At 35.5% G+C, this 135215-nt stretch overlaps 1 protein-coding gene and 1 non-coding gene across 3 annotated transcripts; one reads left to right on the forward strand and one right to left on the reverse strand.

The window, feature by feature from the left end:
- Positions 1–4041: 4041 nt before the first annotated feature.
- Positions 4042–86166, forward strand: POT1 (protection of telomeres 1). 2 transcript variants are annotated; one of them, XM_033420370.2, is made up of 20 exons: positions 4042–4193; positions 4866–5153; positions 7250–7322; positions 9558–9649; positions 25511–25624; positions 26405–26452; positions 28414–28528; positions 50411–50541; positions 53038–53328; positions 58220–58375; positions 63030–63199; positions 64530–64618; positions 69002–69058; positions 70894–71050; positions 72805–73010; positions 76140–76275; positions 79602–79690; positions 81494–81585; positions 83139–83244; positions 85001–86166. In XM_033420370.2, exons 2-20 carry the CDS (start codon positions 5031–5033, stop codon positions 85111–85113), a joined length of 2358 nt encoding a protein of 785 aa, XP_033276261.1. In that variant the 5' UTR covers positions 4042–4193; positions 4866–5030; the 3' UTR covers positions 85114–86166. The 2 variants fall into 2 exon arrangements, with proteins under 2 accessions (XP_033276261.1, XP_004265534.1); XM_004265486.4 differs by lacking the exon at positions 4866–5153 and having other exon boundaries at positions 4129–4193.
- Positions 53441–53547, reverse strand: LOC117199800 (U6 spliceosomal RNA). The gene has a single exon (XR_004481137.1). It is a non-coding gene; the product is annotated as a U6 spliceosomal RNA (small nuclear RNA).
- Positions 86167–135215: the final 49049 nt, after the last annotated feature.

Below are 135215 nucleotides of genomic sequence, written 5' to 3' on the forward strand. Positions count from 1 at the left end.
ATCTTGGGGGGTTTTTGGTTTGTTTGTTTCTTTGTTTTGCTTTTTCTATAAACGGTTTTGTCAGAGAATCTTATTCTGAATTAACTCATGTTGATGTTGTGAATGCAGGCTTTTTTCATCTCAATATATATCTTTGGTGTAACTTAACTGAAGATTATCTCTGTTGAGACAGCCTGTCTCAATCAACCCTGTGCCTCTTAGACACTATGAGTTACTTACGTGCCTCATGGCATGGTCCAGCAGAGAATATCCCACTCTTCTTCATGATAAAATCATGGCCCTTCTTGCTTAGTGCAGCCTTGCTTCACACATGTGTATCCCTGTAATGTTAACTAGGCTTTTAGGCTGTTATTTTCTGTTTCCAGCCATTCACTTTTTCCTTAGTGTGTGGTTTGTCCCTTAGTATTCCTCTCAGACAGGGCTTTTCACTGAATTTCGTTCGAAGAAAACTGGAAGTCATATGTAAATTTTTAAAAATACTACTAAAATACATGTTATTGGGCAATCTCTTCAATAGACATTGATTTTTTCCCCCAATTTGTGATACTCAATATTATGTCTAAAAAGATCTCTGTTGTTTTCCTAATATGCACTGTGATTACATACCTATTACATATTTAAATTTATACTTGAAATATAAATTTGTTTGAGATATCTTGGTTCAACTGTATAACAATATAAAAATTTGATGCTTTAGAAATAGGATTTTATACATTTATTGAGATGTTCAATAGGATTGGACAGAAATGCTATTGAATTATGAGGAAATGAATGCTAAACAATGTAGCCTAGATATTACTGTTGGGAAATCTCAGGAATAAGTAGAACATGATATTGTCAAGCTGTTGGGATGCAACATGATAACAAATGCTTGCAGGAAGATAGTTGATTGCAATAGGAATGGGTTAATGGCCCCACAATTAATGAAATGCAAAGGAAATAAAATTGAAGTGTTGGGTGTCTAGAAAATTCAGTTCAAAATTTCAACATTAAAAAGTAAATATTAAAAAGCAGTTTAAAAATGCTAATAAGAGATAAAGAGTACCAGAAATTTGTAGATTAATTTCTTTCATTTTGGTCAATTACTGAGAATAACAGCACTGAATCCTTATATTTATGCTTTTCTCAATTAAAAAAATTCTTTTAGTGCTCATTATTTATTAGTGAGAATCTCATTTTAACTTTTCTTAAAAATTGAAAATTTTTACATTGTAGATTTTATACCAAAACTTTCTTCTCCGCATGTTTAAAAATTATAATTTGTAATAGCTATTACATTAATTATTAGTCTTGGAGTAGCTTTTTATGCTGCTTCAATGGATGTAGAAAAACAATAATGGATTGTTTTGGCATTATATGAGTTCAGTAACCTTGTCTAGTTGATTCAGTTTCTTTTTTTTCTCCTTTTATTGTCTTAAATTATGCTGTATTTCATGTTCAATTTTCTTCATTGGTAGGACAAACTAATTGCTAATGTCAGGGAAAGAAGTATAGGATCTGGAGCCAGATGCATCCCCAGCTCTGCCACTAATTGGGAGGTTGTGAAGAAGAAACAAGACTGGAAGTTACTTGGATATGTAGGGAACATCTGGGTTCTAGAGTAATTGAGAACAATCACAACAAAAAAAGCAGTTATGTACACTTCTGTTAGATATCTGCATCACAGTGGGATATGGACATTTACAGGCTAAATAGGAAAGAAAAAAGAAAACTTTGAAAGGTTCAGTTGATGGAGGATAAGAGAAAAACTAAGAACATGTGGTAGTGTTACCAAACTCAAACTTGGCTGCTCATTGCTCAAGAATCCAATACTGAGAGACAAATATTGGGTAAAAGGAAAGATAGCATTATTGAGGAAGCTAGCAGTCCTGGGGAGAAGGTGGACTTATGGCCGAAGAACCAACTCCCAACTCCCTAGGTTTTGCTTGGAGATTATACAGGGTAAAGAGGAAAAGGGCTACATGCTGAGGAGAGGGTTTGGGGGCACATGATCAGTACATGGACATTCTTCCAATTGGTTGGTGGTGAGGTAACTGGGCATCAACATCATCAACCTTCTGGTTCCAACTGGTTTGGGGGTCTACATGCTTGTGGGCAGCATACAGTTAACATCTTCCACCTGGTGGGCGTTTCACTATCTGCAAGACAGCTCAAAGGATATGGCTCAGAATGTTTTCTATAGCCTTTAAGGAGGAGCCAAAGGTCCTTAACTTTGTTTAATGGCTAAACCATCATTATTTTGTCTTATTTGACTATTTTCCTTTGTTTCTGCATTTTCTCATTTCTCTGATTGAATTTATTGTTTGGCTAAAGGTTTTCTACAGACAAGCAGCAGGTGAAGGACATTGGCGGTGGGGGGTGGGGGGGTGGGTCCTGTCCCTGGAAGGCCTCATAGGGTCCTGCTCAGTTACAGTAGCAAAATGAAAATACTTTTTAAAAAGATGAGTAAGAAAGACTAAAAAGTATCCTTTTGGCTTAGCAACAAAGAGGTCTTCAGTTATCTTGGAAAGGCAATTTCAGTGTTAATAGGGTAGAATTGGGGGTGAAATGGAATGATGGAAGCTAGAGGTGAGGAAAGAGAAAATTTTTTCCTGAACATTCATTTATTCAACAAATATTTAGCACCTACAGAACTGCTCAAGTTTTATGCATACAATAGTAAACAATTCTCCTTGCCCTTAGTAAGCTTAGGCTGTGGAAGAATGTGTTTAAATGCCAACGGCAAATGTAAAAAATTAATAAACAGAAACCTCAATTAAATAGAGTTGGGAAACCAGAAGAGGGAGCTCTCACACCCTGCTGACCTCAACAGGAAGAAGAAAGACTTCTTTCCCGGCAAAGACTCAGCCAATGAAAAGCCATGGACTCTTTGTTTACTAAAACCCTCACAACTCCCTTTCCCCCTCTGTATCAGCTTTCTTCTTCCCTTGCCAGTCTGGGTCTTGCATGTCTCCCCCTGGCTGCAGACCCTGAGTTGCCATGCTCTGCTGATCCCAAATAAACCCATCTTTGCTGGAGAATTATCTGGTAGTTTCTTTGTTTCAGATCAACACAAAGAGTAAGAAGGAAAAGTTGAAAATAGGTTGAGAGAAGATATGTAATTTATGACAGGTGAAATGAACATGGCAAGGATCCAGGGCCAAGGTGGAGGGCTTCACTTAGGCAAGAACAGTTTTTATGAGCTGGTAGAGACCAGGGTAGGAACAAGGAGAGGATCTAAGCCTTACTTAGGAAAGTTTTCCTCTAATGGCCAGCTGCTGAGCTCAGACTATTACCACAACTGGTGATATATGAATCAGGGGAGGGAGAGAAAGGGAAGATGGACTAACACCAAGTGCTTCCTGCTGAAAAAAATACTTTCTTTAAATATAGTTAGCTATTTCTTCCTGCAAATATATATGTACGGCAGATATTTTAGTCCAATAGGCTTGGAAATATTTATGTAATTCTTCATTTCATTATAGTTTTGGACTGAGGTGGTTTCGCTTAAATCAAATGACTGGAGGCATAAATCAGAAATTAGCAGAGGATTCACATTTAACAATGTCTCATTAATTATAGCACAAAATCATAGCCCTATAAACAAAGTGGTTAATCAAATCTGTCTGAAAAGTAGCATTACTCATTGGTGGAATTATTTCACTGTAAAAGCTGCATTTGAGCGCTTCCTTTTAGGGGGAGAGAAATGGAAGCTAAAATAAGGGCCCTGCCCACAGGAACTTCCAGCCTACCAAACGGAATCTTAAAACCCGCTCTGGTTTTGGAAAGGCTTTTCATTGGCTACAGGATTTAGGAACCACAGAGCATAGCGTTCCCGTCTCCCACCGCCCCGCACACCCCTCCCCCACACGGTTTGCACAAAATAGGCGGGGCGGGGCTAAGGGGAGCGGAGGAAATTCGGGGAGCGGGAGAAGTACAGCCGCCTCACGCTTCCCCAGGTACCGCACCCTCTAGGTGTTCCGTGAAACTTCCAGGGCATTTTAGGCCTGGAAACCGTCTCGCAACTCGTCCTTCCAAGCGCCCAGGAGCAAGGGGCAGATTACCCCCGCCTACCGACTGTGTACGCATGCGTAGGACTGGGTTGCTAGCGTGCGTGTGACGTCACGGGCGCGCCAGTCTGAACTCTTCCGGGTTTCTGTTTAGAGCGCTGGTCAATTTCCAAGTACGTTTGGAGTTCGTTGCTTGGGTACAAGGTGAGTCGGGACCTGAACCAGTATTATGAAGAGGCTGATTTAGTTTAGATAAAAATTTGGAGAAGTTATTGCAGAGAAACTGTTCGTACTTGTCTTTCTTGTGAGCTTGCTGTGTTGACCATCTTGCTTGGCGTTTTGTGAGCAGCTGACTTGAGTTAATGCAGGACCCCCGCCCTCTAGACGGCCAGCTGGCTTGGAGAAGCTTGGTGGGCACACACTAAAATTAAATATCGACACTAGTTCGTGTCCCAGGCAAGAAGTTTGAGAAAAAAGATTGAATCTGCAATGCACAAGTTAACATCAGTTCAATAGTCGTTTCTTTCGATTGCATAGGGGCTGGAGGGGGGGAGGCAACTGATATATTTTGGAGTAATAAGCTTTTCGTGCACAATTTGCCCACACAATATTAAAACTGCCAAAGGGATTAAAAAACAAACCCAAAACTTTTCAACCTCCCTTCCCTTCCCCATAGTTTGTACATTTTAAAGCACAGTGGTAAAGGCAATTGCTAGTGCAGTGTGTACAGATCCTAAAACTGGCTTTTAGAAGTAGTTCTTTAAATATAAAACTAAATAAAAAAGGGTTAAGTTTCAATGCCTTAGGAGGATGCGTGTATTGATCCCTGTAATAAAATTATAGCATAATCCATCCTTCCTCCCTCTCCCCCAACAGTGATGACTAACTTAAAGGAAAGGAAAAGCAAAACTAAATCAAAGAAGCTTAAAGCAAATTATTGACTACATTTTGGATAAAACACTGGGCTTTGTGTTTTCAGCAGTAAGCTATCAACTTCCCTAACTGAATTTGCTTTCCACGGCACTGTGAAGCAGATCTGATATGCCACTTGAATTAATAAAAGAAGTCAAAGGACTGCCTGAAGTTGATCTGCTAAGTAAATTACACAAAGTAGATTTCAGATACCTACAGCCAGGTTGTGATTATAGCAGGAAATATATCGAGGTAAGAATTTTCATAACTCAGAATAGTTGTCTTTTGTTTTCAGCAGTTGGATTGTCAAGTGCCTAGGTGTGGTTTTTCTTTGAATTTCTCTTGCTTGTGGGTAACTGAGCTTCTTGGATCCACAAGTCAATGTTGTTCATCAAATTAGGGATATTATTGGCTAATGTTTCTTGGATTTTTTTTTTTTTAGTATATTATTACTCATTTCTCCTTCTGGATGTCGGTTACATGTATGTTTGTATGTTGGACTGTTTGATACTGTACTTCTGGTCTCTGAGGTAGTTTGTTTTTCTTCAGTACTATTTTGTTTTTGTTTTCTTTTTTGGCTGAGGGATTTTCAGATTGTGGAATTTCTATTGTTCTGTCTTTAAGTTTACTGAACTTTTTTTTGGGTTATATCCAATATTGTATGCATATTTAGTGAATTTTTAATTTTAGTTATTGTATATTTAAGTTTTGGACAAAGTTAAGAATGCTGGGAAGGAGGTAAGGGACTTACTGATAAAATGGGTCTGATAGTAAAAGAAGGAGAAATAATGCCACACTTCAGTTTTGCCCTTCTAATCAATATTCTCCATGTAGACATTTATCTTTTATTCCTTTGTTTATTTTCCATTTTCCTTATATTTTGTTTCATATGAAATAGAGTATTACGTATTACAGTTGGTCTTCTCTACTTCATTGAATTTAAATTCCTAATCAAATGCTTGTTAGTATTTGTAAACTCATTTTGCATTTGGTTGATTCGGATGATGTTTCTTGCATACTTGTATTTATTAATAAAGTGCTGTGATTAGATTCCTTTTCTTTGTGACAAGTCATTAATACTAATTATTACTGAGCTGTATCTAACTTTATCATTCTTCTCTTATTTTGTGTGTTTGATATAGAAGCATTTAAATGAAATATTTTTTAAATTCTAGTACTTTTATTAGTGTTACTAAAATAAACCCTTTTATATATAAGTAAAATGTCAGTTTGAATTCTTAAATTCCTTTGTCTAACCTGCACGTGTCTGTAGATATCTCAAGAAACATATTTATGTTTCTTGAATTTTATTAAATACATTTTACTGTGAAATTCATTGTTTTTACTATACAGTTCTGTGAGTTTTGAGAGATATATAAAAACGTATAACTACAACCATAATCAAGCTATAGAACAGATGATCACCCTCCCCCCAAAAATTTTAGAGTCAGCTGCTACCCTAATTTCAATCCCTGGCAACCACTTTTTTTTTTTTTTTTTTTTTTTTTTTTTTTGCGGTACGCAGGCCTCCCACTGTTGTGGCCTCTCCCATTGCGGAGCACAGGCTCCGGATGCGCAGGCTCAGCGGCCACGGCTCACGGGCCCAGCCGCTCCGCGGCACGTGGGATCTTCCCGGACCGGGGCACGAACCCGTGTCCCCTGCATCAGCAGGCGGGTTCTCAACCACTGCGCCACCAGGGAAGCCCACCTGGCAACCACTTTTGACCAGTTTTCTGAGAGTATACAGTATTCTTGCCTTTCAAGAATGCCATGTAAATTGAATCATACAGTATGTAGCCTTTTATTTTTTTAATTGAAATATAGTTGATGTACAGTATTATATGTTACAGGTATCAGTAGGTAGCCTTTCGATTCTGGCTTCTTTCACTCAAGACATTTGAGATTCTTCAGGTTGTTGAGTTTATCAATAGTATTACTTTTTTTTTTTTTTTTTTGGCGGTATGCGGGCCTCTCACTGTTATGGCCTCTCCCGTTGCGAAGCACAGGCTCCAGACGCACAGGCTCAGCGGCCATGGCTCACGGGCCCAGCCGCTCCGTGGCATGTGGGATCTTCCCGGACCGGGGCACAAACCCGTGTCCCCTGCATCGGCAGGCGGACTCTCAACCACTGCGCCACCAGGGAAGCCCAATAGTATTACTTTTTATTGGTTGCTAGAATTCCATCACAGTCTGTTTATCCATTCCCCAGTATAGCAGTACTTGGATTCTTTCCAGTATTTTGTAATGATGAATAAAGCAAATTTAAAAATTTATTCTAATTTTTACTTGTATCTTGGTATTATAATCTCTTTTGGCTTTTCTGTGTAACTGTTTTTCTCTCGTTTCAGGGAAAACTCTCACTTATCTCTTCTTTAACTTATGGTGGAAACAGAAGAGCTGTTTTGAAGATTGGACTACAAGGTATATAAGAAGACCATTTCTGCTTAACTTTTTGCTTGTAATCTGGAAATGGGTAACTTTGTGTATGTATACATACACACATAAGCACAAAAATCATTTCTAGTGTAAAAATCTATGGAATGAAAAGTTATTCTTTTCCTCTCTAAATTTTTTTCTCCGAAGTCTATCCTCTCCCCATTCTCCCATTGCTTCTGTTATACTTCAGATTCCTTTAACGTCCTATCCAGACTATTACAATAACCAACTCATCCCCCTACTTCTAGTTTCACTAATGTGACCCAAACAGCTTAGCAAATTTTAAGAAAATGCTACTTTCAGCATGTTATTTCTTACCCAAGTGTAGTTACATGAGGGAGAATTCTTCTTCCTAGTAACCCTTAAATAATCCTGGTAAGAGTTTAGAATACTTGGGGACCAAAGTAAATCTCATCTGAAGTCTGAAATTAGTTGAATGAATAAAGAATGGTCTACAGCAGTGAATGGGAAACAAACTTTGAACCACATTTCTACAACTATTGAAAACCAGATATATATCAGACACTGTTCTAAGTACAGGGAATATAGCAGTGACCGAAACAACGTTCTTGCATTCATGGAGTTTACATTGTAGGGGAATAAATAAATTCAACAAATAATTATATAAAGTAATAATTGATAGAAATGTGGTTTGTAGACAAATAGAGCAGGATAAGGTGGTATGCCTGATGTATTATCCTTTTATATATTCCTAGGTATGATTTGCTAATATTTTGTTAAATTTATGAAAAATATGATAGGAATCTGTCTTTTCCTGTAGTGATTGGTAATTTATGTTTCTAAGGGAATTTATCAGGTCATCTTGGTTGTCAGATATATTGGCATAAAGTCATTCATAATATACTTTTTATATGCTTTTAATGTTGGTAGGATCTGTAGTGGTGTCCCATTTCACTGATTTGATAATTTGAGACTATTTTCTCTCTCTCTCTCACTTTTTTTTCTGATCATTCTGGCTAGAGATTTATTTTACTGATCTTTAAAATCGGCCTTTCTTTTCATTAATTTTTCTCTATTTTCCAGTTTTCAGTAACATTTCTTGTCTGTTAATCTGCTGTTAACTCCAATCAGTGTACTATTAGCTTCTAATATTATATTTTTCAACTCTGGAAGTTCATCTTGAGTTTTTTCATATCTGCCAGTTCTCCTCATCTATTTTCTTCTACTTCCTTGAACATGTACTTTTAATAACTGTTCCAAAATCTTCTCTGGCAATCCTGTCATCACTGTCATTTCTGAGTTTTTTTCTATTGATTCCCTGCCCCCCCCCCAATCCTTACGTGTTTTTCCTTTCTGTATGGTTGGCAGTTTTTTAACTGGATCCTGGACATTTAGAATTTTATATTATCAAATATTGGATTTATTTGTAATCCTTTAAATATTATTTGTCTTTGTTTTGGAATACTGTAAATTCTCTTGGAATCAGTTTGGTTAGCTTTGGTAGGATGGATCTAGAGCAGCCTTTATTTGAGGGCTAATTTGCCCTTATCACTAAGGAAGTGCCCTTCTGACAAGTTTACTATGTGTTTTGTGTATGAGGATTCCACTCTGGCTGGTTGGAACCAGAACAGTTCACAGCCCTGTGTGAGTCTCAGAATTGTTCTGCCTGTTTCTTTCAAGTGGTTCTAATCCCTTTCCTCCCATGCTTTTGTAGATCAGTACTCAACCAAAGACCAGAAGGCACCCATCTCCAGAGCGCTCTTATCTATCTATGCTGCTGTCTTCCTTTCAGCACCATGTCATGCAGATTCTAGCTGCCTTGCTGTCCTCAAATCTGAACTCTTCTGAATTCAGTGAGGCTGTTGGGCTTTCTTTGGATTTTTACCTCCATTTTCTGCTGCCTGGAAACTCTTTCCAGGAAGTAAGCTGGGGCTATTGCTTTGTTTTCCATCTCAAAGAGATCACTTACCTGCACTTACTGTTGTCCAGTGTCTGAAAACTGTTGTTTTATATATATTTTCTTACTTCTCTAGTTGCTTTAAGGCCGGAGAGCAAATCCCGTCCCTGTTACTCTGTCATGGCCAGAAATAGACATTTGATAGGTCATTTAAGATATTAAAGAAGTAAGTTTTAATTACTCTTCTTCATAATTATATTTTGAATTATCTATAGTTTTTAGAATTTAGTTGTCATCAATTTTCTTGTCTAGAACACCTTTATATCTAAAGTGTTTTTCTGTGTGTCTGTGTTTCTCCACAGAACAAGAAAATTCAAATTCGGATATCAACACCCTCAGTGTATTATTTTTTGGAAAATTAGCAAAGGACTGTGCTAAAGTTTTCTATGAAGGGGTAAAGTATTTTTATATTACTTTATCTTTTTTGCAGTAGGCTTAGAATTATTGAAGATGCTGTATTTATCCCATAGGCCATATTTTAGTGATTCATTATATATTTGTAGGTATATAAAAAATTATACTTAAAAAAGCAACATCTTTAAAATTGAACACTTGTAAGAGGTTAGTAAAACTTATCATTGACATAAAAAGGGACAATTTTTCCTCTCACTTAAGTTTAATTTTTAGTGTTCAATAGAATAGCTTAAAGATATATACATTTTCTCTTCACTTAATTAAAAAATAATTCTCACTAACTAAAAAATAATGAGCTATAACTCTGTATTTTTATAATATTTTCTATAATTGTTATAAAAAGAAATGCCTGCTAAATCCCCAACAAGATAATACCAAACCAAACACAACAGCATATTAAAAGGAGTAAACACAATGACCAAGGGGGATTTATCCCAGAAATGATGTTTGGTTCAACATAAGAAAATCAGTCATTGTAATATATCACAGTAATAGAGCAAAGGGAAAAAAACACAAACGATCATCTTAATTGATGCAGGAAAGGCATTTGAAAAATTCTACACACTTTCATAATCAAAACACTCAGAAAACTAGGAATAGAAGGGAACTTCTCAACATAGTAAAGATCAGTTATGAAAAACCTACAGCTAACATCATAGTCAGTGGTGAAAGACTGAAAGCATTCCTCCCAAGGTTAGGAACAGGACAAGGATGCTTGCTTTCACCACTGTTATTCAACGTTGTACTGGAACTTCTAGCCAGAGCAACTAAATAAGAAAGAAATAAAAGACATCTGAATTGTAAAAGAAGAAGTAAAACTATCTCTCTTCTCAGATGACATGATCTGATATATAGAAAATCTTAAAGAATCCAAAAGAAAGCTACTAGGGCTAATACATGAATTTAGCAATGTTGCAGGTTACAAGATCAGCACAGTAAAATCAGTAGCACCATCCAGTAGAACTGTTTGCGGTGATGGAAATGTTCTATATCTGTGCTGTCAATATGGTAGCCACTAGTCATATTTGGCCAATGAGCCCTTAAAATATGGCTAGTACAGCTGAGGAACTAAATTTTAAACTTTGTATAATATCATTTTAATTAAATTTAAATAGCCACATATGGCTAGTTGATACTGTATTGGACAGCACATCTCCAGAAATTAACCACTGTTTGGTGTATAATCTTACAGATTTTTTCTGCATGCATATTAAAATGATTTAAAATTAACTTTCTGTAAGAATCTCATAACATCTTTGATGTTAATTGGAGATCCTCTAGATATTTGCAAAACCAGTTTTGGTAATTGAACAATATTGAAGCATATAGCTGTAAAACATTGTTGAGTCATTGATAAGTCTCCAAATAAGTTGCTCAGAGTTAGACAGTACTTCTATAATGATGTTGCAGGAATATTAGATATATGGTTTCAATCCTTTTTGATTTATGGTTGTTACTAACAAGTAAATGACGTGGGAAAAAACAATGGTTTCTGCAAAATGGCACAGTCAGATGAGATTGTCTGTACTCTGTCTCTTTTTTCATTTAGGTTCAGTAAACATTTATTAAGTGCTGACATTTTGCTTGACTCTGTGCTAGGCTCTGGAGAAACCAAAATGAATAAGACACAGTGCTTGACCTTATGGAGTCCACTATCTCTAGCCTAATGGAAAATCATTTAATGGTGGTAACTATAATAGAACTGGAATAGCAGCCTCAATAGGCTGAATCTGCCTGGAGGATTTGGGGAGAAACATCAAAGAGTAGGCACTTAGTTTTTTAGTGGAATATTTTATTTGTTAGTCTTTAAACTTTTTATTATGAAAAATTTCTAACATATATATAAGTGGTAAGAATTGTATAACGACTGTCCATATTCCAAATATCTAACTTCAGTTATCAGCATTCAGGCTCTTATTTCATCTGTTTCATCTTTTCATTTTACTGCCACAGATTATTTTGAGGCAAATATCAGGAATTATATAATTTAAATCCTAAAAATTTCAGTATGTAAAAGAGAAAGCATCCTAAAATTATATGTGTATGTGTATATGTATATATACAAATGAATACATACCATAGTACAATTATACTACTGAAATATTAACATCAGCTTTTATAAACCATGAAATATCATCAATGTATTCATGTATATATACACACATATCTATGTATATCTATGTGTCTTACTATCTATTTGAATAAACACAATTTCATCATTATGCCTAAATAATTTAACAGTAATTCCTCTATATAATCAAATATCAAGTCAGTGTTCCAATTTCCCTGATTATCTCATAAGTTATTTTTAAATTTATTTTCTTCTACCAGGAGGAGACTTTAGGTAGGGAACTCAGTGAGGAGACCTTAGCAGTAATTCAGAAGCTATTGTGGATGTATAAAGACCAAAACTAAAGCATTTGTTGAATTGACCCAGAATTGATTAGTTGTATATGTGTGTGTGTTTGTAGTTTGGAGAACTGACCTAAGAAAACTGTACAATTTATGTCAGAGAACGTTTTGCCTGTGTTCTCTCCTAGGAGTTTTTTGCTAAGTTTCTGTAAGGAGGTGGTAAATCAGTTAATTTTTTCTTAATTTATAATTTGAACAAAGAAAAGAATTAGTGTAGTGATTTTTTTTCTCAGTGAAAAGCTGTTATTAAGTCAGTGGTATATCTTAAAATCTTACTTCACAATTTGAAGAAATCAAATAGGAGTTGCCATGCAATTCATGAAATCAAATAGTTGCCATGCAATTCATGTCCAGAAATTCCTAGGACAGTTCATTAGACTGTTTCTCTTCAGAATGATAACTAGACTAATTTTCGATGCAATTTTAAAAACTTTGAATGCGATATAGTTTTAATATGGTTGGTATGGCACTGTGAAGTTCTAGAGGCAAGTATACTAAAAAAGTACTATCTGACAGTCTTATCAAGTAAGGGGACTAGGAAATAAAGTATATAAAGCATGTGTACACATACACACACACACACACACACACACACACACACGCACACACACACAAAATCATACCTGCTTGAGGCCGTTTAGGTAGGGTAGGATCCAGTATCTCTACATAGCTATTTTGATGAGGCACTTTTGTGGGTGGCTCCAGTAAAGGCCTGTTATTGTTCCTTATTATTATTCTTCTTGCTCTTAAAGGCATGACTTTATTTCAGCTTTGTTAAAATAATTAATGTTTATGATGACAGTTCTGAATTATTAAGAATTCAGTGTTTAATAAGTCCCTAAATCATGCTTTTTTTTTTTTTTGGTATGCGGGCCTCTCACTGTTGTGGCCTCTCCCGTTGCGGAGCACAGGCTCTGGACGCACAGGCTCACGGGCCCAGCCGCTCCGCAGCATGTGGGATCTTCCCGGACCAGGGCACGAACCCGTGTCCCCTGCATCGGCAGGCGGACTCTCAACCACTGCGCCACCAGGGAAGCCCCCATGCCATTTTTTTTTTTTTTTTTTCACACACACATACTGTATTTTATTTTTACAAGAGATAAATAAACTGACACCAAGCATTGTAAATGGATGACCACAACATAAGCAACAATGATTGCAATTACCAAACACAAAACACACTCATACTATGTCATAATATTGAAATTCAGTCCAGTAATCCTCCACTGTAACAGCTCCTTTACGTTGCAGTGAAAATTGATTTGTATATTTTTTGCCTCTGAGTCCTTCTGGGATTTTTTTTTTTTTAATTCAAACAGAAAGTCACAAAAATTATAATTATCCTCATCAGTTCACTTAGTCCCATGTAATTAATTTTTTTTTCATCTTGATCTTTTGTTAGCACTTTTATGAATTCATCAGTTTTCCATTAGAGTTCTGAAAATACTTATTCATTCAGTTCAGCAGTATAATCAGTTACCAGAAACCTGTACTTGTCAGAGCCTTTTCCATGAATTCCTTGAAGATGAAAGCCTTTTATAGGAACATTTTTGCAAAAGCATCAGAGTACACCCAGAACTATCTGTAAATGACAAAAGACTTAAAAATGACCACGGTTAAAGATTTGATGAAAGTTCATAATAATGCAATTGACAAGGAAATTTAGTTATTTCTGAGATATACATTTTAAAGTAATAACTAGAATAATGACTTATAACATTATACCAGAACATATAAGATTTTTAGAAATTTCATGTAATGTCTGAAACATTTATATTAATATATTTCCATACAAATAACCCAAAGAAAGTTTATATTAGTTGTCTTATTTGTTTGTTTATACTGCAGGTTCTTATTAGTCATCAATTTTATACACATCAGTGTATACATGTCAATCCCAATTCCCCAATTCAGCACACCACCATCCCCACCCCACCGTGGTTTTCCCCCCTTGGTGTCCATACGTCTCTTCTCTACATCTGTGTCTCAACTTCTGCCTTGCAAACCGGTTCATCTGTACTATTTTTCTCGGTTCCACATACATGCGTTAATATACGATATTTGTTTTTCTCTTTCTGACTTACTTCACTCTGTATGACAGTCTTTAGATCCACCCACGTCTCAACAAATGACTCAATTTTGTTCCTTTTTATGGCTGAGTAATATTCCATTGTATATATGTACCACATCTTCTTTATCCATTCGTCTGTCGATGGGCATTTAGGTTGCTTCCATGACCTGGCTATTGTAAATAGTGCTGCAATGAACATTGGGGTGCATGTTTTCTTTTCAATTATGGTTTTCTCTGGGTATATGCCCAGTAGTGGGACTGCTAGATCATATGTTAATTCTATTCTTAGTTTTTTAAGGAAACTCCATACTGTTCTCCATAGTGGCTGTATCAATCTACATTCCCACCAACAGTGCAAGAGGGTTCCCTTTTCTCCACACCTTCTCCAGCATTTATTGTCTGTAGATTTTCTGATGATGCCCATTCTAACTGGTGTGAGGTGATACCTCATTGTAGTTTTGATTTGCATTTCTCTGATAATTAGTGATGTTGAGCAGCTTTTCATGTGCTTCTTGGCCATCTGTATGTCTTCTTTGGAGAGATGTCTATTTAGGTCTTCTGCCCATTTTTGGATTGGGTTGTTTGTTTCTTTAATACTGAGCTGCATGAGCTGTTTATATATTTTGGAGATTAATCCTTTGTACGTTGATTCGTTTGCAAATATTTTCTCCCATTCTGAGGGTTGTCTTTTCATCTTGTCCAGATTTATGATTTCTTTCCTTCTGCTATCTTTGGGTTTTGTTTGTTCTTCTTTCTCTAGTTCCTTTAGGTGTAAGATTAGATTGTTTACTGAGATTTTTCTTGTTTCTTGAGGTAGGCTTGTATAGCTATAAACTTCCCTCTTAGAACTGCTTTTGTTGCATCCCATAGGTTTTGGATCGTCGTGTTTTCATTGTCATTTGTCTCTAGGTATTTTTTGATTTCCTCTTTGATTTCTTCAGTGATTTCTTGGTTATTTAGTAACGTATTTTTTAGCCTCCATGCGTTTGTGTTATTTACGTTATTTTCCCTGTAATTCATTTCTAATCTCATAGCGCTGTGGCCAGAAAAGATGCTTGATATGATTTCGATTTTCTTAAATTTACTGAGGCTTGATTTGTGACCCAAGATGTGATCTATCCTAGAGAATGTTCCATGTGTACTGGAGAAGAAAGTGTAATCTGCTGTTTTTGGATGGCATGTCCTATACATATCAATTAAATCTATCTGGTCTATTCTGTCATTTAAAACTTGTGTTTCCTTATTAATTTCTGTTTGGATGATCTGTCCATTGGTGTAAGTGAGTTGTTGAAATCCCCCACTATTATTGTGTTAATGTCGATTTCCTCTTTTTTAGCTGTTAGCAGTTGCCTTATGTATTGAGGTGCTCCTATGTTGGGTGCATATATATTTATAATTGTTATATCTTCTTCTTGGATTGATCCCTTGATCATTATGTAGTGTCCTTCCTTGTCTCTTGTGACATTCTTTATTTTAAAGTCTATTTTATCTGTTATGAGTAATGCTACTCCAGCTTTCTTTTGATTTCCATTTGCATGGAATATGTTATCTCATCCCCTCACTTTCAGTCTGTATGTGTCCCTAGGTCCGACGTGGGTCTGTTTGTAGACAGCATATATATGGGTCGTGTTTTTGTATCCATTCGGCAAGCCTGTGTCTTTTGGTTGGAGCATTTAATCCATTCACGTTTAAGGTAATTATCGACATGTATGTTCCTGTGACCATTTTGTTAATTGTTTTGGGTTTGTTTTTGTAGGTCCTTTTCTTCTCTTGTGTTTCCCACTTAGAGAAGTTCCTTTAGCATTTGTTGTAGAACTGGTTTGGTGGTGCTGAATTCTTTTAGCTTTTGCTTGTCTGTAAAGCTTTTGATATCTCCATCAAATCTGAATGAGATCCTTGCTGGGTAGAGTAATCTTGGTTATAGGTTCTTCCCTTTCATCACTTTAAGTATATCATGCCACTCCCTTCTCGCTTGTAGAGTTTCTGCTGAGAAATCAGCTGTTAACTTTATAGGAGTTCTTGTATGTTATTTGTCGTTTTTCCCTTGCTGCTTTCAGTAATTTTTCTTTGTCTTTAATTTTTGCCAATTTGATTACTATGTTTCTTGGCATGTTTCTCCTTGGGTTTATCCTGTATGTGACTCGCTTCACATCCTGGACTTGGGTGGCTATTTCTTTTCCAATGTTAGGGAAGTTTTCTACTATAATCTCTTCAAATATTTTCTCGGGTCCTTTCTCTCTCTCTTCTCCTTCTGGGACCCCTATAAGGTGAATGTTGTTGTGTTTAATGTTGTCCCAGAGGTCTCTTAGGCTGTCTTCATTTCTTTTCATTCTTTTTTCTTTATTCTGTTCTGCAGCAGTGAATTCCACCAGTCTGTCTTCCAGGTCACTTATCCGTTCTTCTGTCTCAGTTATTCTGCTATTGATTCCTTCTAGTGTAGTTTTCATTTCAGTTATTGTATTGTTCATCTCTGTTTGTTTGTTTTTTAATTCTTCTAGGTCTTTGTTAAACATTTCTTGCATCTTCTCGATCTTTGCCTCCATTCTTTTTCCGAGGTCCTGGATCATCTTCACTATCATTATTCTGAATTCTTTTTCTGGAAGGTTGCCTGTCTCCACTTCATTTAGTTGTTTTTCTGGGGTTTTGTCTTGTTCCTTCATCTGGTACATAGCTCTCTGCCTTTTCAACTTGTCTGTATTTCCGTGAATGTGGTTTTTTTCCACAGGCTACAGGATTGTAGTTCTTGCTTCTGCTTTCTCCCCATGCCATTTTTTAAGGAAGATATTCCTCAGAAATGATGAGAGTGAGAGGGAGGGAGAGAGAGGAATGAAAGTGAGAATGCTAAGTAGATGTTTAACAGGGAAAGATACACTTATTTAGAAAAATAACTTACATATTTTTCCCTTGATCTAGAAAACAATTTCTCTATTATAATACTTTGATGAGATAGGGGAAAATGAAAAAAATCAGTTTAATGACTAATTTGCGTGTGGATACTAAGTTATAACAGATATTTTCTCTGGCTGCCCATCCTTCAAAACAAACCAATAAAACCCCAAATCAGTGTATTAACAGCTTTCTCATTCTTCAGGCTGTTAGGTATGCATAGGCAAGTTTTGCGATAGTACATTGAATTAGTAATATTTAGTTTTCATGGGTTATAGAATATTTGAAATATACATGAAATGTAGTTTCATGTTATTTAAGATGAACTCTTTCCTTTCTGTAAAGAAGTCCACTTTTAACAGTTTTAGAGATTTCAAGGACCTGGGCCAGGAAATAATAGCCTACTTCCTTTCAATTTGCTAAGATCATTAAAGTTACCTTTCTTTTCTTCGCTCCTGATATTTTTTTTAATAAGTACGACGTTACACTCTGTGCTTCAGTTTCCTTCAGGGGAGAAAAGTTGATTTTAATGCATGATCAGGAAGAGGTTTTAGCATCCTGTTTTAAGAGTCAACTGGCAATAAAACTAAAGCCTGCTTCATTTTTATGAAAGGGCCTATAGTTTATAGATGAAGATGAGACCCTAGGGTGCTCGGGTCTCCAGTGAATCCCCAACAGGGTGTAGGTAGCCAAAAAGCGTTCTTCAATCAACTAAAAGTGTATGTAAATGTATTTATGTATTTTTTTTCCCCTCTGAGGAGGCCGTCTGTAACTCTTACCTCATTCTCAAAGAGATCCATGAACATATGATCATCAAGAACTGCTTTTTAAAGGCCCAATTTCATGATTCTATCGCAGTATATAGTTGAGTTAATATGGAACTCCACAGAAATAATAATGATCTGATATTAGAATTTCGTATCTTACAAAAATCTTCCTGTATTATTTTTAGAAAAGTTTTATGTTCATGAGAGTCAAGTGCTAATATGAATGTAATGTTTTAATCTTCTTAAAGAATTTTTTGAAACATTTTACAAAGACAATACAAAAGAATCTTTGGAGGAAATGTTCTAGGTAGAGTTGCTATTAGAGAGGTTTGTGTGTATTACATTTATTATGCATATATTAATTTTTTTTTTACCTTAGTGCATGGATCTCTGTTTATCTTATACTTCCTTCCTCCTCATTAGTCCTGGGTATCTCTGACTGTGTATCTGTGTGTGCATATGAATGTGTGTGTTTGTTTTTGGAGGGGTTCATAATTAAAGAGCTCTTCTGGCTGGCATGTTTGGATGTTTTGAAGTGAAATGATATAAAGAGATCGTAAATTCTAATTTCTAGTGATGTAAGGAGATTAAAGAACTTACTTTTCTGTTCCTTTTTCTGTCCTTTATTTTACATAGTTCGATAGCAAAGGCCATACTTAAGAGGCTGTTAGAGTTTGCTTAAGTTTAGGCAACAAAACACATTTGTTTATTTTTCAAACATCTATTAAAGCTAGCTTCTAATGCTTAATCAGGTTTTTGGAATCTTTTACTAAAATATGGTACTAATCTTTTATATATTATATTACTAATCTTTTATTGAGAATATCGTATTATATTTGTATGGAACTTTACAGATTGCAAAGTGCTTCCATATACGTTTATCGTTTGAGCCATTAGTAACCCTCTGTCCTGATGGTCAGTAGTACAGTTATTCTAAAGCTAACCTTGTAGTAAGTACAGAAGCTGCTCTGTCTCCACGACTGTATTTTTGTCCTGCCTTAAGGAGATATTGTGGACTTGAATTAGGTCTTGGAAATGTTTGCCTTAGAAGATTTTGTTCTTCTTGTGTGGCCATGGTTTTAAAAGCATTTAAGCAGCATGGAAGGGCATAACCAGAAAAGCAAAAGCTGCCCCACTCCCTCTGAACCCACTCTCATTACCTACTCCCATTATTAGATAAAACCACTGCTATGTCTTTTTCTTTTTTTGGTATCCTTCCAGCTTTTATATATGTGTGTATATATGTATACTTACATATGTATGTATGTATCTTTATATACATATAAACATATATGTACATTTTCTACCAAATGACATCATACAATCCATGTTTTGTAAATTGCTTTATTTCACAACGTATCTTGGACGTCTTAGAGAAGTGTTTTAAAAATAAATACATGGTATTGAATATTAGGGATCTGTTTGCTTATATTTTAAATATGTTTTTATCTTTATCCTTCCTTAACATTCTTGTATTTATTAAATTCTTACCTGAAAAATAATATAAAAGGTTTATAATATAATGAGTTAGCAAAACATGTACATTTATCTATAAAACATGTATGATATATTAGATATTATTTTTTTTCCTAACTGATATGAAAGGTGTCTTCTGCTTTTGAAATATATTTTAAATAGGTATTCATTAAAATAGAATAGAACCATACAACTAATTAGTACTTGTCAGATAATAGGATGTTGGTAATGGTAAGTCAAGGTTTCTCCTTTTAAAATATAATGGTGTGAAGACTGAGGTCACAATTTAGTTTAAATTCTTTCTGCATTTAAAATCACGAATGTTGATCATTTGGGAGGTCTAATTAGTCTATTTATTTTAGAGTTTATAGTATTAAGGTTAAAGATTGTTGCAAATCAAAGGTAAAACTTTTTGCATAAAAGAATGAATTTTTATTGTGAGGTGGATGGACCTAGAGACTGTCATACAAAGTGAAGTAAGTCAGAAAGAGAAAAACAAATACCGTATGCTAACACATATATATGGAATCTAAATTAAAAAAAAATTAAAATAAATAAATAAATAAAAGTAAAAAAAGAAAGAGAAAAAAGGTCCGAAGAACCTAGGGGCAAGACGGGAATAAACATGCAGACCGACTAGAGGATGGACTTGAGGATACGGGCAGTGGGAAGGGTAAGCTGGGACAAAGTGAGAGAGTGGCATGGACATATATACACTACCAAATGGAAAACAGCTAGTGGGAAGCAACCGCATAGCACAGGGAGATCAGCTGGGTGCTTTGTGACCACGTAGAGGGGTGGGATAGGGAGGGTGGGAGGGAGGGAGATGCAAGAGGGAAGAGATATGGGAACATATGTATATGTATAACTGATTCACTTTGTTATAAAGCAGAAACTAACACACTATTGTAAAGCAATTATACTCTAATAAAGATGTTAAAAAAATTTTTTTAAATAAAAAATAAATGTGGACATACACAGGGTAAAAAAAAAAAGAATGAATTTTTATAGCGCGATTCTTACACCTTTCTTCTTTGCCGCTTATTTCCTTAAGATTAGCTCTGTATTTGAATACAGCAATCCTAAAACATCTTTGCTTTGCTAGATTAATGGTACATTTTGTGGGAATACAAATGGTCTAATTGAAATTCCCTCCATCTGAGGCATTTTTTTCAGTTTTAACTTTCATTTAAAGAAAGTTTTAACATTAATATGTAGATACAAAATAGGAAAGACTTTTCCAAAGTATTTTAAAAGTTTAAAAAAAGGTCTTATTACAAAACTGTCAAAGTTACAGACATTTGTTAATACGTTTTTTCCCATTCCTGTAAGATTTAGTTCTGAAAGAGGAGATAGAGTAGTACCTACCATAGAAGTCAGGAGATCTGGGTTCTTGTCTTAGTCTACAACTAATTAGCTGTGTGTGACCTTAAACTGCTCATTTATTCTCTCTGGCCCTTATTTTCTTATCTGAAAGATGATTATGCGATCTCTAAGGTCCTTCACAATTCTAAAATGCTAAGATTCTATGAAGTAAGTTTTGTAGTAGTTGTATAGTTTATGTTAAGATTTAATGAAGGTATATTTTATGTAATGTCTGTGTGTTTGTGTGTGTATATTCATATATTTAGGTATTCATTGAGTTGTCTAAACACTTGTTGAATGTTTTTTGTCTGCTCCATGTCAGAGACATTTTAACTGAATAAGACAGTTATGGACCTTGCTTTCATGGAATAGTTTTCAATGGAGAAGAGTGGAATTAAACAACTATTATGTAATTAATTATTTTATCCAGATATGATATGTACTAAGAAGATTGAGTAGCAGAATGAGAAAAATAGCCGAAAGAATGAACATAGGGGTACGGGGAGAGTAGATAAGTAAGAGAGAACAGCATATACAGAGGCCCTGAGTGAGGATCCTGGAATGCTAAGGAATTATAGTAAGGCAGAGTTCCAGAGTGAGTCACACGAAATGCGGCTGGTGAGCTGGGTGGGCATCAGATCATAAAATGATTTGTAGACCATTTAAAGATTTTGGTTTTTATGCCAATTATGTCCTTGGTGTTACATGATCCAATAAGTGCTAATACACATGAAATACATTTATTATGCTAAAGAAACATTTTCTGTCAGTCACTGCACTATCAATGACATCAGGTCCCTGGTTTTTCCCTGTACCCTTTCACTCTTTAACAGTGTTTTAAGATGTGATAACCTAACAGTATTTGCAAGGTCAGTATAGTAAAAATTACTTAATGCCTGTTAAAGTCAGATAAGTTTTTCTTTTTGGATTATCAGCTGTTTCATATTTTCTTTGCCCTTTTCCTGCTCAGTGATGACTTGAGAATTTTTAGTATGTTATCCATTAAAAATAAGCAAATTAATACACTGGTTTTGTGTATTTTTGTTACCTATTGGTTTGCTTCCTATTTCACCACTGATTGTGTTCCTCATTGGGAGATATTAGCATGTAAAAACCATGGTTGTTTATATGCAAGTAAGTTGTCTGATTTTTTTTCCTTCAATTGTTCATTTTTAAAGAACGCTTACGTTAAAAAGACCCGTATTGATTTCACTCATTTTCTCTGCAACTCGTTTGCAGTAGAAATATTCCTGTTGGCTACACTGAAAATTGTCTAATGATGAGGGCTTAATCTATCTAAGGCACTGTGACAAAAGGGAAATGACTGCTTTGCTGATATCTGAGTATGCCGAGTTATTTCAAAGATTTCATTTCAAATGTGTTTTCACTTTTATAACTGTGATGCAAAGATAGCAATTAAAACCTTATCATTTTTAGCAGCAGGGTTATGCTTCTCAAGCTGGTTTCCTAATACTGTTTTCAGCAGACTGAGATAGGCACCTACTCTGACATATCAGAATACTTTAGTCTCACCACTGAACTGTGTAATTCCCATTCTTGTTTGAATGGCTTCAGTATGCTGTGCTCTTCTCAGAAACTTAGAACAGTGTGTGTTAAATCTCATTTTCAACTCAATCTAATGAGTGTTTATACAAGCTAAAACAGCCTATTATATATTTATGTTTCTAATCCTCTGTGTATTTGAATTAATTTGAAAGTCATTATGATTAATAAATTGATGGGACATGAATCCTAAGCCATTTATTTTTTTCTCTTTTGTTTAGATCTGTATTTCAGTTTCTACCAGTGTTGATTAATTTATTCAACAAATATTTGTTGACCACTGATTATGAACAGAAGCCTCCACTAGTCACTTGTGTGGGATATTCAGATGGATAAGACATTCTTGGTCCCAAGGATCTTACAGAGTTTTCAGGGCAGTAAAAACATTAAGAAAGTTTATAAATAACACACATGAAAAATATTAAAATGCGGCATAGGAGAGTTCAGAGGAAGGAAGAATTATTTTTCCTTCTTCCTTCTTTGGGGTACAAGCTAAGATAAACCTCCCAGGGAAGAAGCATTTACAGCCCAGATTTTAAAAGATAGGTACTCAGAAAATGCAAAAAATATATGTGGAAAAACATTGGGTATATAAGAGAATCTGATTTATTTTGTATTGAATGGAAGTATATGGAGATAAAGCAGGCAAAGTAACTTGGGATGAGATCACTGAGGGCCTTCAGTGCAATTTATATGTGTAAATTAAATATAAATTCATGTTTATAAATATAAATTTGGGAGGGATAAATTGGGAGTTTGGGATGGAAATATACACACTACTATATATAAAATAGATAACTAATAAGGACCTACTATATAGCACAGGGAACTCTACTCAGTACTCTGTAATGGCATATATGGGGAAAGAATCTAAAAAAGAGTGGATACATGTATATGTATAACTGATTCACTTTGCTGTACACCTGAAACTAACGCTGTAACTAACATTGTAAATCAACCATACTCCAATAAAAATTAAAAGTAAAATTAAATTAAAAAAATAAAACTAACGTAATAAATTGAACATTTATTTTTTATAGGTTTAATTTGTAGCTTAAAATTTTTTTAATAACTATTTTTTTGAAGTTTTGAATTTTATTTTTTTTTATACAGCAGGTTCTTATTAGTTATCTATTTTATACATATTAGTGTCTATATGTCAATCCCAATCTCCGAATTCATCACACCACCACTGCCCCCCGCTGCCACTTTCCCCCCTTGGTGTCCATACGTTTGTTCTCTACATCTGTGTCTCTATTTCTGCCCTACAAACTGGTTCATCTGTACCATTTTTCTAGGTTCCACATATATGTGTTAATATACGATATTTGTTTTTCTCTTTCTGACTTACTTCACTCTGTAGGACAGTCTCTAGATCCATCCACATCTCTACAAATGACCCAATTTCCTTTTTATGGCTAATATTCCATTGTATATATGTACCACATCTTCTTTATCCATTCGTCTGTCAACGGGCATGTAGGTTCTTTAAAAGTATTTTTGGTTCTTATTTCCATTTTGTCGATTGTATGCTAGAGGAAAAGTTGTAACCTTTTACTGAGTTTTGTTGCTAATGTTAGAATAGACTTTTGAAAAATTTTTGTTATGAATACTGATATCTTGCTTTTAATGATTTATTCTCTTTATTTAAAAATGTTTTCTCCATCATAAAAGAAATACTTTTATTCTTTAAGTTTGGTTTATACAGAAAAATTGAAAAATATGCATTTCTTCCCCTAACACTTTCATTTAGTGTATATCTTTCCATATATTTATGTTTAAGACATTTTAAAGTAAAATAAAAAATAAAATGAGATATGTTATTTTTTGTATTTTGAAGAGAATTTAGAACTGACCAATGATTTCCCTACTTCTGTTTATTCTCCTGTGTTAGCTTGATTAAACAACTTTACATCTTTGACTGAAATCTTAAGTTTTCATTTAAATCAGAATATACTGTTCAAAGGTAAATTGGAAAAACTGCATATTTTTCAGTTATAATAGTAATTTATTCCAGAAGCACTCTTGCTCTTTATTTTATTCCCCTTTAAAACTGCCTAAACCATGGTACAAACATAGAAAATCTTCAGTGGGAAGGAAAATTTTCTCCCACTTAACTGTGAAGCATTGTGTTTAATTAGCATTAACAGCACAGACACAATTATGTTTGCAGTCTCACCTGAAGAAAATAAAATGCAGAAATTTGCAGAGCTAAAATATCTGGATAGGGCCAGAGATTTTAGAAAGGCCATTTATGATCCTTCCTTTGATTCACAGATAGTTTATGGAGGGCCTACTTTGTGCCAAGCCCTGTAAATACAAAGCAGAATAAGACATGACCCTTGTCTTCAAGGTGCTTACAGCCTAATTAATGGACCTAAATAGAGACTCCTGGGGGTTGACACCACACTCATATGTGCAAAATAAAAATCAGTAATGCAGAAGAGTTCCATTTGGTAGAAATTAAGATTATTGAAGGAAGCTGCCTAAGGCCCAGGAATTTCTGTTTATCTTAAGGTTTTGGTGTTAAAATTAGAGGAGTAAGATAATAATGTGTGTGTGTGTGTGTGTGTGTGTGTGCACGCGTGTGTGCGTGTGTGTGTGTGTGTGTGTGTGTGTGTATATAAAATACAGCAAGACAAGACTCACTAAGTGTGGATGTTCCAGTATTTGGAAAATAAGAAAAGAGATTTAACTAAAGAATGAGAGAGGCAGGAATAAATGGAGATTGGCTTCTTCTTACTATTATAAACCTACGTGGAAAGAAAGTATCTTTGTTCTTATTAGTATGTAAATGGAAATGTCCTATTTATGTCTCATACCCTGGATCTTTATGCTCATGTTAGTTTTATAACAATATGGAGTTTTTGCAATAATGACATGTCTTTCTCAATGTAGTCTCTCAGAGATTTAGTTTCATTTAATTTCCATTCTTAATACTGTTGGCTCATTACTGTCTCTTCGTTGTGTTTATTCATGCACACTTATTCACATAAATTGAGATGAACATTGATGTTTGAAGCCCTAATAGATAAATAAAAATTTCTAAGTGATTTAGGTAGTGTTTTCCTGGTCCATTAAGAGGAGCACTGTACTTATCTATGGCTACATTGCTGATACCCTTTTGTAGGAGGTGGTAGTCTCAATCTTATATTCAGAAAGCATTAAGCAAGTTTAGGCTAACCAGCTTTTCATTTTATAGAAATGATTCCTGTTTTTACATAGTAATAAAAATAAGAATCTATATGGCATTCAGAATTATGGTATTTTGATGATTTTTAAATTATTTTTTTCTATATAGGACACCATTGCAGTGGCCGGATTTGTTATTTTGTCAGCATCTTCATCTACAAGCAGAGATGGTAAACTTCGCTTATTTTTGAAAGCATCTGAGGACTTCAAATCAACTGTTTATGTAAGTATGCAACTTTTTAGTCTCTAATTGTAGTTTTAATGAGCTAAAGTAATGGAATAGAAGTAGTATTTCTGTGTATCTGCAGATAAACTATTTAGTCTGACTGAATTATTGTAATTAAATATTTTAAGTTTAAAAATAAAAATCCTTTTCTTGGCTTTATATTTAGAATGATTCCAGGTAGCAGAGAAGGATCCCTTAAAGATAGTTATTTGTTACTGAAATTCTTAAAGCTTCGCAGACACTCTAAACCTGATCAATATATTCTTTGCAGTTATACTGTCATCCTCTTTTGATGGTCTGCTTGATTTTATCTTAAATTGATCAGGTGCCCCTTTTTAGGTAAAACTGATTTCCTCCTATTTCATTCTTTATGAAGGTCTTCATCCTCTCCGTCTCACTTCACCACCCCCCGCCCCCTCCCCACACAAACACACATACACTTTTAGAGACTGCCTGTTTGGTCAAGGCTGTCAGGTGGAGAAGTAGAGTTGGGTCAAGCTATGTGCCTGCAGACCAACATCTGCCTGTTTTGTTCTATTTTTTTGTCTGAACAGGGCATTTTATGGGCCAGGTGTGGTTCTGTGATATTAAAATTGGTGAATTAAACTGAAGCTTAGCTTAGACAACTTTGTACCTGCGACTCTTAATTTGTAAGCTATAACTTTATGCCATTCTGTGAACTGGAATATTATAAAACGTGTAGTTTTACTACAATTAAAGGTCTGTAATCACATTGAACATGTTTGTATACAAATAAGTCCTCTCTTTTTTTTTCAGGTTTATGTTAAATCCGTAAGAGATTTTTCTACAGAATCAATGTCTTTGGTAAGATGGTATTAATTTTAATTTAGAAATGTACACCCCACACACACATACATATATGTATTTGACCCACTTTATAGACTGATTTTGAAATAGTATCAATACAGTGGGAAAACATAATCTCTACTTTTTTGATATATAATGATATTACATTTGAGTTATATATTTCCCTGGTAATTAATACCTGGTTCATCTGTTGTCTGGAATATTTGCTGATATTTTGCAGAAGTTACGTACACAAGAAAATTAAAATGGAAAAGAAGTTTTATTGTGTGAAGACACTGGGATTTTTACGCCTTTTAAATCTTAGGCAAATTCATTTCTTTTGCTTTTCATCAGCTTATATTTAAACAGATTGTTATGTGCTGAATTGTGATTTGACAAATTATGTAATTTTAAGTAAAGAATTTTATTATACTTCTGATATATTTTGCTTTTTCTTTTAAATCATATTTTAAATATTTTATAAAATTTTGTCATCTCATAGCAATGGGAAGGTTCCCATTTTTAAAGGTGAGCTACTTGTAGCTGAGTGAAACTGGAAAGAAGGTAATATGTTGATAAAGTTTAGTTATGGCAAATGGGCTCCTTAGTTGCACAGGCGGGTTCCTTAGTTGTGGCACATGGGCTCCTTAGTTGCGACCCATGGGCTCCTTAAAATAAATTTTATGTTCTACCTTTAGTTTCTATTGGACAGAGTTCAAGGACTTTGCTTCTAGTTGACAGTGACTACGGGATACAGGTTTTAAATTCTGAATACTACCATAATTGTATAACTTAAATTTGTTATTTAGGGTAACTGTAACCAATAAAAGTATTGATGTACTTTTTAAAAAATATGAATTAACTCTGATATTAGTGTTTTTCAAAATTGTTATAGATAGGTCAGCTTCAAATATTTGATACATCCATGCACTTGTGGTAAGGCAGAAGTAAATGAGAGAGCCTCTGAACTTGGCAAAAACGGTTTTTCAGGAAGCTCAGGTATTCTGAACTATTAGAATATAACGTAGCTGCTCTGCACACACATACTGGCTTATTAACATTGAGAGCCAAATTACAATCAAGATGTTGATTGCTGGTTGTGAATTAACAAGTACGTTACATGGAAAACCATAATGGTTAGGGTCATTGAGCTGTGCTGGCCTTCCCATTCATCTCCACATTAGGGAGATATTTGTTAAGATAATATATTGGATCCAGTTAGTTTGCCAGCTGAGTACCTATTGTCTCTATTCTGTCCCATATGCTGACCATTGTTTTTCTTTCATTACTTTTTTTTAATATCATGGTTTGATGAGATTTCTAAGCAAGCCCTGCCCTTGTGTTTGACCTGAGGGATCAGCTTCCTTGAAAAAAACAATTCATTTTGATTTGATTTTTAAAATTTTAACTCTTAGTGTGATAGGTAACCTTATTTCCAGCTGGGAGTGAAGTGGGTGGGTGATGGGGCCAGATGTCTGAACCCTTTTCAGGATTGTTTGACTAACATCAGACGTTCTTGTGAAATCACTTCCCCTTTTCTTTCCAAACTTCTGTATAGTTATTTCAGAAAAATTTTTTTCTTTTATTACCATGTTTAATGTCTTTATATCATTTATAATCAAAATCTGGCTTTATTTAGGCCTTATTAAAATCTTCATAGCAGTATAGGAAAAAAAATAAATATATGCCACAAGTTTTGAAGTGATATTAGTTAAGGTTAAAAACCAGAACAAAAGTCTCTTAAACTGCATTTTTTAGAGCTGTGTACAAATTACACCATTTATAATCAAAGTTATTTATATGAAAAACTAGATGGTTTATATAGCAACCTTTATAAGCTGTGCATTTCTCCTTTTTTCAGGCTACAGTCTCTTTTTAGACACTTAGAAGGAAAAAATGCAGATCAGTTTGCTAACTTACAAATTTGATCATAACATGATTCTAAAATCTTAATACTTATATTCACTGTCTTTCTTTAGGTTCCAGCCACACATTATGTATATACACCCCTGAATCAACTTAAGAGTGGCATGATTGTCAATGTCTATGGTGTTGTGAAGTTCTTTAAGCCTCCATATCTGAGCAAAGGAACGGGTAGGTATTATTAAAATTGGTCAAGATTTTAATGGACTGGAACTGTTTTATTGGTTCAGGAACACAGCTCCTTCAGTACTCTAAGTCTTAGAAACTTAATTGTGATTTATAATTGTCAAACAATACTGATGCAAATTTTTTGGCCATTTTTACTTATAAAATAAGTATAGTCTATAAGTTGTAGAGAATAAATGAAGAAAAGAATGCTAAGCAGCAACATGACAGCATATGAAAGTATAAAATAGCCTATGAAAGTATAGAATAAGCTAGAAAAGGTAAATATATAGACACGTACAGAATATGTAATGCTGTTATGTAAATCATTTTAATTCTTGCATAGAAGTTAAAAGATAAATGTATAAAAAAGAGCTACCTGTAAACATGTGTTAGTGGTTACAACATAAAAAGATGTAAATTGTGACTAGGTAACATAAAGTATGTGTTGGGGGAGGGGACTAAAAGTGTAGAGCTTTTGCATATGATAGAAATTTATTTTTTATCAGTTTAAGATAGTTATAACTGTAAGGTGTTTTATGTAAATTTTGTGGTAACCAAAAAGAAAATACTTATGGAAGATACGCAAAAGAAAATGAGAAAGGAATCAGAGTAGGTCACGACAAAAAAAAATCAGTGAAACACAAAGGAAGACCATAAGAGAGAAAACAAGGGACAAAAGAGCTACAAGACAGACAGAAAAGAACAAAATGGCAAGAGTAAGTTCTTCCCTATCAGTAGTTACTTTAAATGTAAAAGGATTAAACATCCCAGTCAAAAGGCATAGTACTTGGGTTGTTTTTAAAGATAATTAAGGAGATATAACCTATTCTATATAAAAATGTAAGCTTTTAAACAGACTAACATGTAAAAGAATGAATCAAAAAAACGTGGATTTCAGCTTTCTGAGAGTTAATGTAGTTAACAGACAGGCACTTTCACCTTGGTTTAATTTAGTTCAACGAAATTTAACATTTATTGCTCTGTTTAGTCTAATTTGAAACAGCAACATTTGTAAGAGGCATCATTATTTTATGTATCATTAAGAAAAGCTATGCTTCACTGTCAATTGTAAGATATAACCATATTGTAAAGATGTTAAAAATGTGAAACAGTGGTGGTGTTGATGAAATATTGTCTTTATCGACTGTATGCCTGCCAGCTGCTGTGGCTCATGCTGGGAACACAAAGATGTTCTCAGTGAGTTAATATTTTTAAAAGATTTAATTTATTAAATTATACATATGCAAATTTTATTGTGGCATGAGCTCTAAGTTTACTGTTTGGTGGGGTGGATGGGGGGAAAAGTCTCATTTTCATGTGGTCAGCATTTTTTTTTAGTGTGTTTTAAAATTTTATTTTGAGCATTATTTGATTTTTTTTACATTATGAAATATATCAAACATACAGAAAATAATTAAATGACCCCTATATTATATTTACTGGGCAGATTTTACCATATTTGCTTCAGTTTTTTAATTTATTTATTTTTAACTTTTGTTGGAGTATAGTTGACAGAATATTTTGATAATGTGTAAAGACTTAGTTTATGTGCAAGTGGCTATGTGAAGACTATTGAATCTAGAGATGAGAAGTTTGAAATAGGTGGTAGCTAAGTCTGAAGACCGCAAAAGGATGTTTTATTGAAAACCCTGATTTCTGTTGTTTCAGTAGGAGGGGAAGAATTAAACGTTAAGGTTGAAGCAGAGAAATTTTGTTTGAATTTCTCAAATATTTTCATTCAACTTTACTCTTTTGCAGTCTACTTTCCACACCCCATCATGCCATTCAACATACATATGCATACTTTCACCTTAGTAGTTTCTTCTCATCATCGAATTTTTTTCCCCTGAATTTTACATTGCCCATTCTGTGAATTCCCTGTAGAGTGTAATCACTGCAGTCTTCTTCCAGTTGCCAGTGTTATCTGGCTAGCTTTAATAGGCCTGCCAAATTTAGGAATAAGCTACAATACTGGTAATAATGTTCATCTAACTTGGTAGAAGATATAATTTTAAAACTTTTTGCACTTGGTATGGTTCAAATGCTTATCATTGAAAGTTTTTAGTAAATTAATCAGCAAATACATTATTTTCAAAAATATCATGAAAGTATTACAGAATAAAATTATAGCTGTTTTTAAAACAGCTATGATGACTCAATTTTAGTTTGTTATTAGATAGCATAATCATTTTCTTCTGACAATGTTATTAAATCGTGTATATAATGAAAGCATTGGGAAACTGTAGTATTTATTATATATTCTATGTATCCTGTATCTCTTAGGTATATTTATAGTTAGATCCAGTCCTTTAATAAAAACATTCATGAGTAGTAATAAGCCAACTTTTATTTTAAAGATAATGTGTTTCTCTGTTTCTTCTGAGATACTAAATTAAAATGAATGTCATCAATTTTTTCTGAATATATTCATTAAAACTCTAAAATTTGTCTGACGATACAGCGAGATGTCTTTACTACTACCAAGATGGTAACATTTTAAAACTATCTGTCTTATAATTTTAGTTACACTTACATTTTTTTCTGTTGATAGAATTTATCCTTCAACATGCTGCAGGAGAGTCAGACAAATAGCACTGATTTTCGTGTTCAGGAAAGAATCAACTTCATTAGTATTACCACTGAGAAGTACTAAAATAAATGTACAGGAGTAATCCACAGCTGAGCCTTTTTTGTACTATATAAAGCAACATTATTTCACAAATACAGGGCCACAACCTAAATATTACATCTTGATGTACATAATAGTTATGTGTAGGAAAATTACCTTTATGCAACTCAAATTTAGATAGATGGAAAAAAGTTGATTCTCTTATATATCATTAGCTAGAATTTTTCATTAAAATTCATTTTATAAATGTTAAATTCAATGCAGTAGAAGCAATTTGGCGCAATTTAGCATCCTTCTTGACTAAAATTTTTCTTGACTTTCCTCTCATCCTCTGTAATAATGATTATACATGACCTGTAGCATACTGCTATCTTATTTCTGTAGCAAATGCTTTATTTCCCAAGCTTTATCTTCAGTCTTCGAGGAGTTGTAGCTTTTATTCTTACAGAAGTCTGTCAGTCCTGTTTTTAAAAGGACTATCGATGCTCACATTCTTATTCATCTGTGATAAGATTCATCATGAAAACTGAGAATTTCTCAAGGATTATGGAAACAGCATATATTAAAAGATCATCGTATCATCAAAATTGATTTTGATCATGACTCAGCAGGGGTACATAATGTGGCCTCTTTCATATAGGAAGACAAGGTTATTGCCACATTCTTGGGATTTTGAGATTTTATAGCAGTTATCTTCTCTGAAAGCAGTTACTTCTCTGAAAGCAGTTACTTCTGCTTCTCTCGCACCGTTACTTTTGCTTTGAAGAGCCGGGTAGGTAGAGCTACGTGTGCAGTGTTTTGCCCTGCACAGATAACATTGGGCATTTTTCTTAGATAACATGTATAAAGGAGTTTAATTTTAGCTTTGTCTCAGATTTTAAGGAGTATCTTAATTTTTTTTTTGAAACTTGAGACACCTTTACTCTGTTCTTATTGTCTGTTCTTGCTAAATAAGGTAAGTAGAGGCAGGCCATAAAATATATCCATCCAGACTTGTTAATAGTATGTGGTCCTGCTTGCTTGGTTAATATCATAATGCCTGCTCACTCTGAGCAAATGCGAAGAGTAGAGAGAACACTGTTTGTGCTTATTCTTCCTAATATTTGAGTCCAGAGGAAGGGAGAGAATAGTCAGAGTATTCATAGCATCAGTTTTTACTGTTCACTTCTTTTTTTATTTTCTTCTCTGTCCAACTTTGAGACCCTAGAGGTCTCAGCCTTTTCATGCCACATAATGTGGCACATCACCTGTGGCTCCCTAGCTTTCCTCAGGAATGCTCTATGTTGCTAAACTATTTTCACACCTCCTCCCATCAAAAATTCTCAATATTAGAAAAGCAGCTTGGTTAAACTGAACAGTTTTGGATGTTACAGTGTTTCTACAAGCAGACTTATGCTATTCAGTTTCTTAGAAAAAGGACACCTGTTTTAGCTACTTACTGAGCATTATAATCAAATTACTAAAATTGTATCCAAAACATTGGATTTCTAAGAGCTCCTATCTGTTTCACTTACTTTTAGTTCTTAGGATAGAGTGATAGGATATAGAGCCCTAGGATTTTTTTCTTTTCCTGTTCTGTTAAACATTCCAGCTAACTCTGGATTGCTAATTTTGGCTCTGTAAAAGTACTATTTTCACTTATGAGAATGACTTGCCATTTATGCATTAATGTTATGTAGCATAATCGTTTGAATATTTTTGTTTTGCCTGAGTGATATTGGTTGCCTATTAATGATTATGTAGTTAGTGTCTTTTAATTTCTTAAAGTATAATAATTAACTCCCACATATTCCACAGTAACATGGTTGAAAAAGAATTTATTAATTACTGAATGATTAATGACTCATTGGTATTCCATAAGATCCAGGAGCCTTTCTGATTCATCAAAGGGAGATTAAAACTTCTAGTACAACATAAAATTGTATGTAATGTTTACTTATATTTTTTATTTTTTAAAATTGATAACGCATCTTTAGAATTTTTAACCCTTTTGTAGTCCTACACCTTTATGAAAATGTGATGACAGTTATAGAGCCTGTCCTAGAAAAATTCACATGCATGCTTAAACACTTAAATATACAATATCAAAGTTCATTCCCTGCTGCCTCTGAGCCTCAGATTGCAAAATCCTGATCTGTGGTATGTTCATACTCACTTATTTGATTATTCAGTTAATGTCAAAACTACAACATACATTTTGGCTTAATGTATGGCATTTAAAACAAAATAAATGAATGCACAGTTTTGCTTTTCAGTTTGCTCATTTGTTCATTTATTCAACAAACATTTATTGAGAACTTTCTGTGTGCCAGGTGTTATATTTTATAGACATGAGACATTCAAAGATTATGTGATTGTTTCCACCCTCAAGAAAGTAAAGTCTGTAGTTAAGCAGATAACCATTATAAATCAATGATTATAATTATTCATGATTTCACTTTGGTTTTAGTCTTTCCCCAATTTGTAAAACTCTACTTGTCCATTTTATTGTTGACTATGTAAAGCAGAATCTTCGTTGTAAAATGTACCATGCTTTTTGAATGTGTGTTTTAAAGTTGAATGATGGATTTACCTTTTATATAAGATGCAGGTTGTGGGCAGGCACAGAGTTTTCCATTTCCCAAGGGCTAAAAAATGATAATATCTAGTTGAGTGAGGTAAGAATCTTCAAGTGCTTGGCTATCTTGCTTTCAGGAATGGAGGGCATCCAGGGCACAGCTAGTCATCACTTATCTCTTTAAGGATTTGGAAAGGTGAGCTAAGCCTCTCTTCAGCACTGTTTTCCAGCTATTCTGTCCGTGCCAGTAGGAAGTAGGTTTCCACTTGGAGAAAGAAGTTGAAGAAAGATCTTTCTTCCCCTGTCACTGAACCTTTGTGTGGCTTGCTTTCTTATATTCAAGAATGACTTCTTTGATGAAGCTTAAAGCTTCTATTTGGCTTCCTGTCCATATCCTAAGAATCTGTCTCTCATGACCTTTTCCTCTAAAAATTATTAGCCTGTTTATTTAGGATGTTACCCTTATTTTTCATGAGTTTTTTAATTTGAATTATTTTCATGAATCATAAAATCAGTACTGTTTTCCCATTTTTTCTTGAAACTCGTGTTATATTCTTTTATTCATTAAATTAAAAAATGTGTTTGCTAGCCTTGTGTAGCACTGTACTGTACTTAGTTGTTTTCTATAGACTCATAGGTTGTTGTCCATAGATAAAATAACTCTCAGAGAGTTTACAAGTGCGGGAGACCCAAATGTAATCAGCTAGCTAATAGAAGGCACAGTCTTATGCTGTGACTAAAGGAATAAGCAAAGTGCTTTCCGAGTGGGAATGGAGAGATTAATGCTAACAGGGGAAAAGCTTCTAAGAGATGTAGCATTTTAGCTGAACTTTAAAGGGTAAATTGGATTTTGATAGACGAGGAAGAAGAGGCCAACATTCCAGAGTTTGAAAATAGCAACAAAAGTTGTCAGATTTATAATGAAAATGTGAACTAGTGCTGAAGCAGTTGACTTAAATATAATTTTAAGCAATAGAATGTCAGCAATATATTGATGCATAATTTTATGCTCTTGTAGCAGTCTTTTTTTAGGGATCGTTATTAAGGACCTATGATACTTTTGTGGTGTACATTTTGTTTATATTCTTGAAGAAATTTTTTTTTAATTCTATGTTTTATGGTTTCCATATGTGGTAAAACTGGCTTGTTCAGATTGTATTGGTTATATATGCAATCAGCTGTATTTATATGCTATACTGTCATGTAGTTGGCAATTTGTCTTTGAAAGATTATGTGTTCAGAATTATTACAAATATATCTCAAGTGGCTATCAGTGGAATACTTTGTTACATTACTTCTCAGGTCAAATGGATTCTGGTAATATTCAGGTTCACAAAAATTACTTTCGAGTTACAAGTTACTTTGATTTCCATCTGCATTGTTAGGATTTTCTTCTACTTCAGTGTATTAATTTCCCTCCCAACTTTACATATCATCAATTAAGAAAATCCAAGTATATTCTCTTCCTTATTTTTCAGTTTGTTCATCCTTTTGCAGTGGTTTCTGGCAGCTTCTTATATATAAATGATAATCTCTTTTTTGTCATTATGTTACAGATGCTTTTCGCAGCATTTTAGTTTTGTGCTGGTAGTTTTTGAAATTTAAATCTTTAAAATGCTTGTGGAGTCATAATTTGTTTATTTGGAAAGGCTTACCTATTAGAAGATCTGAAAACTATTACCCTATATTTCCTTAAAATTATTATTATATATTTTTTAAAACTGCATGTATTGCCTGGAATTTTGTTTTTTATGTAGTGTGCAGTGATCTCACTTTTTGTTGGTAACTGCCTTGTTTCAAAATCATTTATTAAATAATGTCATGTTTAAATCATGTATAATTTCTATACCGCTATATAAGGATCCGTGGAGCAACATCTAACAGAGCGTCTGAGGTGAATTTTCTTCTCCCAATATGTGACCTGCAATAGGTCTCCTCAAAAACAAGGAGGGCTATTTAGATGTTGCCCAATTTTTAATCATTAGGCAGAGTATTTGCTACAATCTCTACATGAATATTTGAGGATGTTTGGGTTGGTAGGATTCTTTATCCTCAATTCTGATTTACTGTGTAATAATATAGTTTGCTTGTTAATCTCAGTCTTTTTGTTTCTTCATTCATAATTTTAATATACTTTTAAGCCTTACAGAAATATATTGGGTGCATTTGCCATATACATACTGGTATCAGGATTTAAAAATATTTGAAATCAGATTAGGATTTATATGAAACTCTACCATAAGTTGTGATTTTTTTTTCCTACAGGTAGAATAAATGGTGTCAGTTTCTTAAAGGGTGTGTGTGTGTGTGTGTGTGTGTGTGTGTGTGTGTGTGTGTGTGTGTGTAATATATCCCTAGTGCATTTTGTAAGATGAATGTTAAACGTACGTATTATTAATAATTTATCAGTACTTAATAGAATGAATATAAAATTCATAAAATAACATTTAATTCACTAGAGGAACTAGTCACTTGTCCTAGTGCTTGGATTTTAATGAAGAAGTATAATGAGTTTTAGCTTATAAAGGAATATGTTAGAAGTTAAAGTAGTTTGCCTCTCATTTGAACTTTTATTATTATCACTTTAAATTATTCTCCTTATTTATACATTAATCATAGTATTTTTATTTCTACAAGTGTCAGTTTTCTTTTGGAAGTATAATATGCTGTATATTTGAGATACTTATATAGCTTTTAAATTTTCCTTTAAATGAAGCTGAAGTGTAGTAGACTTAAATAAAATTATGTTATACTAAGTTCATGTTTATATATTTATTGTGAAATTGTTTGAAAGCTCGAATGCATATAAATTCTAAGCATTGCTATATCTAGTCCAGTATATTGAAGTTCTGCTGAATATGTTATTAATTGTCCTATTTCCACAATAGATTTCATCTTTGAATAATTGAACCTGTTGCTACTTTTAAACCACATAAGGCTCTAAAGTCATGAAGAAGACTCTCTCTTTCCACTCAGAGACTAATTTCACTCCCATCTCCAGCTAGTGAAATTTTTTAATACAAAATTAAGAATAAAAAGAGTTTAGAGGTATTATAATACCTCTGTTTATGAACCACAGAGGTTGACCCTTTTGCTCTGTAAAATTTGTATTGCCTGCATTCTTCAGGGGCATGGCCATCTAAATAATAACATTGCAGCTCTTATTTACTAAATTCTATGATGTCTTTCATATGATTATCGTTTCTGCTTTACAAAATACCCTAAGTGTGGTGTTGCATCGCCTCTATGTTATAGATGTGGAAACTTGGAAGTGGCACTGGTCATGCTTTCTCCTGTTCCAAAAGACTTTTAAACAAATCACATATTTTGCCGGTTACCAGCTCGCAGTTTCATACACTGTTCAGGAATGCCACTTCTTTGTGGGCATTCCTGGCTGTTGCTCATCAATATGAAGCTTGAAGCCCAATTTTATGAGTCTTAGAATCAGCAAAACAAATATCAGGTGGCTTAGTTGGGGAGTATTCCTAGGATAATAATCTAATTGGTAGCTGTACTAGTAACTTCCTCTTTGAAATTTGAGGAGAGTTTGGTTGTGATTAAGAATAGGTTAGAGTAGTTTTAGTAGTACCTAAGAGCTGAAAGAAAAATATGAACAAGCAAGATAAATAATATCTATAAATTACATGGCACTTAAACATGTATTTAGTGCCTTAAAGCAGCTGTTTAACCAGATACTGATAGTCCCTTTTTTTACAAACAGCTTTACTGAGATTTAATTTACATCTAATTTACTCATTTAAAGGATACAGTTCAGTAGCTTTAGTATATTCATGGGGTTGTGCATCTACCACCACAGTCAATTTGTAGAACATTGTAGAACATTTTCATGTCCTCCGGAAGAAACTCTGCATCTCTTAGCTCCCAAATTCCCCGTATTCCTCCCAGCCCTAGGCAACGATTAATCTACTTTCTGTCTATAGATTGCTTATTCTAGACTATTCATATTAATGGAATCATAATATCTGATAGTTTGTGACTCATTTCTTTCACTTAGCATGCTCTCAAGGTTCATCCATGTTGTGGTATGTATCAGTACTTCATTTCTCTTTGTTACTGAAAAGTATCCCATTGCATGGATGGACCACATTTTATTTATCCATCTGTCACTTGATGGACATTTAGGTTCTTTCTGTTTTTTGGTGTTACAAATAATGCTGCTATGTACATTCATATATATGTTTTTGTGTGGACATCATGTTTTCATTTCTCTTAGGTATATACCTAAGAGTGGAATTGACAGTCTTTTTGAGTATTTTTTTTCTTGTAGGCCGTTTTTCTTATCAGAAATAATTGTTGAGTTGCTTTGAATATCATGATCTTTTATCTTCTATACTAAGTTCATCTTGAAATTTCTTAAATTGGTCGTGTAAATATTACTGCATTTGATGCTGGACTGTTTACATACTAGTACCATTACTTTGAAAAATTGAGTTCTTGAAAGATTAAGTATTAAATAAAGACATTGTAGTGTACTTTAGTGTCTTTTCCTATTTCAGAGTATTACGCTATTAGTCCTTTATTTCCAGTATCCTTTTTGTATGTCCACCATTAATCTAGTTTAAGAGTTGGATTTTTCCTTAAGGCACTGGATAGTGTAAAATTTAGGCTTTGCATGACAGGTAGTCTCTGTCACAACTACTCAGTTGTGCCTTATAGCATGAAAACAGCCACAGACAATGTGGAAATGAATGTGTAGCAATAAAACTTGATTTTACAGAAGTCAGCTGGCCCACAGGCCATAGTTTGCTGACCTCTGATCTCATTCATGGTTATGGTTTTTGTCAAATTTTAAGAAGGATTCAGACGGTACAGCACATGTGTTTATATTTGCTCCCAAGTTACAATTAAAATGATGATTTAAAAAGATATAATTTTTAATGTCAAACCAAATGGATGAGGAGATCATAGTTAACAAAAGATATCAGCAAGACTTCATATGCTGACATTTGTATGATTGATGGTAACTGATTCAACCACGAAGAGTGAATTTCATTTTTATGGCCATGAGCAAACACCACCATACAAAAAGATCTCCATTCTGTTTGCAGTCAGTCCTCATTGCCATCCCCAGTCCTAGGCAACCGTTAACTTGCTTTCTATCTCTGTACCTTTCTGGACACTTCATATAGATAGGCTCACTTTGCTTCTGGTTTCTTTCACTTAGCATAATGATTTTGAGGTTCCATGTTGTAGCATGTATCAATAGTTTATTCCTTTTTATTGATGAATATAAATATACTTTTATAGTTATTTTAAAAATTAATCTTACTGTTTTGTCTCCCTTATTTTAAACACAAACTCTGTGAAGATAAAGACCATTGCTAGTCTTAGTTGAAATTCTTACACCTAGGTGTACCATCTATGACCTATGGTTGCTCAATGCATAGAGTAAAACATAAGAGGAAAACTCCCCCAGGTTAATTTCAGAATAACATTTATGAACTCATAAATATATCTGTCTACCTATCGCATCTGTGTGTGCATGTATATTTATCTATATATTAGAACTTATATCTATCGTAATATTTACGCTTCTCTTTCCTGCCTCCCATGATCTTTTTCAACATTATAAAAACATGAGTGGAAATTATGTTAACCTCACACCAGGATAATAAAGAGAGTGCTGTTATGTGTGTATTGTATAGCAAGTATCCTTGTAAACAAGTAAGATTGTAGCATATAGTATTGCCTTAGTTCAGTGATTTGCCTTCATGGCTTTTACTTTAGTATTTCAATAATAAAATTTTATACAAGTGGAAAACTGTTGATGAAGTACTGATTGATTTAAAAACAACAACACTCTACAACATAAGCTTAAGAGAAATTTTTAGTTGTTTTACCATAGACAACTTACTCTGCTTCTCTTGCTTAATTTGTTTATCTGAAAATGGAGATGATGATGGTCATGGTCTCTCATGGAATTTGCTGTAACAATTGAAGTAACATATGCAACTGTACCTGTAATATGGTAACAGCCAGTTGCAGTAGCTATTAATAGATATGTGAATTCTTTGTAAGGTAAATATTATTTTAATTTTCAAATCTTGAATTGCATATGTAGAAAACATAGTTAGAAAATCAATGATAGATTGCCTCAGTGAAGAACAGCACTTGTTGTAATAATATACAATAGAATAGATTTCAACTTACTTTCAATAAATAAATGCCTAATTACCTCAAAAAAATAAATAAATACAAACAACAGCGCCCTAGTAGATAAAAAGGTGGTGAAGCAACTTTCATGGAGGAATTTTTTTGTGGATTATATAATTTTTTTGTGGATTATATAAATATATAAGCATGCATGCATGCATGCTTCTTTGATTAAAGACCTTACTTAGATGAACTACCAGCTTTCCCTTATAATAAAACTCCAAGGCAATTTACACTTAATCATACTGAGGAAATTAGGTGAATTGCTGAAGATCGCAGAATGTAGGGCTTAATTTATCATTTGTTACCTTTTCTAGATTTACATCAAGTTAAATGAAGTATTACCTAAGTGTTAAAGTAGTTAAAATACTTCGTCAACAGTTTAAACATGAAGTCTTACTGAAGCTTTAAAGTCAATTCTTTTTTTTTTTTTTTTTTTTTTTTTTGCGGTACGCGGGCCTCTCACCGTTGTGGCCTCTCCCGTTGCGGAGCACAGGCTCCGGACGCGCAGGCTCAGCGGCCATGGCTCACTGGCCCAGCCGCTCCGCGGCATGTGGGATCCTCCCGAACCGGGACACGAACCCGTGTCCCCTGCATCCGCAGGTGGACTCTCAACCACTGCGCCACCAGGGAAGCCCTAAAGTCAATTCTTTTTTTTTTTTTTTTTTTTTTTTTTTTTTGCGGTACACAGGCCTCTCACTGCTGTGGCCTCTCCCGTTGTGGAGCACAGGCTCCGGACGCCCAGGCTCAGCGGCCATGGCTCACGGGCCCAGCCACTCCACGGCATGTGGGATCTTCCCGGACCAGGGCACGAACCCTGTCCCCTGCAACGGCAGGCGGACTCTCAACCACTGCGCCACCAGGGAAGCCCCTAAAGTCAATTCTTTATCAGAGTTTAAATATGTATTTTTAGAGGTTGTTATTTAGATAAACTAAGAAAGAATACTGATTTATTAAATGTCTCTCTACTCTCCCTACCTTCCCTGCTGATACAGGCTATCAAGAAAGTAGACTTAAATTACCTCTTAGCTCTGTAACTTTATTATTAAAATATTAATTTGTAAGTTGACTCTAACTTCACAAGATGATTTTTCTTTCATTTGGGAATGAGTAAAAAATGAGGCATGGGGAAAATAAATATTTTTATCATTTTATGTAGTCATTATTGAAGGATTATTTACTTACTTGGTGAAACACTTTACGTCTTTGGAGAAGTTAAATAAAACTTACTCTAGCAGTTTGCCTTGTTAGTATTTGTTAAAATGAGTAGCTTGGTTTCCAGTTATGTCATGAATCTAATGGTAATTTGTGAAAGAACCTGAAAGCTATTTAATATTTCATTTATATTACTTCTTTATTGTCCTTGAGAGCAAATTATTGGACAGATTTTTTTAAATGCCACTTGTTTCTTGAATCTGAATTTTTGTTTCCTTCTTTTATAACTATATACATATCTAAACCCAAAAATATGTATATAAAATATGTATATAAAATTTTATTTTGAAACTCCTCATTATTTTATAGATAACCTTAGGAGACTCTGAGAATTTCCTCATGTTTAGTTATGCTATTCTGGAGAGCTTGCCTTGTAGCAGGTAGATGCTATTTTGAAGAATATTGCTACAGTAAGTCTGTCTGGGCCTGCAGCTCAGTAATTGAATTGATTGTGTGTGTGGGCATGCCTGTAAAGAAAATACTTAAGGTTAGATTTAATATACTAAGAAGTAAACTTAGGTGAGGTCATTTTAAATTCTGCTTTTTCAATCCTTGATGTTAAGAAAGTAGTTTTTTACTTGATAGTTCTCTATATACACATCTGTGTATCTGTACATATATTTACATATAAGCATTTTTTAACAACTCAGAAATATCCATAGATAATGTGGTAGCACTAAAAGTCTTTGCTAAGAGTAGTGAAATATTTTAAGAATGCTGTTTTAATTGTTTGTAATTTGGTATGGGGAGAACAAAATATGAGCAGGAAAAATAATTCCACATTGTAACAGTAGTCCAAAATTAAGCTGTGGAAATAGAGCAATAAAACAAATCTGAGAAATAATGTACATACAGGGGGCTTTTATAATTTTTCAGTTTATCTTTCCAGTGTGCAGTATTTGTGAGTGCAATTTATGTACCCTTTCCCTTAGTCACTGCACCAGATGTTTATAAAATACACTGCTGTAATTACTTGAATAAGGCAAAACATTTTAATTTATTGATGTGGAGTCCTAAGCTTTGTTGTGAATACTTTTGAAATGCTTTTTGGAAGAGTTAACATAACACAGAATTACAGTGGGTAGGGATATATTAATGTCACCCCACCTTCCCATCTCCCCTTCCCTGAATGAAAACACACAAAAAATTCTCTTTGGTTAAAAAATGAAAAGAATTAAGAAAAAAAGTAGGAGTTTGAAATAGAGAAACAGTGAAAAGTAGCTTATGCATTGGAGTATTTCTTATAATTATTTTATACTTTTAATTCTTTAGTTTTAGGGATATGAAATATTTTGCTTTATTTGGAAAACAGTATCAGGACTTCATAGGATTTGTGTATATGCTTGGATGTTATTACTAGTTGAAAAACAGTGAGTTTGATTTTTAGAGTGGAATGATAAACTGAATACATATTCTTTGCTTTGCAGAAATGTCATGATAAGAAAGCTCGTATTTTATGCTAAATATTTGAAAGATTTATTGTCATTTATATGTATTATATAAGTTAGATTTAAGCAAAATATTAATGGGAACATGTAACAGCCATAAAATAAGAACTTAGAAATACAAATGAATTTCTATCAACACTAGAAATAGTTTTGATCTTTTAATCATAAACAGAATGTATACACCCCAATCTCTACCACCACCTTAGCAGCTATCCATCAGTTTTTAGCTGAATCATCAGGCTTCTGATTTCCAGTATACGTGATACTTTTGAAAAACTGGTATCATCAGACACAATTACCTTATATAACTGAAAAGAAGATTCATGTAGAGTTATAGATAGGAGAACACTCCAAGCTGAGAAAAGAACAAAGATCAAAACTAGGGTTTATTGATTTATTTATTTTCCTTCATAGTACTGTCAATTGGTTTGGTATCAGGAAGCATCAAAATGGGATTTTACTCTTATGATTATTTTTTTCTCTCTCTCTTGTAAGTAATAACAAAGAGGGAGATAAGAAGGCAAGAAAGAGAAAGTCTAGAACAGTGGATTGCCAGGAGATAGGGTAGATAATGGGGAGACAGGAACTGCTGAAGAGAATGTCCCAAGACAACAGTGAACTGTAGTCCTGAAGAGCTGTCTGCCTCTTCATCAAGTGAGGCTGTAAGTTCTCTAGTTTTCTCAGTAATACTTCATTTAAAATAACTTGGGGATCTAATCTACATCAGCTTTTAGCAAAGCATTTTCAGTGGGAGAACTACCAATTCTGTGAAACATTCCATGAAAAAGTGGGAAATTTTGCATACTGTATCTGGCTCTTGAGATTCACGGTGCATTATTAACACGTTATCACCTCTGAAAAGATTTAATAAAGGAATCTGTTTAACTTTACTTTTAACATAATTTTACTTGGAATTACTTGAACATGGAACCGTTTTTAATGTACTCTGATTCTTGTTTGCTGAAACTATTGTCTATAGAATCAAGCTTAGAGATTATCGACCTAGATTAAAGTTGATAGAGCTTCACTTTCAAGCAATTCATTATCCATATTTTTTTTAACCTTTATTTATTGTGAACAGGGAAGGGGTAGGACCAATTCTTACTTCTTTGCAATTTTGATTATCGTAGAATTGCAAGGGACTGTCTGTGTAGTGATCTATATAAAATGTAGTACTTTATGAATTTTCACTTGCAGAAAGTATAATATTGTTGATGTCCTAAATCAGTGCTTCTTAAGCTTTTTATATTCCTAAAAATTATCAGGATCTCAAGGAGCTTATATTTTTATGGATCACAGTTATAGATATTTAAACATACTGGAAATTGAAAGTGAAAAACTAACATATTTAATGACATTTAATAATTCATTTAAACCAAAAATAGTCTATTGTAAAACATAAGTAACTAATGAAAAATATATTTTCCAAAACTATGAAGTGTGGTATTGTTTCACATTTTTGATGATATTTTTATCTTTAAAAAATAATGAAAGTAGCAGGATTCTCTTATCCCTTCAATCTGTTACAACATGTTATTTCAGTTGAGATACATAAAAATTTCTGGCTTCACACAGCTATGTAGTTGGAAAAGGGAAGAGGACTTTTATAAAAGTCTTCAGGTAATTTTGGATATTCTTTGATAACCTTCTTAAAGGTTGGTTACAGTGAGGAATCTGAAACCATAGCAGTGAACTTCATATTCTATTGAATTAAAATCCATTGATCCATCTTGCAGTTTGAATGGATCTTTAAATCATCCATGATTTGTAGTGCATAGGTCATTTGAAAAAAAACATTTCCTGATGGCAGATCTTCTATATGTTGACCCATTTCATTGTACAGTATCATACAATACCAAAATATAACAGTTATTTCTGTCACCAGTCAATTTTATCAGAAAAGTCTTGGACGCAAGAGGGAGGAGATCTGGGGATGTATGTATATGTATAGCTGATTCACTTTGTTATACAGCAGAAACTAACACACCATTGTAAAGCAACTATACTCCAATAAAGATGTTAAAAATTAAATTAAATTAAATTTTAAAAAGTCTTTGAATATTGAGAAACCATCAATATCATGGTAGAAGGTGGAACTTTTCCAATGTTGTAATTTTAGCCTAAAAACTTTGGTTTTATCATTGGCCAAAAAATGCCAGTTTTCTTTGAACTGAAAGATTAATTCCATTCATTTTTGTAAAAACATCTGACAAATACCAGAGCTTGAATAACTAAAATTTTTCCGTCAGTCATCCTTTTAAATAAAAATGCTGTACCATGAAAAGAATGTGGCTAGTGTAACTCATAAACAATCACACAAGTGTTTTTCCTTAAGATGACCATCATACTTTGGTAAGCAGTTGAAATATTTTGCTTCCCATTTCACCACGTAAAATATTAAAAAGACATGTACTCAAGGATCAAATATAAGAAATTTTTAATGCTTCATCAAGAATGGCCTTATTCTTTAGTAAAACTGTTGTGGTTTTTGTTCTAATGTTAGTGTGTGTTGGTGAAGGATACAGTGACCACTACTACAGTTTGAGGCTACTGCCTTGATTCTTGCCAAGACACCAGCAGTTTTACTCACCATTGCTTCTATACCATCAGTCCGATAGGTCAACACAATTGAAAAGGCAAATAACATCTTAATATTACTATGAAAATAGGTTTGAATTTATGGAGCCCCCCAGTGGTTTGCAGAGCAAACTTTGAGAACTGTTACCCTACAGGAACTTGAACATTTCTTCAAGCTGACACAGTGAGCTTCTTTATCCTAATTTTTTTTTTTTTTTTTTTTTTTTGCGGTACACGGGCCTCTCACTGTTGTGGCCTCTCCCATTGCGGAGCACAGGCTCCGGATGCGCAGGCTCAGCGGCCATGGCTCACGGGCCCAGCCGCTCGGCGGCATGTGGGATCTTCCCGGACCGGGGCACGAACCCGTGTCCCCTGCATCGGCAGGCGGACTCTCAACCACTGCACCAACAGGGAAGCCCTATCCTAATTTTTAAGTGAGGTATTAGATCTTCTTGACCCTTGATTACCATTTTGATCCATTAAAATTGTTCTATATTATCTTGTAATTTTTGAATAAGTGGTTAGTGCTATATTCTACCTTATAGCTTTTTCAGAAACTCTTTGTGTTCCAAATGAAATTTCTCTTGAGGACCAGATGCTCTTGTTAACTACAAGATATTTCTCTGTGGAAGGTTGATAGCACCATATCTAAAAACAACTCATTGAGATTCCAGTGGAAATTAAAATTGGAATTCCTTTGCAATCCCTTACATCTATACTTTTGATTTTATGTTCTGACTGTGATCCGTTTGGCACTGTATCTTGGCAAAGTATCTTCATGTACTTCGTTAAGACAGATTCTAAAATCATGTCTGTGTTCATTAGAAAAAAATGTTATGATTAATTATCAGTAATAGAAATGCTGCTGTTGCTACTGCTGCTGCTACTACCACCACTGGCCACCTCTTATACATAGCATTTAACCATGTTCTAGGTGCTGTTTTAAATACTTTACATGTAATTACTTATTTAATTTTAACAATCATATGAGGTGAATAGTATTATTTTCCCCGTTTTTTAGGTAAGGAATTTGAGGCATAAAGAGGCTAAATGATTTTCAGTGTCTGCAGTAGGCTTCAGAGAGGGAGAATTTTTGCAAGTACTGTATATTTGCTGTAGGTAATGACATGCATTAATTTAGTAAAGATGGTTGATCAGCTACTATGTGTTATAGATGCTGTGAACTGTGAAGACGTAATACTAAATCTGGAAGCCTATTTCTGTGTTTTCTGATTAAAGAGTGTCTACTTTCCTGCTGGCATTCTTCAGAAATCTTCTATATACAATCACTGTTCTGAAAATTATTTACTATGTACACATATATCTTTGTTACACAATAAATATATGTAATTTATTTCGTGACACATTGGGTGTTTTCCTACAGCTAAGTTATTATTTAAATTAGAAACTTTCTTAAGCAACTTCTTATCTAATTTGACAATGAACAAATGTTCTACACTCCATCTGTAAAACGCTGTTACTGATGCTTTTGTCATCCTAAGCTTTCACAACTAGGAATTGGTGACTGGGAGTTGCCTAGCCCTGATGCTCTGGCTCATTTCTGCTCCCACTAGTGGAACTGTATTCTCAAAAGAATTGCATTCTTACAATTTGGTTCCCAAATCTCTTTCTACTCCTTTTACTTGTTATTCTAATTAAGTAATTTCATTAAATCTGCTATAACCAACTGAATGTGAATGTGAAAAGATTTTTTTTTGGAAAACTTAAGTTGAATGCTTTGTAAAGATAATAAACCAGTGGTGGGATGGATTTGGCTATGGGCCATAGTTTGCCAACTCCTGATTTATAGTACTGTGCTCTCTCCTTTGTCCTCTTACACTCACAATTCAGTTAACTCCTCTTTAAGTAGCCTTAAACATACATCTTCTTTTACTGCTTTTGTCTTTCCACTAGGATTTAACTCTTGTTCAGCTACCTCAGGAGATACTCTTATTGTCTCCTTTTCTTCTTTTATTCTTTCAGTTTATGAGTCAAAAAATAATTATTACAAAGAATGTACAAATGCATATAAACCTCATAAGAATGAATTATTGTAGAATCTTTCTGTGATGTTCGTGGGGTTTCTGTGATGCCTCTGGAGTAAATTACAGGTGAAGTTTCATTATAATGATATGTTATTCTTCAGTAATGAACTCTCCTTTAGTATGTTTCAAGATGAATGCATGAAATAGTAAATAATATAGAATTAAGATTCAGTATAATTTTACCTACTTAGGAAAACTTTCAACCCTCCATCACAGTTTTAAGCGTAATATTTTACTTTCTTTGGGATTGTTGTTGATGTTTAAAAAAGCGTGCAACATGCAGTGTGGTGTTCTGGTTAAATGAAGAAACAGGAGTCAGATATGCTGAGTTACATGTGACCTATAAGACGTTCACACTTGGATACCTTGCCTGGACTTTTTAAGAAACTAAGTTCTCTCGTTTGTAAACTGTTACATACAACTATCTAAGAATTCAGGGAGATAATGCATATAAATTGCTTAGCACACTACCTGTCATATAGTAAGCCCTCAGTAATTGCTGACTGCTAAATAATGTAGTTTCCCCCTACTTATAGGCCTGGGAATAAGATATCTTGCTAACATAAGTACTGTATTTTTGTTTTGTTTTCTGTCTGAGAAGTAAAGTGGATTATTCCATTTCTGTAAATTAATTTAGAATATTGACATTTTGTACATTATTAATTATTATTTGATAACCCCAAACTGTATTTAGGACTGTAAATACCTTTTACCAAAATATATTCTTTAACATTAAACATAATTTCAGACTCTGATTAAACTTCAGTCATGGTATGAAATTTAATTTAAGGTCCCATGTGTTTCATTAGATTAGTGATCTCTTTGCCCTTGTGTTTAGTCTGTCATGATACTATATGAAACTTAAAACCTTCAGAGCATTTGTATTTTATTCAAAGTACATTCATCATTATCCATAGTATCTAACGTGCTGCTATACCTGTCTTTGCGTTCAGCTTCTGATCCATCTAATTTTCTTCTCTGTGACTATTGGCAAAAAAATTTCAGTTCTGAATTCTTAAGGCTGAAGAAGAAACTTCAAAGATAGTTTTCAAACCTGGTTTATATCTTCTTGAAAGGTGTTATAACACATTGAGCAGTGCAGTGCAATAGGGATGATTAATTTCACTCTTGCATCATTCCTCTAGGCAAGTTTCTCATTTTCCCATTTTAAAAATTAATTTAGTCTTTTTTAAGCATAGGTAGGAATAATGATGAAATAATTTATAGGATAATGAAATAGCAAAATATTTTGAGATAAAGGAAAATAGATGACTAAGATTCCGTAATGTATCTTAGATTTATAAAAGGGTACAGTAGAGCCGTATGATCATTACAAGAAGAATGTGTCTTATTCTATTAAAAAATAAGTAAAATTTATCTTTAATCTTTGGAAGACTTCTAAGAAAGAAAAATGTCCTGAAATAACACTCCTTACAAATAGTTAAAACTACTGAAAATGGAAACTCCAAAACTAAAATTGGGTCCAGTAGATCCTGTATATCAAGAGACGAGGATGTAATATCTTTTTACTCTTTTTGAAGATGCTTATTAAGATTTTGTTCTTAAAGTTTTTTTATGTTCTCTGAACTATTGTCCCGTCCTCACAGAATCAGGTTTCTCTTTCTCCTCTTGCCCTCCATTCCTCTCCCCTCTCCTTTCCTCTCTCCCCACTTCCCCCATTCCTTCCCCCTTTCTCTCCACTCATCTCTTCTCCTCCACTCCCTCCCCTCCCCAGTGTCCTTCCTTCTTTCTTTCCTTCCTTCCTTCCTTCCTTCCTTCCTTCCTTCCTTCCTTCCTTCCTTCCTTCTATCCGTTATTGTTCTGTGTCTGGTAATGGCTTACTGTTTACAAATTTACAAATGTAGCTATGGTTTATTTTAGGTTGTAGACATTTGTTTGCTTTGTATATAATGAGTTTGTTTTTTCAACTTGATCTCTTTTTTTGAATTGGAAATCTGACAGAGACAAATAGTACTTACATAGGGCACATTGATTGAAAGTGTCAGTCTCAGGTGGGTGGGAAGAGAGCCTTCTGACTGTAGACCCCCTAATGTGATAATGCAGATGGATTTATTCTGGGTGCTAACACCCTCATTAGAAGCCTTACCACTTCCTGTCTATCAGTGAAACTTCCTTGGAAAGCAGCCTGTGTTGCAGGAAGGGGTTGGTGTTAAACACTGAGATACCCTACCTGCCTACCTGGAGTTATTTTCAAGGGGAGTGAGGGTTAGGATGGGTGCTCATTGAAACAGTTGTCCTATGTGTAAACTTTTCATGAGCCCTGATTTTGGCTCTATTTTTCACTGTCACCCTTAATCCCAATGGCTGCCATCTTTGCTGTAGCTACTTTGGAGTATCTTCCGGATGCATCCTCCTCTGTCCATTTGATCCCTTAACCATTTACTTTCCCAACTTCCTGAAATATGTTGATATCGTCTCTCCCTCTCCTTCACTCCCCTCTCCTCTCCCTTCACTGTTCTGGGTTTATCCTTTTCTATGTCTATACTGTCTTGAGTATATTACTGAGAAGGAAGGAAGTCAAGACATACTCTCAGTGTGCAATTTTCTGAAACTACAGTTTTTGCTGCCACCAGTGATTGAAGTTACTTGTTTTCATAGCAACCCAACTATCATTAAATTTGCTGGGGGTTTTTTGCCAGCTTAAATTATATAAAATTGCTCTCGTTCTAATGTGTAACCTTTTATAGATAACCAGCAAATCATCATTTTCCCTTTTGAGTTGTTCTCATATAGTTTTCTATGAGTTGTTTGTTCGACTTTCATATTTACTATAAAATCTGGGTTTTATAACCAGTTTTCATAGTATCTTTATGCAGTATATTGACTCTTCATCACATTTGCTGCAAATATCTTCTAGTTTTTTGTTTTCACTCTAAATTTAATTATGTTTATTTTAGAAATTATATTATTTGAATATGTTTATCTGCTTCATGGTTTCTAAACTTTGAGGTAATAAAGTTATTACACCTCCAGACAATTTATAAGTACGGTTTTTATTTTTGTTTCATTAAACTTTCTAAAATGAATTTTTGTGGAACACTTTCGCAAAATAATTTGGCAGTGCATTTTGAGAGACAAGAAAATTTCTTTATGTTTTGATCCTATTCTTAGAAGACTTGATTAAAGGGTAGAATAACGTTTGGTGTTTTGAACTCAGTATTATTTTGTCAAATGCTTTGAAATACGAAAAGTCAGGTAAAATATTTTTGTGTTTTCCAGATTATTGCTCAGTTGTAACAATTGTGGACCAGACACATGTAAAGTTAACCTGCCTGTTCTTTAGTGGAAATTATGAAGCCCTTCCAATGATTTATAAAAATGGAGATATTGTTCGCTTTCACAGGCTGAAGGTATAATTCATACTGTTTAGAACTTATATTTGTTTGAAGAGAACGCTGTATTGCTCACTAAAACTAGTTACACTAATTATGTGGTTGCTTTGTTAGAACATGACGTCAGGCATTTCAAGCGACAAGAAGAAATGTAAATAGTATCAGACTTCAAATGATTTATATTAGGAAACCTCTTCATTTGAGCAAACTACCTGACATCCTTCCACAGAAATGTGTTAGCTGCCGCGATTCCGACTAGTTGCATTCCGTTAGAAAACATTTAATAAAAAGGTAGAGCTATTAAATAGTATGTGATTTTTAAAAAATCAGCTTTTTAACACTTTAATATTTTCAGTCTTTTAGGTTTTAAACATTTCAGTCCCTTCATAGTTTGCTTTTGTTACATGGGTTTTCACGCAACCCCTTCGTCTTTTCTTCTATTGCTTCAGTTTTATCTGTGGTCCTCATGGTCACTGATGCTCATAAATGAGTGCAATAGTCCAGATGTCTTCTAGTCTTAAGACATGGTGGGAAACAACTCTCTTGCTCTATTAATGCCTTTTCCCTGAGAATAGAAGAATATTGGAGAACATTTGCTTAAAGATAAAGAGAACTAGAAATATTACTATTGTAGCACTATATTACAGGCTTATCCAAACTTCAAAAAAATAGCTTATTTCTCACACACTGCTGTTTCCTGTAGTACAGTTGACCCTGAACAGCACAGTTCTGAACTGCTTGGGTCCACTGATGTGCAGATTCTTTTCAGTAGTAAACAGTGCAGTACAGGATCCCACGGTTAGTTGAATCCATAGATGCTGACCTGAGGATAGAGGGCCGACTGTTAAGTTATAAGGGGATTTTCAACTGCACAAATGGTCGGTGCCCCTAACGCCCGTGTTCAGGGGCCAACTGTATTTGTAATTCTTGCTATTGTTTAACTGAAGTAAAATATACATCACTCTTTTCACAGTATTAGCATGCTCATGTTACTAACACTCTAGAAACGTCCTTTGTACCCCTACCTGGGGTTGTCATTCACACTCCCCCCCGCCAAGAGTAAATAATCTCACAACTTCTAACAACATATATAGTTTCATATGTATTTGTTCTTTATATAAAGGAAATACACTATAGTTTTTGGGGGGTTTTTTGTTTTTGTTTTAGTTTCTGGCTTATGCTTGTATGAGTCAACTGTACTATTACATATAGTTTTACTTTGTTCATTTTCACTGCTAAATGGTATTCTGTCCAGCCAGTGTTTGAATACACCAGAATTTATATATTTATTCTGTTGGTCGTTTAGGTAGTTTTCAGTTTAAGGTTATTATGCTGCTATAAACAGTCTAGTACATACCTTTTACTGAATATATATAATTATATGTAATATAATATATACATTTATATGTAATTATAATATATATTACATATTATATATTGTATAATGCATAGATATATATGCATTTCAGTTGATTGTATACCAAAGAGTGTGGTTCGTGAGTTCAGGGTTGTGCATATATTAGCCTTTAGTTTTCCAAAGTGTTTTTTACCAACTTACACTCCCATTAGAGATATAAGAGAATTCCAAATCTCTTCAGAGAACCAGTTTTTAGCTTTGATTTTCTCTATTGTATGTTTCTATTTCTCGTACCTTGATTATGTTTTCTTTGCACTTTCCTTGGATTTGAAATAATATTCTTTGTGCAGCTTCTTGAGATAGAAGCCTAAATTTCTGATTTTTAACCTTTCTTCTTTTGTAAAATATTCACTTATTTCTGTAAATTTTTCTCTATGTATTGAATACTACTTTAGTTATATCCAACAAGTTTTAGCAGATCACAGCTTAAGTATCCTTCAGTTCAATATATTTTCTAATTTCCAGTAAATATATAAATACATTTATTAATATCAGACAGTATTACAGGAGACTAAAGGAGGTATTTCATAAGTTCAAAAGGGTTGCTTTATGAAGAAGATATAACAGTCATAAATGCATGTGCATCTAATAACTGAGCCTTGAAATTCAGAAAGCCAGTGTTTTTAAGGCATATCCCAGCTGTCTCAGTCAGACTGATGAGCCCTTAGCCTCAGCTGCATTTTACTCACTTCAAACTCTTATATTTTAAGTGTTCTAGGTTTCCCTATAATATTCATGAATAATTGTTACTTATTATCCTTTTATGAATTATACCTTAATAAAAAAACTAATAAATGTTTTGTTAGTAAAACTGCAAGCCTGATAGTATTAGGGAGGCTGCCACCTAGCTCTTTAAAAAATAAAAATAATCTTGCACAGTGTTTTACGGTTTACATGGTGCTTGTGGATTTTGATATAGCCCAGTAGGTTTTATAATTTCATATGCTAATTAAATGAAATATTTAAAGAATTATGTCCTCTATTAACTATGCTGGCAGGATTTTATAATCTCAAAAGTGTTTCCAGTTCCTAGGTTCTGGATCAGTAAACCTGTTTTGTTTGTTTCTGTTTTGTTTTCTACTTTGCCACTTTCTTAGATCCAAGTATATAAAAAGGAGACTCAGGGTATCACCAGCTCTGGCTTTGCGTCTTTAACATTTGAGGGAACTTTGGGAGCTCCTATCATACCTCGTACTTCAAGCAAGTGTTTTAACTTCACCGCTGAGGACCACAAAATGGTAGAAGCGTTACGTGTTTGGGCATCTACTCATATTTCACCTTCTTCAACATTAGTGAAATTGTGTGATGTCCAGCCAATGCAGTATTTTGACCTGACTTGTCAGCTCTTGGGCAAAGCAGAAGTAGATGGAGCATCATTTCTTCTAAAGGTAGATTTTTTTTTAATTTATTTATGTATTTATTTTATCATTTTAATCATTTTTTTACATCTTTATTGGAGTATAATTGCTTTACAATGGTGTGTTAGTTTCTGCTTTATAAAAAAATATGGAACGCTTCACGAATTTGCGTGTCATCCTTGCGCAGGGGCCATACTAATCTTCTCTGTATCGTTCCAATTTTAGTATATGTGCTGCCAAAGCGAGCACAGGTAGATATTTTTAAATACTGGAAATCGTTTTGTAAGTTACCATGACCTATAAGCCTGTAAAGAGCTTATATTTTCAGCATTCTGGTGGAATAAATATGCATACTGTGTACTAAGAACTTAAAATCTAACCATTTTTAATGAGCCTGTAATTTCTATGCAACTTTACTCTTGAACTTCTCTTCTTTATCCTATATTTCTAGAGAAAAATAGTATTACCAGATCTACATTTTAAATATAGTATCGTTTATATTGTGTTTATATATTTCTTATTAGTACTAGCAAAATGAGTTGTTTTCTATTGCTGTTTTTAAGTTGCAGCTCTAAAAATGCATATTTCTGTTTCCCTATCAAGATGTAGCCTTCCTTCTCACTCATTTGCCTTCTTCTTGGCCCATTGATGTTGGGTTCTCTTCCCATGTTATTTCACTGTCTGCTTCATAGGTAGATGATGGATGGTTTTGATGTGTTTATTTTTCTTGTTATATTTTATTTTGTTCTTAAATCTGTAGGGAAAAAAGTGACATAAGACCCATCTAATCTTTGTTTACACCTATCCCAATTTATTCATGAATAGCTTCTGGAGAGGACAGTTGTCTGATACCATCCTCACCTACCTAGCCTAGGCAGGATGCATTTAAACAAACACTGCTTCAGCCCTGCTTCTCTGGTTCTTTAGCTTCTGGCTCTTTGGAACGATGGAACAGGAAATGGAGTACAGTGGCCCTTGGACAAATATTGGGGTTTAGCATTATTATCAGTTATACCTTGCCCATATTAAAGAATAGTGAAGATAGAAATTATTGAATAAAATACAAAGTTTTTGAAGTTGAAAATAGCACATATTTATATACACATGAAATACTCTGAAAAAGTAAATGCATGCTATTAAAAAACATAAATAAGTTAAGTATGACAAAATTGAAGCTAAAGCAACATAAAATCATCCAAACAAAATGAGGAGGTCAGCCAGTCATACTTTATGCCCAAAGTGACATATTTAACAAATGAGTGTTTGCTAATCACTGAACACTTCCAGTGACAACAAATCAGCTGTGCAGAGAAGTATTCTCCACCTTTCGGCTGCTGTATTGAGCGTAAATTCTTAAATTCTGAGATAAAACCTGCCACTTTTTAGCTGACGTAGCTGAATCTACATTTTCCTTCTAAAGCAAGAAAACATGCCTGCATCCCATTTTTATAGATAGCCTTTTCGGATAAATAAAAACAGCTTTCATGTAGATATTATTTTAAAATACAGCATTCAGAAGTGAATGTAAGAAATTACATTAGTAAGACTTTCTTGAGGACAGTTTAAAAGAAATCTCAAAAGTCTTTCTATGCTCTTCGTCTCAAACTCTATTTTCATAAATTTATTTTATAGTAATAATTTAAAATGTGGAAAAATGCCTTTAAAGGAATATTTATCCTTATATTTCTTGCAGTAACAAAAATCAGAAAAAACTCGCATACTAGCGATAGAGAATTTTGTGAATTATTTATGTGTTGTGGAATACTGTGTGACTATAAAATGACATTGTAGACATACTTATTGATATAGAAATTCACAATATTCTCTTTAGTGATTAATGTGCTTTCATTTATATACTAAAAATGTATTATATGCATAGCAAAAAATATTGAGAGGACTATATAGCAATATTTTGCTCATTTTATCTATGGGAAGTCAAATTTTAAGTGATTTTTTTTTCTGAAATTGGTTTTCCTATCCCAAACTATGAATAATTTTTTAAAATTTTGTTTTGAAAACAGAAGGAGCCAGACCTTACTCCAAATGAGTTCTGGTCAGCATGGAATATAGCTAATTATTTCCTGTCTCAACTGAGATATGATGCTAATATTGGTCTCTTTATTAGTAACTACAATACATTCATTTTAATTATTCTAGCAGATATGATTCCCCCACATACTGTTGTTTCTAAAAGAAGTTAATTTTAATTATAGGTTATTAAGACTATAATGTTGATAAGAAGAGATTAAAGGCTATGGTTGGGGGTATACTCAAAGATAAAATTTAGAGCCTTAAATGTCTTCATGAACAAAGAAAGAAAAAAAAGTATAGCATATCAGAATAATCTTTCAAGTCAAGAAATTGAAAAATGAACAAACAATTATAGAAAGTTTGAGGTAGTATTTTAATAAGGTATTTAATTTTGGGATAGGTAATTTTAACATTGCCCAGAAATTTAAAAGATATTTTAAAGTGATATATAGTAAAAAAATTTCTCTCCTTGACTTCCTCTCTTGTCCCCATGCTGCTATAATAATAAAAATAACATTAACATTTCAAATTGGCAAAGGATTGTTAAATGGTGATTGTTATCTATTTGGAAAAAAGAATTAGATCTGTATAAAATATGCAGATACCTAACAGATTGAGTTTTGATACAAGATTACAAAAGTTCCAGAATTTCAACACAAGGTCTGACTTATACTCTACTCTCTCAACCCCTCCTTCAGAAGACTCACAGATTGGTCTGTAAAGCCATTTTAAAGTCTCAAAAACATGTACACAAAATGAAAGAACAAATTCCAAGTGAAGAAAAATGCGACATAATGTTACTACTCCCAAAGTGATTGTCCTGGTTCTTTGAATAATTTAGGAAACAGAGTGAGTGACACAAACTCATGATTGTTTATTTACAACTTAGTACTGTCACCAACATTATTCAGTACTTTCTCTGTAATCTGACCCTGACAGATACCTGTACAGATATGCGGTGTTTCCCATAAAATAGGCAGAAGACCTAAATAGACATTTCTCCAAAGAAGACTTACAGATAGCCAACAGGCACATGAAAAGATGCTCAACATCACTAATTATTAAAGAAATGCAAATTAAAACTACAGTGAGGTACTGCCTCAGACTGGTCAGAATGGCCATCATTAAAAAGTCTACAAATAACAAGTGCTAGAGAGGGTGTGGAGAAAGGGGAACCTCCTACATTGTTGTTAAGAATGTAAATTGGTGCAGCCCCTATGGAGAACAGTATGGAGGTTCCTTAAAAAACTGAAAATAGAGTTCACATGATCGAGCAATCCTATTCCTGGGCATATATCTGGAAAAGACAAAAACTCTAATTTGAAAAGATACATCCAATTTTCATAGCAGCACTATTTACAATAGCCAAGACATGGAAGCAACCTAAATGTCTATTAATGGATAAAGAATATGTGGTGTATATATACAGTGGAATATTACTCAGCCATAAAAAAAGAATGAAATAATGCCATTTGCAGCAACATGGATGGCCTTTGAAATTATAGTAATAAGTGAAGTAAGTCAGAGAAAGGCAAACATCATATGATATCACTTATATGTGGAATCTAAGCAAATGATACAAATGAACTTATTTACAAAACAGAAATAGATTCACAGACATGGAAAACAAATTTACGGTTACCAAAAGGGAAAGGATGGGGGTAAGGATAAATTAGGAGTTTGGGATTAACAGATACACACGACTGTATATAAAATAGATAAGCAACAAGGACCTATGTATAGCACAGGGAACTATATTCAATATCTTGTAATAACCTATAAAGGAAAATAACCTGAAAAAGATATATGTGTGTGTGTCTATGTGTGTGTATAACTGAATCACTTTGCTGTACACCTGAAACTAACACAACATTGTAAATCAACTATACTTCAATTAAAAAAAATAACAGTTAAAAAGAAAAGGAAATGTGGTGTTTTCTATTTAAGTAGACTGTTCACTCTTACCCAGCCAAACTTCTGACATGCAGAGGCATTCTCACCTCTCTCCAAATGTCCAGCCCTTCTATAGCATAGCATAGCCTCAAGCTCATCTCTTCCAACCCTAGCACAGCACAGGCTAGCTCAGGTCTTAAGGATGGGATAGTGCATACTCGTCCTGGGCCCCTGTTCCCATCCTTACCTCAAGGTGACTTAAATAGCAATCCAACCTACCTTTCCCTTTCCATCACCCATGATTGTAATTCATTTGTGTTCATAACATCTAACATAAACAAAATATTCATATCTGTGCTTTCAAAGGCCTTTTCCAAATCAGAACAAAGTGGAAAAATGGGCAGAGGTCAGATTAGTTCCCTAAAAGCTAGGAATTTATACTTAAGAAAATTAGCAGAGATACTTGTAAAGGTTTATATACAAGATGGTAATTACTAAATTATTTAAAATAGCAAAAATTTTGAAACAAATGGCCAAAAAAGGGATTGGTTTAATAAATTTGTTTGGATCTATAATGTAATGTGAAGCCATTGAAAATGCTATTTTAGAAGAATATTTAAATTGCCTGAAAAACTGCCCAGCAATAAATTAAGAAATGAAAAGCAGAATAGAATGCCAGTTTGGTAAAAAAAAAAAAAAAAGACATATATATTATAACTACATAGAAGAAAAAAAAAGATAAGTAAATTCAACAATATGTTAATAGTTTTTCCAAGCTCATAGCTGTTTGAATTTTTTTCATTACATTTTATTCATTACCTATACATATGTAGTCCTTTTACAATCAGGAAAGAATATACATCATATTCAAAGTTTAACAGATATTTGGAGGAATATATTTAATTACTTTTAAGCTATGTTACCAGCAAATAAAACTCTTCTAGCCTCCACAATTTTACAAAAAGATCATTAAACTTTTGTTCTACTTCTTATGCAGGTATGGGATGGCACGAGGACCCCATTCCCATCTTGGAGAGTCTTAATACAAGACCTTGTTCTTGAAGGTGATTTAAGTCACATCCACCGGGTGCAGAATCTGACAATAGACATTTTAGTCTATGACAACCATGTTCAAGTGGCCAAATCTTTAAAGGTGATGTTGTGTAGCAAGCATGTTTTGCTCTTTTGTATTTTTATAAATTTTAGGGTAAATCACATGTTAGATGATATTTGAGGTCTAGAAATTAGCTCCAGATTAATTTTTTTCTTTAATTTGTAAAATGTATATTTAAATTATTAGACGATATATTAAATTATAATGGCTTGAACAGCTTTTTTAAAGTTAAAGAATGTTTCCTGAACATCTTAAAGCTGTGCCCAATTTTACTATGGAAAGAAAAGTTTTTTTCTGCCATAAAATTTGCTTTAAAATAACAAAGGATGTATAAAATATTTGTAAACTTAAATGATAAGCTCTTTTACTTGGTTTGATAAAATCCAGTCTTCAACTTTTTAATCCACCTCTAAAATATATTGATAAATTGTCTGTGTATACCATACAGTTTATTAGAATTTGCTCACTGTTTTTGAGATGCAGTTTTCTAGGTAAAATAACGCTGCTTAGTTTTGGCACTTCTTGCTTATTAGTAACATTTTAAGGAATATTTTTCTTCATTTTACCATGTCATTTATTTGCAAGTAATCTTTCTTGTAAAGAATGCTGTCATTGATAATAATGATAATAATAGTAACATTTGTTAAAGCACTTCATATGTATTTAGCACTGTCTTGTGCTGTAGGTACTATCATCATTTCTGTTTTACAAATGAGAAAACTGAGGCACTCAGAGGCCCAAGATTTCGCACTTACTTGCGTGAAGCCTGTATTTGAATGTATGTCTGTTTCCAGAGCTAATCTTCTTAAGCAGTATAAAGAAATGAATTTCTTTATTGCAAATAGCTTCCATCCTACATTTAGGGAGGTATATAACCTACTTATGGGAAGAAAATAGGGAAAGTGAATTGTAATTTTTTTAAATCTGAATTTTAGTGCCCGGTTTCTTTTTTGCAAATAAATGTTCTTGGACAAGGAAATATTTCCACTTTTACACTGTGTTACAAAGAAGCCCACCCAACTCAATGAATTAGGTTAAAGTCCAGGTCAAGGAAGGTGATAACTGTACTCTTTTGTCCTTTATGAGTGTGTTCATACCTTTCATATCAGAAAATTGACTATTGAAAATATATTTTTGATGCTTTTCCTTGATTTTATCTGCATTGATTAGCTTATTTCAAAAATAAATGTAATGATAAAGCCAATTCTAAAGTCTTTTTAAAATACAGATAGAGTTCTTTTACGAATGAAAAAGATTTACATTTTAGATTTGACTTTCACTGTTTTAATTCCCTTCTCTTTCCCTATGCTGTTTCTATAGGTCTTTTGTTCCTCTCTCTTGTCCTGATTTCCTTGTCCCAAGTCCTGGACAGCACCTGCCACAGTGCTTTCCATGTAGTAAGGGTTAAGTAAATAATATCTGCTGGTGAATGCGTGAATCAATGAGCGCTGTGAATTTTTTTCAGATTTTTTTCATCTCCTTTGTCTGCTTTATCTCACCCACTAGAGGGTGCTATGAGCATACATAATTAAGAAAATGTAGGGCAATTAATTTTTCTCTAAAGATATCATGACATTTATCTACAATGTTATAGAAAAATGAAAAGGATTTTCTCTATGTGTAAGTAATATAACTGTAGGCTTTTATTTAATGTACCTTGACATCACATTTTATTTGTTCTGAGGCAACCTCTATACTAACCATTTCGTATTTATTTAAGAAGTGCCCAGAGTCAAATGATATTGATATCAATTAATTCTTGTCAACACTCGACGATAACTGCTTAAAATTGCATATTTATATTGAAATGCATGGATTACATGTATTTTTGTTGAATAGGAACAGGAAAAAAATGTGATTTTTATTTTATGTAATAAAGAGGACAGTTAAGGCAATTGTAAAGCACAATATAATTGAACTCTATATACGATACATTTTACAGCTAAAGTTGCCCTTAACATTTTTCCTAAACCTTGCTTTTTAAGTAAGTTATCTCCTTCCCTAAACATTTTGCACACACACACACACACACACACACACACACTTCAAACCTTTTGTCTACAAACAAAAGCAGTGTATTTTCAATCCCCAGACTTATTCTGACACAATTTAAAAATAATTATAAAACACACGTAGTTCTAATTATGTTTGGCATTCAGTGACCCAAGAACTATATTTTGGTTATTTTCAGACACATACAGGTCATTAAAAATATTAAACCTAAAGGGAAATTTTTGAAAGTTTATAAGGAATATTTAAATTATTTCTAAAGGAATAAACATTTCTTAATAGCCAGTTTGCTTTGCTTTATTTTTACTGTTTCTGTATTAAAAAGGGCTTTTATAACAATTTTTAGAGGTATGTTTTATAATTTTTTTGTTATTACCAATAAGACGATTTGTTTGTTATGTATTTGTCTATTATAACAGAGCATCTGGCACGTTTTATAATATATTTAGCAAGCTTAAAAAAATATACAATGCTGCCTCCAGAAGGAATTTCTGGAAATAACAGTTTGTCATTTTTATAGCCTATATATATAAAATTCTCTCTTGGTCTTTAAAGTATAATTTTGTTTTATTATGAAATACAATAGTAAAGAAGATAGTATAACAAACATCTACGTGCCTATCATCCAAACTTAACATTTCTAAATGTTTTGCACACTTATTTCAGGTACTTTTAATTTTAAGAAATGAAATTTCTACATGTGGAACCTTCTTTGTACCTCTGCTTGTTCTAATTTTTTGCTCCCAAATATCCTCTTTTTATTTATCCTAACATGTACGTGTGCACGCCCATGTTTATTATGCTTTTATTTTATATACTTTTGTCTGAAAAATGCATATGGTTATGTATCATTCTATAATTTGCTTTTTTCCTTTGACATTGTATTTGTAAGATTTATCCGTGTTCATATATGTGTCTGCATTAATACCAGCCTGTCTTAATAATCATACCTTTATTTTTAAATGATATTTCATAGGTTAAGCCCTCACTCCCAGTTCAGTCTTCAAAAGTAACTTGACTGTTCACTTTCAGATCAGTTTTTACAATTCCTTGAAAGGCACTGGAGATTTAGATAGAAACTGCATTGATTTTAAAGAATAATTAATTAGGAAATTATCTTTATAATGTTGAAACTTTTCATTTATGATTATGGTATCTTTCGCCTTGTGTCTGGCCTTCTTTAAGTCCTTTGTAGATTATATACATTTACTGCACTAATATGTATATTAAAAAGAATTACAGAGTAATAAATGTTCAAAAAGAATGACATAAAAGTAAATAGAAATAGACATATTTCCTTCCATCATCTTACTTTGGAGAACATGAGGAAAATCAGTTTTGTCATCTTGTGGGGGTGTGTGTGTGTGTGTGTGTGTGTGTGTGTGTGTGTGTGTGTGTGTGTGTGTTTTCCTTCTCTGACTCTATTTACCCTGCTCCCCTGCTGTTCTGTCAGTGGAAGAGGTCAGAGAAGAAAAGACTAAGTGCCTTACCTCCTTATAAAACCCATAATTGGATGGGAAAAAGATCCTTGAGGATAAAGGAGTAGCTCTGGGAGTGTGGATTTTTTCCCCTTATTTTTTCCCCCCATTTCTCTCCTCCATCACATCCAGAGGGTGATGAGGAGAAATACAATGAACTGAAACAGCAGTCAGCAGAGGTGGGAGGTTGGTTTACTACCTTCTCTTTCTTTATTTTCCCCCATGTATAGCTTTTCTGTTACACAGAATCTCACCACGGTTAATCTTGACCTTGTAGGAAAAAAAGAATGGTAGTCCCACAGTCATCAGCAGTCAGGAGTGCTGCTTTATACAAATGAATTAAATTTCCTAGTTGGTAACTAACTCCTTTGTTTATAACTCTTTCTTCATAAAAATGTGATGTAGGTAATACAGCTTCTTCCTTTGAGTATGTGTCAGTTTCTTTAATAAACATTCTGCATCTGTCTCTTTTTAAGTCTTCTACATTAAAAGAATATCAAATACTCCGTAATTAAAGATATTTTTAAGACTAAGTTTAGCAGAACATCTAAAATTATAGGACATTTCGTTCAAAACTATAATTGGTTTAAATCTATATTTGAACTCATAGAAGGTGTTTCACATTATGGTGTACAGAGAAAAATATTTACAGAAATTTTCTTTCCATAGAACTTGTGGAATAGAGGGGGTTTATTATTTTGGTAGAGTAGCACATTTCAACATACTTTCTAGTATTCTCATAATGAGAGTGTTTTAGTGATCATATTTAATTAAATCTTACCTTAAATTAGTTAAAGTAGGTTATTTTCAGAAACCTTAACCAAATAGGTTCTTAATCAAATAGAGGGCTTGGATTTGATTTAGGTAATAGGTTTCTTAGCTACCATATCTTACCAATGCTAAGACTCAATCTTATTTAACATTTTAATATCTCTAAAATGGAAATATGCCTTTACATTTGAAAAATACATACATATCTATACATGCATATGTATGTATACAAACACACACACACACACGTTTTGGTTTTGATACAGTGTCCTTGGGGCTGATATTGAGTACACATTAGTAGAACATACCACTTTCCTTTCTGATGAGTCAACATCCCGGGTTATTGGTCTGTGCCCCATGTTAGTTGTTAAATATTGTATCAAAAATTGTTTGATTTTTCTCCATTTTCTAAATAATAAATCATCTGCTTTTAGGTTGGAAGCTTTCTTAGAATTTATAGCCTACATACCAAACTTCAGTCAGTCAATTCAGAGAACCTGGCAACATTTTTAGCCCTAGAGTTTCATCTCCATGGAGGCACCAGTTACGGTCGGGGAATCAGAGTCTTGCCAGAAAGTAACTCTGATGTGGATCAACTGAAAAAGTAAGCATATTATAAACCTATTTAGAAATTGTAAATAAGGTATTAATTAAGCTGGTTTCTAGGATAATATTGTTCTGAGGTGGGAAGGGGGGCTCTAAGAGGGCTCTTGTAATTGATCCTCAGAGCCTTCCTTGCCATTCATTATTCATTTTTTTAAATAGATGAACCAAATGAAACAAATCAAGTGATTGTAGGTTCAAATAGCTACATAGTAGCAGAGCTGGGTTTATAGTCGAGGTTTTCCAATAGTTACTTATGCTCTTACCTCTACTCTTTGCACTCATGTTCTTCTACCATTTGCCACCTTCTCCAGGTACAGAAACAAACAGTGGAAACTGGAGCTTAGCTAAAGTTTGGAAAACTTGATATATATGTCTAGGGTGCCAAACATACTTGATCAATCATGGACAAAATACTGCCTTTTTTTTTTTTTTTTGCGGTACGCGGGCCTCTCACTGCCGTGGCCCCTCCCGTCGTGGAGCACAGGCTCCAGACACGCAGGCCCAACGGCCACAGCCCCACGGGCCCAGCCGCTCTGTTGCATGCGGGATCCTCCCGGACCGGGGCACAAACCCGCGTCCGCATCGGCAGGCGGACTCCCCACCACTGCACCAGCAGGGAAGCCCCAATACTGCCTTTTTAAAGTGCGTATAACCAAGAAAATAGGTAATGGAAATATTTCAGGGTATCATATTTTTAAAACTTTTAGGTGTGCCCAGAAAGTGAATAGTATTTTAAATCCTGCTACACTTGCAGTTCCCTTTTCCTTGAAGTACTCCTGTTAATGATGTGTGCAGAAACTCTTCGACCCGTATTCTAGGGAAATAAAAATTCTTCTACATATTTTCAAAGAGTTACAGAAAATATCCTTTTCAGTAAATTGAAATGACATAGCTATTTTCCAGGTTTTAATATATTGAAATCAATATGATGTTATCATCAGTGAAATTAGCTATTTAATAACCTTCTATCAGTTTCCCTACTTTATTTCTCATATTGCAATATATAGCCACATAGTATTTCACTACTTGAGTCTAGAATGAGATTTTTCTGACTTAGAATGTCATCCATTAAATACCCAGCTTATTTGCAGTATTTCATCATCCCACTGTTGTACTTGTGTCTTTCTAGACTTAGGTTTTTAAAATTTGAGGGTCTCTTGGAATCCCCTGATAATCTGTTAAAAAACTATAGTCCTCCTGAAGAATGCATACACACACAGAATTTTTTATACAATTTCATTGAGCTCTTGGTTTCTTTGGGTAGAGCTAAACTGATCATTGTTTGACTTTGTTTTATGCAATTAAAAATTCTATTCTTTCAATTACAGGGTTTTAGAATCTGTAGATTTGCCAGCCAATCAGCGTTTAGAGGGTATATGTCAATCAGAACATGAGGACAGCTTTTCAAATATTTCAAGTAAGGACAGTTTTTTAATTTATTAAACTACAGTTGATTTACAATATTGTGTTAGTTTCAGGTGTACAGTGTCAGATTCTTTTCTGTTACAGGTTATTAACAAGATATTGAATATAGTTCCATGTGCTTTATAGTAAATCCTTGTTGTTTACCTATTTTATATATAGTGGTGTTTATTTATTAATCCCATGCTCCTAATGAGTAAGGATAATTTTTAATGTTGCCAGTTTAGTTTCTGCTAAGTAAAATGACTTTATCAACATAAATTCTCTTTTTTAATATCTTCCTATCTCTATTTTTTTGTTGTTGTTAAATCCATATTCATTGTAAAGAAACATGCTAAATCTTTATCAGTGTCCTATGCAAAGGTAAACGTGACTCCTCCCTTACCTGTATAGTTACATTTTCAAATTGCGGTGGTAGGGATTACTTGATTTGTGATATATGTAGTGTTAATGTGTTTATATATGAATTTATTATAAATCTGTATTTATTTCCTAGTAAACTGTTTTGCTCATCAGTTTCTAAAAGGAACAAAGGTTGTTTTTGCTGCTTTATTTCAAATAGCCCAAGTATTTTTTGATCATACATATCTTAGAGTTCCCAGTTTTATTGAGTTAAGTACCTAATTACAAAATGTTAACAAACAATTGGTTGTGTATTTATATTATTGCCTACCTGAACAGGTGACTATTCAAATCTAAATTTTAAAACACTCAATCTGTAAGATTTTTTTCTTTACCATTTTGTGTCAGTATTTGCTTATACATTCTGACACCTAGAATCTATGTCATGTTTCTATCCCCTATTTTTTTTTTTTACAACCTAACTCCTTCCCTACTATGATCTATGAGTATTTACTCTGTTTCTGTATCAGTAATGATAAGCATTAAAATTAACATGTGTGGCTTGATAGGCACTTAGTCAGTGCCTACAGCCATTATTATTTAATCCTAACAGCACTCCTATGAGGTTGATATTATTCTTCCCTTTTATAGAAAGGAAACTGAGGCTTTGAGTGATGGGAGTCATATAATTTGTCCAGGGTCACTTAGCTATTAACTGATGGCAAAGTCAGTCAGATTCAAATGCAGGCTATTTGATTTTTTTGTACATATTTATTTCTTCATTTTCTCTGCCTTAGAATTATTCATATTTCCTAGCACGCTGGTGATAGCATTTTGGCCTAATCTGTGATTATTTAAGCTGCCATTAGGAGGCCAGTTTACTTCAATTGACAATCATTTGGAGACAGTATTAATTTGTAATTATACTTTTTGAAATCCGTTTTCTCCTTTTAAAAGGTTTTTCTAATCGTTTTTAAATTACAAAAGTAGTACATGTGACAGTATCAAGGTACGTAGCCTTCCCATGCCTTTATGCCCACTCGCTGAGGTAAAGTTAACAGTTTAGTGTGATTTCTTCAACATCAACATGTTTATATGAATATATATACTTCTACATAAACAGATACGAGTTTTCCCTCTGTTTAAAAGTTTTACAAAAATGGGACGATACTAGACTAGGTGCTTTATTTAACAGTGTATCACAGACCTCTTTCTGGCATAATTCATATAGCTCAAACTCATTTTTTAATAGTTACATTATATTTTATATGAATCTAACATTATTAATTAAGCCATTTTCCATTTGATAGACATTCAGGTTGTTTCCAGTTTCTTACTCTTACAAATACTTCTTTAATAAACACCCTTGAACAATTGTACATTCATGCTTATTGTTTCTCTAAAATAAACGTCTAAAGGTGGGGTTGAAGGATCAAAGAGTAAGCACATCTGTTATTTTCATAAATGATGCCAGATTATATGCCAAAATGTCATAGGATTCATATGCAAATAACAGTGTGGGAGAATGTCCTTTCCTCACACTCTCAGTGGTATTGGCCGTTGACACTATAAGTAATTTTTTGACAATTTGGTAGGTATAAGGTGATATCTTATTTATTTTTTCTGAGTACATGGAAACTTAAAAATCTTATTACGTATATATTGGCCCTTTTTACTCCTTCTTTGAATTGTCTGCTCTTACCCTATACCTGATTTGCTGTCAGATTCTTTATTTTTTGTCTTATCAGTTTTGTGGGAGATTGTTGTATATATTTTGCAATATTTTCTCTATTTTCTTATTACTTAACTTCATGCAGAATGGCAGATATTAAGTAATCAGATTCTTTGAAATTATACTTCGCTCGCTTAAGGTTCTCTTGCCATGGATTCTTATGCCATTTATTAGTGATGTTGAGGAAGATGGACAAGTAATACATATGTTTGTATATGATGCCACATACAATAAATTATAAAAATATAACATACTATTATATATAATAGAATGTAGTAAGCTAAAGTAGTTGCAAAATATGGATACTTTTTAAAGTGTTAAATTCTTCATTTTGGAAAGCATGATTAAAACTTATTGCTATGGAAATTGAGTTATTTGTAGTGAGGTGGATGGACCTAGAGTCTGTCATACAGAGTGAAGTTAAGTCAGAAAGAGAAAAACAAATACCGTATGCTAACACATATATATGGAATCTAAATTTAAAAAAAAAATGGTTCTGAAGAACCTAGGGGCAGGACAGGAAGAAAGACACAGACGTAGAGAATGGACTTGAGGACACGGGGAGGGGGAAGGGTAAGCTGGGACAAAGTGAGAGTGTGGCATGGACTTATATATACTACCAAATGTAAAATAGACAGCTAGTGGGAAGCAGCCGCATAGCACAGGGAGATCAGCTCGGTGCTTTGTGACCACCTAGAGGGGTGGGATAGGGAGGGTGGGAGGGAGATGCAAGAGGGAGGAGATATGGGGATATATGTATATGTATAGCTGATTCACTTTGTTATAAAGCAGAAAGTAACACACCATTGTAAAGCAACTATACTCCAATAAAGATGTTAAAAAAAAAAAGACTTATTGCTATGATCACTACTTTTGCTTTTTTTGTTAAAGTAAAATCATATTTTATGGTATTCATCAAGTCATCCTATTAAGTTTGGTAAATATATTATTTTATCCACCTATCCCTTTATTCCCTTCAATGTATTTTTTCAACATAAGAAAAATTTTCGAACACACAGAAAAGTTGAAACAATTGTATAGTCGACACTCATATACCCACCATCCGATTCTCTAGTTAACATGTTATTCTCTTTGCTGTGTCATTTATCTCTTTTTTAATGCATCAATCCAGTTTATTTTTTGATGCATTTCAAAGTAATTTGCAGACATAAGTACATCTCCTAAACACTTCAATGAATGAACATCATTATCTAGAGTTAAATATTTGTTTAGAATTCTCTTTTATTTTTGAGGTAAATTATATTCAATGAAATGGGCAACCTAGGTGTATCATTTCATGAGTTTTGGCTAACACATAAACTGCAAAACCTAAGTCCTTCTTAAAATCAAGACCATTACCTTTTTGCAGAAATCTCCCTCGTGCTCTTTCCCAGTCAATCCTCACCCCCATCCCTACCCCAGAAGTCCTGAATTTTTCCACCATAGATTAATTGTGCCTGTTCTAGAACTTCAGATAAATGCAATAACATGTTATGTACTCTTGTACATACTATTTGTTTTTGAGATTGATCCATGTTGCATATATCAGTGGTTTATTCCTTTTTAAATGCTTAGTATTATGGTATGACATAGACATTTTTGAAAATATGAATTTCCAGTTGCAGCACCATTTTTTTTTTAAAGATGGCTTTGGTGTCTTTGTCAAAAATCAAATGAGTATAAATGTGGATTTACTTCTGAGCTTTGTGTTCAGTACTTAGTAGTGTGGTGTGAAGTAAGCATTTTTTTTTCCTCATACTAATTTCCAGTTGTTGCAGAACCATTTTTTGAAAAGCGTTTTGCTTTCCATTTGGATTGCTTTGCTGCCTTTATCAAAAATCAAATGACCATGTAAATGTGGGTGTATTTCTGGACTTTCTATTTAATTCTGATAATATTATTTGTCATTCTTTATGTCAGTACCATATTCTTTTGTTTACTATAGCTTTATAGTAAATCTTGAAGTCATATAGTATAAGTCCTCCAATTTTGTTCTTTTTCAAGATTAGATTCTAGATTCTTTGCCATTTCCACTTAAGTGATAGAATCTGCTTTTCTATAATAAAGCCTATGCAATTTTGATTAGGATTTTATTGAATCTACAGATCTATTGGGAAGAATGTCAGTTCCTAACAATATTGAACCTTCCAATCCATGAACAAATGACATGAATCCATAAACAAATTTCACCATTTGTTTAGATTTTCTTCAGTTTCTCTCAGTAATGTTTTATAGTTTTCAATGCCACATTGAGCTTTTAATGGATTTTAAAACTGTAATTCCTCTTTCTTTTTTTCCTGATAGGCTCTGGATCAGTATCGCTATATGAGTTAGAAAGATGTCAACAACTGTCAGCTACAAGTAAGACCATTTTCATTTTTGTATTATGGGCACAAGAGTGAGTATTATGAAGTCTGTCCTTATACTTATCTATCCACGAGGGCAAAAACATATCCGTGTTAATTTTAATCAATTCACACTATGTATTTAGTGGTGTGTCCATAAAGGAGTTCCTTAAAATATGCCCCAAAACTTTAATGTAAGCAATGATAGTTAATCTATCAGATACCCACCTTCTGATACTTCAGCTAAGATTTAAAAAAAAATTAACTATTTCTAAGCACAAGTCTATTAAATAAAATTCTGTAATATACTATTATAAAGATATGAGTTTCTCATTATTGGAGAAAGGACGTATAATTATGAAATGGGCTAGAAGAAAGAAGCTGTGGTATTGTATTAGAATTGGAGGTGTCAGTATGTACTCATGGTTTTAGAGACAGATACAGAAATAGATATATGGGTGTTTGTATATATGTATTCACTCACATATACATTCATACACATGCAGGTGCACGTGTATAAGTATAGGTATGAACATGTGTGCATATGTGCCCGAGCTCTGTTGATGAAAGGGCATAAAAACAAGGACACCCAGTAGCAATGAGTACACCTAGTGCATAGATCTTAGTTTATAAGTAATATCCCCAATCAGGGCTTCTTGGAGAAATAGCAGATTCCAGGGTTGGGACAAGAGAATTATAAGGTGATTCTGGAACATCTTGTTGTGCCAGAAAGTAGAGAATTTCTCAGGTTAATGGTGGCAGATGTCAAATCTCATACAATTTGAGTATCAAAATAAAAATTACTAGTGATGGCATAGAACTGATTGAATAAAGTAGGAATCTATTAGTCCATATGGATAGTAAATAAATGAACAAAACAAATAAATAAATGAGGTTGAATGGAAAACTGTTATTTAAAATAGAATGGCAGCAGATAAATGTAAAGAATAATGAAGTTAGAGAAAAATCACCATTTTTCAATCATGATAGTAATTATTTAGTTGCTAATTGTCAATGGATCTTAAACTAGCAGGATCCTAAATGTTTAATGAAATTGGGATATTTATATTTTATCAAATACTTTCTTATTAGTTATAAAGGGAGAAATAATAAGTTTATAGTGGAGAAACCTGCTGAACACCACCTTAATCAGCTGAGCAAAGTTAACATACCCAGGAATGAAAACGCTGATATCATGTGCCTTTTGATGTCATGCAATGAGAAGGCCACAATATCACTTACACAGTAGTATTCCTACCAAAAATGTGTAATTGGTATCTGATCATGAGAAAAACCAGACACACCCAAATAAATGGCCTCTACTCCTCAAATATATTAGCGTCCTGAAAGACAAAGAAGAGCTGAGGAACCATTCTCTACATTGAAGGTCTCCAAAGAGACAGGAAAAATAAATGCTACACATGGTTCAGGATTGGGTCCTAGATCTGAAGATAAAATGCTAAATAAGAGCATTATCGGGATAGTTGGAGAAATTTGAATAATGTCTGTTGATTCCGTGATAATCAGTGTTAAGTGTTCTGATGTTGAAAATTACATTGCAATATGTTAATGAAATTGCTTGTTCTTGTGAAATACATACTGAAGTACTTAGGGGAAAAGGGACAAAATGTATGGAAGTTACTATCACGTATCTGCAAGGTTTATGTATATATGGAGAGATGGAGATAATGACAGTTGGAGATGATGATAAATGTGGCAAAATGTTACCAAAATTGACAATTAATACAACTTAATTGGATTTGATTGTGTATGTTTGTTTCACGGGGATTCATGCCATGAATATACTTATATCCTTGCAGATCTCTAACTTAATTCAAAAATTCTTTATAGTACTTACGGATCATCAGTATTTGGAGAAAACCCCACTGTGTGCTATTTTGAAACAAAAAGCTCCTCAACAATATCGTATCCGAGCAAAATTGAGGTCATATAAGCCCAGAAGACTCTTTCAGTCTGTTAAACTTTATTGTCCTAAGTGTCATTCACTGTAAGTATTTTCCATAACAAAACCAAAGTTTTCATTTCATGAAATTTGTGTATATATGTTTTCTTATGTGTCAGTTTAAGTCCTGACAATGAGTAAATTGTGATTTTAATGTATTGTATTTTGAAAGAATGGTAATCTTTTTAAGAGAAAACACTAATTCTTAGAAAATAAATCCTTTTGATGTTTCTTAGTAATAGTAAATAAAAGTAGTTGCTGTTTTCAGATCTGAAATTCAATTTAGTAGCTCTGATAAATGCAAACAAATAATAACTGTGAAAAGCTGTATAGCACAGGGAACTCAGCTGGGTTCTCTGTGATGGCCTAGTTGGGTGGGATGGGGCCGAGGGGAGGTCAAAGAGGGAGGGGATGTGTGTATGCGTATGGCTGATTCACTTTGCTGTGCAGCAGAAACTAACACAACTTTGTAAAGCAATTATACTCCAATAAAAAAATAAATAAATAAATATAATAATTTAAAAAAAGAAAATATTTGGGGGGGGGCTTTCTCATTTGTCACAAAAAAATCTTGAAAGTAAACCATTGTTAGCTAAAATCCTTAAATAGAAAAGATTTCTAGTTAGTTGAAATTCCTAATTAAGTGTTAAGAGAAAGCCTTGTTGGAAATATTCCTGTCCTGCTTAATAACTACCACACAGTGGACATAATTTGAACTTTTGTTGGTGATTAAGGATTTCTCAGTTCCTCAAAAGCTTTATTCTAAACATCAATTATTTTATAAATAAGTAAATAAATTTATAAGACATTAGAATGAATATGTACTTACTAACTCAAGACATATTCTGAAAATTATTTTTAATCCCTCTTTTATGCAATTTGACTGTCTTCCCTCTATATATGTGACATGAACATGTATATACATCTCCATTATATTTATGTGTGTGTACATTGTGTGTGTGCTGTGTACACTAATGTACATATATTTTCCCCTTCACAATCTAAGTATAATACTGTTTGTGGAGATTTTTGATCATCAGATCTCCTTATACAAAACAGGGGACCATCTTCTACCCATTTTGGCTTGAAATGGTAGTTGGAATTAAAATATAAGTACAGATTTTAGATAGTCTTGAAGTATTATCAAATTATAGTTCATAAGATTCTGTAAAAATCATATAGCTTTGCCAAACAAAACCACCCTCTATGATAATTTTTTTTAACAAATAGGGAAATCATCTTAGAAATGTTAAGAGGTTTTACCTAAATTTACACAGCTGATTGGTGACAGAACCAAGACAAGGAAATAGACCTTTTGATTCTAGATTATGCGATTTTTACTGTATCATATTTTACCATATGACTTTTGAAAATTATATTCTAGATTAAAAGGAATCAAATGGAATATTGGTTTGCAAAGTAGGTACCCTATGAAAGTGATATTACTTAAGTGGTAAGTGGATATTTAGCTGGAGTGAAGACGGGGCTCCTGCTGGGAAGTTTAGCATTCCTTACAGAGGAGAACAGTTTGGTGCTAGAAATAATGGTGTCACAAAACCAGGCAAGGAAATTGCTGGTGGTTAATGTAATTATGATATGGATCTAATTAGCCATAAAATGTCATCAAATATCTTTCTATTGAATGAGCCATGTAATCTGCAGAGTGTTATCTCCATGTTTTAAAATAAGTAGCTGGTTCATAAGCATATAAACAATTTTTTTATTGGATAGTTTGTTAAATTTGAATTTCCAAGCTTATACTAGTTGTTTTTGTATTATTTCATTGTCAATGATTTTAGGCAAGAAGTTCCACATGAGGGTGATTTGGATATAATTTTGCAAGAGGGTGCAACCAAAACCCCAGATAGCAAACTACAAAATACATCATTATATGATTCAAATATCTGGACCACTAAAGATCAAGGAGAACGAAAAGTAGCTGTTCATTTTGTGAAAAATAATGGTATTCTCCCCCTTTCAAATGACTGTCTAATTTTGATAGAAGGTATGACATTTAAGTTGCTGTTCTATTAGAATATAGCTTTTGCTTATGTGTTTCTCTGATTGATTATTGTTAAATATATTTTAGGGGCAACCTGGGACATATAAAGTCAAAATACTGTTAATTTAAATTTCAAATAATGCAATATATATAGCAACTAGATTCAAATACATACATATACACATATATATGTAAATTTATCTGAATGACATTTTGAAATTACACATTAAACTCAAGTGTTTGCATTTGTCCATCTTGTTGGATTCCTACATGTCATCTTAATGAGACCCAAGGTGACTGCTGAGCTGAATAATAATCAAGAAGCTGCTTGTTATGTATAGTTGCTGTTATCTTGGCCTCTGGATGTCACTCTTGTTTCATAAAAATAGAATGAAAGTCATCTATTGATAGTTAAATCAAGTAAAGATAACCTGACATATTTTAAGAGAATGAAACTTTGAGTCAAATTTAATTCTGCATTTCTTTTATACTTTTGTCTTATTTTTATCTAATATTTATCTAATAATCCATAATAAAAGGGGACCATCATCTTTAATTTGCATTAGAGAAATCTTTCATTTTGTGAATGAACTGATCTTTCTTACAATGGATTATGATCATTTTTATTCCTGGCATTTTTCTGTTTATAAAACTAACACATAATCATTTTAGAAAATAATGTATATATGTGAATACACATGTATATAAACATTGATATTATTTTTATGAATATCACTTGTTTTAATACATTTATAGCATACCAGAAACTAATTGATTTAATCATCACAACAATCCTGTGAAGTTGGTACTATTATAAGCTGTTTTTTATACATGAGAAAACTGAACCACAGAGGAGATAAATGTCTTCCCTAGTAGTGGGTGGTGAAACTGAATTGCTTCCAGTTTTTTACATAGCAACTCTGTGATGAACTTTATCTCCCGCCTGAAGTGTATTTGGGCACAAGGAATTAAGTGAATGTTGCCCAATTACTTTCTAGTAAAGTTATCATAATGTGCACATGCTTTAGCAGCATGTGAGATTATCTGTTCACCTACCCTCCTCCTAATATACTAGCTTTAAAAAGTTTGGCCATTTTGATGAGTGAGATGTGACATTTTATTCCATTAGCAGTATTTTAATCTGTACCAGGAGATAGATGTAAAAACAGAAGGACAAAGACACACACACACATACATATGGAGTAAATCTATTTATATGGCCTAAAAATAAAATAAAGCTGTGATCCCATCAGGCTTTATTAGAACTGTCCTTGTAGGGCCAACTCAGAGGATGTCAAGTATGCCTTCGGCTCCTTCTGCGCTTTGCTGCCTCCCACAGAATTCTGTGCTGAAGCCATGTTGGCCTTGACGGTCCAAAGGAAGCTTGAATAAAGAAGTCCCCTTAGTTCCTGATCCTATCTTTAAAATTACCAGTCAACCCTCAAGCTTTCAGTCTCACCTCCTATCGCAGGTCCCATCCCACCCTCTAGCCATATTGAACTGGTGATAATTCCTAAACCTAGTATATTCCTCTGGGCCTCTTTGCCATTCTGTCACTGTTCTGAGAAATTCTGCTCTAATACGTCTTCAGAAGTAAACTCAATAATTCCCTTTATTCAGCAATTCATATAAAATATTTAACAAACACCTACATGCATCCAGCACTTTTCTGATTTATCAGGCAGATTTGAGTGGTTCTTACTGCATGCTATATGAACTTCTAGTAGAGCACTTCTTATATTATATTTGTCTTTTATCTGTTTGTAGATTTGTTTATTTATTAGAATGTAAATTCCCCAAGGTCAGAATACATGTTCTTTTAATCTATGTATCTTCAGCACCTAGAGTAGTAAACCTGGCATGTAACTGGCTCTCAGTAAATATTTATTGAATATATAAGTACATCCAAAGTAGTAACAGTTTACCTTACAGAGCCTTTTAAAAAAGTCAAGTGAAAGTGTTTGTGAAAGCACTTTAAAAGGGTTTCATCAAAATGTAAGCTATTTTTATTTTATCATATTTCTGAATATTGTAACTCTAAGCATAGGCTAAGATCTAACTGTAGGATGACACAGCAAACCTGTGGTTTCCAGCTATCACAGAGCTGAGGGAAGAGGTATGGGAGCTGGGGAAGTTAAAATGCCATGAAACTTGCTGTTCTTATAAGATTTATCCACTTTTTTTGAATAAACACTCCTTGGATTGTTGCAAGCCTTTGGTTAATTTCTAGAGTTCTGAAAAAGTTGAATTTGACAATTTTTGCCAGTTGTTTTTGCTATTATGGAGAAGTGTATTTTTGGACGTCCTTACTCTGCTATGCCAGAAATGCTTCCTCCTCACAATTGAATTTTAACATTACAAATTTTACACAAATTTTAGGAAATACTCAGAAGTATTTTTATAAATCATATTCTCTTTCCCTGGAGAGGAAGAATTATCAATCTAAGTGAAAAATACACCAGAAAAGGTACCGGGGGGTTTGAGTAATCAGAGATAATGCTGCCTTTTAATAATTGTGCACCGTTGAGCATACTCTTTCTTCTCAGCCAACATGATGGTTTTAATACCCACCCTGTCGTAGCATTAGGGTAAGTAAGTGTGATGGTTTCCATAGGAAAAATGAATAAACACTCTACAGGAATTCCTATTACATAAACTGTTTGCATCTATATTTAAATTCAGTGTTAAACTGAAAAGATTTATTTCAAACTCAAGACCAAAGTTGTCTAGACATTAGTAGTATATAGCAAATTTAATAATGGGAATCCTGTCATATTTTGACTCTCAACTTCATTCTTTTTAGATCATTTGAACCAAAGTATTCCTGGCATAAAGAGCAATTTGTATAAATTTTAAAAGTTCATATTTCACAAACCTTATATTTTGCTCAAATCTCAGCATTTTTGCTCAGTGTTTTCTTTAATCAATGAATAGGATCCTAAGCTTACACATTATTATTTTTAACAATAAATGTATAAGTGCATTAAATCTCTTAAATTCATGGTATTTGTTGTCTTTTTCTGTCAATCCCTTTAGTCCTTTACTGTTGATCATGTGTTACTTAATAAGTACCCCAGTTTGCTTACTTTATATTTGTACTACTTGAAGGGTTTATTTGTTCTCTTTTAATAGGAGGTACACTTAATGAAATCTGCAAACTCTCAAACAAGTTTCATAGTGTAATTCCTGTGAGATCTGGCCATGAAGACCTGGAAGTCCTTGACCTTTCGGCACCATTCCTTATACAAGGAAAAATACATCACTATGGGTATGTCTTCAATAATGGGAATTTTTAATTTTATTTATTACTTTATTCCACTTGTTACTATATATTCAGTGGATACTTATTTAGTACCAATTTATAGGTACTAGATTTTTTGGCGTATATCTATTCTTTGGATACCATATATATTGAGTGCCTACAGTATGCTAAGTTTAAGGCTGTCCCAAAGGCTAATATTCATTTGCTTTCTTTCATAACAATTTAGATATTAGTTACAGAGAAAGTTCAAAGCTGTATCCTAGTAAAAGTTAAGTGATTGAATTCCAGAATTTCTGTGCCACAAAGTTATAAATAAGTTGCCACTGAGAAACTGGAAGATATTAGAATACATTAGGAGCTACAAACAGATGTCTAGGTTTGGAAGGAGGCAATATAGATAGAATCTCTGTTTCCACTTGATGAAACAAGCACCCTGGAAGTGCTCTGCTTTGAGAAACCTTGGATTATAGAATATTTTCTGCTTTATTGGAAAATACCAAATTGTTTTTCTAATGATTGTAACATTTTATGGTCCAATCAGCAGTGTGTAAAAATTTGTTTACCCCGGGTTAGCTCTTGGTGTTAGTCTAACTTGTAATTTTGTTAGACTGCTGAGCATCAAATAGTATCTATGTTGTTTTTGTTTGCATTTCCTAGATGACTGGGGAGTTTAAACAAGTCTCATGTTTATTGGCTATTTAGGTTTTCTCTTCTGTGAATTCCATATTCACATTTTTCTATTCAATTACTGGTCTCTGTTTTGGTTCTTGTGTGTGTGTTTAGATGATTGTAAAAATTCTTTCTATATGAGAGATACTAAACATTTGTCAGTTATGTGCATTTCATCAAACTTCTAGTCCTGTACTTTTTAACTCTATGCTTCCTTATGTTTTACAGATTTTTTAAATATTAATATAGTCATATTTGCCAAAATGTTTGACAAGACAAGTGTTTGGCAAAACTTTACTAAGATTTCTGGATCTGATGCTTTTTTAATGGAACAGAAACTAATGCTTCAGTTTCTTACTCGTTACACATCTTTTAAGGATTTCTGTTTCTTCTTGCATCTATTTTATTAATGAAAGTTTTCTAGAGAAGTATTTCATTTATCTTTTAAATTTAAATTTATTGAGATAAAATAATTCATAGTACTTTCTGATGATTTTTAAATCTCCTCTTCATGTGTTCTTGAATCCACTTCATATTATTTGCTCCTTTTTTTCCCTTGGACTTTTTTGCCAAAGCAACTAGCTTTTGTTTTTGTTGATGCTCTCTATTTTTTTTATTATTGTTCTTAACTTTATTTTCTTCCTTTACTTTCTATAGGTTTCCTTGGTATTTCTTTTTTGTAATGTTTTTAATTGAATGTTTACCTCACTTAATTCATTATTTTTAATATGTTTTTAAATATTTGTATTTAAGTCTGTAATATACCTCCTGAGAAAATAGCCACAGCTTTAACCGAAGATGTGATATGTAGTGTTTTTCTTGTCGTTTCTCAATGTTTCGCAATTCCTATTATGATTTCTTTGGCCCATGAATTATTTCACTGTGTATTTTAAATTTTTCCACACACTCATTTTAGGTGCTATGTTTTTGTTTGTATTTTAGTTAGATTACTTTTTAACCAAGTAGCGTGATGCATTTCATAATGATTCTTTGAGATTTGTTTAGTTTTGCTTTATCCTAGAATGTGCTTCTTCATAATTTGTACATATTACATAGATTTTAAAAAGAATGTGTATTCTTTAACAGTTGTGTTTAGTGTTTAATAGTGTTTAGTTATGTCCATTAGACAAGCTTGTTAATCGTATCCAAAACTTATCTTTCCTTTGTAACTTTATCTGTCTAATCACTTCTTAGAGACTGTGCTTAACGTCCTCTGTGATTGTAGGTTTGTGACCTATTATTCTGTCGATGTGTGCTTTATATGTTTTGAGTCCTTTTTGCTTGCTCACTCAGGTTCGGTATTTCATCTTCTGGTGAATTCATTGTACTGTATATCCTTATGTAATGACTTCATCTTTAATCGTGATTTTTTGCTGTAAGGTTTATTTTTTTCTCGTTTTCTTATTACTATATCAGAGTTTTTTTGGTTGGTAATTGCATGGTGTATCTTATTCTCATCCCATTGCTTTTATGTTTCTTTGTTGTTATATTTTAGTAGGTCTCATAAATAAATACTTATCAGTAGGTTTTAGTTGTTTTTTAATAGATGAGTTTAAAATATGTTAACTACTGAAACATTTAGGTTTTATTTCTATACTGTATTTCTTGTTGTTTTCCACTTATCATACTATTATTGTTTCTCTTCCCACCCCTTTTTTTGTTATTACTTTATTTTTTTTTCCAGTCTTCTATTGGATTAATTTATAAAAAAGTTCTCATTTTTCTCCTTTTTCCTCTTTTATTACTTCGGAAGTAATGAATTCTCTAATTTATGTTTATTACTCTTAATTTTTAATTTGTATACTTGCTGTATCAATGTCTAAAGTTTAATATCACAGCCTTTTTTTTTTAAGAAACTAATACTCGTCATTCAATTACCTTTTTCTGTTAAAGAAAAAACTTCTATGTATTTAAAGAATGGAAGGGGATAACATTTAATATAGTTACCCTCTGTTTTCCCCCAGATTGCAAATGAAAAGGAATCTGCATGAACCTTTTGAATGTTGATTTTTATATTTTTATCCAAGCATATTTTCTCATCAACATCTCCTAAACATTATTACATATAGTAAAAACTAAATTGCTTATACTTAAAATGTTTGTAAGTAAAGCAAAATACCTATACTAGATAATATGCAATTTTAGTGTATTATGTAATTTTAGATTGATTTGTATACAAAGGATAACTATAGTACTAGGCGTCATAAACTATGATCCTCTAAATATGTGCTAGTACTGACTTCCTTAGAATAATTTTCTCCTGTTGCTATATTTATAAAATTAAGACCTTGGCTATTCCATATTGTGCACAGAGCCATAAAATGAAAGAGTCCTTAGAGTTTGTCTCTTTAGACTTTTTGTTTTACCAGGTAAGGAAATTAGCCAAATTAATTAACAATCTGCACCTGGAACCTCTCTCATTGTCAACTTAGAGTTGTTTATTCTGAACTGTACTATCTTTTTAGATTGCTTCTATTGTAAGAAGCTTATTTTTTTTAGTAATTCTGTTTGTAATATGCACATTACAATACAGGAAGTGCAGTGCTCTTTTGTTTAATAATATACTTTTTAAACTGCATGCTTGAATGACAGAAATGTTATAATAATTAAATGAGTTGTAATAATTACTTATAATAAATCATTTTTTTCTTTTATTAATTTAGATGTAAACAGTGTTCTAGTTTGAGACCAATACAGAATCTGAATTCCCTGGTTGATAAAACATCGTGGATTCCTTCTTCTGTGGCAGAAGGTAAGCTAAGTTTCTGTGTCCTGTCATTGTAACTGTCTTTGTATAACGTGATCTCACTGAGAATATTTCAGTATTTGTGGATATTGTAAAACCAGAGCAAAGGCTGAACTAAAGTTTAATTGTCCTTAAGTATAACCATTCACAGTGGTCATAATAAAAGTATAAATGTTTAAAATAATTGAAAACTTACTTTCAAGCATCTGCCATTTTTCAGTTATTACATTTTAATAATTTAGTAATCATAAATACAACTTGTGAATAATCTCTCCAGTTTATAGTATCTTGGGATTGAAAAGAGTTGTAGAGATAGCTATTACAACTTTTTACCCAATACAAGTCTTTAGCTGGAGCAACAAGAATCTTTTTATATCACGTTATTAACTGTGGTCATCCAGCCTTGGCTTAAAACTCTTCAGTGACTGGGGACTCATTACATTGCAAGGTAACATATCTTACTTTTTAGGTGCAGTACTTAACAGTGAGGCAAAATCTGCTTACCTGTAATTTTAACATGGGCCACATTCTGTGTACTAGAATTAAAGTACATCTGTTCCCTCTTCTATAAAGTCAACAAACTGTACATTTGAAGATAATCTGTCAAGTTTTCATTGAGTCTTTATTTCTCCAAGCAGGTACCCTCACTTCCTTTGGTACTTTCCCACATTCCTTACTATTTTATTTCTCCTCTTCAGTAAACATTCCATTTTACTAATGCTCTTCTCAAAGTTTGGTCCTCAAAGCTAGAAATAGAGCTGCAGGTGTTGGCCAATTCAGAATATGAAGAAAACCTTTATTTACCTAAGACTGGATACTGCTCCTACTTGCCTGAAAATTTTATTCTGTAGATATTTATTTGTGTACTTGGTTTTGTTTCCTTTCTCTTTTAATCCAGCTATATAATACTGCTAACTCATATTTTGTTTGTGGTCCAGTGAAATTCCAGGTTACTTTTGCATGAGCTTCTTACTATGTGCTTCAGGCTTGGTCTCCTCATCCTGTACTAAATGTAGTTTTTTGTTTGCTTATATGGTCCCTCGGGGTAGGTTTTATGTTCATCCTTCTTGGTTTTAGCTCACAGTTTATGCCTATCGAGAACTTCTGAATCTTAAAAATCAATTCCTCTGTATTAGCAATTTCTCTCATGTCTGTATGCCCTGATTTATTTGTTTTACTTGCTCCCTTTATTACTGAATATGGATTCCACAAATGGAAGACAATATTCCATTATATAAGCATATTGAATGTCTTCCATTTCCAGACACAAAGTAAGATGTTCATTTTAACCTGTAAATTTTCCTGATTTAGCATCTCTTTAATTTCTTCCTTTTTCCTCATCTTACCAAATTATGAAATCTCAGATTCTCACATCATTCAACCAGATGATATCTCTTAAAAAATAATCGATCCCTATGCTTAAAATACAAAGGAGAGAGACATGTTAAAAAAATCCTAACTATCGAACTGTATGCTTTTCTGAATTGCCTTTCATGAATTGGTTTTTATGTTTTTTATCAAGATCAACTCATTTTAAAGATAATGCTGTATTGATATTTAATTTTAAAAAGATACTATTGCTCATGAGTCATTATCCCTATACAGGTGTAGTGTAATGTTCCAAAATTACCCTTCTAAAATTAGCTTAATATATTGGTATTAGAGAACAGAAAGGGATAAGTTTTTTTAATCTCTTGAGTTATTTTAGTAAACAAGACTAACAGGTATCTAATATCATAAAACAATTTTTTCTTTACTTTGATTAAGGCATAGGAGATTCATATGGTTTCAACTTTTTTCCTTCATTAGTACTGGGTATTGTACCTCTCCAACATGTGTTTGTGATGACATTTACTCTTGACGATGGAACAGGAGTACTGGAAGCTTACCTCATGGATTCTGTAAGTAATAGAGGTAGTGAAGATACTTCTAATTAAAAAATAGTACTTTTTAAAATTTTAATATATTTATTCATGCATACTTTGTTACTGAGGAGATTTAAGGCAACTCTGAAAAATAAATAAAAGACAAGCACATAAATCTTAAATTGTCTATGTATTTATCTCTCTTTTGATTTGACACTGTAAATCTTAATATGTGAATAATGAAAAATTGAGGAAGTTCTATTCCAGGAGCCAAAGGCAGAGGTATGGCCACCCCCTCAGGCATTATCTATTAGCATTTCACTGGGCTTTTTAAGCCTCCACATTTCGTATTAGAGAGAATGAAATTACTCTGTTAGGGAGATAGTTACGTGTGAAGCTAGGTAGCTGTCCACAAGACCACCTTGATTTCTGACAGTACCATGTTTGGAGGTTCCCAAGACCACCCTTACTTCTGGCACCAGTTGAAAGTTCAGAGGTCCCCAAGAGCACCCTTAGTTTTGATAATTTGCTAGAAGGACTCACAGAACTTATTGAAAGCTATTATGCTCACTGTTAACAATTTATTACAGCTAAAGGATATAGGTTAAAATCCTCAAGGGAAGAGGTGCATAGGGCAGAGTCCAGGAAAGTTTCTAACATGGAGCTTCCGTTTGTTCTCTTCCCATGGAGTAGTGGACAGTGTTACTTTCCTGGAAATGATATGTAACAGTACACATGAGGTATTGCCAACCAGGGAAGTGCAACTGAGCCTTAGTGTCCAGAGTTTTTTTTGGAGCTTCATCATGTAGTCATGGTTGGCTGCCCATGTGACTGATCTCAATCTTCAGCCCCTCCAGTGGTCAAGTTAAAACCACATGCTCCAAACTCCCCACCCTAAATCACAATGTTAGAGTGACCCAGGGTCTCCAGGCAAAAAAGAATACTCCTATGAGGCATGACATTCCAAGGGCTTAGATTACCTCTCAGAAACCGAGGGCAAAGGCCAATGAGGTTAAATTTTTTACTACACACATTGGGAAAAATCTGGGTTAAGGTTGAGGACAGTTTTTCTCCTGCCTAAATAAATTATTTATCCATTTATTAAATAAGTATTTAATGAGCACTTACTGTATGCCAAGTGCTACTCTTTGTGATGGGGATATAGCAATGAGTAAAACAAGCAAACTCCTTTCCCTCCTGGAACTTATAAATAGGAGAGGAGAAAAAAAAATTAAATAAATATATACTATATATTAAACTCTTTTAAACTTAACACTTAGACATTATAGGTGCTCAATACATATGCTATCAAGAGAATAGTAAGCCTCACTGTATTCTAATCATTCTTATCATTAAGTCAGAGTGGTTTAACTTGATTTTATATATATGTATCATAGCTGTTTTTAGATTAAAGTAGTAAATCAGATTTTAGAGTTTAGACTAGCACTCTAGTTTATGAATTCTACGATATTGATATGGTGAAATAGTCGGGATTATTTTAATTAGATAATATTCAAATAATTTTGTATTGATTATAGCTTCTGAAGAAGATAAAGATCATTTCCTTGTTTCTTCATATTTTTCTTAAGGAAAAATTTTTCCAGATTCCAGCATCAGAAGTCCTAATCAAAGATGGCCTTCAGCAAATTATGGATATGATCATGGATATGTTTTGTCCTCCAGGATTAAAAATTGGTAGGCAGTAACAATTTAACAATCCATTCATTCTTTTCCTTGAAATAATACCTAGCATATGGCTAAGCTATGGACTTTTAGAGGTATTAAAAACTTTGAAATCTGAATCCAAATAAATTACTAAGTGATTGTTTATACTGTATGATCTACCTACTGATGAAGATAGTGGCAGGGATAAAATAGGTATGAATCATAATTCCTGAAATGAAAAAAGTTTTTTAAAATAGTTTGAAATATTGATATAACAAGGGGGAGGCAATTTTGATCACAAGCACATTTGATATGATGCTTATGCATACAAACAGTTGAAATTAAACCAACAGGGATGAAATTTTGACAGGAAACATTTCCTATAACAAACTCATTTAGCCTGTTTAATTCATTGATAAATTGTCTATTCAATATTAACTAGTTTCAGATTTTACAAGTTTTTATTTTACTAAATATTTTTGTCAGCTTTAGTTGTTTTCTGTGTAACATTTGATTCATCAACCAGTCTTCAGGTCAAATTGTATTGATTACACCTACTGTCACTGATTTTTCCTTTTGTGGCCATTATTTCTCTTTGCATTGAAACTTGCAGATCTAAGTCATTTTAAGATAACTTGACTTCTAACAATTTTTCATCAGTAACAAATTTTACCACCTGCAGATCTAGCTGTTGTCAGTTTAACGTTTATAGGTTAAGTCAGGTTTTATTTTCCCCTGGTCAGTCTTTGCATTTTATAACAATTCCAAAAAGATAGTTTTTGTACATCCATAACTAAGTCTAACTTACATACTTTTATATGATGTCAGCTTTTATTTTTGTTGGCTGCTTGGATTCTTTTGGATAAATTTCTGCAAATAAAACTGCCATATCGGGGCTTCCCTGGTGGCGCAGTGGTTGAGAGTCCGCCTGCCGATGCAGGGGACACGGGTTCGTGCCCTGGTCCAGGAGGATCCCACATACCGCGGAGCGGCTGGGCCCGTGAGCCATGGCCGCTGAGCCTGTGTGTCCGGAGCCTGTGCTCCGCAGCGGGAGAGGCCACAACAGTGAGAGGCCTGCGTACCACAAAAAAAAAAACAAACTGCCATATGAAAAAGCATAGGCCTGATAGGCTTTTGCTACATACGGCCAGATTGCTTTTCAAGAGTATTTTACCTGTTTATGGTTCTACCAGCAGTGTAGGAGAGTGCCTGTCTTGCTTGACGCTTGCCAATAGTGAGGACTATATTAAATGTCTTTCAAATTCAAACTTCAAGAAATGTTAACAGACTGTTCGAGAAGTTATAAACAGATTTACTGTGGTCATGACCAAAGCTTGGCTGCCAACATTGCCTGGACACAACACCTGGTACCTGACGGGAATTTCAACTAGACAGATATAAGGGCGACCTGGTTTCTTTGCAGTCAACCAAGAAAAACAAAACGGGCAGATCAGTAAGTGATAAGCAGAAAAAAAAGAATAAAAGTTGGGAATGACGTAGATTACTACCTTTGCTATCAAATATTTTGAAAAACCCCACATTTAATGACTTTTTCCTGTTGTTGGGGAAAAATTCAAATTAGTCAGAATTGCTACAAAACAATAACATGAATCCAGTGTGTATTTGGAAGAGCAGATAATGGTAAATGTGGTGAGTGTATTTATTTACTTTTCAAGCTAAATTAAATATGTTGATTTTACTAGCTAAGCATTATGCTTAGATACATATTTCAGAGTTATCTGTTTAGTTTTGATGGTTAAATAGCATTTCTTTTTTTGATTTGTAGATGCATATCCATGGTTGGAATGCTTCATCAAGTCATACAATGTCACAAGTGGAGCGGAGCAGCAAATTTGCTATCAGATTTTTGACACCACAGTTGCAGAAGATCTTATCTAATTTTGACATTCAACTTACCATAGGTAAAATGCTATAATTTTGGAAGACATTACTATTTTCTATGCGATTGCTATAAAAGACATAAGAGATTTTAGCTCTGTAGTTTTCCATTTTAACCAGTATTTAAAAATTTTTTGACAGATAGGCATTGTGTTATCTTAATGCCCTCTTATAAGTTAAAAATGTTCCTGTTGCTCAGAATATTCAGTATGATGGCTGTGAGGGATATAAAAGAGAGACATCGAATAAATAAGGACTGTGTTTTCATTTACTCTTTACTCTCCTCCTTTCGGAGAAGCTATTTTGTTACCCTACCCTAGAAGTCACTCTCCCTATTGGTTTTTCCATGTATCAGCCACTGATTTCTCTGCCATCCATCATGCCTGGTTGAGCTGCTTTTTCTGCCCTGATTTTTATATCAGCAATTTGGATGATTTTAGCATGTATATGGGATTAGGAAATGTCCTTACCTTAAATCTTCCACTCTTACTGAGCACAAGGATTTGATCTGTTTTGTTTTCATGCAAAGGGATCTGCTTGAACAAGTACTCTTGAAGAAGTGCTTGACTGAGTGAGCTACAGTGTGCTTGAAAAGAGTGATTTGCTTTAAGTGGAAGTAGCAGAATTGCTTTCTTTGGGTGCTGACTTTGACCAATTGAGGATAAATCCATTTTTTCAGACCTGAATTATGTGCTTTGATTGCTTGTTTCTCTACATGATATTAGAAGTGATTCCATTCCTCCTCAACCTAATCAAGTGATCAGATCTGCAATGTTAGTGACTTAGGTATGTTACCCTTTTTGTTAGGGTCTTATGTAAAATATACTTAAATTTCAGGTTGAACATTGAATGAGAAATTAACTCAGTATGATAGTCTGCTTTTTACCTGATGATATTTGTCAAATTTAAAATCATGAATATTCAGTTTTATACAAATGCTTCTGTATATTTATATATATGTAAAGATTTATGTATGTTATTTCCTGAAGACTGAGAGATACAGATCTGCCTAGTTCAATATTAGTGAAGAATAAATAAATGTACACATTTCAACTGTTTCGTTTATTTGCCCTGTGTTGAGCTGAGGCATGATTTGAGGTGAAGAATCAAAGCAAGTGTGTCAATATAGCAGATATTTAGGACTGTCTACACACCAGGTACAATACTAAGTAAGCCCTTAACATGTATTTTAGTTTCAAAACAACCCATCATCCTGATAAGAAAACTAAGGTTTCACTGATAAGCTGACTTGACCAACTGCATACAATTATTAAATGCCAGTCAGCACTTGAATTCAGGTAGTCTCTGCTCAGGGGCTGCACTGTTAGCCACTTCAGGCCTCTGGAGCAAAAGCTGGTACGGGGTTTTCTGCAAGTGAATTCTCCCTTAAATATCTGAAGTAATATCACAGATAGAACCAAAAGGCTTTTCACACCTTACTGGCCAAAAGGATTGAATATCTGATTTTCTCTGCTCACAATAATTCTAAATTCGAATTCCTGAGTATATTAGCGCATCTCCAGACCTAACTACCCATCTGCCCCATCGCTGAATTATCAGCTTGTTCAAGACAATGAAAGAGACCGATGCTGCTGTTTTGGAGATGTACACTCTTGGTTCAAAACATATTCAAGGAAAAACTTTTAAGAAATGTTTTAAGAAAATTTTGGTATTGGTGGTATGCTAGGGACACAAAAGTGAGAGAGGCATTTTCATTTCACTTCCTTCGGGAAGCACCCAGTCTAGGAGAGTGAGGGTCAGAGGTGCAGGGAGTGCCACACGTGTCAGCCTGTGCTGTCTGCCAGTTAATAAAGTAAAACTATGAATTTTCACGATTTCTCTTTACCTTTTGTTTTGTTTAGTAAACCCCTACATTGTCATTTTTGTTTTTAACTTTTCAGTTTTGAACAAGAAGCGTTTGTCAGCCCCTAGTGTTTATCCAGTGGTGATGTATGTGCCTTACCCTAATCGGGAACCCAAGTGTAAGGGGAGTTCCATTTCTGTAGCAACAACTAGATGATAGTTCATCGTGCCCAATTTTGAGCCCTGTCCCCTTTGTAGTCTGTGAATATTGGTAGAATCTTCCTGTCAGATTTTAAATTACACAAATTTAAGAATGTAGTGTGCGTACAGCTTCTCCCTCAGTCTCCAGTCTCCGCAGCATCCATCGTTTCAGACACTACTGGATTCTCTTGAGGCCCCCACGCTGTTCTGTATGAGGAAGAGAGCGCATGTCTTAGAAAATCTGAGGCAGCCGATTCCTCTTTATCTAGATGTGATAATGAAAAGTGCTCACAGGCTCTTTCTGTGGCCACCTCATACTGCTTTATTTGAGGGAACTACACCTGCCGAGAAGGAGTGCATCATTCCCCATTTCGTTTTACCCTGGTCATGTTGCACATTGGGTGTTGTTTCTAAATAAATAGAGAAAGGCCAGTGTTGATGGAACAGAAGGAGCTGAATACATCTTTGACTACCTGGGAGAGCAGTCTCCACACAATACTGGCTGCCCGGTTTTCAAATCTGTAGATTCTGTACCCAAGCTACTTGCACACACAGGAATGGGCCAAAATCTTTCTCCTGCCTGTTCCCCAGCTGACTGTTCTTTTGTTTCTGAAGTCAAAGCATGCATTTGTCACTAATTGTGACTCTCAATCCAGCCAATCTCTTCTATACTCTGTGGAAGCTTTCATTGGTATCTGGGGAAAATGCTACATTCTTCTGATTATTTTCAGTATTTTGAATTTTGACCATGCATTTCATCAAGTTTTGTTTTCATCTAGAATTTTTTTTTAATGAAAGTGATATGTACTTGTAAGAATTTGAAACAGCATAAAGTATATAAGGTTGAACTAATTCGTGCTTTAACTAGTACCCCAGAGGAAACCACTTTTAACAATTTGGTGTATAATTTTCCAGACTGTTTTCCCGGAGAACATGTAAGTATGTGTATATATATATATTTTTAAATAGCATTATGCTATGAATATATTTTGCAACTTGCCTCTGTCACTTCGTAGAGTGGATTTTGGTTCTTTATGTCAGTACACATAGAGAAACTTGTTTGTAATCATTCAGCATAAGTCCCTTTTTAGTGGGGAATTCTCCTATCATTTCATTTTCTATTTTTGTAGTGGTTTGGGGTCTAAGTGGTGTTCTTATGCCAATTTTGGAATTTCATATTTTTATAGAATGTATACTGTTGTTGACTTTATTACCTTATAGTTATTCATAATATTATTTTCATTACCCAGTTTGTATTTTATCTGGTGTATTTTCCCTTTAAATAAATCTGGAGCCCCTGGGACCTGGTTTCACTATATCTCCTGGAGTTTTTCAAGTGATCGGAATTTTGAAAGTCTGTCCAGACTTCCTAATACAGGTTAGGACGCTGCCGTGACATAGCTGTCTTGAAATATTCTTTTATGCTTTAAAGAACTCATTGTGAAAAGAATTATGTTAATATAAAAAAGGAAAACGCCTCCTGTAGTGCTTTTCATTAGGAAATTCAGGTTCTATGAACGATACGATGAGTCACACTCAAGTTCTAGAACATCATTTTAGGTGAAATAAAAAAACTTCTTCCTCTGCTGGTCCCTCAGTGTCTCCGGATAGTGGCAAAGCCTCCCACCCACTCTAGAAAGAGGGGAACTAGACAGCTTGTAAAATCTGGGCAGAGTGATCTTTCTTCTCTTCCCTCGGGTACTTGGAAATAGTATCGGAACTCACCAGCGTGCTCAGGTATGTGAGATCATATCTTTTGGCAGTCAGGAAATGAATCAGTAGCCCTGTGTATTATTTTTCCCTGCAGTGTTGTGATTTAAGCTGTTAGAAAGTTTGAGATCACTTAGGCTTTCAGAGCGATGATCATCTTACATGGAGATTAATGGCCCTTCCATTCAGGGCTGCATTTGACGGGTAGAGAACTATTAGGCATCAATTACAATGATAAGGATAATGCATCAGTGTCCTGATGCTCCCTCAGATGTGCTGATTGGTGCAACGTGGATAGTTCAGAGACGCCTCTGCTATTTTTAGACCATAACAACATCCTGATGAATGTCTGTTTTTTTCCCCTTGAAATCTAGGCCACAAAGTCACATTTGTATTTATGTGCATGTGTGTGTGTGTGCGTTTGTTCTCTGCTTTGAGTTCACTTTGCAGGGCACTATGTTGGAATTTACCTGACAACCTCGTCCACAACTGCCAAAGAAAGACATTTTCAACTTGTGTGAAAGTTTCTTTTATTTCATCTATTCACAATACTTTGAAGATGTGGAGCATGTGTTTATTGAAGCCTTATCTCTATTAATAAAATATTCCATCAAATATTGTTGCAGTTTCTAAACAGGTACCTTTTCATATACAACCCTGAAGCCCTGGTATATACCTTTATTATTTTTTTTCCTGTACCTTCAGAATGATTTTTCCCTTCTGTGAAATATGAACTCCCAGATAAAAGCCGATTTGTCTTTACATATAACTCCATTCCTCAGCAGATTTTTGTCCTCCCTTAGAGGGCAGAGTCCTTCTAGATTTTCTCTTGCCAAGTTTAGCTACCTCATAAATGATTTTCTGTCCCAAGCTGCCGTTAGAGTTCATAGGAAAGGTAACATTTAAAAATCACAATTGTTGGAGTCAGATGAAAATATTGCTTGTGATAGATAGGCATGGTTGTGGTTTTATGGGGTTGGATAGGAAGTCCTATGTGCTTATTCCCCATTAGATGGGGTTCTCGAATGATAAACTTGCCCTTAAATTTTGGAATCATTAACAAATATTTCTGCACAATGATCAAAGCTTAAATGGAGGTTAAGATAAAGAATACAGAGTACAGAATAGGCACTTAAAAGTCAGCTCATACATTCATTTATAATTCATACTGTGTCTATCCAGAAAGAGTTGGATGTGGTTTATAATAAAAGACGGACATGGGACACAACCTTTAGAATTAGGGCAAGAAGACAGGAGCTAAATAAAGAGAAGAGCAATTCCTAACCTATGGGCTACTACAGGTTTTGAACAATACTTCTACATGAAGATGCAACAGGTTACATAGTTCTTATTAAATAACAAGAATGATGTTATTAGATACAAACCTTTTATTAGTCTCAATTTTAAGACAAGGTGGATTTTTAAAAATGTGAAACAACAAGTTTTGAATTAATAGTACTTGAAACTTGATCCAAAATGGTGAGAGAGGTAAGCTCTGCAAATGGAAGAAATAAAGCAGGGAATTTCCCATTGGCTATCCACCTTTTGGCTTTTATATGAGACACTTTTTTTGGTTTGTTTTGTTATTAGTGATTAAAGTGTTTCAAATACCTATGCATATTCAAGAATTATTAGAAGCATTAATGAATTACCACAGGAGAAAAAAAATCAATTCCCTTCAGATGCAAATATCACTGAGAAAATGAGCTCTTTTTACCTTTTCCTTTTCTAGTTGCAGGTAATGAAATAAAAGAGATGTCTTGTATTCAGTGTTTCATGTCAGGAAGAATATGGGTTTTAATGAATCTCAGTCCTTAGGAAGATAATATGCTCCAGTATTTCACCTTCAGTGGTCCAGGGAAGGTATTGCTTTAGTCATAAGTAAAACAAGCTTAACACTGGTGCCCAACTGGGAATTTGCTGGGAGAGTATTTTATCTACACCAGATTTGCTAAGCACTAACTGCCCAAACATGAGATCTACTCATCTTGATTCCTCTCTTTCATTAACAGCCCACAGCCAATCCACTTGAAAAATCATCATAGATCGCTCTTTAAAGTTCATCCAGAATCTGACTACTACTTAGCACCTCCTCTGCTACCATGCTGGCCATGCAACCATCTTCTGCCTTGACTACAGCCATATCTCCCCAACTGGCCTTTCTGCTTCCACAATTTCCGCACATGGAATATTCTGCATACGGCAGCCGGACTGATTGATTGAAACGTAAGGCCAATACCATCATTTCCCAGTGCTCTCTAATGTCACCCAGTGAGCTTACCATGGCCTTCACCGCCCAACGCGAGCCATTTCCTTACTACCTCTCTGACATCTTTTACTATTACATTTTTCTTCCCACTCCTCTCCACTGGTCCCCTTGTTTGCATACCAGGCAGTCTCTCCCTTCATGGACTTTGTAACTTGATGTTGTTACTTTAGTCTGGACATTGTTGAACTCTTCCAGGTTCCTTGTTTCCCACCTCCCCCCACCCCGCCCCCCCGATCCTCTGTAACATATAAGGTTAGGCCTTCCTAACCTTATGGGAAGGCCTCCCCTGATCATGTAAAGACCACTCTACCCCATCATGCTTCATTCCCCACCCCTGACTTAATTTTCTCTATTGCACTTATCCATCTGACATCGTTTTACTATTTCATACTGTTTCGCTTTCCTAAAGAAAAATGAGCTCCTTAGAAACAGGGAGTTTTATTTGTTCACTGCTGTTTACCCAGTGCCTAGAAGTTCCTGGCATATAATAGTTGATTAGTAATATTCCTAGAACCAACAAAATATTTGAGACTCAAAATCTGACAATACTAGAATTTATTAGCACCTAAAGTGATACTAGCATTTAAAGGGATTTCTGGCACGCAGAAATTTGCATTTAAAAATAAAACCTAGGGACCTTCAAGATGGCAGAGGAGTAAGATGTGGAGATCAACTTCCTCCCCATAAATACATCAAAAATACATCTACATGTGGAACAGCTCCTACAGAACACCTACTGAACGCTGGCAGAAGACCTCAGACCTCCCAAAAGGTAAGAAACTCCCCACGTACCTGGGTAGAGCAAAAGAAAAAACAGAGACAAAAGAATAGGGACGGGACCTGTACCAGTGGGAGGGAGCTGTGAAGGAGGAAAGGTTTCCACACACTAGGAAGCCCCTTCGTGGGCGGAGACTGCGGGGGGCGGAGCGGGGAAGCTTCAGAGCCACGGAGGAGAGCGCAGCAGCAGGGGTGCGGGGGGCAAAGTGAAGAGATTCCCGCACAGAGGATCGGTGCCGACTGGCGCTCACCAGCCCGAGAGGCTTGTCTGCTCCCCCGCCGGGGCGGGCGGGGATGGGAGCTGAGGCTCTGGCTTCGGTCGGATCACAGGGAGAGGACTGGTGTTGGCAGCGTGAACACAGCCTGCAGGGGGTTAGTGCGCCACGGCTAGCCGGGAGGGAGTCCGGGAAAAGTCTGGACTTGCCCAAGAGGCAAGAGACCATTGTTTTGGGTGCACAAGGAGAGTGAATTCCTTCCCTGTGTGGCCACAGAAGGCAGAGCACCAACTAAATGAGCTCCAGAGACGGCGTGAGCCACGGCTACCAGTGCGGACCCCAGAGACGGGCATGAGACGCTAAGGCTGCTGCTGCTGCCACCAAGAAGCCTGTGTGCGAGCACAGGTCACTATCCACACCTCCCCTCCCGGGGAGCCTGTGCGACCCGCCACTGCCAGGGTCCCGGGATCCAGGGACAACTTCCCCGGGAGAACGCACGGCGCACCTCAGGCTGGTGCAACGTCACGCCAGCCTCTGCCGCCTCAGACTTGCCCCGCATCCGTACCGCTCCCTCTTTTACGGCCTGAGTGAGCCAGAGCCCCCGAATCAGCTGCTCCTTTAACCCCGTCCTGTCTGAGAGAAGAACAGACGCCCTCCAGTGACCTACATGCAGAGACAGGTCCAAATCCAAAGCTGAGCCCCGGGAGCTGTGAGACCAAAGAAGAGAAAGGGAAATCTCTCCCAGCAGCCTCAGGAGCAGCGGATTAAAGCTCCACAATCAACTTGATGTATCCTGCATCTGTGGAATACCTGAATAGACAACGAATCATCCCAAATTGAGGAGGGGGACTTTGGGAGCAACTGCAGACTTGGGGTTTGCTTTCTGCATCTAATTTGTTTCTGGTTTTATGTGTATCTTAGTTTAATATTTAGTGCTTATTATCATTGGTGGATTTGTTTATTGGTTTGGTTGCTCTCTTCCTTTTTTTTTTAATGTATATGTAAATATATATTTTCTCCTTTTTCTCTTTTTGTGAGTGTGTATGTGTTTGCTTCTTTGTGTGATTTTGTCTGTATAGGTTTGCTTTTACCATTTGTCCTAGGGTTCTGTCTGTTTGTTTTTTTTGTTTTTGTTTTTCTTTCTTCCTTTTCTTCTGAGCTGTGTGGCTGGCAGGGTCTGGGTGCTCCAGCCGGCTGTCAGGCCTGAGCATCCAAGCTGGGAGGGCCGAGTCCAGGACACTGGACCACCAGAGACCTCCCCGCCCCATGTAACATCAATTGGTGACAGCTCTCCCAGAGATCTCCATCTCAACACTAAGACCCAGCTCCACCCAACAGCCAGCAAGCTCCAGTGCTGGCTGCCACATGCCAAACAACTAGCAAGACAGGAACACAACCTCACCCATTCGCAGAGACACTACCTAAAATCATACTAAGTTCACAGACACCCCAAAACACCACCGGATGCGGCCCTGCCCACGGAAAGGACAAGATCCAGCCCCACCCACCAGAACACAAGCACTAGTCCCCCCAACCAGGAAGCCTACACAACCCTCTGAACCAACCTTACCCACTGGGGGCAGACACCAAAAATAATGGGAACTATGAACCTGCAGCCTTCAAAAAAGAGACCCCAAACACAGTAAGTTAAACAAAATGAGAAAACAGAGAAATATGCAGCAGATAAAGGAGCAAGGTGACAACCCACCAGGCCAAACAAATGAAGAGGAAATAGGCAGTCTACCTGAAAAAGAATTCAGAATAATGATAGTAAAGATGATCCAAAATCTTGGAAATAGAATGGAGAAAATACAAGAAACATTTAACAGGGACCTAGAAGAACTAAAGAGTAAACAAACAATGATGAACAACACAATAAATGAAATTGAAAATTCTCTAGAAGGAATCAATAGCAGAATAACGGAGGCAGAAGAACGGACAAGTGACCTGGAAGATAAAATAGTGGAAATGACTGCCACAGAGCAGAATAAAGTAAGAAGAATGAAAAGAATTGAGGACAGTCTCAAAGACCTCTGGGACAACCTTAAATGCACCAACATTTGAATAATAGGGGTCCCAGAAGGAGAAGAGAAAAAAAAAGGTACTGAGAAAATATTTGAAGAGATGTTAAAATAAATAAATTAATTAAAACCTAGGTAACTTTGATGCAGATTGAACAAAGATTCTATGGGTCTGAAGCTCAGTAATTTGCATTTTTAGCAGTCTCCCCAGGTGATACATTTCAGGTAAAAGATTCAGAACGATTATTTTAGAAATTATTTAGAGTATGAAGTCTGTATCTGCTTGCTTCATTTAATTTAACTGCCTGGTCTTGAAAGCATTTGATTTGAAGCACCTTGAACTAGAATCTGAGCCAGTCTGTGGTTCTTGGCCTTGGCTTCGTATTATAATCACCTGGGAGGGAGCTTTAGCAGCATTGGATCCTTGGGCTCTTGCTCTGGACTGCATGGATTCAACCCCTGTCTACACCCCCAAGCTAGTTGTTTGACCTTAGGCAAATTGGTTAGCCTCACATGAAAACTGGGAATAGTAATAGTGCCCACTTCAGGAAACCATGGGGAAGTGGAAGGGTGGGGCAGAGTGGATTAAATGAAATAATATATGCAAAACATTTAGAATTTGGCACATAGGAAATCCTCATAAAGGATTAGATATGATACTAAGCTTTGGTGACAAAAACCAGTCTTTATTGCTATTCTCTTAGAAACAAGATTTGAAATTTATTTATCCTTCTATTTTGGATTCCTTAACATCCAAGCAAGCTCTGCTGCTGTGGTGCCAAGGGAAATAGCTACACACTTGGGGTCACTCCAGACCCAGTCTAGTGAAGCTGTTACAAAAACGGGAATGGAATGGAGTGAATATCATTGGACCAATTGACCAAAGAATCCTCTCCTAAGAGGATTATCTTGGATAGTTTTATTATTTCATCTCATTTTCTCAATATCTCATTTTTATTGTGAAAAATATGAGAAACAAAGAAACGTAAGATAAACAACAGTCATTATGGGTCTGTAGGGCTGACTTTTATTTTTAAGTAGAGGGATAGCTTGACTAAGTGACAAGAGGAGGAATCTGAACATCCAAGTGTGCAATCACTGAGAAAGTTGAAAATATTTTTTCTGATTAACATCCACAACTCTGAAACAATGGTGGAAAAGGAAGAAACAATTGTATGTAAACTTTATGGAGAATTTTTTTGCATTGTAGTCAGTTTATAGAAGTCTCTTCAGTTTCTGCATTTGAGTCACTTAAAACTAAAATACAAATAAAGCTACGGATTTCCCAATGCTTATATCATTCAGAAGTAGTTATATTTAATAAGTTATTCACTAGCCATTAGTTGTTCAGAGAGTCATCAAGGAAATTTTTTCTTAATATTGGATAGGATCTAATTTTGGAATGGGCTTATACGACTCCACATACCTGTCTCTTCGTGTAACAGCAATTTGAACAAAGAATAATGATGTAATACACTACTAATGTTGTGTCCCTATGGTTTTATTAAATCTAAATGTAAATCAAAATGCATGTTTTATACCAGTGTATTTGGTGAGATATTTTAAATGCTTATTTTATGGTTCCACAGACTAAAACTGACACCTATTTGAAAGCACTGAATTTTCAGTATTGAATGTGCAAAGTACTTTCTACTCTAAGGTCACAAAACAAGTATGTGATACATATCATAATTTATCTACCTCAGAAAATAAGCTTTGGTTCTTATAGAGAGGACACACATTGGGTACTTAAAATTTACTGAAACCTGGCTTCCATGTATCCCTCAGTCTTTCTGACACAACACTTGCTTATTGTAAGATAGTGATAAAACCAGTCTTTCAGAACCAGACCATACCTGCAGTATCACGGCAGAGGGGGTTAAACCCCATGGCACAATTCAGTTACTTCCCTTATAAGGGAAGCCAACACTGCAAATATTCATAACACGATTTCCCTAGATCCACTCTAAATAGATCAATGTTCTTTTGGAAAGTTAAAATCCACTTCATACTTGCCGTAATCATTGGCTCTTTACCAGAAATTCCTCTCTGCCAAAAGAACACCTAGTGAGAGGTTGAACCTCTCTTGGAAGAGCTTCAGTTCTTTGGTTCAAGGCCTTAGACCTTCATAAAATGCAAATAAGTGTAGAAAGAAGGTAACATTTTGTTGTTATGAATATTTAAAATCAGTATAAAATCTGGGACTTCCCTGGCAGTCCAGTGGTTAAGACTCCACGCTTCCACTGCAGGGGGCACGGGTTCGATCCCCGGTTGGGGAACTAAGATCCTACATGTCGCACGACGCGGCCAAAAAAGAAAAAAAAATTAGTATAAAATCTTCAGTGATGTTTTATTGGAAATAGAGGACTGTGCAGGGTTCCCAGGTACAGAAGTAAGAAGCCCACATCTGGGGAGGGCCCCTCACAGACTGCAGTGGGGTGGCACCAGCCTCTAAGAAGTTTGGAAGAAGAGGCAGAACTAGAAGATGAAGTTGCTAACCCTGCATCTCACCTACTGGAAGTCAGCAAACTGGATATCCAGTCCCTGCCTTCACACTAATTCACTTAATCTTGAGTCAGGCTCTTAACTTCTCTGGACTCTCATCTATAGAACATCTGTTGCCAAGTTTTCACCACTGATTAGTTTGAAAAGGTTATACCGGGCTTCCCTGGTGGCGCAGTGGTTGAGAGTCCGCCTGCCGATGCAGGGGACGTGGGTTTGTGCCCCGGTCTGGGGGGATCCCACATGCCGCAGAGCAGCTGGGCCCGTGAGCCATGGCCGCTGAGCCTGCGCGTCCGGAGCCTGTGCTCCACAACGGGAGAGGCCACAACAGTGAGAGGTCCGCGTACTGCAAAAAAAAAAAGGTTATACCTGTGAAATTTCACCTATTAAATAAGAATTTGTTTCTCATTTTTATTTATTGAAAACAACAGTTAATAAGTGGTTTTGGTCTGATTAATATAATTAGTGCTGTCTAACGAAATTCATATAATCCTAAGCAAAAGCAAGGAATCAGTGCAGATTTCTCATGAGTAATTGTCCAACGTTTTAAGCTTTTTGAAAAGTTGAAAATGGTTTAAGAACCCCACTTTCTACTCATTGCTCCTTTAAAGTCCTCTAATAGTTCAGAAGTCCAGATGCTAAAGCAGTGAACCGGGATCTTTAAAATCCCTCCCATTTTAAATCCACGTTTCTTGGATTTAATGAATCTTGGTTTCAGTTTTGCCAGAGACACTTCTGTTGTATTCAGCTATTGTTAGCTGCCCTGAAATAGGGCTTTGCTCTACCCAGTAACAAATGTCTTAACTTACACTATCTAACTAAAAGGCTTAACTTAATGAGCATTTGCAATGGAAAGAGGGAAGGAAACAATAGAGGGCTGCCTGTCAGGCATCATTTAAGAACCAACAAACCCTAAAGCAGCCTAACGAAAAAGTAAATAGAACCCCAAAATACTATCACCAGTTCAGATTCATCACTGACGTTTATTCGTTTCACAATTCCTTTCCTGTTGGGTTTCTTTCCTCTTCCAAGATAAGAATTCCTCTTTGGCATCTGAAAGATCTTTCTTGGAGAACTGTAGATTATCTGTGTTCATTTCAGTGTTTTCAGAAAAAGGAAAATTAATTACTGAGATCCTTCTTCATCTGAATGGAGTTTTTGTACTATTAGTTTCAATCTGTAACAAGTTGAGCACTAGTGTTCTGGCAAACCAAAATGGAATCATTAATATTCTTTAATTCTTGGCAGTTCATTCAGGAGATAGGTGATATTTTAAATGGAAATTTACAGACTTAAAGAAATAATAATGTACATTCAAATAACCCTTCACAAATTATAATGCATGTCCATGGAGTATAGATGGTAATATTGATTTGTCCTGGATTCTCTTATGTCCCCGCTCCAACCTTGCAGTAATAATTGATTTGATCTTCCCTATTTGTAGAGAGAACTCACAAATACGTTTCCATGTATGTGGTATGAATTAAATAGATAAAGGGATAAATATGATTTTACAACGTTTATTTAGTGTCTACCTCTCTCCAGGTTATTCTACTTTTATGAACTATGAAAAATTGAGAATGACAATAGCGTCCCCAAAATACTATTTAGGAAAAGTGGGAACAACCATAATGCCCCAGGATACTAATTAGATAAATTATAAGTCATACCCCCAAATTGTAATGTAATGCAGCCCTCAAATAACATGTTTCAGAAGAATATTTAAGAACCTTCTTATATTTACTGTTACAGGTAAAAAGAAAGGCATATACTAACAATCTGACCCCATTTCAGTATGTGTGTCTGTGCATTTATTCAGTGAGCACATTTCATGAGCCTTTACTTTGTTCAGAGCACTGTGATGAAAACTGGCAATACAGCTCTCAACAAAACAGCCCCTTCCCTCAAAATCATACACATGCCAACAATTACAGGTAGAACAAACCAGAATGCTAACAGTTTGGGATTTTTTTTGAACCTGTCTATACTTTTCAGAATCCCATGAAGATCATGTATTGACTCATATTTGGACTAAAGCATAAACTCATTTTTGTAACTTTAATCATTTTATGCTTAGATGAGGAGAAATTCCAGCAGAAAGAAAGCAGTCTCATTACATCATAGCAGTTATAATAGTCTTCACATGTTGCTACTCTCTAGAATAAGAAGGAAAACTAATAAAAAGAGCATACTGGACTTCCCTGGTGGCGCAGTTGTTAAGAATCCGCCTGCAAATGCAGGGGACACGGGTTCGAGCCCTGGTCTGGGAAGATCCCACATGCCGTGGAGCAACGAAGCCCGTGTGCCACAACTACTGAGCCTGCGCTCTAGAGCCTGCAAGCCACCACTGCTGAGCCCACGTGCCACAACTACTGAAGCCTGTGCTCTAGAGCCTGCGTGCCACAGCTACTGAGACCACGTGCCACAACTACTAAAGCCCACGCACCTAGAGCCCATGCTCTGCAACAAGAGAAGCCACTGCAATAAAAAGTAGCCCCCACTCGTCACAACTAGAGAAAGCCCGAGTACAGCAACAAAGACCCAACGCAGCCAAAAAAAAGAAGAAAGATCATACAATTTTCTGGTATTTTCATTTTGCAACTAAGAGAGGCTTTCTTTAAAAATTGTCATATGTCTCCAGGGAGAATTGATACAAAAAAGGAAGAACAATACTATATTATTAATGCTTTGGCTATTCAAAATTTGTATAAAATCACTTAATTTAACATCTCAATAAAGTAGAACACCACATATGGTCTGTCATTTTTAATTATGATAAAAAAATCTCATTTAATGGTCTCACTAGTTTATCAATTTATAATTATTATTGGAAAAACTTTTTTGATTCCACTAGGTTTCTAGATGTAATGCATAATTCAAAAAAAGCCTTGCTGATTTTAAGTTAACATCATGTAAAATAAGTCTTCCACATTTTGCATAAGCTTCACATTAAGCCATGTTCATTATTTCTTTTGTCCTTGATGAGAAGGTTAATTTTTGTTAGGACTTTGTAGATGAATATACGTTCAAATTAATATTAAAAGATTTGACAGGAGCTTTTTAAGTTGTGAATTAGGCCATGATTTCAATGATTAAATTTTGCTACACCCTTAAATAGATACCAAAATCATGCAACAGAGAAAATAACAGTAAACTTTAAATAACCAAGGAAATTCACACTTCTGCTGGCAGTAGACCATTTAAGCCTTATTCATAAAATTAAGGTAATTAATACATTTCATTGTCTTCACTTGAGTGATTTTGAATTTGATAGGCAGAAAATAATCCATTTGATAGATCTTTTCTGCAGTACTCAAAATTTTCTATTTCACCCACTTTGAGCAAATATGGTTTGTGTCCTTTGGATTTGATTATTCCTCCATCAGAAATTCATTTGCAACTGCTTTCCAAAAGGAGAAGGGGATGAATTTGGGGATTGTGAATGCTAAAGAAACTTATTGCACATATTACAAATACGTGCTTTCAACTTCAACAGCTTAGAATGTTGACTTTGTATCAGAAACATAACATTCAAGTCTTGAATATGAGGCAGAATGTCAGAAAAACCGACTGGTTTTTCTATGTAGCCACTATCCACATCTCTTTAAAGATCTTTTGATCTCAAATATGAGTAAAAATATCAGAAGTTCTATGAGATCAATCTTGCATTAAATCCAAACCAAACTGTCCTTGTTCTTGTCCTGTCTTTTTTTTTTTTTTTTCCTTTTTTTTTCTTGTCCTGTCTTATCCTGATAGAACAAATAAGCTTAAAAAATTGTGTCTATGGGAAAGCCAATATCTGTCTAAAAGTTAAAAATCATGAATGAATTTAGATGGGTTTAGAAACGTTTGATCTCACACTTTTTGGTTCTTTTTTTGCAGTACGCGGGCCTCTCACTGTTGTGGCCTCTCCCGTTGCGGAGTACAGGCTCTGGACGCGCAGGCTCAGCGGCCATGGCTCACGGGCCTAGCCGCTCCGCGGCATGTGGGATCTTCCCGGACCGGGGCACGAACCCGTGTCCCCTGCATCGGCAGGCGGACACTCAACCACTGCGCCACCAGGGAAGCCCTAGGTGAGTCTTTTGTCCATTCATTTAACATATATGCATGAATCTGCCATGTAACAATAATAATACATAATCCACTGTGATTATCAAGAACAAATTGAATAACTGTATACGTGAGATTCTGAACAAGAATGGAAATATCCAGTGAGCCAGGAATGTTCTTGTAACTGAGAAAAGTCAGCTAGACTCAAATGTCTTAGCAGTTTTGGGATTAATTTAGCATGTGATCTACCACGAACAACTGCGTCCTTGGACTACATTTTTTTTTCAAGTTCAGGTATAAATATATTTGCCATCTTCTGAAGTACTACCTGTCTTCTGTAGTGAACTTTTATAAGAACTAAAGAAGAAGCTTTTGTGAAGTTTACCAGTGTATTTGCCTTTTATAAAATTATTGCAAAGCATTTTCATTAAAGTCAGCAGAAAACTCAAGATCTTAGAAATCTTCATTTTCTGATCTCAAATACAAATACATTTGGCTTTTAAATTTTCTCCATAATTTAAATCAAAATAACAAAGATTATTCACAATTTTGTCCTAAATACCAGTACAAAACAGCAAAATAAATATTTCATAGATGTGTACCATTATATAAGGAAAAAATTTTGTTGAGAAAATTGGTTTGTTTGAAATAGATTTTATTTCAAATAAGCAGAGACAGAGATAGCCTAATACAGTTTGATAGTTGTCCATAGGCTCTTCAATCATTCTTTTTTAAATCTAGTTTTATTAAGATGTAATTGACATATAACATTGTGTAAGTTTAAGGCATACCATGTGTTGATTTGATACACTTATATATTGCAAAATGATTACCACTATAGTGTTAGCTAAAACCTCTGCCACATCAAATAATTACTCTTTATATATTTCTCACCATACTTAACAATTGGTGAGACTTCTCTTCACTCCCTTAATATATTTATTTTGGAGCTCTGATTATTTCCATTATACATTCTCTTCTTTGATTACCTTTTCTTAGAAATGAGAGATTATGTGATTAAAATGAATCAGGTTAAAATTCTGTGTAAGAAACTGCATTGTATCATCTTTTCCAATACTTATTCATTGTTTAGGTGTGAAAGTCCTCAGGTCTTTGTACTTGAAGTGGGTATCTGTAACAGAGGGAAACATTAATAAAGAAATCAGTTGAAACATGTGCAACTTTTTGTCTTGTTTTCTCATATTTATTACAAAAGAGAGAAAGATGCATGCATGTGATACAAGGGAGTGGTCTCAACTCTTCTTATTACCTCACAAATACAAAAAATGTCACTAATACTCTACAGGCAATAGAGACTGAAATTTATGGATGTTTTCAGGTACCAAAATGATTTTGAAATGTCAGATACTAGTAATCCTATATCTTCCTCGTCCTTTTTCTTCTTTAGGGATATGTGTTGGGGTAGAGAGTTATAGAGCAGTGGAGAGAGAAATGTAAGTATCAGAATTCTTTTATTTTTTTAATAATTAGTTTTATTGTTACAAAGCAATGAAGACTTTCAATAGGAGTGTAAAGGTTAAAGCCACTGCTAAATGTCTTTGTTAATGTTTTTTGTGTTTTTTTTTCCATCAATACTGTTTATGGCAAACACTACTGGCTGGCTGAACCAATACCCATCCATTTCAGCTAGTGATGACCATGTAATACATTTGTGGGTCAGAGCTATATAAGTAGAAGTTTGTTATGTGAGGGGTTTGCTTTCCTGATAAAAAGAGGTACATTGATCTGGCGCCGCATTCTCACCTTTATGCCTTTTGTTCCTTCTTCTCCTGTCTGGAATGCAGACCCAGATACACAGCATCACTTTACAATCAGGTGGCAGTAAGTATGAGTACATAAGCCTTGCCACTGAAGACGGTGGGGTATGACGTTAAAAAAGAGCCAAAGTCCCCGCATAGCATCTTTGAGAAGCTGAACTAACTTCCCATCTCAAGACTTAACTGTTCTGTGTGAAAGACGAATCCCTGTTTGCTTAAACTTCTCTTTCTGTTTTCTGTTATTTGAAGCTGCATCCACCCATTCCTAATCAGTTTACACTTTTAGACTTTTCAGTTATCTGCCATTAATTGAATGCTTATACTGTGCCAGGCGCAGTGCTAAGTATTTACATATGTTAATTTAATTCACAGGACAGCCATAAGGAAAGTAACACTTTATTACAGATGACATACTGGCATACAGGATGGATGGATCCCTGTGTGACTGGAATGGTTTCATCAGATAGAGAAACTGAAGCAGAGAAATGTTAAGCAACTTTGCATAGCTAGTAAGTGGCCATACTAGAATTCAAACAATGTCAGTAATATTACAAAATTTTACAACTTTATAATTTTCAAGACCTAAAAGAAGTTCATTTTAACTTGTATTTGATTTATGGTGAGGCTGAAATTCTTTTCAAATGCATTTGTCATATATTGTGCCCACTTTTCTATCAGGACATTTCTATTTTTAACAATAGCGCTGAACTTCATCCATGTTTCCTATTTGTCATTTGTCACTTTGCTTAGGGGTTTTATTTTATTTATTTTGTCATGCAAAATAATGTATTATGAAGTTAAATTTATTAAAAATCACTTATTCTTTCTGGTTTTTATATAATACATAGAAAATGTTTAGGCCTCTAAGAACAACATATTTATTCCATAATTTTATTCAAGTAATTTTATAGTCTAATTATTTCTTTTTAAATCTACCTAGGGTTTATTTTGGTGTAAGACATGAGGTAAACTACAAATTCCTCAGCTTATTAGAATGTTACCTCTAGCATGTGAAAAAAACAGAAACAAAAAGCAAGACCCTGTGTATTTTGTCTATAACTGAACTTTCCATTCTTTTCTGTTGGTCTCTTATGACAATGAATATCTTTTTCATAAACATAGTCAACATCAAAAATAATAGAGAATTATAGGAAGCACTTCTGTTACATTTAGGAAAAGTAAAAGTATGCATAATGATTCTATAGCTTCTTAAAGTTCTGGAGATCATGGCCAATGTATTAACTTATGAAGCAGAACCAGTAGTATAAATATAGGAAAAGAAAACACAACATTTAAATATTTGCAAAAATCTTTATGACATTAGCAAATCCAAGTGCTGAGAAACTAAATATCAGAACTAATCACAACAACTCAGCAAACTGGTGGAACAAAGTTTAATTATTCCCAAATCATGAGTTTTCTTAAATATCAGTGAGAGCAGATAATGTTTTGAGATTATCATTTGTTTTTTCCATGTTTTTCCTTTATCTTTTCCCTCCCCCATCCACAATTTAAGTAGGTATCAGTTCTGCATTTCATTTCTTCAGAAACATTGACTGAGCAGGAAGCAAAAATGGCTTGTAATATGTTCTGGCTTCTCTTTGTCCAAGACTTTTGAGTAATAATACTTAGGAGAATGTGAAGGGTTTATGGGGGAGGTAAAGGGGGAGTGTGGTGTGTGTTTAGAGCCGTAGTACCTTGATATGCATATTATTAAGGTAGTGGAGGTCTCTATAGAAAATTGTAGTCCCTCTCCTTCCTTTGTATGCATTCTGCATTGCAGCTTAGGATGGGTACTTAAAGATAAGTAAATATGTTACAGCTGCTCCTGAGGGTGGCGTGAAGCAGGCCAGAGACTCAGGATGCCTCCATGGGGTTAGTGTGAGCCAGGAGGACCAGGGCTCTGAGTTCTTCGCCTCCTTTTATTTTTTTAACATCTTTATTGGAGTATAATTGCTTTACAATGGTGTGTTAGTTTCTGCTATGTAACAAAGCGCATCAGCTATACATATACATATGTTCCCATATCTCCTCCCTCCTGCGTCTCCCTCCCACCCTCCCTCTCCCACCCCTCTAGGTGGACACAAAGCACTGAGCTGATCTCCCTGTGCTATGTGGCTGCTTCCCACTAGCTATCTATTTTACATTTGGCCATGTATATAAGTCCTGCCAAGTTTTCATGCACTGGTTTTGAAGATCCAAGAGAGGCTCTTCAAATAAGGCTGCGTGACTTTTCCATGTAATGAATTCTGCTCTCTTCCTAAAACAGTTCTTGATATGACTACTTTCAAGTTCTGTATGGCCACTTAAAAATAAATAAATAAATAAAATGGGAAAATGGGAAGAGATTTTTAAGATGTGTTAGACTTTCTCCAATGCAATGTTGACTTTACTTGTATAATTAGAAATTTTTAAAAAGCTGTGCTTCTTAGAGTTAATATTTTGACCAAGGCTACACGTTTGTTAAAAATATAGATAAGTAAAGATGAGGCTTTCTTGTCTGTATCATTTCTTATCAGTAAGCTTGAGAGGGTCTAGGAGACTATTTGTTTTTTCTCTTCCCATTTGTAACATCAAGTTTGGGATTTAGGTTAACTTGAAAGCTATTGAAAGCACTTACATAGTTTTACTGCAATTCTGAACTGTCTGCAATGTTTCTGTTGGCAATTTTAGGTGAACATTTATGGAACATATATCTGGCAGGCCACATCAGTTCATGTATTGAATCAGGTAGTAATATTGTATCTTTTAGCATCTTCTATGCAGGAGGCATAGTGTGATTGACTCTACAAAGAAACAAATGTTAATAATATACAATTTCATAATCCATTTAGGCAAACAAAACACGACATCTTTTAGGAAAAGATGACCATGTTACATAACAGCAGTTCCAGTCTCCTCCAAGATTGTGTTTGTGCAATTAAACATTGGTATCTCTTCACTGATTCACTTAAAATGCTATAGTTTGCCCCTGGAAATTCTTTGTATTTAATTAATTATAAACCACATATCTATTTTAACATGTAAGAATTGTATTCAAATATAAGCAGCATGCAGATCTCAAGAAAACTGTCCTGCTTTTTTGCAATTTTAATCTCCTTTAATGATTAGGATAATCCATTTGGCCATAAATCTAAAATTTATGTTTGAACTGCTTGAATCTATGGATCATCTTCCTGTTTTTGATCTGGGTCTATTCTGTCTACCACATACAGTACTTGCAGTCTTACAGTTTCCTTCCTTGTATACATTCTGTATACAGCTAGTTAAAGAATTCAGTGTGAGCGAAGCATGTTGACCTTAAGCAACATTTTAGTTAGAATGTCTTTAAAAATCTTATCTCTTCTTTGGGGGGTGTGTGTGTATGTCTACATGGGTTTTTATGGATACATTTTAAAAGGAACTCTTTTCTTCAAATAAAAATTTTTAAAAAAACAGTGTTACTGCACCTCTGTTAGCAGGGCACAATTATTTAGAGCCCAAAAAAAAAACTAGAGAAACCATTACCAGTATTTAAAATCAGGAATTTAATGTAGAAAATGAGTTATCAGGTGATGGAAGAAGCTGAGAAGCTACCTAGAGCACTGTGAGGCTCTCCAAAGCTTGGTAAATCCAAAGCCCCCACCACTTGCAGGCTGAAGGACAAACGAGTAGGAGGTATGATCGTAACCCATGGTCTTGAATTTCTGAATGAAGACTGAAGCTGGTGGACTTTTCTGGAAGGAGCTGGAACCTTGAAGGTCATGGTAGCCACCACCAAAGACAGAAAAAGGGTACCTTGGAGTCTCCCTTCCTTCTGCCCTCTACTCTGTTGATGGTGACTGAAGCTTGGAAATGTAGGATCCAGAGCAGAACTGAGAGGAACAAGGGCACGTGTGACAGAGCAGGGACAGAGGGCAATTCAAGTTGTTTTCAGAAGTAGGGATGGACTTGCACTGAACTTCCCAGGCTATTTCTCTTGTCAGTCCCTTGCTCTCACTGTTCTCATCCTGTGGGACAGCCAAAGGAAGCCATGCAGTGGTGATGTCAGAGCTCCTCTGGGGCTTAAATCAATGACAACGGTCTCATTGACTCAATAATGCATCCTGTCGAACAAACCAAGTCACGTGGAAAGTGCTCTATTTTTCCATCGCTTATTTTTGGCAAAAGCATTACATTGCCACTTTGCTTTAGCAATAGCCATGGGGAATACTTTTAGACTATAGGGTAGTATAAACGATCTCCATAATGAAGAAATTTATTTATTTATTCTCTTTGTAGTGGTTCTTTTATTCATAATTTTACTTACATGTGACACATGAAGCTATTGAGCTAATTAAAGTGAAAATAGAGACTAGTTAAATGATGCTGAGAGTTAGCAACTTAAAATTTGGAGATCAAAGAAAAAAGTCAGTGAATCACGGCAGTTGCACTGCTATACAAGAGTAATTTTATAAATCGCAAAGAAACTGAAATTGTTACCACATTGGCAATATTAACAACAGGGGCATGGGATAGCCCTGCTGAAGCCTGATTATCAGGAAAAGATTTGGTATAGACATCCATTATATACAAGGTGCCTTGACCTCAAATATTTTCTGCTTGATTTCTTCCTACTCCCTCAAATATATCCCAATATCAATCCACAAATAATTAAAAAACATTTTTCCAGCATTTTGAAGATATAATTGACTTAGAACATTATATAGGTTTAAGGTGTACAACGTAATGATTTGATACATGTAGATACTGTGAAATGATTACCACAATAAATTTAGTTAACATCCATCACTTCACATACTTAGAAGTGACAAAATCTTAATGGAAAAATGAAGCCACTGGAGAATGACCAGAAGTGGAATTCATGCCTTGACATAAGGGAACTTACGCATTTGCCCTTCTTTTCCACCCAACTTTGCATAGTATAGGGTAGCAAAAACTCAAGCAGAGAGCTGAAGTATTGCGGGGTTGAGTTGTCAAGGGACAGAATCTGGAGCTGCTTAAAAGGCTGTCAAATGTATGTATACTGGAATCCCCAGCTAACAAGAAAAAAAGAAAATGGGAAAGAATCTATACTAAAAATATGTCTGAAATTTCCCAAATTTAGTGAAAAACATAAATTTCAGGTTTAAAATCTCAGAGAATCCCGAGTAGGATTAATACATAGAAAATCATAAGTGTACATATCATAATCTGACGGATAATAAAAAGTAATGAGAGCATCTTGAATGCAACCAGAGCATGTGTGTGTGTGTAGTGAAATCTTATATACAGGGAAACAGTGATTCAAACATGACTGACTTCTCATCAAAAACAATGAAGGCCAGAAGATAATGGAACAAAATCTTTAAAGTGCTGAAAGAAAATTCTCTCAGAATTCAATCTCCGGAAAGAATATGTTTCAAAAAGAAAGGCAAAACGAAGAATTTTCAAATAAATAAAAGTTAGTAATTTACCACCAGCAGACTTGTACTACAAGAAATGCTGGAGGACCTTCTTCAGGTTGAGGGAAAATAATGACTGGGGAATTCAGATCTTCAGGAAGGATTGGAAAGCAGAAGGAAAAATAAATAAGCAGGTACATGTAAAAGAATATCTTTTTTTTTCTCTTAACTTTTTAAAAAGACCATTGCCTTTTAATGCAAATATTATATGTAAGGTTGTATTGTAGGGTTTATAATGTATGTAAATTTGAAATATGTTAACAATAGCACAGAAGATGGGGTAGATAGGATCATGCTGTTATTAGGCTCTAGCATTTTAGATCGAGTGGAAAAATATTAACTCTAAATAGATGGTAATAAATTAAAGATGCTTATGATAATTATATATAAATTACTTCTAAAAAATCAGCAAAGAGGTGTAGCTAAAAGCCAAAAAAAATTAAAATGGAATCTAGTATTAACTAACCCAAAAGAGGGAAAGAGATCATGCTTTTTATTCTATATAAAACTTTAATAGGGCTTCCCTGGTAGCGCAGTGGTTGAGAGTCCGCCTGCTGATGCAGGTGACACGGGTTCGTGCCCCGGTCTGGGAAGATCCCACATGCCGCGGAGCAGCTGGGCCCGTGAACCATGGCCACTGAGCCTGCGCGTCCGGAGCCTGTGCTCCGCAACGGGAGAGGCCACAACAGTGAGAGGCCCACGTACCGCAAAAAAAAAAACAAACAAAACGAACAAAAAAAATTTAATAAAACATAAGAAAAAATACAAATAAAATGAAAAAGAATAGATCTGGTGGATCAGAATATTGGGAGTGGGATTCAGGAATTTATATTTGATAACAACCCCTGCCCATCCCCCCCACCCCCGCTAATTATGTTGTTCATCCATGATCGAGACTACTGGTGTAGATAGACCTTACCACCTTTCCCGTGGTTATGAAAGCACAAAGCCTCTCACAAGGCTGTTTGCTCCTTCCTACAGACACATCACTCAATTGTAAGAGCATCAGGAACCTCAGACTTGTCAGCTGGAAGAAGCTGGCTATGGCCTAATGGTCTGCAACAACTATGTTATCAAAATGACAGCAGTTATGAAAGCCTTGGAGAGTTTAACAGCTTGCTATTTCCTCTTTTATTCTTACATACCTCTTGCTAACTTTTATCTCCCCTCAACTTGTCTGCCTTTTATAGGCATTTGATGGAGACAGAATTATCATAATCTGACACTTCCATTTTTACAGGAAAGGGAGACCTGCGGGGGTATATCAATATTCTCTGTCGACTCACACATTTGTGGCCTGAGCAAGTTTGGCCTTGAGGTTTTAAGGACACAAGTCTGTTGCACTTTCCGTATTTATATAAAGTCAAAGCTGTGTGGAAGATGACAATCTGTCAGAAATGCTGGTCCAATGGGGTCAGCAGTGTGTAATAAGGCAAGTCATGAGGGGTTGAATATATGCCTGTTTCTTGTGCCTCGAGATGTCACTTTCCATCACATTGAGGCAAAAAAGGAAACTCTTCAGAAAATATGCTGATTTAAAATCAGGAAAATAATTTATAGTGGTAATGTGCATGGGCTAAGTGTGGAGATTGCATGTACAAATCTCAACCTGGATTTTTTAAAAAGTGGAATTTTTGGATCATAAATGCTTATTTAATGTAATACAAAGAAAATTTTATAATCATTTTGGAAATACTGATTTTTTTTTCCAGTAGCCTTCTAGGATGGCAGATACATTTCCATATGTCCAGGTATATAATCTCTTAGGAATCCTCTAGGTTCTTAATTTAATATCCTGATTTAGGGTTATGTCTACTTAATTTAATTTTTCTACATCTGACTCTCTGAGTTGGGATTTTGTCCCACCACTCAGTATTTATTGAGTAGCTAATGTGTTTCAGACTCTGTGCTAGGCAGTTGGGATACTGTCTCCAACCTCACATCTCTCAGTCCAATCAGGGATGCCCACAATTAGAGACAGTTATGAGATACTGTGTTAAGTACCGTGATAGGGAAGTACAAGCACATAGGAAAGTGTACGTAATTCAGACTTGGGATGTCAGAGAAAGCTTCCTGAGAGATGTCATCTTTAAGTTGAGACTTAAAGAATGATTAAGATTAATGGGGAAAGAGGAGGAGTACAGAAGAATGTTCCAGGAAGGGGAGCCAGTATGTGTAAACCCTAGAGGTAGAGAGAGCATAGAAAATTTAGTAACCCCCCAAAAACTCAGGCTATCTGAAATAAGAGGTTAGGTAAAGCAAGAAGGTTAATTAGTGAGAGAGAGAGAGAGAGAGAGAGAGAGTAGATGCCAGATCATGGGAAATGTTTAAGTGATATCAGGAACTTGTTGTAATGACCAGAGTGATTACAGTGTTTTAAGGGCAGAATGGCATGGTCAGACTTGTACTGTAGAAAGATCACTCTGGCTGCAGTACAGAGAATGGACTGGAAGTAAATTTGGAAGGACCGGGGTCAGGAAGGTCAGTGTGGATATTGTTAGGTAATCCACATGAGAGGTAATGGTAACTTGAACTAGGGTGATGACAAGGGGATAGAAGAGTACAGATTCCTGAAAATTTAAGTGGCAGAATTGCAGGACTTGCAATATAAGACAAGGGTCCCTGGAATCTAAACTGAGTTATCAATGACGTGGATATCAATAGGAGTTCGTAGAAGTGGTTTCAGTAGAACTGAAATCACTATGAAGTAAAACAGTGTTAAGGGAAGTAACACAGTGAGAGAGCTGGAAGAGAAACAGTTTGTACACAGGGTAGGACTTTGAGGTTAAGATTTCAGAGGTGGAGAATTGTCAGGTGATGATAAAGCCCAGGATGTGGCATTGGGAGCGTGTGACTGAAGGTGAGGGATGTGAAGATCACTGGAGAGGCAGTAGGCACGGCACTGGATGAGATTCCCACACTAAAAAAGAAATTCTTTTTAAGTGAAAATTGAGGCTGTGATGAAAATCATGAATCAGGCATAAACGCTTCAGTGAATGAGAGGGAGTTACCAGGAAGTTAGGAGGTGACAGAGGGAAGGAGGCGTAGAGGCTAGCATAGACCAGATGACATCATGGTAAGTGAGCCAGCCTGTATTTCTCAGGAGAAACAAGCAGAGAAAACTTGCCTTCAGTAACATTCTTCCCTTGCGTGCCAGATCTCGTGGACAGAAGTTGATGAGCGCAGTAGCTGCTATTTCCTAGTTACATCTTGACACTTCAACCCCAGCTAGCCTCTGCTCTCTCACAACTGTCTCATCCCTTCGAATCCCAGATCTCCTGGTGTCCTACTCTAATGGCTTCCCCTTTTCTAACATTTACAGCTCCTTGGAAATGTGTGCAAGCAGGTGTCGTGTGTGTGTGTGTGTGTGTGTGTGTGTTTGTGTGTGTGTGTGTGTGTGTGTGTGTGTGTGTGTGTGTGTGTGTGTGTGTGTGTGTGTGTAGGGGAGGTGATGGTCATTCTACCTGTACAGTTTTTGTGTTTAGTGTTTGGCTCATAGAAATGATGATCCTTTGGGTCCAGGAGAGAAAAAAAATGAGTCATTGTCTGAGAGGTCAGCTAAGTGTACAAAATCAGTATTGTACTTATAGAGATAGAGATATAGATAAACAGATAAGCTCTAAAGGTTGAGCGTGTGAGAAGTTAGAGAGTCACAAAGAGCAGTACTGAGAGGAGAGATGGTCACTCTCTACGTTGTTCTAGATCAGTTGCTGTGTTTGAGATTCTGGACTCTCAGGACTTCACTGGAGCCAGAATGAAATCATGTCTGCAGGAGTCACTCTTCCTGTTGATGGGGTATGGGAGAAATGAAAGTGGGATAGAAGGGAAAAATAGTATTTATAGAAGCGATCGTCATGAGGGCCTCTTATTCCAACAGTAACTGCTGTAAAATAGGGAAAGCAGAGCCTTTTACATGTGTCCAGACTGTGAGATCACTGAGAGCAAAAAGTGTGTCTTACTGTCTTGTCTTTGCCTTTAGGGGTTTCTGCAATGTGATTATAATGTTTTGAGGTGTGAATTTACTTAGCATTTTCTGCTTGGGATTCAATGAGTTTTGAATCTAAATATTAATGTCCTTTAGCAGTTCTGTAAAATCTTTAGCCATCATCTCTTCAAATATCTCTGATATCCTTTTTGGAATTTGAATGGCTGCATATTCCTTTTCGTCTTACCCTCTACCTACTCTTGCTTTCACTTTCTGGATTTCTTTTCCCTGCAGACTTGATCATTCTCTCTTCAGCTATGCAAATCTGCCGTATAATCTTTTCACTGGGTTTCCTAACTTTAATGTTTGTGTTTTCAGTTTCTTAAAGTTCTCTTTTCTAAAAATTAAAGCCAGGACTACTTTCGATTAAAATTTCCACTCAAACTTTCTTCAGACAATCAGAGTGGTGATGATTGGGACTGAAGCTCAGGTGAAGGCTTACTAATGATTATAAATCCTCAGAGGCATCAGGTTCTAGACAGACAAACTTCTTTGTTATTCTCTTCTAAAGAGAGGATTTAATTCTCATCCACCTTTACTCTGAGGGTTGCGTGTGCTGGGGTCCAAGCTGTTTCCAGACTTTAGCCTTTACCTCCTGCCTGCTTATACCCCTGTCCTGCCATGGGGTTGTCAGAAACCACTGATAACAAAACTAATTTTGTCACTTACCTCCCACCGTTCTTGCTTTCACTTCAGATTTGGACTCTCTATTCCTCAATTTTGGGCCAGATCTGCTAGGCTTTTTAAAAGAGTTTTTGATGTTGTGTCTAGTATTTCTGTTGTTTCAGTAGGAGGACCATTCAGGGTACCTAACTTGAAAGCCTTTGAGTTCACCGTTGAGCAGCAGGAAGTCAACTTCTGAGAGAGAAAACATACGAGGACCTCCTCAGAGGTGGATGGTAAACACTACTGGGAGTGATATGAGCGGGGTGTGGCATAGCTACCGAATGCATTCAGGATAAGGCAGAAATCTAGTCTTCGATGAGTGTGGAGGTATGATCAGGGACTAAGACAATGGTGGTAAGAAAAGGCTGGCCTCACAGCCTTGTAATTCAACTATACTCCAATATAAAATTAAAAAAAAAAAAGAAAGAAAAGGCTGGCTTGTGTCAAGGAAACATGAAATGTGCCTCGCAGAAAGAGTGCATTTTATATTATCATGGAGAAAAAATTGCCTCTCATCAACAAGTGATTGAGAGATCTGATCTAGACAGAGATCTAAATTGAGTGCATTTTATATGATTCAGTAAAATATCCTTCTTTTATGAAACAGGAGAAAATATGCTAATCATAATTAATATGAAAGTAAATAATAAATTTGAATCTTATCTTTGAATTTAATGTTTATTCCTTGGAAAGGAGAAAGTGCTATAAAAGCAGAAGAAACTAGAGTGAAAATTAAACTTAACATGGGACGTAAAGTAAAATGATAGTACTGCTTCATCTTTGTGGGAAAAAAGAGAGAGATAAAGGGAGTGGTTGTGGTTATGAAGGAGAAAATGGGTAGTATGAACGATAAGGAAAGAAGATAGAAATGGCGAACAGACACATGAAAAGATGCTCAACACTGATCATCAGGGAAATGCAAATCAAAACCACAGTGATATGTCATCTCATACCTATCAGAATGGCTGTTATCAAAAAAGACAACAAACAAGTGTTGGCGAGAATATGGAGAAAAGGGGCATTCCTGCACTGTTAGTGGGAATGTAAATTGGTGCAGTCACTATGGAAAACAATACGGAGGCTCCTCAAAAAAATTAAAACTAGAACTGCCATACGATCCAGCAGTTTTACCTTTTCACAAAAGCTATATGCACCCCTTTGTTCACTGCAGCTTTATTTACAAGAGCCAAGATACGGAAGCAACCTAAGTGTCCGTTGATAGATGAATGAACAAAGAAGATGCGGGGGGTGTGTGTGTGTATGTCACACACACACAATGGAATATTACTCAGTCACTAAAAATATGCGAAGTCTTGCCATTTGTGAAAACGTAGATGGATCTAGAAGGTATTATACTAAGTGAAATAAATAGGACAGAGAAAGACGAGTACTGTATGATATCACTTATACGTGGAATCTAAAACACAAAACAAACTAAAAGGAAAACAGACTCATGGATACAGAGAATAAAAGGGTGGTTGCCAGAGGAGAGGTGGCTGGGAAGGAGCAAAAGAGGGGAAGGGGAAGGGTTTATCCAGTTACAAAATAATTAAGCCATGGGGATGGAGTATCCAGCAGAAGGAATGTGGTCAATAATATTATAACTTTGTATAGGGGCAGATGGTTACTAGACTTATCGTGGTGATCATTTCATAATTCATGCAAATGTCAAATCACTGTGTAGTACGCTTGAAACTAACATAATATTGTATGTCAACTGTATTTCAATAACATTTTAAAAAGATAGAAATGGCAGGTAATATCATGAGCAAAAAGAGAACAAAAGGATAAATGTCAGATAATACAAAAGGAAAGAAGACTAGGAGAAACACAGTGAAGATGCTGGAAAAACTAAGAGACTGCCTGAAGAAAAAAACTGATAGACCAAAAAACATATAGAGGTAGAGGAACAGAAAGTTAAAAGAGGAAAAGAATTCAGAGGAAAGATGAGAAATGGAAATGCTGAGGAAGGAAAGGAATTGTAGTCAGTAAGTGTGTGTCCGTGGCTTTTGGATTAGTTGTGACAATGTTTATGCATGTCTCCAAACAACATGATTCCCAGCCTTTGGGGGAACTTACTGATTATCCATCCCCAGGGAATTTAAGTGTTTTTTTCTTAGTAGCCTGGAACAAAATGGATAGGAAGTGAACAGTAACCTTCCGATGGGCAGTGAAACAAACTTTCAAAAATAATATTTGCTTAGAATTTTTTCTTTTTTATAGGATTTGAATTCCTTCTTAAAATTCTTTAAACTGATTTTTAAAAAAGAATCTTTTAAATAATATGTAATTTGAATAAATAAAGGAAAAAAAATTTTTTCCTACTCTTTCATAGACTCTGCAAAAACAGGTATTGAGGACCCACTATGTTTGGATCCCTAAATAGGCAGGCCCCATAAGATTTTAGTCTGTGATACATAATTACATGTCAGACAAAAACATTCGATCCATTTATTTGAAAACAGAACATTTACAATCTGATTCTCTCATTTGTACAATGTACTTAAAAGTATTTTCAGATATACTCTAAGTTTGCAAATATGTAAAAATGTAATTACTTGGATGATTTCCCACAGACATTTGTTAGTTTTGAAGGGTTTAAAGTTTACTTCATTAAAAATGTATGAGGATGGTCCTCTCAAAAGAGACTTAGATTTACGATGGCAGCATTTCCACACGTCTAACTCCCGCTATGGACATTGCCATTAAAATGACCAATGGATTATTTAACCAAAAAGGAAGGAAAAGAAAGAAATAAACCCTTCATTAGTGCAGCTTACTATGGAATAGTGGGCTTCCCTGGTGGCGCAGTGGTTGAGAGTCTGCCTGCCGATGCAGGGGACGCGCGTTCGTGCCCCGGTCCGGGAAGATCCCACATGCCGCGGAGCAGCTGGGCCCGTGAGCCATGGCCGCTGAGCCTGCGCATCCAGAGCCTGTACTCTGCAACGGGAGAGGCCACAACAGTGAGAGGCCCGCGTACCGCAAAAAAAAAAAAAAAAGTAAAAAAATGAGCACAGTGCCTAGTACATAATAATAGCTAATATGTATGGAGTACTCAGTGTTAATTCATATTAATTTGAGGATCTTCCACAAGTGATGAGAATTAAATAAAGAACAGATGAGTGACACTAGTGAACATTAATTACTTTTGTGTTTATCTTTTAATCTCATACTTTCCCAGAACAATTCCTTTCTTTTATTCAGAATCTTGTAATGTTCCTAATGAAAGTTGAACTTTCGTGATTAAGATTCAGAAACAGTAGTACATTTTCAAATATTTATGAAATGAAAAAAATAATTCTGTCACAGAATGGTCACTTAAATATAGTCACTTTAATTCTGCAGACAAGCCCAAAACCTCTATTTACTGGAGTGAATCTTATAACAATGAATTGTGACGGAAGTGGCAAGTGAGGTTTTTGAATACTAGAGTGTTTTCTTACTTCCAGCATTTTGAGTATTTATACTGTATATTTCACCTATTATCAATAAATGAAAAATTATCTGACACGTATTAATTAAACTCTCTTCATCTTCAGTATGTCTACAGGTAAGCAGATCTTTCTGTGGTTTGTGTCATTTTCACTACAAGATTAAGGCTTTAAATTTTAATATTTGGCACTAGTACATCTGTCAGAATTCATTTTAACTCATCCATAAACATGTCATTTGCATGTTGATTAACTGTCACAATCTCCTCTGTAACAATCTCAGATTGGAATTGCACATAAGTCACAACTGAGCAGATTTCTATTAATTCCAAAACCTCATATGAAATAATTGTTGTTTTTCTGAAGAAAATCTGTAGCCAGTGTGCAAATTATACATTTTGTTTATATAGTGGATGTTTTAATTATGCATTTGTTTATACATAAAACTTGGATTTCCAAATCAAGGACTATAAATATAAAAAAGATCTAGCCAAACTAAGACGCAAACCTCATGCGAGCAGCGGGACGCGAATCCGACGCAGTGCATTTCCTACTGTAAGGCAGGAGAGGGCGCTCTTCCCCACAGTATTTTGGTTTAATCCTCCAGGAGCAAATCAGGTGTGAGAAGCCAGCCCAGTCAGAGGAAACACCGCACAAGTTCAAGCAGCATCTTAGCGGAGTCCTACTGGAGACCTTGAGAAACTAAATTAGACCTATCACAGCTCCGGGCGGGAGGACCTTTCTCAGTTCTGTTGAGGTTCTCAAGAGATTCCAAATGGCTTTGGAGGAATACTGAAGTTACAGTGTCCACTCAGAACTAAAAAAAGGAGAGTTTCAACCCAGTAAGTGCATCCAAGTGCATTCCCAGCCAGCAATCTTAAGTGTTCTGGAGGCAACCTATACTAACTTGATGAATGCTTTCTGACTAGATTTCCCTAGGTAATTAGGGCAGCATTTACTCCTGAGTAGCGTTCTAGAAGGTGGAGGAATTCACAACTCTGAAAATGCAGTAGACATTGAATTTTGGATCCCTTCGTTCACATGTCCTTTAACAGTTTGAAATACAACATTAAAGTTCATGATCTCTGGAGGGTTGAAGCTTTGAACTATCTTTGCCCTTTAAAGAATGGTTCTGGCTCTATGTTTTGGGAACTCAACAGTTAGAATTCTCCCCCATTATTTTAATCCTCCTTTAAATTGCACTATGATTGTCATGAGCCTCATTTCTTAAAGTAGTATTGATAGCATGGAAACATTTATTTATTTTAGTTAACAATGAGAGGGAGATTCGCATACTCCCAGCCTTAAGAGTGAGTGACTATACCAATAACTTTCAGGTCTATTTTTAACTGAACTGTTACCTTTAATCCTGTCCTCTGAGTTAGTTTTATGTAACTCTACATTATAGGGGCTTTGAGATGCTCATCCTTTTATCCCAGTCACTGTTATTAATGCCCAAAGAACACTATGTTCTTGATTTTAGCAAATCAGTGGGCATTTCTTAGTTTCAGCAATAGGCTGAAAGTAAAAACAGGCTTGACACTTAATTGTGACAGGATGAGTTAAATAGTTCACATTAAATTTGTTCTCAGAAATAAATGAAAAAAAAATCTATAAACATAGGTTATCATGTTGAAATGATACATCTTTCAATAGGTTTCTAACATTCAGAAAATAATTGAAGAGTTATGTATGTTTTCAAATAAAAGTAAGTAAAATGGAATGAAAAGGCATTTATTGGCAAATTGACCTCCAGCTAAAATCTTTAGCTAGGGAGGCAGTTTGTGCCCTAGAGGAAAAAGCAGGAAAGTGAGGAGCCCTGGGTCTTGGGTCTACCATTAATTAGCTGTATCACTGTGATGTTTATTTCCAATTCTGAGTCTCAGGCTACAGAGTTGTCGAATGTGCAGGATAGGGCATTGCAGGTGGAAAAGTCATCTGAGGAGTTAAAATTATTCACACTTATATGGTATTTATTAGAACAAATAAAAACGTATATATATGTATCTATATTTATATAGGTATAAAGAAACTAATGCCTATATGAGAGATTTAGATAGATACAGATACACACACGTGGCCAGTAAGGCAATATGGTGAAACAGGAAGTAATGGGTAAGAAAGGAAGGAGAAAAACAATTTGTGGGTAATATTGCTCTTCTATTTTTTCCTGGCAAAGTTACTTCCAAGTTACTTGAGTTAAAAGGAAAAAAAATTATGTAAGAATTATTTTCGTCCCATGGAAGTACGTTTTGTTTCACTTCCCAATTGAATGAATTACTTCGACTTAACTACTTAAGTCAAAATCTCAAGGATATTTTTTTTCCAGAAACTAATACATAAATTTTACAAAGCACTTTTCCCCAACATCTTTTCAAGTTTAAAAGGCTACAGCTTTGGGCTTCCCTGGTGGCTCAGTGGTTGAGAGTCCGCCTGCCGACGCAGGGAACGTGGGTTCGTGCCCCGGTCCGGGAAGATCCCACATGCCGTGGAGCGGCTGAGGCCACAACAGTGAGAGGCCCGCGTACCGCAAAAACAAAAAAGGCTACAGCTTTGCCTGCAGTCCTACACTTGTGCACATCTCCTAACAACTGACCCATTTATTTCCTGGGTCCAAGGCTATGTCTTACGGCCCCTCCCCTTCTCCCCACCCCCTTTCCCTGGCTCACTCCCCCGCCCTGACCATCTCTCCTTAGGCCCACACTGTTCTTTCCTCGAGGTCCCCTGATCCATGAGTCTCCTTTACCATCTTTCTTGATCTGTTTCTTAGTTTGTCTCTCTGCCTTTTCTATTTTTTTCTCTCCCTTTCCCTTTGTCTATCTCCTTTCTTGTTTCTTCACTGAGGACAATGTAAAATGGACCTATAGTTGAAAAATAAATGAATAAGATTGTGTTTCCTGTTCTAATTTCAAAATAAGGTAAATTGTTTCCATGTTTTTTTCGTTTTTTATTTTTTTGCTGTACGCGGGCCTCTCACTGTTGTGGCCTCTCCCGTTGCGGAGCACAGGCTCCGGACGTGCAGGCTCAGCGGCCATGGCTCACGGGCCCAGCCGCTCCGCGGCATGTGGGATCTTCCCGGACCAGGGCACGAATCCGTGTCCCCTGCATCGGCAGGCGGACTCTCAAACACTGCGCCATCAGGGAAGCCCTCCATGTTTCTTTTAAAACAGCAATCAAACCACAGTAATTAAAAGAAGGCTCTGTGCAATGTGTGGGTGTGCACACGCACGTGAGTGTGTGAGCGTGCACACTGCACTTGTGTTGTTAATCGGATATCTGTTCAGGAGGGCAGTGCAGTCCTTCCGTTAAGACAACAATGCAGTGTCTCTGTTTGCTCTTCAGGACCCACACTCCACCCTCCTCTCCGCTGGTCACACCCCCTTGAGGCTAACCTGCCTGAACGAAGTCAACAGAGATCCTGCTCCCTCAAGTCAGGTTTAGCAAATGGGAATTCTGGGAGGATGCAGGAAGGAGGTCACTGCTCTGTGCCGGCTGACCCACTCTTTCTTTCTGAGTTTTGGTAACTTTACTTCCCACCATCTCTTTAGCTTGGGTTTCTGCCCTGTCCTTTCACTTCCCCTTTTAATTAGATTTTTGATAAATAAACCCTCCTCAAATTATCCTAGTTCAAGTGTGTCATAGGTAGCCTGTTGGAAACCTGGTGGACACAGCAACCTTCACTCATGTATTCATTCATTTAGTAAATATTTTTTCAGTGCCCACTAAGTGTCAGGCTTGGCACTGAGCTTCAGGGATATAAGTAGTTGGCAAAAAACAGTCACAGCCTCTGACCTCATGGAGATGAAAATTTAGTTTGGACAGGTTTTTCCACCACTGTGGGTGGCCGACATTGATTGAACTTACCTTTTTTTCATTAGATACTCGATAAAATCTAGCTCAAACTCAATGTAAATGTCACACTCCAAGCATTGTAAGCAGTTGCTTTATCTCCTTAGAATACTTCCTAATAGATGTTCTGCTGGAGTACATGAGGGAGCAGACACGAGCACACTAATTAGCTACCAGCATGGTCCACCAGTTGGAGTTGAAGTCTGCAGCAAAATTCCATCTTGCTTGGGGGAGGTCAGTCTTTGGTTCTATTCAGGCCTTCAACTGATTGTATGAGGCCCACCCAGTGTATGGAGGACAGTCTGCTTTACTCAAAGTTCACCAATTTACATGGAAATCTCAACCAAAATCACCCTCACGAAACATCACATTTAATATATCCTCCAAATGACAAACTACATCTTTACACCTGAATTAAATAATGAAATATTTCAGATCAAATACATTTTGAAAATTTAAGAATTTAAGTACATATTACATGACTATGACGTGCATGGCTCTTTGCTTGATACTGGCCTTGCACAGATGAATGACAGAGACAGATTTCCCATATTCATAGAACTTAGTTTGATGGTAAAATAAACATATTCATGAGATCATATGGTTTTTATATGCAACATGAAAAGAAACAATTGAAATTTTCTCCACTCAGTGTCACAGGTACACATTTATGAAACTGATTTCTTCTTTTATTCACAATGCTTATCCTATAACTGTTCCATCAGCTTCCCTGACCTTTTTTAACAGATATATCTGCAAAGACCACAGCTGTGTTATCAGGACCTCAACACTGTCGCTCGTTAATTTGGATGAGTTACTGTAATGCTCAGAGCCTCTGTGTCTTCATTTCTAAAGTGAGTATGAAAATTTCTGTGTTGTCACAATGGAATGGTAATGTGATTGACAGAGAGACACAAGGTTTTAGTGGCAAATGGAAAGGAAATTTACAGCAACGGGAAAAACAGAGAATAGTTACGGAAAGCAAGGGTTTGTTTACACAGTGAGGTTTCAGAGACCAGGATGGCTTCTCGTATTGCCCCACATTCCAAACAGATTATGCAGCTTCGGATGTGCTGCCTGGGCGGAGTGAGGATCCTGCTAGCTGGGAGAAACTTGCTTTGCCATTTTCAAGAGTGTTTTAATACCCTATTACTGGTATCAGTCAGGCTGTCCTGGGGACTCTGGCTATATGCCTGCCTCCTGACTAGGTGCAAATAACTAGCACAAAACAAAATTAGCACCTTCCTGGGTGTTTACATGGAGGTGGGATGAAGCGAGGTTCTATTACCCATGATCAGGCTTCAGCAGGCCTGGGCTTCAAGCTCTAGGAGGGTCCCTACTGCAAACAACTAGCTCACAAAGATGCGATGTGGAAACGTTTAAAGCACCCGGCCCATCGTGGGCACCCAATCAATTAAAAACTAGAATTCCGTGACATGAATAATATTGGTCATATTACTATATTACTAAAACGACAAGAAAAGATAATATTCTATGAGCTGGGTTCTCTTTATTGCTAAAGTCACTCCTAACAGCAAGTTATTATTGTCATTTTTATCGTTATTTGTTATTTGGTGTATTATTATTTAATATACTATACTTAGAGTATATTCGGATTTTTCATATTCCCAACCTCGTACATTTTACTATATCCCAAGTTTCCTAAAAAAGCAATACTTCATCTTTGAATGTAACTAATAGTGGTGGTTGCATAATATTTTATTCATTATTTTTCTCAGGAACAACAGTGTGTATGCTTAAAGATGATTATTCAAATATTTAATTGGTTTTAGTCAGAATGAGCTTTCTCTTGATTTTCTTCATGTTAAGAATAGCAAACTATACTATTTTTGAATGCAAATCATATGTTTTAAAATGCCATTCAGTTGCCTTACATTACAAATGAAAACATGCAAAACTTGTGATTGTGTTTTTATATATACGGCTTTAATACTTTTTTAAAAATAAATTTATTTTATTTACTTTATTTTTTGGCTGCATGGGGTCTTCGTTACTGTGCGCGGGCTCTCTCTAGTTGTGGTGAGCGGGGGCCACTCTTCTTTGCAGTGCACGGGCTTCTCATTGCGGTGGCTTCTCTTGTTGCAGAGCACAGGCTCCAGGTGCACAGGCTTCAGTAGTTGTGGCTTGCAGGTTCCAGAGCGCAGTCCCAGTAGTTGTGGCACATGGGCCCAGCGGCTCCGTGGCATGTGGGATCCTCCCAGACCAGGGCTCAGAACCCGTGTCCTCTGCATTGGCAGGTGGACTCCCAACCACTGCACCACCAGGGAAGCCCAATACTTTCTTTATATAGGATGCCATATTTATGTTTTCCACAATCTAGATATAAAACCACTTTATATTCAACTCTAATTATTCTTACAACATGAAGAAACTGTTAATAGGGACTGCTGTCTGTCAGTAAAATTAAGAAATGATTAAAGTATAGAGTATGAATGCAAACTTCATCCTGCCACACCACTCAAATAGCATGACACCTCACGCAAACACATACCATCACGTACACACACACACACCTGAAATACTCCGTTGACTTTATATATGTGTCGGGATAGAGTCAAAACCCTTTACCATGCCTATGAGGTCTTTCATGATCTGGCTCCATCACTGCTCTTTAGCCCCACTGCATTCTGCAATTCCTTGGCACTCTGCTTTAGCCACAGTGACCTCCTTTCAGTCTCTCAACTGATCATACCCCCTCCTGCCACCATACCTTTAAGACATGGATGTTCTTCTACCTGGTGCATCCTCCCTTCCCCTGTTGAGTAGTTAACTTCTAAGAATTCTTCAGAACCTCTTTATAGTAGTTCTCTTTGACCTTCAGGCTTTCATAGAGTCTAAGCATCACATAGCTCACCATCAAATTTGTCTCCACTGCAATTTCACATTTGCTTGTGCAAGCACTTTCTGTGCCAGCTTCCCCATCCCCATTAGACCCTGGGGTTTGTAGGGGAGAGTCCTTGTCAGTTTCTGCTCACCATTACATTCCCCCAGAGCCCAGCACTGTGCTTTGGAGAAGCTTGATAAATATTTGTAGAAAGGGTGAAAGGTGAATATGAGCCGTGTGTGAAAGCATGTAATGTTGGCCAAATTTCCAGCTCATATGTTAGTGCAACTGAACATCAGAAGACATAATAGATGGTTTAATTTATCTGTTTGGAGTATTGAAATGTAAAGATTTCGGTGAATGAAGTGTGATTCGTTCCTGCCCCTGCTTTTGATTCCTTAGGGAATCATTTGCCGAGTGCCTTTGATGAAAATATTTGCATTTTGCTTAATTTTTGTTTGTTTTCTTGTTGTCCTCTGGGAGCGGAATGCCTGTCTGACTCCCCCTGACAGATCAGCTATGGCAGGTCTGCTGTTATAGAAAATTCTCCACCCCAAAGGCTGTAGATCTCCTGCAGGGAAGACTGAGCAAATGCTGTCATTAGCAGCCATGCAGTGCTGAAGACATGCAGTGAGAAAATATGTCAGGCATTGTTTCAACGTACAGGTTTTAGCAGAAAACCATGAAGAATTTTCAGGATATTGATTACAGATTAAAACAACAATAACCTTTAACTTAGATCCTGAGAGTTCCTCTTGTCATTTTTATTTTCTTATTTTTCTTGTCAATTAAAAAAAATTCATGCATTTGCCCCCATATTTTTTAGGGAAAGATGCTTTCATCAGAGAATATTTTAGCTCTACTATTTCACTTCACTTTTTACATAGTCTATTTCATATTTCTTGTTTTAAAATCATCAAAAGAAACCTTCCCTAAAGCTAGGACAATAGGCATATAGAGCTTCCTGAGATAAGATCTCTTTTTTCTTTTTTTTTAAAATGTACGTGTAAGCACACTGCACTGTTTTGTGCATAACCGTCAGTGAATATTTGTTGAATTAGTAAGCACTTAAGATAGTGACATAATCTGTACACTTCTCTAATAAATCATTCTGAGAAACAGTAACATTTCATTTAATTTGGTCAAGACAAAAATGTCTTTTACTATTCAAAACTATCAACTAGAGTAATAATCCTTTGCTCTGTATGGGGCAACAAAGTTGGGTGAATGGACTGATTTGACCAAGAATGAATTCCCTTGAAAATAACAGTAATGAGAATAATAGTCAAGATTAAAAGCAGATTGTTGATGGGGTACTTCTGAGATAATTGTCTTCAAGATCTTTTCTTTCAGGTTGTTATACTTCAGGGTGTATCTATGCTTCGTTGTTAATTAAAGAAGGACTTGAAAGGAATTAAAACATTAGAGGTTCAAGTGTAAGACATAGTAAGAAAGGAGCCACAGAATGATTACTGAATACACTGGCATCTAAATAAATAGTTATAATAGAAATTCTCTTATCTGATGAGTAGAACCTGTTGTTGGTTACATCACTGAAAAGCAGTGAATGTGAGGAAGTATTAAAAAGTGATTAATACATACCTTAAATATTGTATTTTAATCTAAAACATACAAATTTATTGTTTAGTCACCAATCTTTTGAGATGAGGCCAAGAATTTGAGTGGTGTCTTCTGATTGAAGGTCCTCATCTTCTTTTTTACACAAACCACACCTATAATGCATCATTCACATTTCCAGTTTGAGTTTCATCATAGTAGAAAAAGAAGTTAACACTTGTAAAGCAATCTAAAAGTGTAAGCATTTTAAGTTTTTATCATAATATTTTACAGTTGTCTCACTCGCACTTAATTTACCAGCATTTTAATCAATTCTTTATAAAATATTCAAAGAAACATCCTTATTTCATAGAAACATCTCATCAATTTTTATATAATGTTAATTTATGTAATTACAGTGACAAGAACAACTGGCTTTCACAGGGAAAGAAACAAGCACAACTGATTTTGACTTTGGTAAGTAATATAGGTCAAGGAGCAAGAAGAGAGCAGGGCTTCCCTGGTGGCGCAGTGGTTGAGAGTCCGCCTGCCGATGCAGGGGACACGGGTTCGTGCCCTGGTCTGGGAAGATCCCACATGCCGTGGAGCGGCTAGGCCCGTGAGCCATGGCCGCTGAGCCTGCGCATCCGGAGCCTGTGCTCCGCAACGGGGAGAAGCCACAACAGTGAAAGGCCCGCGTACCAAAAAAAAAAAAGAAGAGAGCAGAAGAGCCCAGGTTACCTAGAGGATAGTCTATAAGCGATTGGACAGGTCATCTGCAGCCTGTGTTTTACAGGTGGAATGAAGAGCATTAGTGAATCCAACTTTGGTTAATTCTAATCAAACAATTTTCTTTTAAAAAATTACTTTTCCTTACTTTAAAGATAACATTAATTATAGAAATTTTAAAAAATATGAAAATAAACCCACACAAACACAATGCACCACTTGGAAAATCACTATAAATATTTTCCATCATTTTTTCAGTCATTCTAAATCCATAAAGTTCTTTTATGCATGGATCACATACAATACATTAGTTTTTAAAAATAGTCCATGTTTTTAGCTAATAGTGCATGTATGAATATACCCTAAGATATAACAATATGTACTTATAATGAGCCTGTCATAACTCATAAATATTAGTAGTGATGTTGGACCTAAAATCAGAGTTTCTAGATTTCCTTCTCTTCCATAAACACCCTGTACAAAAGAAAGATTTTTCATAAACAGTATAAAGGATGTGAATCACTAATATGAAAATTATATAAACATTTAAAACACTTATTACGTTTTTGAATATTATATTCTTTAAACAGTGCCTTAACCATTTACAAATGAAGATACATGGGTAACATTAGAGACACTTCCAAGATTACCCTGCTAGGTAATTAATGGTAGAGTCAGAATTAAAACCCAGATCTCTTCTCCATATTGTAATATCTATTGGTACCTGTGAAAAGTCTAGTCTTCATGATCTAGGTGAACAGTATGCTGTAATGGTCTGAGGGTATGTATTTTCCTAAATGTACTTTCCTCCAATAAAATGGCAGATTTCTAATACCTTTAACTATATTTCCCATTAATAATTAAAAATTATAGCAATTTTATAAGCAGTTACAGAACAGCAATAAAATATCTTCAAAAAACAAAACTCTGAACTGCTTTTTCAAAATGGTACCTGAAATTAAAAGAATTTCAAACTTGTTAGAAATAAAAGCGCCCTGCATTATTGGCTCCAAAGTCTGGTGCATAATTCTGAAGCCCAGTTTTAGACTGCAGACAACTCCAAATTAAGAACTACCTCGGCTCAGCTCACTTCATCACGCACCTAGCACAGCGCCACATAAAATGGTGGATACTTGTTGGTTGACTGACTGCCTCCAGTCATTTTTTTTCTTTAATAGAATCTCCAAGTCTTTTTAAAATGTTGTATGTATTTTATTTCTCTTCATCTTGAGCCTGGAAAGAAGAAATGCTTTCTCCACACACCTCCCGTATTCGGTGCCAGAGTCAGGTAGAACTGTTGGCCTGAGCTAAGGACCTGGGACAATTAAATCGTGTGGTTGTATTTCCTGCAAAAGTGTGTGTAACTGGTGGTGAGACAAAGAAGTGGCCCTTGTAAGAACTTCAATCTCTTCATTGATATTCAAGCAACTAAAACAACTCGGTCCAACAGTTACTGAGGACCTGCTGCAGGTCAAGGTGTGCTTTGAATTTACATACATTCCCTTTTCAATCATTACAGCAACCTTGCAAGTCAACGAAGTGATCACCCCTGACTTTTCCTGGTCAGAACCCCTTCTCATATCGGGAAATGCCCCCATAATTCTTCTGTGAACTCCCTTCTCTGCCTAACATAACTTGCAGGTGTCTGTGGAAGCTGTTCATTTCAGTTTTGTGCATGCTGTCTGACCATATCTGAGAGATCCAGGTATGATTATCCAACCATGTTGGGTCCTTTCCTCAGATATTGGAACTAGAAAAAGGAAGTTAATATCTTTCTCCCTCTAATGATTGAACTCTTTAATGTGTAAATGTGTAAGGTGTTGGCAGGTGTATTTTATCGTATTTTTGAGGTGACAAAAGAGCTGGAATGCTGGAAGAAAGAAAAAATGGCAACCGGCAGAAAGAAGCAGAGACAAAGGATGGATCAAGGTTCGGATTAGTTCCCTGTGCCTCCATTCACTCCCATCCCGTCCTCAGGGCATTCTGTAAGGCCTCCTTGCAGGGATGTGCCCTTTGAAAATGTCTGGTTCTCAAGTCCATTCATAATACCTCCCTTTATTGTCTCTCCCCATTTCTACCTTAAACTCAATTCCCAGCCACACTGTACTACTGACAATATTTTAAGTCTATCACGTTGAGTTTTAGTTCTGCCCTAGTTTTCCCTGGATGTCCAACCCTCCCCTTCTCCCCTGCCTTCCCTACCTCCCCAACATTCATCTGCAGGTTTACAACCTTCTTCTTCAAGGGCATCAACTTTGACCCCTCCTCCAGTCAGAGTAAAACACCTTTTTATGTTTTCCTAAGGAGCCCTCACTTTGCCTGTTTTAGAGCTAACTTTGTCATCGTATACTCTAATTAAATGCTAACGTACTTGACTGGATTCTCTGTTACAGTGTGAGCTCCTCGAAGATACAGATCATAACTCTTTTTGTTTTTCTCACCGCTATACATCTAGCACACATAGCACTGTTCCCGGCACAAAGCAGGTAAGCAAAAAGTATCTTTGAATAAATAAAAGATTAATATATATTTTAATATCACAGAGTAAGGAGATCTCTAAGTCAAATATTCCTAAGTATTGTGATTGAGCACTCTTTAAAAACTAAAATTGGTGTTAAGCTCTTTTTTTTTTTTTTTGCGGTACGTGGGCCTCTCACTGTTGTGGCCTCTCCTGTTGCAGAGCACAGGCTCTGGACGCGCAGGCTCAGCGGCCATGGCTCACGGGCCCAGCCGCTTCGCGGCATGTGGGATCTTCCCAGACCGGGGCACGAACCCGCGTCCCCTGCATCGGCAGGCGGACTCTCAACCACTGCACCACCAGGGAAGCCCTTAAGCTCTTTTTTAAGAACTAAAATTCTCATACACTATTCCTAGCAACACTGAAACACTTGTTCTATACACTTGCTTCTTTTTCTCTTCTCCCCATCTTGGCTGGAGTCAGTCCCTCTGCTTACAACATGGTTTCTTCCTCCTACACTTCAGTAACTAACACCCACCCTCCTGCCCTATTACCTTCCATCTCCTTCAGGAAGCCTCTCCGAACCACTGACTGGTGGAACTTCCTCTTCACTCTCAAAGAACTTGGTTTTTAGTTCAAATTCGATTTCTACCGCACTGCATGACATAGGGCAAGTAACTCACACACTTCGGCCTGTTTCCTTATTTCTAAAATGAAGGGGTTGAACTTGATTAATCATCTTTAATTTCTTTTTTAGCAGCCAAATTCTCTTAGTTTATACATGAAATTCCTTTATGAAGTCCAATCTATCCATTAATGGAAGTCTTGTCAGAGAGTGAATGTATCTTCTCTCCAGTGAGCTAAGAATCATCTTGGAATCATGGAACTACCCCAGCCTACATTGCCTAAAAGAGGCCACCCTTGTGATCACCAGAGGGTGCCTCTCTCAGAAGGTAGACCACTGCAAGGGGCCTTGGTCATATTATCACTTAAACGTCCTCTCTCTGATGCAAGAGGAGATAATCAGCTTCTTTCTTATCTGCAAGTGGAAATGAAAGCCTTCCCTTCTCCTAAAAGCGATGCTCAGGGAAGGAGATTGAGTTCATAAAGGGGTGAACATGAAGCCAGTCCTGAAAAAGCACTCTGTGGACCAGCTGGGGCCCTGGAAGTAGCTGTGCATGGGAACCGGAAAATGCAAACACTAAAGAACCAGTAGTCTCAAGTATCCAAATTTGATTACCTTGAGCCACATTTTAACATTTTGTTAACTTGACCATTCAAAATTTCTGTCATCAGACCAATTTGTTGTAGTAATAATACCCAGTCCCACCCTCTCCATACACTAGGTTAAAAATAAATATAAAGCAGATCTCCTTCTAAAACAAGTGAACACAAATCAGAAAGTTTATACTGGAAAAGACCATGGTTTCCACTTCGTTGACCAATCTTTGCGGTAGAGTTTTATGACTCTCACAAAGTAAACATTGTTTCGGCACCATGTATATTTCAAATACTAATCAAGAAAATAATGGCTGAAAGTGCCAAGACTCAAGGCTTAGATGACTCCATTGGATCGATTTCTTTGCTGGAGCTAAAATTTAATAGCTTGCCAAGAGAGCCAATCAATGATGCATTCTTTTTAAAAATAATTCTATCTCAGTGTTTCACTTTTCATATAGAAATGCATGGTCTTCCTCACTGGCTTTGTACAGAAAAATTACATTCTAGTGAATTTGCTAAAAATTCAAATTTACTAGTATTTTAAAATTTTAAAGAAAGACCATGCTTCTTCTGTGGTTTAGCTTGACTGGCTTTTATACCCGAATATCATTCAGTATCAACATTACACAGAATATTGCTTGGTCAGAGATGGAGCAAAAGTAGAATAGGATGATTTGTTTAGGAGAGTCTTAGAAGGAGTCTTATTGATACAAAATACAGCTTGGATCCAAATAATGGAAGAAGGAAGTAAAATAGTTACCTTTATAATATCACATTTTCTTTGGGTAACTTGAAAAGTTCTGCCTACTGTGGTTATTTACAGGATTTAAAACCAGTGTGGGGCTTCCCTGGTGGTGCAGTGGTTGAGAGTCCGCCTGCCGACGCAGGGGACACGGGTTCGTGCCCCAGTCCGGGAGGATCCCAAATGCCGCGGAGTGGCTGGGCCTGTGAGCCATGGCCACCGGGCCTGCGCGTCTGGAGCCTGTGCTCCGCAACGGGAGAGGCCACAACAGTGAGAGGCCCGCGTACTGCAAAAACAAAAAAACAAAAAAAAAAACAAAAGAAACTAATGTGATGTAACCACTAGGGAAAATGTATTATTTGAGAAGTTATGAGGGACAAAAGCCCGAGGTGGTCTGGTCTCCTGCTATATCATATTGACTCAGTGCCAACCAAGTACCTTTGCTTCTCAATGCATTTTCATCAAAAGGTGGGGCTGCATTTCACAGAGAATTTACCTCTAAAGAGCTGAGAAAGGTTAGAATGTTTATGTATATGTCAGTGAATCTTCAATTTTACCCTTTGTTACATTCAATTTTTTTTTTTTTTAATTTTATTTATTTATGGCTGCGTTGGGTCTTTGTTGCTGCGCGTGGGCTTTCTCTAGTTGCGGCGAGCGGGGGCTACTCTTCATTGCGGTGCACAGGCTTCTTATTGCGGTGGCTTCTCTTGCTGCGGAGCACGGGCTCTAGGCGCGCAGGCTTCAGTAGTTGCAGCATGTGGGCTCAGTAGTTGCAGTGCGTGGGCTCAGTAGTTGTGGTGCACGAGCTTAGTTGCTCCGTGGCATGTGGGATCTTCCCAGACCAGGGATCGAACCCGTGTCCCCTTCATTGGCAGGAGGATTCTTAACCACTGCGCCACCAGGGAAGTCCTCAAATTTCTTTCCAATTAAAAAAAAAGACTTGATTATGCAATATAGTGTAGTTTTCTAAACATTTTATGTATCCCAACAGCTACATTTTCTTCTGTCATAGTTAAAGGACTGTTTTAATTATTGTTGATTCATTAAAAAATTTAAATACTTTAACACTGATATTTGATTTTTAAGATAGACATGATCATGTTGGTGTTTTATCCCAAACAATACCATTTTTCCCATTAATTAATTCTAGTTGAGCTCTCATATGTGGCATGGGGAGGGGATGAAGCAGGTAGTCAGTAGAGGCTTCTAAACTAACAATTTGCAATTTAGGGACAGAGAGAGTTTGCAACCACAAACTGTTTGTAAAATGAGGTATTTTGAATCTCAGAACATACTAATCTGTTGGTTGCATGTTACAATTTCTTTTAGAAAGTGGTCCCTTTGAATTCTATGAAGCCAAACAAAAGGAAAGAAAAATTACTTGAAAAGTGAATTGGGTGCTGAGTAAAACTTCTTCCCTTGTTCAGTGATGTATCTTAGAACCTGAAATAGTAATTTCTCTTATTTTGTCATGCGCCTTATTTCAGCACACCAAACACTAAATGAAGTGTAATAGACTGTATAGAAATGCCAAGACAGGTAACAATTTACATGTTCTCTTTTGTATATAAAGTCAATATTATATATTATAAACTCTGTGGGATGCTGACACAGAAAAATCCATGTTCAAATCAGTTCTTGTACAGATAAATGACCTCTGATGTAAACTAAACAGTGATTAGCCAACATCTTTTCTGATCTATTTTTCTAAAACAGAAACTACAGAAATAGATAAATTGTGACTATTCCAATTTTTAAAATTATAGTTACATATGAGATAAGCTTTGAGAAAAGATTTGAAAGACTTGTTTTTCTTTTGCAGTGAATGCTTTCTAACTTTTCTTATATAATAAGCCCACTTTAGACTTTTATGTATAAAGCATGATCTCCTTCAAGGCTTTCATGTTCTTGATGGCATTTAAATGTTGCTAATAGCAACAAATAGTTGAACTACTAAAAACAGCAAACAAATATTGTATATTTGTAAAGTCTTTTCATATCTGTGTAATCATCATAACAACTTGGGTGGGCAGAGCTGAGAGGAGATATGGGTAGCCTTGTCTTACAGATGAGAAAATTGTGTTTCCCAAAAGATAAATGATTGACATTGTCCCAGACTCCAACAGGGTGGCTGGAGGTCTCTGCAATTTTATTCATGGTCACAATAAGTCTTAAGGAACCAGAGCATGGCACATCCAAGCTGGAAGGCATCATTGTTCAGGTTAAGGAGGGAGCTACTTATGAATAAGAAGGTATTGTTTCAGACAGGCACGGACAGCCCCTCCACCAGGATTTTCCTAAACCTCTCTCCAAGCTGGCTACCTCAGTGTTTCAGCTTACCACTTGGAGAATGATGCCCAACTCAAGCCAATTACATATTTTTCATTGTATTTTCTCCTGTCTCTCCAGATATTCTTTTTTTTTTTTTTTTCCATTTCAAAATGTGTAAGGAAATAGAGAGTAAGAGAAGAGAGTAATGGATGGGGAAAGGTTGTCCTTTTAAAAGGATGGTCGGTGAAAGCCTTTCTAATAAGGTGATTTTTGAGTACTTACAAACATATATCCAGTAATCCCAAAGAAAATCCTGACAAATTGAATTCAACACCACTTGTTTTTAAAAAAATACTGTAGCATACAATAAGGCTTATCCCTAGGAATGCTAGGCTAGCTTAACATTCAGAACATTTTTTAAATAATTTATGAAATTGAGATATTTAAGGACATGGATCACCTCTTTTAGTCAGCACTGTACTAGAAGTACTTAACAATGAAATAAGACAATGAAATAAGACAAGGAAAACAAATGGTTGTTGTAAAGAAATATGTAGTTAAGTCTACATATAAAATTTAAAGTTATTAACAAATTTGAGAGCTACCATATGTACCTTACCAGATATTAAGACTTATATAACTGCAGAAATAAAAATAGCATGATGTTGGTACAGGGATAGCCAAATAGACCAGTGTAACCAATGAATAGAACAGAAAACAGGAACGCGTACGTAAACTTATGTGGGAGTTCAATAAAATAAGAGAACTGTCATTACAAATGGTAGGAATGGTTGGGCTAGTCAATAAATGGTGATGAAAAAAAACTGACAACCCATATAGGTAAAAATAAAATTATATCTATTTCTTCATATTATATATAAAATATATTTCATATTAAAGACCTCAATATGAATACTAAATATTTAAAACTTTGAGAATAATTTTTAGGAAAATGTCATTATGACATCAGAGTAGGAAAGATTTAATAAGCAAAACTCAAGAAGCAAAAGTATAAAGGACAATAATGATAAGTATTTCTAAAAGTTTTACATTTCTGAACCAATAAGGACACCATCAACAAACTAAAAATCAAGCCACAAGTTGGAAGCAGACTGTGGTGCAGAAGTAGTGAGATCCAGTGTCTATCTAGGATGGGATCAGGAATGTCACAAAAGAAGAAACCCAACTTACCAATAAAAGGTGGAAAGATGCTCAGCCTCACTAATAATTATAGAACTACAAATTATAATAACAATGAAACGCTATTTTACCGAGACTGGCAAAAATGAATGACAATGATAATATCCAAACAAAACTTTGAGGGGATAGGAAGAAAAGGGGGGCTCTCATATCCTGCTCTTGGAGAAAGTAATTTGTTAATACCTTAAAAAGCTGATGGTGTTAATATCCTATGAACCTGAAATAGCATGTGTAAGTGTAAACCCTAGAGGAGCTCTTGCATGTGGGCACAAGGAAACTTCTATGCTTGCTTTTAAGAGTAAAAAGAATGGAAACAACTCAAATGTTAACCAATGTAGGAATGTAAAAATTAACTATAGCATATTCATAAAAAGGACAAACTAGACTTACATGTATCAATTAGGCTGAATCTCAGAATTATAAGTGTAAAAGGAAAAGAGCAAAATTCAGTGTCTTCACTGTGCTATGCCACCATTTGTGTAACTTAAAAAGCACACAGAACAGTATAACTCATATATGATCTAGCATAAAAGTACAAAATATGTGGATGAAAAAATACACATCAACTTCAGAATATTAGTCACCTCAGGTGATAGAGAGATGGGAATAAGGTGAGAGAAATCTACTTTAACTGTAATACTTTATTTAAAAAAAAATTCAGGAGGGGGTAACCTGGGTTAGTTGTGAACAAGAAAAAAAAGTTGTCAACATAAAACTAGAGATATTCCCCCCCATCTCATTAATTTTAAGTCTCGGTTATACATGTGAGCTATTATTTTGATCCTTTTTTTTACTCTAGATCACATTAATGTGTCGCTAATTTCCACCTCTACCCAGAGAGAAATTCAAGTTCAACAAGGAAATAGCTTTTGCACCCTTCCCAGAAACTCCATTGTAATTGATAGGTGGCTTAAAGTGGCTTAAAAAGACAAATTCATTATCTTATCATTCTGGGGGTCAGAACTCTAAAAACGATCAGGCACGGCCTATTCCTTGCCTTTTCCAGTTTCTAGAGATCTCCAGCATTATTTTAGCTCAGGGTCTCACTTCACTCAGACCCTCCTACCTCCCTCTTGCACGGACCCTTGTGATTTCAATGGACCCACTTGGATAATCCATGATCTTCTCCCCACCTCAAGGGGATGAGAATCCCTTGAGAAATCACATCTGCAAAGTCCCTTTTGCCATGTAAAGTAACATTTTCACAGGTATTAAGAATTAGGATGTGGACATCTTTTGGAAGGCCATTATTCTACCTACCACAATAGGCATTATTTCTCATTGTGTTTTCTCCTGTCTCTCTACATGTTCCCTTTTTTCAAAATGTGTTTATTTCTTCCTCTATCACTTGCTCTCTCTTAATCAGTTTGTCTGATATTTGTCTGTCGTATTAGCTACACCCTGACAGCTGTGGCCTGAGTGTGGGGTTTTACAGTATAAAAGGCTGGAAAGGCCTGGTCAGCCAGGCTGGAAGTTCTGTTCATGTTAATTTCCCCCTACCTATCATTTCCTTCTACTTCATCAAACAAAACTACTTTCATTGTGGTCTGAGTGGTTCTAAAGTAACCCCTGGTAGGATGCCTCCTAAACCCTTGTTAAAGGGAAAGGGTATCCTTCGCATCCCCACTCTGCGTCCCACTCCCAGAACTGCTCATTCTCTACGATGGAAGCCTCTGAGCTTCCTTTCTTTCCCATCCTCAGTTCTTGGAAACACCTACGGAGGCGAGCGCCTCAATTTACGACTCCCTCGAGGACCCAGGTCTGGAAGCGAACGCACGGGTCTCCCCCACCCCCGCCACCCCGCCCCTCGCCTCTTCCCACAACCCGGCTCTGGGACCCGTCAGGCTGGTTCAGACATCTGGGGAATTAACATGTCCCGCCCATTCCTAGCCTCGAGCCGCGCAGGCTCCGCGCCTCCGCCCTCGTTCCCTCGCCGCTTCCAGCTCCTACGCGTGGAAGCCGCTACAAAGGGCTTGAATGAAACGTGTGTGGGTTTAGTGACCTCGTAAGCCGCCAGGGGATCCCGTCTCCCCACAAACCAGCGCGTCTCTCGCAGGAGGCTGAGCAGGGGGAGGAGGCAAGGAGCGGAGCGCTGGGTTTCGCGTGCGCGCGCTGCGGCTGGAGCGGCGGCGAGGGGCTTCCTGGCCATGCACCGCCTCGCCTGCGGCGGTTCCGGGCACCACTCTCTCCGCCCGGGCTGCGCCCGCTGTCGCCGCCACAAGCTCCTGCGGCCGCCGGCACTGTCCACCGAGGAGCAGAGCTAGCCCTCCCCACCACCGATTCCCTTCTCCGCGGAGACGCGCCGCCCAGCAGCCCGCGCCGCCCCCTGGTCAACTTTGAGCAAGAGGAGAGACAACTTTGGCCGCGGCCGCGGGCTTCGCATCCCGCTTCTCCTCGTC

This window comes from Orcinus orca, chromosome 9 (genome assembly GCF_937001465.1).
Source record: "Orcinus orca chromosome 9, mOrcOrc1.1, whole genome shotgun sequence".
Lineage (NCBI taxonomy): Eukaryota > Metazoa > Chordata > Mammalia > Artiodactyla > Delphinidae > Orcinus > Orcinus orca.

Bases quoted from the DNA above. Each gene is read 5' to 3' on its own strand.
- POT1 (XM_033420370.2), top strand. From the start codon at position 5,031: ATGCCACTTGAATTAATAAAAGAAGTCAAAGGACTGCCTGAAGTTGAT. The intron at 76,276-79,601 runs GTATGTCTTCAA...TTATTAATTTAG, and splicing joins GGAAAAATACATCACTATGG to ATGTAAACAGTGTTCTAGTT. The intron at 83,245-85,000 runs GTAGGCAGTAAC...TTTGATTTGTAG, and splicing joins TCCTCCAGGATTAAAAATTG to ATGCATATCCATGGTTGGAA.